General features: G+C 40.8%; 9 protein-coding genes across 15 annotated transcripts in view; 5 read left to right on the top strand and 4 right to left on the bottom strand.

The window, feature by feature from the left end:
- The first annotated feature begins 33,186 nt into the window (after window positions 1-33,186).
- On the top strand, window positions 33,187-35,710 carry LOC147852125 (heat stress transcription factor B-1-like). The gene is made up of 2 exons (XM_087334359.1): window positions 33,187-33,894; window positions 34,747-35,710. The coding sequence occupies exons 1-2, from the start codon at window positions 33,358-33,360 to the stop codon at window positions 35,419-35,421; spliced, it is 1,212 nt and encodes a 403-aa protein (XP_087190485.1). The 5' UTR covers window positions 33,187-33,357; the 3' UTR covers window positions 35,422-35,710.
- A 1,784-nt stretch (window positions 35,711-37,494) lies between these two features.
- On the top strand, window positions 37,495-40,166 carry LOC147852124 (uncharacterized). Its single transcript, XM_087334077.1, has 2 exons — window positions 37,495-38,378; window positions 39,119-40,166. Exons 1-2 carry the CDS (start codon window positions 37,514-37,516, stop codon window positions 39,646-39,648), a joined length of 1,395 nt encoding a protein of 464 aa, XP_087190203.1. The 5' UTR covers window positions 37,495-37,513; the 3' UTR covers window positions 39,649-40,166.
- A 7,600-nt stretch (window positions 40,167-47,766) lies between these two features.
- On the bottom strand, window positions 47,767-49,897 carry LOC147852123 (uncharacterized). Its single transcript, XM_087334214.1, has 2 exons — window positions 49,695-49,897; window positions 47,767-49,570 (listed from the first exon to the last, which is right to left on the bottom strand). The coding sequence occupies exon 2, from the start codon at window positions 49,103-49,105 to the stop codon at window positions 48,311-48,313; it is 795 nt and encodes a 264-aa protein (XP_087190340.1). The 5' UTR covers window positions 49,106-49,570; window positions 49,695-49,897; the 3' UTR covers window positions 47,767-48,310.
- A 25,160-nt stretch (window positions 49,898-75,057) lies between these two features.
- LOC147852122 (protein serine/threonine kinase) lies at window positions 75,058-96,307 on the bottom strand. Of its 6 annotated transcripts, XM_087334131.1 has the most exons (18): window positions 96,025-96,303; window positions 92,370-92,404; window positions 92,217-92,282; window positions 89,998-92,079; window positions 89,588-89,915; window positions 88,793-89,011; window positions 88,606-88,678; window positions 88,255-88,460; window positions 81,208-81,270; window positions 81,006-81,117; window positions 80,843-80,921; window positions 80,329-80,440; window positions 79,043-79,555; window positions 77,536-77,852; window positions 77,228-77,465; window positions 77,072-77,145; window positions 75,745-75,880; window positions 75,058-75,646 (listed from the first exon to the last, which is right to left on the bottom strand). In XM_087334131.1, exons 1-18 carry the CDS (start codon window positions 96,154-96,156, stop codon window positions 75,494-75,496), a joined length of 4,938 nt encoding a protein of 1,645 aa, XP_087190257.1. In that variant the 5' UTR covers window positions 96,157-96,303; the 3' UTR covers window positions 75,058-75,493. The 6 variants fall into 6 exon arrangements, with proteins under 6 accessions (XP_087190257.1, XP_087190253.1, XP_087190254.1 ...); XM_087334127.1 differs by having other exon boundaries at window positions 80,843-81,117; XM_087334128.1 differs by having other exon boundaries at window positions 80,843-81,117; window positions 89,998-92,061.
- A 7,495-nt stretch (window positions 96,308-103,802) lies between these two features.
- Window positions 103,803-107,415, top strand: LOC147852121 (vesicle-associated protein 1-2-like). Its single transcript, XM_087334183.1, has 10 exons — window positions 103,803-103,920; window positions 104,351-104,625; window positions 104,752-104,822; window positions 105,446-105,527; window positions 105,843-105,961; window positions 106,246-106,344; window positions 106,459-106,512; window positions 106,770-106,850; window positions 106,957-107,095; window positions 107,188-107,415. The coding sequence occupies exons 2-9, from the start codon at window positions 104,577-104,579 to the stop codon at window positions 107,092-107,094; spliced, it is 693 nt and encodes a 230-aa protein (XP_087190309.1). The 5' UTR covers window positions 103,803-103,920; window positions 104,351-104,576; the 3' UTR covers window position 107,095; window positions 107,188-107,415.
- Window positions 107,416-109,428: 2,013 nt separating this feature from the next.
- On the top strand, window positions 109,429-114,656 carry LOC147852120 (Peptide chain release factor 1). The gene is made up of 11 exons (XM_087334270.1): window positions 109,429-109,573; window positions 109,665-109,768; window positions 111,354-111,452; window positions 111,535-111,718; window positions 111,924-111,972; window positions 112,061-112,139; window positions 113,605-113,679; window positions 113,762-113,839; window positions 113,927-114,085; window positions 114,166-114,261; window positions 114,357-114,656. Exons 1-11 carry the CDS (start codon window positions 109,477-109,479, stop codon window positions 114,552-114,554), a joined length of 1,218 nt encoding a protein of 405 aa, XP_087190396.1. The 5' UTR covers window positions 109,429-109,476; the 3' UTR covers window positions 114,555-114,656.
- Window positions 114,657-123,284: 8,628 nt separating this feature from the next.
- LOC147852119 (NADPH-dependent pterin aldehyde reductase-like) lies at window positions 123,285-125,816 on the top strand. The gene is made up of 6 exons (XM_087334536.1): window positions 123,285-123,420; window positions 123,568-123,761; window positions 123,938-124,007; window positions 124,793-124,977; window positions 125,209-125,384; window positions 125,471-125,816. The coding sequence occupies exons 1-6, from the start codon at window positions 123,381-123,383 to the stop codon at window positions 125,562-125,564; spliced, it is 759 nt and encodes a 252-aa protein (XP_087190662.1). The 5' UTR covers window positions 123,285-123,380; the 3' UTR covers window positions 125,565-125,816.
- Window positions 125,817-127,552: 1,736 nt separating this feature from the next.
- LOC147852118 (uncharacterized) lies at window positions 127,553-133,474 on the bottom strand. Of its 2 annotated transcripts, XM_087334405.1 has the most exons (9): window positions 132,417-133,471; window positions 130,987-131,059; window positions 129,873-129,970; window positions 129,247-129,339; window positions 129,056-129,154; window positions 128,926-128,985; window positions 128,647-128,728; window positions 128,486-128,569; window positions 127,553-127,874 (listed from the first exon to the last, which is right to left on the bottom strand). In XM_087334405.1, the coding sequence occupies exons 1-9, from the start codon at window positions 132,495-132,497 to the stop codon at window positions 127,831-127,833; spliced, it is 714 nt and encodes a 237-aa protein (XP_087190531.1). In that variant the 5' UTR covers window positions 132,498-133,471; the 3' UTR covers window positions 127,553-127,830. The 2 variants fall into 2 exon arrangements, with proteins under 2 accessions (XP_087190531.1, XP_087190530.1); XM_087334404.1 differs by lacking the exon at window positions 127,553-127,874 and having other exon boundaries at window positions 127,984-128,569; window positions 132,417-133,474.
- Window positions 133,475-139,020: 5,546 nt separating this feature from the next.
- ALA1 (aminophospholipid ATPase 1) overlaps window positions 139,021-144,179 on the bottom strand; it is a 13,759-nt gene continuing 8,600 nt past the window's right edge. Inside the window, exons 4-7 of the mRNA XM_087334319.1 lie at window positions 141,401-141,524; window positions 141,107-141,326; window positions 139,902-140,369; window positions 139,021-139,541 (exon numbers count right to left, since the gene is read on the bottom strand). Of these exons, the coding sequence (XP_087190445.1) occupies window positions 139,349-139,541; window positions 139,902-140,369; window positions 141,107-141,326; window positions 141,401-141,524 (1,005 nt within the window). The 3' untranslated portion in view covers window positions 139,021-139,348. The remainder of the gene's footprint in view (window positions 139,542-139,901; window positions 140,370-141,106; window positions 141,327-141,400; window positions 141,525-144,179) is intronic.

The raw sequence follows: 144,179 nt of genomic DNA, 5'->3' as shown, positions 1-144,179 counted from the left end.
TTTTGAAATTACGTTCTGCTCTCTCTGTCTCTATCTCTCTGTGTGTGTGTTGTTCTCTGTTTTATGCTTCCGCAAACACTCACGTTTACAATGTCGAACGATGCCGCAAGCTGGAGCTTCACGTGGTCGATTTCGCCTAGGTTGGTGCCGGTGATGACCAAGTCATCGACATATAGTAGAATACTAACCGGTCCGAGTCGACCTTTCCGGATGAACAAGGAAGAGTCCGATTTTGACGTGACGAAGCACATCCGATGCAGTTGTTGCGTGATCTTCGCGTTCCAGGCACGCGGGGCTTGCGTCAGTCCGTAAAGGGACTTCTTCAGTCGGCATACTGCCGAGGAGTTCGTTCTGGAGGGAAATCCGGGGGGCTGTACCATGTACACTTGTTCCTCAAGGTCACCTTGTAGGAACACATTTTTTACATCCATTTGATGTAGGTGCCACCCCTTGGCCGCGGCTACTGCGAGCAAAACACGGACGGTTGTCATTTTCGCGACCGACGCAAATGTCTCATCGTAGTCGATGCCGTGTTTCTATGCGTAGCCCTTTGCCACTAGCCGAGCCTTGTACCGGTTGACCGAGCCATCAGTGTTGTACTTGACTTTGTACACCCACCTACACCCGATCGGTTTTACCCCTCTTGGTGCGTCAACCAGGTCCCAAGTCTCGTTCTCCGCCAATGCGTGCATCTCTTCCTCCATCGCGGCACGCCAATTCGCGTCTTTAGCCGCTTCTGCGTAGCTTTCCGGCTCACGCACTTCCGCTACACGGGTCATGTACGCATAATGATGCGCCATGTACTCGTTGTATCTGAACCGCAAAACAGGATTCTTCTGGCGGGTAGATCGGCGTAATCTCGCATTAGCCGATGTCGAGGCCTTCTCGATCGACGCGGACTTCACTTTTAAAGACCCGTCACCGGTTCCCTCGGAGTCGGACTCGCGTCGGTCTGACTCGTTCCTACCCGTGTCAGAATCCGACACCTTCTTCTTCCCTTTCTCTTTGCGTGTAAGCCATCTCCTCGGCTTCCTGCGTGGGGAATGCACGGCCGAGTCTCCACTACTCGCCGACTCTTTATCAGACAGGTCGTACCGACTCAGCCGTCCAATCGGTCCACTTAACCAGAGTGAATCAGACTCTCTTCGCGGGTCTCGATTTCGGGCTCATCCGGAGGCATCTCGGCCTCGCTGACCTCATCGTCAGAGCTCGGATTGGAGTCGGGGTTTGTAGTCGGGGGCAGGTACCAGGACACGGACTCGTCAAACACAACGTCGCGGCTGACACGCGCTTGTTTGGTGCGAGGGTTATAGCACTTATAACCCTTCTGCTCGTCCGAGTAACCGACCAAGATGCATTTCTCGGCCTTTGCGTCCAGCTTCCTCCTTTTCTCCTTCGGTATATGCATATACGCAATGCTACCGAACACCCTCAAGTGTCGTAAGTTCGGCTTCGTTCCGAAGTATAGCTCGTGCGCCGACACCTTGTCTCCGATCCGGTTCTGGATGTATACCGCGGTCCTTACCGCCTCGGCCCAATAGAACTTGGGCAAGCTCTTCTCCTCCAGCATTGCCCGTGCCGCTTCCACAACTGACCGATTCTTTCTCTCGGCCACGCCGTTCTGCTCCGGCGTGTATCTACAACTGAATTTGCGGCGAATTCCCATTTGTTGTAGGTAACCGTTGAATTGACCGGAAAAGTACTCTTTCCCGCCATCCGACTGCAGGCACTTGATCTTTCGTCCCGTTTCCGTTTCCACGAACCCTTTGAGGTCCCGGAAATAGTCGAAGACTTCGCTCTTCCTCTCAATGAGGTAGATCCACGTGTGCCGCGTGTGGTCGTCGATGAAGGAGACGACGTATCGGCTCCCGCCAAGACTAACGTTTTGTGCCGGCCCCCATACATCGGAGTGTATAAGGTCGAGCTTGTTCCGGCTCCGGTTTCGCTCGTTTGGGAAAGGAAGTCGGTGTTGCTTCCCGAGCTGGCAGGCTTCACAAATTTGTGCCTTCCGGCCACTAAATTTGGGCAATCCGAACACTACCTATTTCGATTGCAGATCTTGAAGCCGTTGATGGTTGACGTGGCCTATCCGCTTGTGCCACAAATCGATGTCCGACTCGGTTTTTTGTCCCTTCGCGAACATTGCGGTGCCGCCGTCAGTGGAATCGAGGATGAACATCCTCCCGTCTCTGCGCCCTTGCGCAATCACACGATGTTCTTCCTCAATGAAGCACCCGAGGTGTGTAAACCGAACCTCCATCCCTTGGTCGACGATCTGTCAGACCGAGACCAAGTTTTTCGTGATTGTTGGGACGTGCAACACGTTCATGAGTTTCCCTTTCTGCCCGACATGGCTAAGGGGAACTTCTCCGACATTCGGGATCGGATGCGGAGTGTCGTCTCCTGTTGCAACTACTCCAGGTTGTATCGGTTTTTCAACGTACGAGAACCACTCCTTATGGCTCGTCATGTGGTTTGACGTGCCGGAGTCTACGTACCACACCTCGTCTGATCTCGGGGTGCTCTGTTTCATTGAGTTTGCTTCGTGTCTCGTGACGAAGGCAGACCCTTCTCCGGCTCTCCCGGAGTCTTTGGCGTAGTGCGATCACTGCCGATTTCCCTTGTCAGTATGTCTAGAGCCGTTTCCGGAACCGGTTCTCTCTGAATCGGCGCGCTTCTTCCAGCACTCACTTTCCCTGTGGCCTTTCTTGCCACAGTACCAGCACTCCGCGATGACCTTCCCTTGCCGGTTCTCATCGCTTCGACTCCCCCTGTTTCCGGAGGGTCTGGAGTTGCTGTCGGCATCAGTTTGGTGCCTTCTTCCTTGATCTCGTCGGCCGCCTCCATTGCGCGCCGACTCGCCTCGTCCTCCATGTCCACAAGGCCTATCTCCCTCCGTGTACAACATTCTCTTGTCGGTGTGCGTGCTTGTAGACGCACCCGCGTGATTCTCCTCTACCAGGAGCATTGACTCTAAGTCAAAAAAGGACGGCGTATTCTCCCGGGTACACACAGCCGTTCGGAACGCTCCGAACTTCGACGCCAAACCTCCGAGACAGATCTGGACCATCTCGCTCTCCTCGATGTTCACCTCTATGGAGGCGAGGGAGTCGCAGATATCCTTGATCTTCGAGGTATAGTCTGCCACCGACAAGTCGCGTTGTCGTAGGTTGCTCAACCCCTATCGGAACTGAAGCTTCCTAGATGTGGTGCTCGCGGCGAAAATCTTCTTCAGATTTTCCCACGCACCCTTCGACGTCTTTGCATCCCGAACATAGCTCAATAGTTGTTCGCCCACACACGACGCGAAGCAGTATAATACCCTGCTTGCCGATTGCTCCCATGACGGAAAGTCTCTGTGTGTCGATTCGGGTGCTGCGTCATTAGCTCCTTCGACATAACTCCAGTAGCCGTGCCCGAGCAGGTACTGGTGCATCTTGTAGGACCAAGACGCGTAGTTGGTTCTGTCGAGCTTCTCTGTTGGAAGCGAGCTCGCCATGCCTCTATCCATCGTTCTTCTTCGTCAAGCTGTGTCAGCTGCAGAGAGGTTCTCAACCCTCGCGCTCTGATACCATGTAGAAAGTAGCGTGCGGAAGCAAGTATAAAGACAGAACAGAAGGAAGAACACTTAGGTTTAATGGAGAGCTTGAGCTTACACAGTATACGTGGGGGAGACCGAGAGAGTGAGAGAGAAGACACCAAAAGAGAATGTGTGTATATTTCTATATAGAAAAAAACAACAACAAACATATATGTGTTCAATGAACACTTTGTACAAGTCCTAGGAGGATTGACCGAAGTACTGACAGTACTTCAATGCTCATTAAGAGCTCTTACACTAACTCCCAAATATATTCCTCACGGAATATCTTTCCTAACAACCTAACCGATCGGTCCCAACCGATCTGGTCCTCGGCTTCTTCAACCGATCCGGCCGATGTTGAGCTTGTCTCTCAACATGTTTCAAAACAAAAATGCTGTTAATCAGGTTTCGGTATTCCGGAAGCTAGTAAGACTCCGGTACCAAGATGGCTCCAGCATGGCGGAGCACATGAATGCCTTCCAGGGGCTGATCCACCAGGCAACTTCGTTGGAAGTACCTCTCGCCGATGAGGTACTAGCACTACTCCTGCTCGGTTCCCTCCCGAATAGCTGGGAGATGCTGGTTGTCACTTTGGGCAACGCCGGGCCGGAGGGAAAGCGGTTATCCCTAGCAAGAGTAAAGTCGAGCTTGCTAGATGAGGAGGTGCGTCGGAAAGATAAAGATACGAGCTCCGACTCCAAAGCGGTCCTTACCGAATCGGAACGTGGAAGACAAAGAAACCGTAGTCCCCAGAACCGGGAAAAGTCGGGGACACGGTCAAAGTCAAGGGGGAGACCTACTTGCTTCTATTGCGGCAAGCCGGGACACTTCCAGAAGAATTGTCGGCATTTCCAAAAGGACAAGGAAACCGACGGTACCGATTCGAAGCGGACACCGGACCGGAACGGTAAAGACCGTAGGGGACCGGACCAGAAGGGAACGACGGCAATCGCGGCAAGTGAAGAGGAGTTGATGCTCATCATCGAGGAGAGTGAGATAAACCTTGCCGGCGACGAGATGACCTAGGTGGTCGACTCCGGAGCGTCGTTCCACCTTACCCCAGATCGGAAATGCTTCTCATCCTACTCAGCCGGTGATCACGACTGTGTCCGGATGGGGAATGAAGGTACATGCTGAATTGTCGGCATAGGAGACGTGTGGCTGTCAACACCAACCAGATGCAAGTTGCTGATGAAGGATGTCCGACACGTTCCGGAGGTTCGACTGAACCTGATATCAGCCGGTCGGCTAGATGATGAAGGCTACACGGGTAGCATCCGGAACGGTGTCATGAAGTTCAGTAAAGGGAGCCTGATTATGGCTCAGGCCCGGAAGGTCAACACACTGTACCTGATGAATGCCTGGTTATGTCCGGAAGAAGTGAACGTTGCATCCGACACTGCCGGTGAGCTGTGGCACAAGAGGCTGTGTCATATGAGCGAGAAGGGGATGAAGAGGCTTGCAGACGACAACCTCATTCCAGTGAAGAACGTGCACTTGGAGAAGTGCACTAATTGTCTGGTTGGTAAGCAAAACCGGACCTCCTTCCGACCAAGGCCACCGATGAGACGTAATGCACCACTGGAGTTGGTGCATACGGATGTGTGTCAAGTAGACACGAAGTCACATGCCGGAGCGCAGTACTTCGTGACGTTCATAGATGACCACAACCGGAAGCTGTGGGCCACACCGATGAAGACGAAGGATCAGGTGCTATCCGTCTTCAAAGAGCTCCACGCGAGAGTGGAAAGAGAAACCGGCCGGAAGCTAAAGGCGGTTCGAGCAAATAACAGAGGAGAATACCAGGGGCAGTTCGAGGAGTACTGCCGCTCGAAGGGAATCCGGCTCGAATTTACCGTGCCGAAGACGCCGGAACTGAGCGGACTGGCCGAGAGGATGAACCGGACCATAATGGAGAGGGTCCGGAGTATGCTAGCGCATGCAAAACTACCCAAGAAGTTTTGGGCTGATGCACTATCAACGATGACTTATGTGATAAATAGATCACCCTCAGTACCCTTGGACGGAGACACGCCACAGAGAGTGTGGACCGGTAAGGAAGTATCCTACCGGCATCTGAAGGTTTTCGGGTGTCTCGCGTACGTGCATGTAGCTAAGGACCGGAGAGGAAAGTTAGATCCAAAGACCCGGCCATGCATATTCCTCGGTTACGGTGACGATGAGTTCGGCTACCGAGTGTGGGACCTGGTCGACAAGAAGGTATTCCGGAGTCGAGATATTAGCTTCATGGAGGCCAAGATGCTCGCCAACTGGGAGTCGGAGAAGAAGATAATGAACTCCGAGTCGACCGGTAAGGATCGACTCTACGATGAGCAGACCCAACCGGCAAGAGACTGGTTAGCACTCGAGGGACCAGCCGATTACGGTGAGGATACCGAACAGGCTGAAGAAGAAGTAGAGGAAGCTGAAACCGGAACCGGCCAAGACCCCGAATCGGATTCGGATGAAGAGCAAATGGAGGAGCCGGTTACCGAAGCCCGAAGACAGAGATATCCTCAAAGAGAGAGAAGGGCCCCCCGGAGATTTCCGGATGCAGAGCATGTTCTGCTGACCGATGAGGAGGAGCCGGAAAGCTTCGAAGAAACGAAGGATGACGCCCACAACCGCAAATGGTTAAGTGCCATGCAGGATGAGATGGATTCCCTGCATGAGAACCGTACGTACGAATTGGTGGAGTTGCCGAAAGGAAAGCGGGCACTCCGAAACAAGTGGGTGTACAAGTTGAAACCGGGAAACGCCGGCAACCCCCCGAGATACAAAGCCAAGATCGTGGTGAAGGGGTTCTAGCAGAAAAAGGGCGTGGACTTTGACGAGATATTTGCCCCGGTGGTAAAGATGACCTCCATCCGGACGGTGCTGAGTATAGCGGCAAGCATGGACCTTGAGGTAGAGCAGCTGGACGTGAAGACGACATTCCTTCACGGTGACCTCAAAGAGGAGATCTACATGCAGCAACCGGAAGGATTTGTGGAGAAAGGGAAGGAGCACCTGGTATGCCGGCTGAAGAAGAGCCTGTACGGACTAAAGTAGGCTCCCTGACAATGGTACCGGAAGTTCGATTCCTTCATGACCGATCAAGGGTACCACAAGACGCAGGCCGATCACTGCGTGTTTGTGAAGAAGTTCGAAGGAGGCGACTTCCTGATACTCCTTCTGTACGTGGACGACATGTTAATCATCGGACGGGACCAAGCCAAAATACGGATGCTGAAGAAGGCTCTCAACCGGACCTTCTCAATGAAAGACTTGGTTCCGGCAAGACAGATGCTGGGGATGCATATTACTCGGAACCGGTCAATGAAGCAATTATGGCTGTCATAGGAGAAGTACGTGACAAAGGTGCTTCAACGGTTCAACATGTCAGATGCGAAACCGGTCGGATCGATAGTTCCGGCAAACTACAGGTTATCCGGTAAGCAAAGCCCGAAGATGAAAGCAGAGAAGGCGGATATGATGAAGATTCCATATGCCTCTGCCGTTGGGAGCTTGATGTACGCAATGGTGTGTACCGACCGGATATAGGATACGCAGTCGGAGTGGTGAGCCGATTTATGAGCAATCCCGGCAAGGAGCACTTGAACGCGGTCAAATGGATACTCCGGTATTTGAAGGGCACTTCAAATATGTGTCTCCGATTCGGCTCCAGAAAACCTCAACTTGATGGTTTCACCGATTCGGACATGTCGGCTGATGTGGATACCAGCCGGTCTACATCCGGGTATGTAATGACATATGCAGGGGGAGCTGTTTCGTGGCAGTCGAGGTTGCAGAAGACAGTTGCGTTGTCAACCACGGAAGCGGAGTACATGGCGGCTGTGGAAGCCGGCAAGGAAATATTATGGATGAAGGACTTCATCGGAGAGCTCGGTATCCGACAAGATGAATACCGACTCTATTGCGACAGTCAAAGTGCCATCCACCTTGCTAAGAATGCGGCCTACCATTCCCAGATGAAGCATATCCAATGAAGGTATCACTGGATCCGGGAAAGAGTAGATGACCAGGAGTTCGCATTGACGAAGATCCACACGGCCGAGAACGGGTCAGATATGCTGACCAAAGTTCTGATACCCGACAAGCTGGATGCATGCCGGAAAAGGATCAGACTAGTAAGACACCCCATGCCGGAGTGAAGGGGGAGTTTGTTGGGAGACAGGTCCCTCCGGATGGGAAGGAAGAAGAACAATGCCGATGAACAAACTCGGCCGAAATCAGATGAGGAGTACCTGGCTACGGAGACCTGGATGGTGTAGACCCGGCGAGAACCGGATGACGAGTGCCCGACAAGATCCGGATGATGCAGGCCCGGTGAGGAGCGCTCTCCGGATGAAGAGACATATTTGTAAATATGTTTCTGAGAGTCCATCGTGGCTATATTTGTAAATAGCCGAAAAGTCATATTAGTATAAATATGACTTAGGGCAAACTTTTATGTTGTTGTTATTATTCTTGTTGGTGCAAGAAGTGAGAGCGCATAACTGTGTACAGAGAGAGAGAGAGAGAGAGAAAGAGGTCGTTGCCTCTGTTGTAACTGCCGCCTGTGGCGAGGATTGTGAGCACGAGGTCGTTGCCTTCGTGAACTCACTATTGTACATTCTAACATAGTGATAGTTTGCAGCCTGTGGGCTGCCGTGGTTTTTCCCTTAGTTTTGGGTTTTCCACATAAACATCCTGTGTGCTCTTCTCTCCATTGTGTCGTGCATTATTTTTCGTTTTCTGTGCATGATTCTAAGCTCGGTTGTGGCCGAGCGTTGCGTATAAGGAGCGTTTTAGTTCCTGTCAGAAGAAACCCTAAACCGAATAGAAACCTTCAACCTAAGTGGTATACCTCTTCTCACTCAAAATAAGCAACCCCTTTACAAAGGGCGCTCCCTTCCTTTTATAGAATAAGGAGAGGGATGCGTAACAATGTGGGATAAATCCCTTATTACATGGGATCCTCTATCCCGAATTAACTACTGTTCGGCGCCATGATGGCCCCCTATCATTTACACGATTTGTACAAGGGTGAGTGCACATGCTCCACCAAGACATCTTGTTGACATGTGTCCCTCCTCTTGACAAGAATAATAAATTACGCCTTCATGCCCTCTAGGGCCACCACTATCAGGAATGGTGTTGTGAATTGCTAGAGATTGTCGCAAGTGGGCCATCACATGATCAAAGTGCCGAAGGACATAATACCTTGTTCACTCTTTCCTTGCTCCACTTCATGAGATACACCTACTGGATTTACTGTTGTGGTTGTATATACATTTTGAAACACTTGTCCACCATGCACAATTGAAGATGAGGTTTGAAGGTTGGCACAATGCATCAAGTTTGCACCCAAAGCCATCATTTGGGGAAATCCCATGGAACTCATCATCTTCACTTTCCTATCATAACCTTGACAAACTTGTATAAGAGCTTGAAAGTATGTAGGATCCTTCAAATTTACCTCCAAATGGAAGTACATGTCAAGGCCCATCTTGAATTGTTCCATCTTAAACCGCTCGTCTTCAATGCCACCACGAAGACAAATCCACGTCGTCCACAATTCCTGGAAATTTCTTTCATACTCTATGAAACCAAAAGGTGATCCCATCTTTAGTAGAAAAAGGTCTTCCCTTATTTCGGTTTCACTTCGCCCGAGAATGCAAATTGCATTGCTAGAGCTAATGCAATACGTTAACACAAAGGATAGGACCTCCCTCCTATACGGAAAGGATCGGCCCTCCCTGGAGTGCCAAAATGAAAGAGATATAGAGAAGAGATAGAGAAGAGAAGAGAAAGAGACAAGAATGCTACTATATTCTATTATGGAGACAATACAAACTAGATAAACTCCAAATACAACTACAAAACTAAAGGACTTCTTAACTTCCAATCACTCAAACCCACAAATTTCTTTCCCTATTTTTCCTTAATCTCTTTCCTTCTTCCATTATTCCTCCTTCTTCCCACTCCTAACACTCTTTTTTTCATTACAAAGGTATCACTTCCCCCCTCCTTAGCCTTCTTCATCTCATTTCTTATAATCCTCTTCCTCCCCCTTCCTCTCTTTTTCACGCTCTTTATAAAAGTTTTTCATCTCCTATTTTTAGCTATGATACATGTTGGGAATAAAGGGTCATCGTGCCTTTTATTAGTGCACAAGTGTGAATGCACTCATAGCACATTTTGACTTGTATATACGTAATATCTAAAAAACCAAAGAAGTGGTACAGTCTTTGTACCCAAGACAACGTGCATCTCTCTCTCTCCCTTTGTCTCTCACTCTGACTCTCTCCCTCTCTGTTTTTGACCTAAACCCTAATCTTCATGCTGCCTTGAAACTGGTATTAGAATAATGTTGTCAAAGATGGAATCTCTTGAGAAAAATGTCACCTGGGATTTTTTGCAGTCGCGTAAAGGGCAGAAAACACTTCCATGCAAATGGGTTTATAAAATGAAGGTTATTTCTGATTCCTCGCCAAAGTACAAAGCAAGATTTGTTGCAAAAGGATACAAGCAGGAATATGGAGTTGATTTTGATGAGATCTTCTCTTCTGTAGTAAAGATGACTACATTAAGAACCATTTTGGGCCTAGTTGTAGTTGAAGATATGGAGCTCATACAGATGGATGTGAACCCGTCGATTCCTCTGATATTCCCCGGTTTCTCACCATGGCCCGGAATCCTCACGACACCGGAATAGGTATGCACTTCCTCTTATATCAAGTCTTTTAGAGCGAGTTAATGGTGCCAAGTTTTTTACAAAAATTGATCTACGAGGAGCGTATAACCTCATGCGGATCCGATTGGGAGATGAATGGAAGACCGCCTTTCGCATGCGGTATGGGCATTTCGATTATACCGTTATGCTGTTCGGTCTAACCAATGCAACCGCAATCTTCCAACACATGGCAAATGATATATTTAGAGACCTCTTGGATATCTGTTTGATCATCTATCTGGATGATCTATTGATTTATTCGAAGACCAATGAAAAGCACGATTCTCATGTACTATTAGTAATAAAACAACTCTGCGACGTCATCTCCTCAAGGGGCATCTCCATGGATCCAGCTAAAGTCAAAATTGTGCTAGAGTGGCAAACTCTCCGTTCGTTACGAGATGTACAATGTTTCCTAGGTTTTGCTAACTTCTACCTCAAGTTTATACAAGATTACTCGAAGATTATTTTACCTCACACAGCTTACGAAGAAGGGACAAACATTCCTTTGGTCCAATGAAGCGGACATGGCTTTTTGGCATCTTAAGAAAGCCTTTACATTAGCTCCTATTCTAGGTCATGTGGATACAAACAAACCATTCATCATGGAGGCCGACACATCGGATTTCGCCGTTGGTAGCATCCTTTCTCAACAAGGAGATAAAGAAGAGTTACATCTTGTGGCTTTCATTCGCGCAAATTTGATGCCGCGGAAATCAACTATGAAATACATGACAAGGAGTTATTAGCCATCGTAGATTCACTTGTGCAATGACGGCATTTCTTATAGGGCTCTCCACATCAGGTCATCATCTTCAACGATCACAAAAATCTTGCTTATTTCCAGAACGCTCGTGTGCTAAATCAACGGCAAGCTCGGTGAGTTCAATTCCTCACGCGTTTTGACTTCAAAATCACATATCGACCAGGGAAGCAGCAAGGAAAAGCATATGCACTATCATGACATTCATATCTTGCACCTCGTCCTGGTGATCCAACGTTTGATAATCAAAAGCAAGTAATCTTGGGACCAACACGATTGCACACAACGTGGATTTTTCACACCCCAATGGATTCCCGGATTACTGATGCCATACGTGCGAACTTGAAGACGGACTGTTTTGCTCAAGACATTCTTGCGCACATTGATACCTCTCGGGCATCCTGCTCCCAGTCTCAACAACCAGGTATGGACTACCGACAATTTGAATATCATGATGGTTTGTTATTCTTTAAAAAGCTTGTATATGTCCCCGATTGCTCATGTCGCCTTCAAATCGTCCAAAGTTGTCACAACACCCATACGGCGGGACATTTCAGTAGTACTAAGATGTTGGATCTAGTTCAACAATCTTTTTGGTGGCCCCATATGCGACGTTTTGTCAACGACTATGTTCGGACCTGTGATGCTTGTTGTCGAGCAAAGATGCCACGACACCATCCATATGGCTTCTTGGAACCCTTACCAATTCCAAGTAAGCCGTGGCAATCTATTTGTCTTGATTTTATCACAGATCTGCTGGTCTCAAAGGGGTTCGATGTTATCTTAACTGTCGTCAATTGATATACTAAGATGGCACATTTTGTGCCGTGTACTAAGGCCATCACTAGCGAGGAAACCGCCGCCCTTGTCATGCGTGAGGTATTTCGGCATCATGGCCTCCCAGACAGTATCATCAGTCATCGAGGCCCTCAATTCATTTCCAAAATTTGGCAACATCTCTTCAAGATGCTCAAGGTCTCTTGCAACCTCTCCTCCGGCTACCATCCCCAAACCAATGGGCAAGCGGAACGAACAAACCAAACGCTGGAACAATATCTCCGGTGTTTTCTGAGTTATCAACAAGACGATTGGGTCGAGATTCTCCACTTTGCGGAGTTTGCATATAATAATGTTGTTCACTCCTCGACTCGGGTCTCCCCACTTTACGCTTATACCGGTTCTCATCCTCGCTGGTCGGTGATCGACACCTTGGAGCTACCTACTAATCCTCGTGCCAAGGATCATTTGGAGAGGCTACGCAAGATCCAGTTGGATCTCTCTACTCATATTCATCATGCTCAACACACACAGAAGACTTATGCGGATTGTCATTGGCTTCCCTCCTCTTTTTCCATCGGAGATCGAGTATGGCTCTTACATGGTCACATCAAGACTACTCGACCGTGCGACAAGTTGGATTATCGACGACTTAGTCCTTTCCGTTGTCGCGAAGTTTCGCACACGTGTGTTACTTGGGCGGGACCACGGGGGTCTTGGACTAGGGAGTACTCAAGGGATAGAGAAGACCCGAGGTTTGCTTTACGACAATACTACTTCCCGACCCCTTCCCGAGCAAGGTCTCATTGCCCTTTGTTTTGTGAGGCCGGTGGCTCTCGTTGATCACAACTCGTCGACCTTCCGAGATCACCGCACGAGCCAAGTGACCAAACGGGTACAAGAAAGATGAGCACGCAACATGAACGCACAAGGGGACGATAACACAAACACGAATGTCCGTACGTCTTTATGAGGAGGAGAGGTGCATGGGCACGCCTAAACGCTCCCTCGTCACAAGACATCGAACGTACGAGGAAGACACAAAACACATGCACAAAATGCTTGTACGCCTTTATGAGGTGGAGAGGTGCATGGGCAAGCCCGAACGGTCCCCTCGTCACAAGACGGCCGAACGTACGAGGAAAACACAAAACACACACACAAATGCTCGTACGCCTTTATGAGGAGGAGAGGTGCATGGGCAAGCCTGAACGGTCCCCTCGTCACAAGACGGTCGAACGTACAAGAAAGACACAAACACACGCACAAAATGCTCGTACGCCTTTATGAGGAGGAGAGGTGCATGGGCAAGCCCGAACGGTCCCCTCGTCACAAGATGGCCGAATGTACAAGGAAGACACGAATAAAGAAAGAAGGAGAGAAAGAAACACGAATGATATCAAAAAACGAGATAAATACGTGTTCGATTCCAACGCAAGAGGACCCTTTATAAAATAGGGTTTTGTTTATAATGGCAACTTATAGTTAACCACAAGCTCAATCAAAACATAAATATTAAATGCCCTTAGAGACAAAAGCAAATCCGAACACGGCAAAGATGAACACACGAGCACCACCAAAATGCCAATCCCAACGAACCACGACCACCCAAACAGCGAGCACACGGGCTCGCAACGATGAACAGGGCGGAGCAACGTCGAACCAATGAAGCTTGGGCTCATGAGCACTTCGAGTGCCGACGCGAAAAAGACGAGCACGTGGCGATGGGGGGATGAAGGGGTATGAGATGAAGAGAAGTGGTGAATAAGGAGATGAAGAGCTTCGAAGGAAAATTGGCGATAGTCTCCTCCTCCCAAAACGTCCTCCCGAATGAGCCCCCCTCAACCTCCTTTTATAGGAAAAAAAGAAGGGGGGGTCGCCAAATTTGTCTTCAATGAAAAAGGAATAAAATTCCTTAAATCACGCTGCACTATAAGACTAGATTTGAACCATGCACCTCTAACTAGTAGTCAACGTGACTACCCACTAGCCCATTGACTCTCTTTTATGCAAATATAATTCTATCTCTATAAATTAATAGTCTATCTCCCCTCTACCTTTTATCTCTCCTCTCTTTTACTTTTTGTACGAGCTTCTATACCTCCTTTCCACCCTTTCTTTTCCTTTTTGCATATGCACAATTAATCGCCTTTGTGTGCACACACATTGCACATGCATATTTTGACCCCCCTTTCGCCGGTTTTTCGCACCCTCGAGCACGCCACATCACGACATCCACCCCCACCAAATCGCACATCCTCCGGTATGTGCCAAGAATGGCGGGTTGAGGGTGGTCAATAGTTCGTTTCCTCCTCCTCATTGACCCCGTGGCTTGTTGTTTGCTCGCCTTTATCTTCGTCAAGGTCATCGAGGTTTGGCTCCTTGTCGTGTCGCTTTTTGAAGATTTTGACCCGCTTCCCGGCTATTGGTACAACCAGCTTAGTCCCATCGAGTTCAGTGAGGTGGTAGGTAGCATTATCGTTTGCACTCATTACCACGTATGACCCGAACCATCGCTTTGCGAATTTCCGCATCGAGCTATGTTGATTGTCGAGACTACTATCATATACAATCACCCAGTCTCCTTCTTCGATCTTCCGAGGGCGTAGGCGGTGTGTCTTGTCGAATCGGGCTTTGTTACTTAGCCTAGCCACTTCTAACCTCTCCTTTGCCAACTCCAAGTCTTCGGGTCTTATCTCGAGTTGCCTTATCCTTGTGGCTAGAAGCTCTTCTCGACTCATCTCGTTTTCCCACGACATCACTACCCATGAAGCGATCGTGTCTTCAATGGGCATCACCGGCTTTTGTCCGTACATGAGTTCAGCTGGCATGAAACCTGTAACTGAGCTATGAGTTGTTCTATCGACCCACAAGGCATAAGGTAGTAACCGAGGCCAATTCCTGACTCGCCCATCACAAGCTCGTACAATGGCTTTCACGATAGGCCCGTGTTCGCGTTCTATCTTTCCATTAGCCTCCGGGTTATAAGAGTTCGTGAGAGAGAGCTTCACTCCAAGTCGGTCAAAGAGCTTTGTAGCTTCGTGAGCGTTCAGCTCTCCTCTATCGGCCACTATCTTTCCCACACATCCGTACCGGCAGATGACATCCTTGAGTAAGAATTTACACACCCCCGCCGTTGTTTTGTTTGCTAAGGCCCACCCTTCTACTTGGTTTGTTAGGTCTTCTCTTGCTAGCACCAAATATTTCATTTGACCCACTCCCATCGGCATCGAAACTAAATCCACCATCCATTTGAAGTGTATGGTGAGTGGGTAGGTCGGGTGCAACTCGTCCCTATGGCGTATGTTGGAGTGTATCTGGCAGCTTTCACACGTCCCCACGAAATGGGCGACATCCTTGTACATTCCCGGCCACCAATACTTCTCCTTTAACTTCTCGAATGTTGCCCACGTTCCTCTATGGCCCACCCAAGGACTCTCGTGGAATTCAGACACCAATGTTGTCTGGTCCTCTTCCTTTATGACCACTCGTTGTGGCGTCCCCGTCCTTCTCTTCGGGTGCCTCCAAAGGAATCCCCCTCGTAGGAAGTACTTGTACGCTTTCTTTCGGACTCTCTGTGCTTCCTGCTTCGACCATGAACTATCCACCATCATTGAGCTTAAGAACTTGCCAATGTGTAGCCACTCCCCTTCGTATTCACTTTCGTTGAAGGCGTGGAGTACTCGCACATCTTGATCATCTATAGACGCTTGGGATGTCTTGAAGAAGTCAAGAGCGACATCCTCATCTTCAGACACCATGTTGCTTTCGCCCTCGAACCTTGCCCTCGATAGCATATCTGCCATGACATTGTTCTTCCCTGAAATGTGGTGAATCTCCGGGTTCATTGATTTGATGTAAGCAATCCATCTTAGCATAGCTAGGTCAGGTGTTGCACACCCCGAAACCATCCCTAGGATTGGAAGGCAATCCGTCTCTATTACCACCTCTGACCCGATTAGGTAATCTTTATCCGCCGTCACTACGAACACAATACCCCAAAGTTTACGTTTTACTTGGGCGTATCCTCGTTGTCGCTCGCTTAAGACCTTGGCTCCAAACCGGATGGCATAGCGTGTACCATCCTCTCCTTCTTGGTTGATGACCCATCCGATCCCTGTTGGACTCGTATCTACCGTCACGTATATGGGCACCCCTTCCTTGTATACGGCTTTTTGTAAAGCTAGTGCCGCTACCAACATTCCTTTGAGCCTCTTCATTGCCTCTGTGTGCTCTTCCTCCCACTTGAACTTCCGCCCCTTCTTGAGTAGCCCATACAAGGGCTCGACTAGGTGAGCATAGTGCGGAATCCAAATGTGGTAGAATGCACAAGCACCAAGAAATCGCCTCACCTTTGTTTGCGATTTACATTCTTCCCTAATGTCTGTGATGGCATCCACCTTTGCCGGGGACGGCTTCCGTCCGTACGCCCCGCACAAGTGTCCCACCACAAGGATCTCCAGTTGGCCGAATGTCGATTTCTCACCCGAGAAGGTCAAGCGTGTTAAACACAGTGCTCGGCCACAACCGAGGAATAGGATCAACTCACAGAAAACAGGAAATACACAATGCACGAAGACAATAGAGAGAAGAATGCACACGATGTTTTGCGTGGAAAACCCTAAATGGGAAAAAACCACAGGAGTCCTCAAACTCCAACTATCACTATGAACAGAGATGTACAATGGTGAAGCTACAAGGCAACAACCTTGAGCTCACTGTCTTCGCCACAGGCGGCGGTAATACACAGAGGCAACGACCTCTTCGTCTCTCTCTCTCGGCTGCTCTCTTCACTCTCTTGCACACATAAGAGTGGCAATACACAATAAGCAACAACTTAGAGCAACAACTTACAACTGTTTGCCCTAAGTCATATTTATACACAATATGACTTTCGGGCTATTTACAAATATAGCCTCAAGGGCCCTTGGCAAACATATTCACAAATATGTCCCCGCATCCGGATCTCTCTCCGGGTTCATTCGTCATCCGGCTCCGTAGCCAGGGTCTTCATAATCCGGCTCCGTAGCCGGGGTCTTCATCATCCGGCTCCGTAGCCGGGGTCTTCATCATCCGGATCCGGAACCGGGTCTTCATCATCCGGCTCCGGAACCGGGTCTTCATTCCCGATTCCCGGACATCCGACCATCCCATCCGGAGGGACCGTAATCCCAACAAACTCCCCCTTCACTTCGGCATGGGATGTCTTTCCAGTCCGACCCTCTTCCGGCACGCTTCCAGCTTGTCGGGTGTGAGCACTTTGGTCAGCATATCTGAGCCGTTCTCGTCCGTGTGGATCTTCGTCAGCACGAACTCCTGGTCTTCTATCCTTTCCCGGATCCAGTGATATCTACGCTGGATGTGCTTCGTCCGGGAGTGATAGGCCGCGTTCTTCGCAAGGTGGATGGCACTCTGACTGTCGCAGTAGAGTCGGTACTCCTCCTGCCGGATACCGAGCTCTCTAATGAAGTCCTTCATCCATATCATTTCCTTGCCGGCTTCAACAGCCGCCATGTACTCCGCCTCCGTGGTTGACAATGCAACCGTCTTCTGCAGCCTCGACTGCCACGAAACAGCTCCCCCTGCATACGTCATCACATACCCTGATGTGGACCGGCTGGTATCTGCATCAGCCGACATATCCGAATCGGTAAAGCCGTCGAGTTCGGACTTACCGGAGCCGAATCGAAGGCACACGTTTGCCGTGCCCTTCAGGTATCGGAGTATCCACTTGACCGCGTTCCAGTGCTCTTTGCCGGGATTGCTCATGTACCGGCTCACCACTCCGACTGCATATCCTATGTCCGGTCTTGTACACACCATTGCGTACATTAAGCTTCCAACGGCAGAGGCATATGGTACTTTCATCATGTCCTCCTTCTCAGCCTTTGTCTTGGGGCTTTGCTTGCTGGACAACTTGCAGTTTGCCGGGAGGGTTGACCCGACCGGTCTTGCTTCCGACATGTTGAACCGGTGAAGTACCTTTGTCACATACTTCTCCTGTGACAGCCACAACTGCTTCTTCTTCCGGTCCCAGATGATGTGCATCCCTAGTATTTGCCTCGCCGGACCCAGGTCCTTCATTGAGAAGGTTCGGTGAAGTGCTTTCTTCAGCATCCGTATCTTGACCTGGTCCGGTCCGACGATCAACATGTCGTCCACGTACAGGAGGAGTATTAGAGAGTCTCCTCCTTCGAACTTCTTCACAAACACGCAGTGATCGGACTGCGTTTTGTGGTACCCTTCGTCGGTCATGAAAGAGTCGAACTTCCGGTACCATTGCCGGGGAGCCTGCTTCAGTCCGTAAAGGCTCTTCTTCAACCGGCATACCAGGTGCTCCTTCCCTTTCTTCTCGAATCCTTCCGGTTGCTGCATGTAGATCTCTTCTTCGAGGTCACCGTGAAGGAATGCCATCTTCACGTCCATCTGTTCTACCTCGAGGTCCAGGCTTGCCGCTATGCTCAGCACCGTCCGGATGGAGGTCATCTTCACTACCGGGGCAAATATCTCGTTGAAGTCGACGCCCTTCTTCTGCTGGAACCCCTTCACCACGATCCTGGCTTTGTATCTCGGGGGGTTTCCGGCATCTCCCGGTTTCAGCTTGAACACCCACTTGTTTCGAAGTGCCCGCTTTCCTTTCGGCGACTCCACAAGTTCATATGTGTGGTTCTCATGCAGGGAATCCATCTCCTCCTGCATGGCACTTAACCACCTGCAGCTATGGGTGTCAAGCTTTGCTTCTTCAAAACTCTCCGGCTCCCCTTCGTCGGTTAGCAGCACGTGCTCTGGTTCCGGAAATCTCCGGGGGGCCCTTCTCTCTCTTAGAGGATATCTCCGTTCCGGAGCTTCGGTAACCGGCTCCTCCGTTTCCTCTTCATCCGAATCCATTTCGGGATCGGGGCCGGTTCCGGTATCAGTTTCATCTTCCTCGGCCGGTTCTGTTTCTTCACCGTCTTCGGCCGGATCCTCGAGTGCTAACCGGTCCCTTGCCGGTCGGGACTGCTCCTCGTAGAGTTGATCCTCACCGGTCGACTTGGAGCTTTTCATCTTCTTCTCCGACTCCCAGTCGGCGAGTGTCTTGTCCTCCATGAAGATGATATCACGACTCCGAAATATCTTTTTGTCGACCGGGTCCCATACTCGGTAGCCGAACTCGTCATCGCCGTAACCGAGGAATATGCATGGCCGGGTCTTTGGATCTAGCTTTCCTCTCCGGTCCTTTGCCACATGCACGTATGCGAGACACCCGAACACCTTCAGATGCCGGTAGGATACTTCCCTACCGGTCCACACTCTCTGCGGCGTGTCTCCGTCCAAAGGTACTGAGGGTGATCTATTTATCACGTATGTCGCCGTCGACATTGCCTCAGCCCAAAACCCCTTAGGTAATTTCGCATGCGCCAGCATACTCCGGACCCTCTCCATTATGGTCCGGTTCATCCTCTCGGCCAGCCCGTTCAGTTCCGGCGTCTTCGGCACAGTAAACTCGAGCCGGATTCCCTTCGAGCGACAGTACTCCGCGAACTGCCCCCGGTATTCCCCTCCGTTATCCGCTCGTATCGCTTTCAGCTTCTTGCCGGATTCCCTTTCCACTCTCGCGTGGAGTTCTTTGAAGACGCACAACACTTGGTCCTTTGTCTTCAACGGTGCCGTCCACAGCTTCCGGCTGTGGTCATCAATGAATGTCACGAAGTACTGGGCTCCGCCATGTGACTTCGTTTCTACTTGACACACGTCAGTGTGCACCAACTCCAATGGTGCGCTACGTCTCGTCGGTGGCCTTGAGCGGAAGGAGGTCCGGTTTTGCTTACCGGCCAGACAGTCGGTACACTTCCCCAGGTGTACGTGCTTTACCGGTATCAGGTTGTCATCGGCAAGCCTCTTCATCCCCTTCTCGCTCATGTGGCCCAGTCTCTTGTGCCACAGCTCACCGGCAGTGTCAGCTGCCACGTTCAGCTCCTCAGGACATAGCCGGGAATTCATCAGGTACAGTGTGTTGACCTTCCGGGCCCGAGCCACTATCAGGCTCCCTTTGCTGAACTTCATGACACCGTTCCGGATGCTACCCGTGTAGCCTTCATCGTCTAGCCTCCCGGCCGAAATCAGGTTCAATCGAACCTCCGGAACGTGTCGGACATCCTTCAGCAGCATCTTGCATCCGGTTGATGTCATCAGCCACACGTCTCCTATGCCGGCAATCCGGCATGTACCTTCATTTCCCATCCGGACACAGCCGTGCTCACCGGCTGTGTAGGATGAGAAGTATTTCTTCTCTGGGGTCAGGTGGAACGACGCTCCGGAATCGACCACCCAGGTCATCTCTTCACCGGCAAGGTTCAGCTCCCTCTCTTCGGTAATGAGCATTATCTCTTCTTCACTTGCCGCGAGTGCCGTCGTTCCTTTCCGGTCCTGCCCTCGCCGATCCGGACCTCTCCGGTCCGTGGCTCCCCGGTATGCACCGTTTCGCTCCAGTGACTTCTTCGAATCGGTACCGTCGGTTCCGTTGTCTTTCCGGAAATGCCGACAGTTCTTCTGGAAGTGCCCCGGCTTCCCACAGTAGAAGCATGTAGGTCTTCCCCTCGACTGCGACCGTGTCCCCGACTTCTCCCGTCTTTGCGGACTCCGGTTCCGTTGTCTTCCCCGTTCCGATTCGGTAAGCAGCGCCTTCGAGTCGGAGGCCGGTTCTTTATCTCTCTGACGCGCTTCTTCATTTAGAATACTTGTCTTTACCGTTAGTAAAGACAAGTTCTCTTCCTTACAGGAGGTGCTGAGAGTAACTACCAAGTTCTCCCAGCTCTCCGGAAGGGTACACATCAGCATGATGGCTTGCATTGCGTCATCCAACGGGAACTTGATCGCCGCAAGCTGGTTCACGAATCCCATGAACGTGCTGACGTGTTCGACCATGCTCTCGCCGTCCCGGTACTTAAGATTCACTATCTTCCTCATCAGGGAGGTCCGGGTCAGAGCATTCTTCCTCTCATACAGTCCGGACAGCTTCTGCCACATCTCATAGGCATTCGTATCGTTCGCCACATGTTGCAGAACACTTACATCGACATATTGCCAGATCGTCGCTACGGCTTTCCGGTTCAGGAGCTTCCACTCCGACTCTATTACCCCCTTGGGTATCTCGGCATTGTCGATCGGTTCATACAGGTCTCGGACGATGAGAAGGTCTTCCATCTTTATCTTCCAGTCGGCGTAGTTCTGTGAGTTCAACACCATCATGCCCGGAGGCCCACTACCGCCGCCTTCCATTTTTTGTGTCACCGTCGCTCTGATACCACTTTGTTAAACACAGTGCTCGGCCACAACCGAGGAATAGGATCAACTCACAGAAAACAGGAAATACACAATGCACGAAGACAATAGAGAGAAGAATGCACACGATGTTTTGCGTGGAAAACCCTAAATGGGAAAAAACCACGGGAGTCCTCAAACTCCAACTATCACTATGAACAGAGATGTACAATGGTGAAGCTACAAGGCAACAACCTTGAGCTCACTGTCTTCGCCACAGGTGGCGGTAATACACAGAGGCAACGACCTCTTCGTCTCTCTCTCTTGGCTGCTCTCTTCACTCTCTTTCTCGGCTGCTCTCTTCACTCTCTTGCACACATAAGAGTGGCAATACACAATAAGCAACAACTTACAGCAACAACTTACAACTGTTTGCCCTAAGTCATATTTATACACAATATGACTTTCGGGCTATTTACAAATATAGCCTCAAGGGCCCTTGGCAAACATATTCACAAATATGTCCCCGCATCCGGATCTCTCTCCGGGTTCATTCGTCATCCGGCTCCGTAGCCGGGGTCTTCATCATCCGGCTCCGTAGCCGGGGTCTTCATCATTCGGATCCGGAACCGGGTCTTCATCATCCGGCTCCGGAACCGGGTCTTCATTCCCGATTCCCGGACATCCGACCATCCCATCCGGAGGGACCGTAATCCCAACAAAGCGTGCATCTTCGAGTCTTTGTAGAACCTTCTCGCAATCGGAGATGTGATATGCCACAAAACGTCTGCACCCATCCTCGTCCAAGGTTTCATCTTTCTCCGCTTCAGAGCACCCTTTTATGGGGATGTCATCGAGGAACGGCATGGTGTTGTCGGGGATGCAATCTCTCAGTACCTTGTTCATTGCATTTACCATGTGGGCTACTGAGTTAGTGCCTCCTTGTGGCAAGGTACACATTCGCACTAGGCCGATAGGGGTCCGCATCGTCGTGATGTCCCTACTCTCAACAGCTAGTTGGAATTGATCATACCTCGAGTATAGATCACCGATCGAATAAATAGACCTTCTAGCGAAGGCCTCGGCGAATTCGTCAACGCTCGGTCCAACCCCGACATTTCGATTTGTCACTTGATTAACAGGTTGTAGGTCCTGGATGAAGCGTAATGTGTCGTTCTTCTTTGGCACAGTGAACCACCGATTCGAGTATGGGGCACTTGATGGCTTGAGGATACCCATCTCGATCTTTTCCTTGAGTAGCTCAATCAACTTCGGGATGTGAGCTCTCGGAACGGGGATTGGCTTGATGTTCCACGGTACATGCGGCACCGTAAAGATCACCATTGGCTCCACGATCTTAGGGTTTACACACCGTATCTCACCCGAGAAAGCCCTTCCGTGGCTTTCAATCATCCTTCTAAATCTTTCCTCCTCCCTAGGCAATAGGAAGCCACCCCCACCAACCTGGAGCTTCTGTCGCGTCTCGTCGGTGAACCGGTGCCCTATGCCTCGTGGGTCCCACAAGCTAGGATCAACCGCTACCCCCTTTATCTGATCCCAACTATCAATAGGCAATGGAGCAGCCACATGCTTCACCTTCTTGTCCACGGTCTTGTACTTTGTTTGCACCTTGACCGTCCTCGCGTCCTCAATCAACCGCCCAAGCTCTTCGATGGCGGTGTACATGTCAACTGAGTTGACTAGAATTACCTTGTCTTCATTGAGGCCCAAAACGACTACCCTCTCCATCTCTTTGAGAGTGTCGTCGAATGAGACCGCCTCCATGGCGCCGCTTATGGTGTCATCTTCCCCCAATAAATTACATTGTTTGAGATACCTTTTGTATCTCTTGGCCCTAGACTTATCTCTATCACTTAAACTAGTAATTTTACAAGCTCCATTTTCAGAGAACCAAAATTGTTTCCTATTACATTTAATAGTTTTACAAGGGTTTAGGGTCTTAGTTTGCCTCAGGCTATTGCGGCCCCACTCTTTAATAGCCCGAATCAAAAATCCTCTCGACTATCCCCTTTGAGGGAGGCTCGATTGCGCTCATGGTTGGGCCTCACTATAAGGAATTGGACCGAATGCTTCCCATCTTGACTCTTGACCCTTCCATATGCCAACCCGTTGTCTAGAACCTTTGTCTCCATGCAAGCCGCCATGATGTATGGTTCACCCAAGATGACCGGTGCGAGGACGTCTCTTGAACAAAGAAATGTTGATCTATTTCTACGTCCCCCACCTTCACACGTACATTCGGGCAAGCCCCGTATAGCTCCTCAATTGCTCGGGTCGCCGCTCTAATCTTCCACCCGTGCTTCGTGTTGATCGGCCACTTTCCCTTTTTATAAAAGTCCATGGACATAAGGTTGATGTCAGAGCCATGGTCGATCAATGCTACCACCGACTCCTTTACATCTCCAACTCGTACATGTGTCTCCGTTGTCGCTCTCGCCCAATGCGGCCTCGTGTAGTGACTGTCCGCATAGTCTTTGTCTTCCTCGGGGACCTCAGTTGACAATGCATTTACCATCGCGGGTTTTGCCACTTCTTGCTCCGTTGAGAGCCGATTCCTCTTCATTAGGTCGATGATGACCTCGTGGAATTCTTTCTTGGCAATTCCGAGGACCTCTCGCAGAGTAAACTCTACGCGACTATCGAGGATCCTCTCCTCAACTACCTTCTTCAAGTCCGTTGCTTGTTCGATCTCCGAGCAAAGCTTGAAGTTGGGGGGGTTCCCCTTCTCTTTCCATCTTTCGTTGCGTGCTTGAGATTGGTTCGGCTCTTCCCTTCTTCGTGCACCTCGAGCGTCGTATTTCCTTGATGGACCGGCTCCCTCGTCATTTCCTACCTTCTTCTCTTCTACCATTACTTCGTAGTTTTGGCAAGCGGCTTCCACTAAGCCTGTCTTTTCTTCCACCGGATCCTTCCACCCGGTTGCTTCTTGGACCCTTCTTTCCGCTTCATCCACTTCTTCTCTTTTGACCTTCCCCTTAGAGAGGCTTCCAAGGATTGACAGCCAAAAGTCAAACTCTTTCTCCTCTTGCCTCCTCACCTCTTTCCCCACTTGGATCCCAGCCGACGCCGAGTAGTGGACGGCTTCAACACGTCGTGCTTCGGCCTCCTCCATTAGCCTTCTCATGCCCCCTCAGCCTTGATTCAATCCCAAGGGGCGCCTTGTCTCCGTCGAATAGACCCTATTGTTCCAAAGATAGAAAATATCCTTTCTTAGGGCCTCTTGAAAGTCTCCACACTCCCTTTGTAGGTGGTCGGGGTTGTCACACCACATACATCTTTGCGCGAACAGGGGATGTCGATCTTGAGGGCCGCCACTCTCTCTCCTAGCTTGCGCTATTTGGAGATCTCGCACCATCTTTGTGAGCTCGTCTATTGCCGACCCTCCCGACGATGCTTCAACCACGTTTCTCTCAGGGATGAACCTTGCATTTGCTTGCTCTCTTTCTTGAGGTATTCTACCACCCATGGGTTCGTGTGTCTCACTAATGGAGCCTGTGGGTGTTTGGCCGCTCAACGGAGACTCGTCATTCCATTCCCTTCTCTTATCGAAGAGGCTACAAACCCGTTTTACCATAGCCCAATCTGTCGTGAGCCCATCATCAGTTTCGAGGAGGGACCCCACCTTCTCTCGGTCTCGTGCATCAACAGTCTTTATGAATAGTAGGACCTTGCTTGTGTCAAGCACCATCCTATCGAGCGTCGAGAGTCGCGCGAAGCACTTCTCAAATTCTTGTAAAAGTACCATAGTATTTCTCCCCTTGCCGAGAAGCTCAACCCACTCCATTAGATCCCTTTTCAAAATTCTGAGTGAGTCATCAAGGCCGTACTTCTCGAGGAGTCTTTCTTCGAACTCCACCCAATTGCAACAGTCCGCTTGGATCTCGAGTACCTCCGCGTGGATACTCGGCGTTACCACTCTAGTGAATCCGGTTAGCCGCCTATCTTCAGGGATGTTTCGCATAAGCATTTCGGCCTTATAGGCATCCAAGTAGCTCGTGATATCTCTTCCATTGAACCGCTTTGTTGTGCTAACCACCGTCTCTATGGCCCGGTCTAGGCCGGTGATGCCTTCTCGGGCATTTACCAAACGATCCACCGCCGCCGCCATCGCTTCAGCGAGTTCTCCTCCTTGCATCTTGGTTCTCCCTTGCCACCCTTTCACGTCGGGTTCACCAAAGATGTCGTGTTGTTACGCGCGTGCGTGTAGAAGGGGCGGGACCACGGGGATCTCGGACTAGGGAGTAGAGGAGAAAGAATAAGACACAAAATGGAAGCTTAGCTCAAGAGGAGATGAGAAAGAATAAGACAATAACATAGAATAGACGGAGGCAAGATACTCAACAAGTTAGTTTAAGGAAACATAAACACTTTACAACGCACCAAACGACTATGAGAAAACCCTAGAAGAATAAGCAAGTAGCGAAGTATAGTAAAACCCTAAAGGAAACCCAAGAAGAAAACCCTAACTGAAACCCTAAAACCGAATAGGAAACCCTCGACCTAAGTGGTAAGCCTCTCTCCCTCAAAATAGGCAACCCCTTCATAAGTGACCCCTCCCTTCGTTTTATAGCCTAAGGAGGGAGGGACCTTACAATGTGGGATGAAATTACCCCTCTTATTTCTATACACCATTTCCTAGTATACATGTGCACATGTTGCACACCACTGACTTGCCCATTCAACCCCGGTTTCACACCGTAGCCGGAAATCTTCACGACACCGTATTACTGGTAAGGTTAATGATGTCACGTTCCGCCTTGATCTCCCTCCGCATCTTCAGATACATCCGGTTTTCCATAGTTCTCTTCTTGAACCTTATAAAGCAAACACTATTCCCGATCGTGTTACACCACCGCCGCCCCTGCTTGAGTTGGACGTTGGCCTAGAGTATGAAGTTGTTGTCGTCCTCGATTCCAAACTTGTTCGCAACAGACTTTATTATTTGGTTGATTGGCTCGGCTATAGTCTGAGCGAACGTACTTGGGAACCCGTCGAGCATGTCGCCAATGCTCAGGATCTTCTTGCTGATTTCCACCGAAAGTATCCGGACAAACCCGGTCCGCAATCAGCGCTGACTCGTTACACTCATTGTCTTAAGGGGGGGATAGTGTCATGATATGGCAAAACTCGAACCTATGACCTTATGTTATATGGGTCGAGCTCTTGACCATTATACCATCCATTATAATACATAGAATATTATTTTCATTTAAGTTTTATTATAGGAAATTAATGTATATTCCAGATTTCTCTAGAACATTCTAGAAGCTTCAGGATTACTCCTAAAAACACTATAAAAGAAGGCACTAGGCATTATTTTGAACCAAATTGGTTCAACGCCAGTCTTAAGCCTCATAGCCCTTTTGTACTTACTCTTCACATAATATATCATTTGTTATCACGAAATTAAAAAAGTTAAAGAGGAAGTTAATAATAACATAGAGTTAGCTAAAACGGGTTGGGTAGATGTGGTTAAAAGAAACATTAAAAAAGAAATAAAAGATGAAAATATTGTTAACACCACCCTTGAAGAAGAGAAAATGCGTCAGGCCTGACGCTTAAATATACGTGTCACTGGGCTCAAGGAAGGTGCATCCCCAAATGAGGACGCACAAACACTTGGGAAAATGTTAGGGTACACAGAGGCCCTACCTATCACCAAAGCATGGAGGGCCGGGCGTGACACAACTAGGAAGAGAGCCTTAGTCCTTCAATTTAAAGACTTAGACTCTAGAATCACTTTCTTTAAGAAGAGACCAATCCTTCGAGGAATGGATGGGGACCCCATCTATCTCGATGAAGACCTCACTAAGATGCAAATTGAGCATCGCAAGAGTTGTATGCCACGAGTTATGCAAGCTCGTAAAGAAGGCCATCACGCCTTTTATCGAGACGGGCGAGTGATCATAAATGATCGCACTACTAACTGACGACATGTGGCCCATGTGACAGAAAATGCACTTAGGATGACCCTATGGAATTGTAATGGCGCACTCTGGGCACACCCCGGCCGCCTAGAGGAGATACTAAAGGTATCTGATATACTTTTCTTGGTAGAAACACATCAGAGCCCAAATAGAGGACTCCCACGGGTCGAAGGATTCCGTTGGGAGTCCGTTTTTAGACAAACCTCACGTCGACACACTGCTAGGGGATCTGGAGGTGTCGCGATACTATTTCGTAGAGAGCTACATAATAGGATAGAAATAATGAAGATAGACCCAGAAGCTCGTTTTATGTGGGTGAAAGTCTCCACAAGCAAAGACCATGCAGCATTTTTCGCCATTTGTTACTTTCCCCCAAAAGGATCCCGTTATAATATTAGTGGCTTGACGAGATTAGTCGATGAAGGAATGCCACATGGGCCTTCTCCATACGAACCCCTATCGGATGACATAATCCGATATTCTTCCCAAGGAGAAGTATTTCTTGTAGGAGACTTCAATGCGAGAACCCAATCCCGACAATGCACAGTATTTCAGATGAATAGAAACCTAGAAATGGTAAATGTTGATCCTTTAGACATAGGCCCCACACGTAGATCAAAGGATCAAGGAGCGGACGCCACAAGCTTTGGCCATCATCTGCTCGAACTTGGCAGTCGGCACCAGATGGTCATATATAATGGTTTAGCTAAGTGGCCGGGCTCGAAAGAGCTCACATGTTTCCCACATGGAGGAGGGGAAAGCACAGTTGACTATCTAATAGGGCGCCTGGCAACTACCCACATGATTAACTCCTTCCGAGTGGCCCCATGCCCTATTGGCACAGACCATAGCTTCTTATACTTCGAGCTAAAATGTGATATCTCTAAGGTCACAAAGTCTAGTCAACCATGCCATCACACCACAATACATTTCACACATGAGCTCTCTGACATATACTCTCAACATGTTCAGGCCCATCTCCCCTCCATTGATCCCTCTCTACCATTAGAAAGCCTTAGTACAAAACTCACACACATCCTTCACTCCGTAGCAGCTAGCAGTTTCCCATATACAAAACACTCAAATCAAGGTAGATTAGGATCAATGCCACAAAATAAATGGTATGACGAGGATTGTAGGGACCTACATAGACAACTTACAGTATCGCAACTCAATGGTAGTATTACCTCCACACAAGCTCGCAAAGAAATGCATAAGATGACACGTCGTAAGAGACGAGCGTGGGAGGCATCCCAATACTGGGAACTCTACCATATGCTCATGAGTAGCGATTGCGCCACGACATGGAAGAGACTACGGGAGCCAAGACCACAAACACCCATCGAAGATCCCGAAACTTGGCACACATATACAGAGAGACTTTACCAAATCCCAAACCAACCACCTTTTCCAATGCCTTCCACACCCCGGCCTACCACGGGGACACTTTTCACGACCTCTAGGGTCATGAAGGTCATAAAGAAATTACAACATAGGAAGTCCATGGATCACACAGGATTGCGAGCAGAACACATTATATATGCGAGAGAGTGCCTAGCTCCCTTGCTAACTCTAATCTTCAATCGTGCCCTTGCGGAGGGTTTTCCACCACAGTGGACTATGAATACAGTGACCCCCATACATAAAGGGGGGGACCCCATGGACCCAAATACATATAGGACCATTATGATAGGCCATACCCTTGCTAAGTTATATGGTGCAGTAATGGAAGCAGAGCTTAGCGACTACATGGAGACCCTAAACCTTCGTGCACCTGAACAAGCTGGCTTTAGACGAGCCTTCTCCACTATTGATCACATCTTCACACTTAGATGCCTAATTGACCAAACTAGGGCTCGCAAGAAGAGATTATATTGTTGTTTTGTGGACTTCCGCAAAGCCTTTGACACAGTCCCTAGAGATCGGTTGTCTGATAGACTTAAAAGCTTGAGGATACCAGATGATATGGTATGGGCCATCTACGCACTATATGAACAAGTGTTCGGGTGTGTCCGATGCCCAGGTGGCCTATCCAATCGTTTCACTAGCACTATTGGTGTAAAACAAGGTTGCCCCCTATCACCGACGCTTTTTGGGATCTACATTGATGAGATCACAGATTTTATTGTTCGTGAGGGAGGCACCGGAGTGGTCCTTGGGGATACGCAGGTTCGTATCTTGCTCTATGCGGATGACATAGTTTTGCTCTCTGAATCCGAACACGACCTACAGAGGCACCTCAATGCCTTAGATGACTTTTGTGTACAACGAGGATTGGTAGTGAATCTAGGGAAAACGAAAGTCCTTATCTTCCACACATCGGCCCAAGTTAGAGCTAAGTGTCACCTAACTATCTCCCATAGCCCAGTCGAGGTGGTTGGATCGTACGTATATCTCGGAGTCACTTTTAGTGCCCGCTCGGGTAAATTTTCGATGACATAGGCAGCAAAGGATAGACTCACGAGAGGACATGCATCCCTCTCACTCCTAGAGGGACAATGCCACCAAGCACACTTTCAAGAGCCACGGACTAAAGGGTGGCTCTTTGACTCATTAGTGACCCCCTCCCTCATGTATGCATCAGCGGTTTGAGCTCCAGGATTACCATCCTTCATGTGGACGCAATTAGAGAGACCATTGGTGATGATGCTATCACGCCAACTCTGAAGCAAATCGACTGTACCACATGACATTATTAGGGCCGAGTTCACGTTACCCCCAATGCTAGTAGAGGCACTTTTTCAACTTGTAGTCTTTATTGATAGGATACATAGCCAACCACATGATAGAATATCTCATCAAGCCTTTAAGGCCTCTCGATCATTGTATGAGTCCGGCTATACTAGCTCATGGTATGGCATGATGGTGACTTGGCTTCTTGCGAATGGTCTAGACATTAATAACCTACCTCCCCTTAGGTACAACCACACGAGTGATAACACCTTAATCTCTCATGAGAACCACAATAAAGTAATACGCCAAGAAATATGGCAAATTTACACTCGGTGTAAATGGATCACCCCACTAGAGCCACTCCCATCTAAAATGTCGTACTATAAGAAACACTTCATGCACTTCTCTGAGTTAGGTTTTATCACGCGGCCAAAATATCTAGATGTATTCTTACCACATGCACTAAGGGTTTCCATTGGACAACTTAGAATATCATCTCACCAACTTGAGATTGAAAATGGCCGTACTAGTGGAGTCCCTAGGGAGGAAAGGATATGTAGGTTATGTCACATAGAGATAGAGGATGAGTACCACTTTACATGCAAGTGTCCAACCTATGCCGAGATAAGGGCAAAATACCAAGACATACTTGGTCCGTCTCCCACCCTCCCCAAACTATTAGATACTCTAGATATAAAGAAATTAGGCAAATACATTCTAGAGCTAAAACAACACAGAGAGAATAAATTACAAAATGTTGACAATAATGTTGCTAATGATCACGAACATGTAACAAATGCAGTTTTTCAGGAACCTGAGGAGACAACGAATGCCGACACACTTGCACCACTCAGCCTTTCCATTGATGAGGCAGAAAACCAGAGAAGAACCAGACGTCCTCGGGTGCCGGGTTTCAAAGCAACTCAACGTGATGTGGAAGCAATATTGAAAATAAGGGAACGTGAGCTACACCGCCTAGAAGCCATGGCTAGGGCACTCTCTACATTGGAACCCACATCAAGACCCTTTGACCCCCCACTTCTTTTCGAGAGGCTTGGGTGGAAATAAAATTAGGCTTAGTGTATAGTCACTTTCGAGTATACTACATATTGTACACTACTAGAACTCTTTTAGTTTAAGTTCTATTTTTTTTTACTTAATTTTATTTTTAGTTATGATGACTGGATAAATACTCTATTGTTGTCAACCAATTGTCTCATGGGCCAAATTTGGCCTTAGAAGACGTTAATACATCTTTCTTTCTTTCTTTCTTTCTCTCTCTCTCTCTCTCCTCTTCTCTCTTTCTCTCTCTCGGAAGTCTTACACAATCCCATCCTCTTAGTACTAATAGTACTTCCCTTCTCTAGTACTAATTCTCTCTTTGTTTTAGTACTATTCTTGACATTATCATCCTTTTTTTAAAAATATTAGTTATTGCACACATGTTTTATTTAGAACGACTACTAAAAGCTAAATCTTCTACCAAGTAAGGAACATGCTCAACCTACAAACAATCTTAATATCATTATAAATATGATCTTACATATAAGCACTCGATTTAGTTCACAACCACCGCAAAGTATTTATGCATTCAATTTACTATCAAGAAACAAGTACAATACAATCCACACACAAGAAACCTCATAAATCTTCAATGACTAGTAGGAATTGAACCATGTTTGGTATACCATCCTCCATGCAATGTTTGCAAACTCTTTTTTCGGAAAGAGTTGGTTGTAATAGCCAACTACCGTGTACTTGATGCATTTCATAAGTTTGTACCTCGACACATGAGTTATGTTTGTCTTCACCCTATTGTACCCCAATGTTAATTTTGAGGAATCCAATATCCATATGAAAACTTTTATCAGAGAAACACATATTCTAAAATAACCTCATTAGTTTAAGTCTTCCATCGCATGGCAAACTTACTTCAAAGATTATCGTACGAATTTGATGAATGAAGGAAAGAAAAATAAGAATACTATGATCTCCAAATATCCAAAACGCTTTGATTGTGTTTAACTTTGCTTTGCTTTACACGTCATTTGTCATTCCTTAAATAAGATCCACAATGATATGCCAAGAATTGGTTTTGTAATTAGTTGGTAGATTCAGAATATTATTGGTCTGGAGTCCTGGACCCTACCATACCGAAATGCCAACCCAACTTTACCAAATTGCCAATAATAGAGAAAACTACAAAATACCCTCAAATTTTCTTTATATTTAGATGCCCCAAAGTTCCCGCTATGATTCCCTATAATGGTTGGAGTCAACCTCTTGAGAGGAATTATATGGTCAATGCATCTTTATTTTTTCAATTGAGCAATGTGTCATGGGGAAATAAGGTAAAAGCATGATCATTTAAGGAGATATGGAAAAACTCAAGGCAGTTTCAAAAAATTTCTCTTAATAATAAATAGCAAGGATGTCTTGTGTACAAGTATTTGAACAAGAGATGATGCACGATGTTGCTTTATGCATTTAAAGTGCCATTTTATAAGTGTGTATTGATGAATTATGAATTAATGTATATACACGGGGGAATGATGCAAAGAGGAATTAGTATAAACAAGTTAATTGTGAATTCAAAAGGATAAGGGAAATAAATATGTAGGCAAAATTCTTTCATACGAGGGATAGGGATAGACAACATGTTCATCAGTTTCTTATGAATAGAAAAGGTGACCATTATTCAAAAATGAAGAAAGATAAAATCAAGCAAAGATGACAACATACAAGCCTAGGTTCCAGGAAGACTTTGCCAAATAACATGATTAAACTCGAAGACACACACATGCACACACATCCGTTGGGAATCCATTCTGCACTTACAACTTGAATGCACGATGACAATTTGAGAGTAGTGATCAGATCAGACAATGCAACCCAACATTGGATGGTTTGCGACAATTGTGGGGCTAGGATATGTTGGCCATGCCGAAAAACACATCGGTCGATCGAAGATCGAGTAGAGATTCTCTTAATCGGGTGGCAACGATTCACTATCCCTCGAGACAGCGATTTACCCCGATGGTTAATTATGCGCATGGAGCCGCGCTCGGGATTTGGCACGCAAATGTGAGCAGTAAGGACGAAGCAGTAGCCGCAGAAAAGAGGCATCGGGCGATCGACATATGCGTTTCATCTCGGGGTGTTCGGACGCGGACAACGCGGTGTCCGGGCAAAGTGTCCGGCGGACAATGCGGTGTCCGGGCAAAGTGTCCGGGAGACAACGCGCGGTGTCCGGACAGGCCATCCGGAAAAAAGAGTGTGAGCGAAAAGCTTTCTGGAGAGATATTTTTGTTATTGAGAGAGAGAGAGAGAGAGAGAGAATAAAGGGAGAGAAATCGCCGTCTCGTCCGTCAAGACCCGAGGAAGCTTCTAGAAACACACCAAATTCCTTCGTTCTTTCTTTCTTTCTTCTTCTTCTTCTTCTTCTTCTTCTTCTTCTTTTTCTTTCTTCTTCTTCTTTTCTTTCTTTTCTTTCTTTAGGTTCTAGAAGCCGCCATGTCTTCCTTCCTCCCTTTCTCGCCTGCCTTTTCAGACCACAGAAGCTTCTGCTCCATCCCTGTAGACTAAACCCTAGACTTACATCTGTCTGATCCATCGCCTTCCGTTCCCTCCAATCTCCTGACGCTGCTATGAAATGGATCCCTCCATCGCCCCTTCTCATTCCGAGAAGAAGATCAGAGGTCACGAGCTCTCGATCTTCAGATCATCGCATTATGTGCAGCCTGCTGCAGCCATTCTATTGAAGAAAGAAGAGAGCTCCGGGTTTGTGGAAGACCGGAAACCTTCTTTCGTTGCGGAAGAATATAGATCAGGAAATCCCGATCAGGCTAGGAATCCTAGCTACAGCCAGATGCCTGAGGATGCATCAAGAAACCCTAATTACAGCGTTGCATCGAGAAATCTTGCTAATTATGGAGAAATTCCTGATGCTGCCAATCCCCTTGAAGAAGCAACTATGGCCGTAGAACAGCATCATCGGGCAATTCCGGCTCCGTTCCTCAGCAAGACATATGAATTGGTGGATGATCCAGCGACTGATACCGTGATCTCATGGGGTGATGATGGAAGCACCTTCGTGGTGTGGAACCCTTCATCTCTTGCTAAAGATGTTCTCCCCAAATACTTCAAGCATAACAACTTCTCAAGTTTTGTCCGCCAGCTTAACACTTACGTGAGTGGACACTAGTCAACTATGATCTTTCCTTCGTTCTCCATCATTAAACGCTTATACATGCTCATCTTTCCTTTTGCATTAAAATTCTTTGACATTGTTACAAGAAGTGAATATAGGATTAAATCAGAGATTTTGTCCCTCATATGTTTGGGGAATTGTTCATGCAGTGATTGGTTTTCCTCCCATTTCCATACGCACCTTAACAGGAAATTGTGAAAAATCCCCTGCTTATTTATTGGAATTAGTAGTAGCCGTGTATATTTTGTTGAATTTTATGCCCTTTATAGTTCCAACTGATGAAAAGTTTAAATATTTGAATGGTGCACTATTCACCCTAGCACTGTAAATAAATTCCCATCTAAAGTGTTACAATCTGGTAAAGGGTTCTTTATGATCTGGTTGAAGGAGAACAATGACATGATTGATTATAGTTTGTTTTGTTTGCAATAGAATCAAGCAAATCTTGTGATTTGAGGGGGAGATATGGGATGGTTTAGTGAACCTTATCGTGTGATAAGCTCTTAGGATCTGTAGCTGTTAACATGTAAGAGCTGTAGATTTTCGGAAATCTATATCATAAAGTGCAAATGTAGCATATGACTAAATACAGCCAAAACTACAGAGTGGCCAAAAAGTTTTGTTGAATCCAAATCCAAATAATCCTTGTACCTTTATTTTGGTAAGCATACAAAAATTGTATAACCGACGAAAAAGCGTTTGACTCCATTTTGATCAGTAATGGCATAAAAGCCTAGTTTTCTTGATATGTCCTAGGAATTCTATGTATTGATCATGGTACTGGAAAGAACATTAGTGTTTTAAAATAATTGGCAATATGTTTTGTGGCAGGGTTTTCGGAAAATTGCTCCAGATAGGTGGGAGTTTGCGAACGATTCATTTACAAGGGGAGGGAAGCATTTGCTTCTTGACATCCAGAGACGCAAAACAGTGGGATTGTCACAGAAATTGTGTAGTGCTAATGTTGGTTCATCACCCAAGGATCAAGTCTCACCATCCAACTCAGTGGATGAACAAACCATCTCTTCGAGCTCGTCTCCTCTGACATCACATGGAAACTCAGGGTTTCATGTTCTTGAAGAAGTAGAGAGATTGAAGAAAGCAAATATGTTGCTCGAATCGGAACTTACTTGCCTGCGGAAGCTATGCAGTGATTTGCTTCTGCATATACAAAAGCATGCTGCCGGGTCGACATCACAAGACATTGCTTCACTAGCCAGATTTCTTCAGCACAGAAAAAGTATAGAGATTGAAACCAATGAGAAACTAGCATGTGGTAATGAGTTTCCAAGCAGGGTAGACAAAGGAAGCTCTAATTCTTTCGGTTTGTCGGAGATGTATAAATGTGACCCACACAAGTTATTTCCTTTGCAATGTAGAAAACGGACAAATGTGAATTCGTCATCTGTCGGTGACAGCCAACGGAGAAAATTGGAAACACCTTCTCCATTCCATTTGATGCCGATGCGCATGAAACATTCTAAGCTATCGGATAATTATGAGTAGCTAGCTATTCAGAAAGACCAATGACGGATAGTTAAATTTAAATTGCTACATGTACATAATCAAATAGTAAAAGGTGGGCCAAATTCATGTGCTGCTTCTGGGGCCAGTCTTTTTTGAACTAATGAAGTTCATTGATTATGTTCCTTGTTGAGGCCCCCCCTAAGGCCGTTGCCGAAATGCTTGCAGTGTAATTGTGCTATCCAGCGAGGTCTTAATGTAGAGAAGTTTCTCATATTTGAGGATCAATTATGGTTCCCGAGTATTAAGAAAACACTGCCCTGATTTTTTGTGTGATGTTTGGTAATTCTCAAGTTCTCGTCTCCTTAACAAAAATATAAGGACATGATTTGTGCGTAACACATACATTCATTTGTTGGTAGTATTAAGTACCGCTTCCACATCATTCTGAGTCCAACATACAGGATTCTTTCGTTCAATCCAAACTTGAACAAATCTGTGCTACATGCATCTAAACATTGCCGATGAATTGTGTTTACCCCTTAGACCAACATACTGGAATCTTTCAGTCAATCAACCCGAACATACGCAAAGACATTTATGGGTCCATTACTTAATCACCTACCTCTATGTGACAAGCCTGCACAAGAACTTCAGTTGATTCAATCATGGAATGACTTTGAACAGCCTTTTTCTTGAAGGCTTTCCTTGTGGGATTTCCATTAGCACGAAATTAAGCAAAGGTGTTCGTCGAAGAATTTCCATGATTGTGAAATTATGTGAAGGTTTTCTCCAGAGTATTTCTTTAGAAACAAATCTCCAATGGTTTTGCATGAAGATATTTCCACGAATGGCTTCATCTCATGTAACCCTTTCTTGACAATGCCATCTTTGTGGATGAAAGAGAAGTTGATTTGGCAAATTTTGCAACTATGTTGGATGGGAACGTTGTCCCAAGATGAGGTAGAGATATGTCATCTAGTATTACAACACTTGAGAGGGTTTACCTTGCCATATCGCTACTAATGACGTAGTGGAGATAGGAAGGGTTGTATTATCATCTTGTTTTAATAACATGGATACATTTACAAAAGAAGAAGAAGATAGATATTTGTAGTGTTCATAAATGGGAATGCCATTGGGATAAAGAGTCTTGAACTTGTTGTGTGATTGTATGAGCAAGTAGATGCCAATTAAAAATGGCATACCTCTAGCCCTACGATCACATACACTCGTCAAAACAAGCTATTGGGGTTTCTACCAGAGACCACATCTCTTAAATAGGTTCACCTAATTTGCATTACACGCAAACACATCATCCATCTTGTTTTGAACCCCGAGGTGTCACCAACCACCTCACAATCACATTAGGTTCAAATTTGGGGCTTGTTTTTTCATTGGCCCCAAGCATCAAGTTAACCATTTGTTGGACCTAGAAGTTTTGCTTTGACCTCTTGTGTGTAATTATATTCATAGACGCCTACGTATGTTAAGTGGGAGGATGGAACTTCAATCGTCTCCTTTTATCTTTATTTTACAGCCGTGAACAGAGGATTGCAAGTATTGTTGATAAAGAATTGTGATCAGGACGCAAGTCCGATGAGGAGCCCAACTCGGAACACAATTTGTCAGCAGGCATGAGAGCCCCGATGATAGCGAGTTCACACACACATGCACACGCACACGCACACCTGCACCCGCACCCGCACACACACATGCACATGCACATGCACACACACATGAGAACACGCGCGCACACGCGCACACATACGCAGAGTGAGAGAAGAGAGGAGTTTCCATGAAAGCTTGGAAATGGTGTAGTGTGGAAGCATTATCCATGTCTATGTATCAAATCTATGTACATATTATTATGTTTTGTGCTCATCATCATCATCTTCTTCTTCTTCTTCTTCTTTCTTCTTTCTTCTTCTTATTTTGCCCATGAGAAGAAGAAGAAAGAAGAAGAAGAAGAAGAAGAAGAAAAGGAAGCAGTTAAAACAGGATCAAGAAGGAGGAGAAGAAAAAGAAGAAGAAGAAGAAGAAGAAGAAGAAGAGGGTAAGGAAGGAACGACAGACAGACAGAAAGAAAACACAGAGACAGAGACAGAACAGAACAGAAGAGCAGAGCAGAGCTATGGCGTCTGTCGCTGCCTCTGCCACCGTCGAGGCCCCTGCTGCTGCTGTTGCAGACAAACCCTCTCCTGCTCCTGCTCCTGCTCCTGCTCCATCATTCTCAACACCGTCTTCGTCATCTGTTCTCGCAGATGCCCCTAACCCTACCATTGCCACTGCTGCTGCTGCTGCTGCTGCTGCTGCTTCCACGAAGTTGTCTCGATGGAGTGATTCCTCCTCCGCAGATGCAAATGCTGTCTCTGAACCCCCTCTCAAGAAGGTAAGGAATGATACGCTAATCAATTCCTCTGTTACTCCTGGCTATGGGGAAGCTCCTCCAGGTCTGGCTGCTTCTTATCCAACAACTGAAGCTTCTACTGCAAGCCATACCCTAATTCAAGCCCCAGCCCCAGCCCCAGCCCTTGCCCCAGCCCCTGGTATATATGGAGGAGCCCTTCCACAACAACCAACATCGACAGGGTATCAACAGAGCTATGGTTATGGTGGGGGGAGCTTTGCACCTGGCTCTGCTAAAGCCAACAGCGGACTCTTCTACAAGACCAAGCTCTGCACCAAATTCAAGATCGGGGCATGCACATTCAACGAGAGGTGCCACTTTGCTCATGGGATGGAAGATCTGAGGAAACCATCTCCAGGATGGGAGAGCGTAATCACATCATCGACAACAACGCCAACACCTTCTTCAACTGTTATGCCTCGCCCCAAGACCCGACCCTGCCGCTACTTTATGAGCGGGAACTGCCCTTATGGAGATCGATGCAATTTCTTGCATGGTGCTGAAGAAGCGCAGAACAATAACACTTGGGGAGGAGCAGGAGGATCCTATCCAGCAGCTGCTATGGCTCAAGCACCAGCCCCTACAGTAGGTGAGTTCAATTTTCACACCCACTCTTGCCCCCATCTTGTCATGCTTGTAGCGAAACCAAATCTATAAGGATGAGTGATACAGTGGGTGGATGATGATGCATACATCATGTCATGTGTTTTATGACCATGTTGCCCTCATTTGATCTATGCCTCAAGGATGGACCTAGCATTTAGTTTAGTCATTGGTATGTGGAAGAGCATTTCTAAATGTCTATGATCGAATCAGGATTTTCTTAGAAGCATTAGAAGAGATTGGAGGAGCATTAGAAGAGGTTTTCAACTAGTTCAAACCTCTCGCTTTTGTTCTGTATTGTCATTGTTATTGAGCACCAACTGCAATGAATTAATGAGGGTACTCTCTTGGAGATGACTTAGCATGATTCTAATCGACTTGGTGGGCTATAGATCTGGGTTTCTTTTCTGGATCTCAAATTTAGTGTAAGAATGTGCCTGCTTAAATGATTATCAAATTACGTCTTCTATTTTTTCTTCTCTAGCATTTAACATGTCTAGTTGCATTTTTTCTTCACTTGATTATATTTTCATACTGCTGCATTTGCAATGAATGTACTATATTGGAGAATCAAGATGATAGGTCAAATTGATCTGGTTGGTTAAATACCAGCTTTCAATTGCCTGATCTCATTTTTAACATATCTATCCCTTATAAATTTTCTTCCTTTCCTTTCCATTTCACATGTTTAGTGTTTTAATTATGCTCCCTACTGGATGCAATTAGATTACAATGCCTATTCGAATGGAGCAAGCCTGCCCAACCAATATGCAAACCCAAATCAAGCAGTTGCAAATCCAAGCATGATGAACCCTCCTCAGTTAATTGCAGCTTATGGGACACAAAATGACCATTCGGTTACTGCTCCTCCAAACATAAACCCCTATGCAAGTGTGCCACCAGTCAATGCTTATCCCAATACCTCTCAAGATGCTACAGCTAATTATAACTATTGGAACAATACAACTACCACCAATCCTCCTCAAATGTACATTCAACCTAATCAAACGACGAACAACCAAGGGAATCAGACAGCATCGTGGATGCCCAATACTTATGCACCTGATGGCTATGCACAAAGTTCTATAGTACCTCAATATTCTCAGGTGCCACCCCAAACACAACAAAGTGTTGTGTCGACACCTTATATGCAGCCAGGGGCTACTTTCACAGCTCCGTATCCAGAAGCCACATATCAAATCCAGCAACAACCAGATTATACGACCATGTATAACATGCCTGGAAAGATACAATGAAGCTTTGACATTCCATCTCTTGTGCTCTCTCGATGATTCAGCGGGTTATCTGTGAAGGTTCTCTTTGGGTGTTTGGTATCACGAAGCACGGATTTGAGCTTTCCAATTCATTTACAGAACCGTAATTTCATTAACCTAGCTAGCTATATCTGGAGTGCAACCACGGGCCACCTAAATGCGGGGAGGTGTACAAAGCAGGAAAAAGCATCGGGTAAGTTAGTTGTTTAAAAAAAATATCTACCAGCAATTATTGTGAGCAACGGCACCAGCTTATGCAGCGTAGTTGAGTGTAATTTCGAATGGTGGCACTCTGTTTTGAGTAGTTAAAATAGTGAATTGGTGTTAAAACTTAAAACCCACATCTGATTAATATCTATATTTCAGAAGTGACTTGTGCTTTAGGGGTATACTGTTATTGAGTTTCAGCTAGAAGTCTAATATTGTTGCTACTGTTAAACAAACTTCTTGTTAGGCCTTCATGTTAATCAGTGAAAACATTTAGCAGATTTTTTTTAGAACATGTATTCCTCTTTTCCTGTGTATCTGTATGTGAGTGAGGAGAGAAAAAGAAAAATATGTTTCGCAATCATGATAATCCATATGTCTGCAAATATTTTCTGCATCATTACAGGCAAAACTAGTCACATATCCACTCCATAGGGCACATGGAATGCAGAGGTATAGTGCATTTGTAGTGGCCAAAATTTATGAAAATAAACTTCTTTGTGCTCGACTAAAACCGGTAAAAACTATTATATCTATATATAAACCTAGATAGGGATAAACTCGTAGATGCATAAAAACCAGTTCATGTTCGATCAGCAGACATTGGCTGAAGGAAATGGTTTGTCTCGAGTGTATTCAAGGGAACTGAATGTTTTATTAGCCATTTGTTTCTTTCTTTGAATGGATGTATCTAATCACCATGTTTGTAATTGTTCAATTGAGAAATCTTATTATTTACCTATTGTTTTGACGATTTTTTCCATTCAAAATAGAATTTCTACTTTGGGAAAAAGAATGCATCATTTATTGAGAGGGTATGCATACACAGCAGGTCTGAGCGTCTTATATCAATACATGTACAAATTGAAATGGCATATTTTAAATACTTCAATAATTTACTATATATATATATATATATATTAATATGAACTACTATAGAACAAGGTATTTTAGTAGTTTGAGCTTTGGCTTGGTTCATTATGAAATGAAAAAATGTGCTTTTCTAAATAGAAGCTGAAAAAAGACAAATTCACTTAGGCAATGCCATTTCCTTATTTTTCTATCTTTTCAGTCAGAGTGTTTTTTTATGCTTGGAAATCATTCTGAGTAAAAATGCTATTTTGATTATAAGATTGTTTTTATGTTGATGGTATGAAGAAGTCATTGTGCTGCGAGAATTTTGTATTATGTGATGACTTGGCTTTGTAATATTGCATGTCTTCAATTGATAGTGCACAAGTTGCCCTCACGAACTTTGTAAAGTTTTTAAACTCATTTCGTTCCTTCACAAATATAAGGCGAACCAGTATTCAGCAATGTGAAGTCATATGCTGATGTACATTTATCCATTAAATAGTGATAGAACAATAGCGACTTTAGTAGCTGGAGAAGATCTCTCGAGGTTCAAATCCTTGTTTGAATACTAGTGTTTGTTAGTGTATAATAAATTTGATATTTTTAGTAGATTGGCATTAATGAAATACACTTAATATTTCACAGCAAATATCTGCAATGTGAAGTCATATGCTGATGTACATTTATCCATTAAATAGTGATAGAACAATAGCGACTTTAGTAGCTGGAGAAGATCTCTCGAGGTTCAAATCCTTGTTTGAATACTAGTGTTTGTTAGTGTATAATAAATTTGATATTTTTAGTAGATTGGCATTAATGAAATACACTTAATATTTCACAGCAAATATCTGCAACTGACTTGTTTTAGGCAGCATTGGGACAATGACTACTTCTTGAGTACTGCTTATTGCATTTGATCCAAAGGAGAGTGGGAAACGAGAAGAGTCATTACTAGATTCTTGAAAAAATAGTGAGCTTGTCATCTTCAAGGAGAGAGCAAGGGCAAAGAATTGTGATGAGATTTGTACTGTTTGTAACATCACAATGGAATGCACTTGCATCAAACGTCACAGAGTGCAACAATTGTCAATTGTAAGCTTTGCAAGAAAAGATTTTATTCCCATGATCATTAGAGTATCTTTGTTCCTCATCTTTCAACAAATTTAACTTTGTTATCATCAGATATTATAATGGCTAGTGGAGGTCTATTAGAAATTATACAGAGGCAATAGTGCGACCCATTTCATGGCATGCCGACTTTGAGAGTGAGAATTGCATGTGAAACCATCTATGATAATCATATTGGAGATTTGTTAAATCATTTTGCAAGGAATTTTATTGTTGTGTGTTCTAATGGCTAGGACATGTTTGCTAGGTATTCACATTGAGAATTGAGAATTGCATGTGAAAGAAACCATAGCATATGCAAAGAGAAATCTGGAAATGCATGTCACAAGAAAGTTTTTTGATTTGTTAGCTCATTTGTGCAAGGTAAGACAATTCTTTCACTATGAGTTTTGAAATTTCCTTCATCCCTATATTGTTGACAAATGTTACCAAATCATAATATGATAGCACCATGATGACAATAGAAAGACAAGGAAATTATATCAAGTTGTTGAAGGAAGATTGAGTGCACGCATAGATTCCCAAAAGGATATAAATGTAAACCAAAGGATTTTTTTAAAAAAATATTCTAGGGAAGAAAAAATAACCATGAACTTGCATTTTTCCTTTTTTTATGGGGCCAAAGGGAAGGAGCTTACAATTCAAATTTCTTATTTTTAGAAACAATGCTCAAATATGCTTTATTCACTTTGAGTAACACAATTTTGTAGCAGTTGTCTTGGACTTGTTTTAAGTGGATTCTTATTAAGTTGAAAGAGGATATGCTCCATCAACCCTTTTTACATCTCGTTCTAATATACCTTAGCTTGCATAATTCCTGGGCTATTGACATATTATGCACGGTTGAGATTCTGACTATATCCATTTCAACATCCTCTTGATAAAACTTCAAAGGTTGTATTAATACTTTGTATCCTCTTTATTGATATACAAGATGAGGAGCTTACAAGGTGCCCATCTTAATAAATTCAATGTGGAAGGGTGGTTACAAGTTTCCTTAACCGAAGAGACATTTGCCTCAAGGATACATTACCAATTGAAGTTCGGGAAGAAAATATTGTATATATCGTCTCCATGTCCTTCCCATGTTGTATGATTGATCAATTCCACGAGCATGTCATAGGGATCCAAAAGGGCTTAAGAATAGTACAAGTAATGCCCGCTTAACAAAAGAAACAAAGTAAAAGGAGAGAGAACAAATGCTTGATGACGCTTAACAAGAGAAACAAAGTAAAAGGAGAGAGAACAAATGCCTGATGGAGGAGAATCGTAAAAGTGAGCGCCAACAAATAGGGATCCATTTTTTTATAAGTGATTCCAATTTTCTTTTAATTGTGATGAAATAGGATAATCAAAATTTACCTCAATAGTAAAAAAATGCATGTAATACAAAAGTAACGTACCACAAAAACTTTAACACATCTTAATAGTAACAGTAAATAAATAACACGTGATAATATTTGTCTCATTACAAGAAATGTATTATATTGCAAAGCTTAACTTCGATCATTGGAATAAATCACAATAAAAATGGTAAAAAATTGTGATTGTTATATGAGATTACACCATTTTGATCAATAATCATTGTAATTTCTAAGCAAAAATTCTTGTGATATCTAGAATAAAATTCTCGTAGTTTTTTAGCAAAATATGAAGGTTTAAGGATTTCCAAATTTGGATACACCACTTAGAAAGTCAAATGTCGGTCGCTTTTAAACAAGCAGTGAGGATCTATCAAACAATTCTTTCGATGCACATAAGGGGTCAAAACATTTTGTCAACGGAGGTTAAACAAAACAAGGAAAATGGCTATTTTGAACGTGAAACAAAAACATCCTTTACATTTTAATGCTCCTTTTTTCATTTTTTTTTCATTTGATATGATTAAGAAATCTATAGTTTTAAACATAGATGATGTGAATTATAATACAAATAATGTTGAAATTTTTAAAAAAATCTATGAGACGGGAAAAGGGGGTAGGAGATACTATGGAAGAGAAATAATGACCTAGTTGTGCCCACGACAGTGTAAAATGGCCCTACTCATGTAAAAGACTAAAGTTTCTTCTTCACTTTCTATCTTTATACTAGAGGGTAAAAATTCTTAATCTCTCCCTCTCTCTCATCAATACCAAAGAGCTTAAGTGTTAAGAATTCTATACTAAATACTTATGCTATCTTGAGGTATTAAGTTGCCAAGCATGGTGTATTCTCCTATTGTATTTTCTCGTGTCTTACTTCGCTAAGTCTCTTGATTAAGTCTTTAATATTGGGCATATAGTGAGTAAAGAAACAACGCAATAGTAAGAGGACACCCAAGGCATTTGAATGAGAGACAAATGAAGAGTTAAACTAGCAAATTTAACGTGGAGTTAATCAAGTAGTTTATCTATTTTTATCCTAAATATTATTATTATGTTCGTCTTCATCAGCAATAGCCATGTGAAGCTATTGAGTTGAATTGGCACTTAAAGCAAACTAGTAAACTAAGCAAACACACAAATACAATCTAGATAGAGCACGTCAAAAGAGAAAATGTGTATGGTTGGATATGCTCAAGTTTCACATGATTAAAAACAATTGGGGATAGACCGAAAAAAATTCCTTTACATGTGAATCATATGCCGAATTTAGTCAATAGTATGGTGAGGGTATTCTTGAAGAGGGAATGTAACTAGCCAGCCGAGTCCCAATAGCATCTCTAAAACACTAGCTTTAACACACAAGAGCCAAAGCATGCATATTAGTACATCTTATTCCAAACATGAATTCGATAAAATGTGAAATGGATTAGGGTTGTGAGTAAAACATCAAAGGGATGCAACCATGACTAATACACAAGAAACCAAATCCAATCACTCCACTCTCGTGCTCTCTCACACCCCCAACTGTATTTGAACCCCCCATATCTAATAAAAACCCCTCTAACCACCCTCATCCTTGACTCCATCCTCTCCTTCAATAACTCCTTCAATCTAGAAGAGCCAACTGAAGAAATCATGCACCTAGAAGTGTGTACCAACTAGGTTGAGGGATATGTTAAATGTTGTTCACACACTTCAAGTCCTCAACTCTCAAAACAACATTGCTATTGGCACCCCTAAAGAAGCCAAGCATTGGAAGTAGTTAGATGTACAAGCCTTGTGGTCACATATTGGAACAAGTCCAAGGGCAAAGATACTCAATTGTAAGGACCATTATTACATGTACTTCTCTCATGAATGACAATGTGAAATCTCAATTGTGCATTAGTTTATAAATTCTTAAACACCGCACATGCAACATGAAAATTGCGCGATTCCGTTATAGGAGTCATGTTTGATATCCAAGGACGATAATTGAACTCTATCTATCACTCTCTTTAAAATCCGGAGTTAAGGATTTATTAGAAATAGTAGGATGAATAACATGGAGCATGTGAATTGAATATGAAATAGAAATATTCGTGATCTCAAAGTGGTTATTCCAAAAAGAGAACAAATAGAGGGATAGTTACAAATTACAATTTTAAAGACTATAAGCGTGTCAGTTAAAGTTGAAGTTGAGAGAGCATTTGATTGGTTACTATGAGTTATTAAACAAACTGTATACCTTTTTTAGGATGGGTAATTTTGATATTTTCAACATTATTATGGATAGAATCGATGTTAGTCTTACATATAGGCCCAAAAGGTAAGGAAAACTTGAAGTGGAAGAAAAAGTCTTTGAATTATTATGTCCAATAAGTTTTTCTATTGATATAGAGTCAAACAAAGAAAAAAAGAGAACGGTCGTACGTTTCTACTATTTTGAAAGTTGAAAATGTGCGTACATGTATTCTTCAATGCAAAAGACGATTGTTTGAGGAATCGTTTTGGAAACAATGTGTCTGTAGAGAAAGTGAGGTTCCACATGTGCAACATTTGGATCTCAATATATAAGGATAAGCATTGCTAATTCCTATGAGTTCCCTAGAGTATGACAAAATTTATGGATACACTTCTATCTACATTGTTAATTTATACTGTGTCAATGGACACTTTCAAAAACCTTTGTATGTGTGGATGACTATCAAATATTAGTCTCGTTTCCTTCTTGTTTCTAACAAATCTATGTTATGTATACTTGTAGAAAATTTCAATGGAGGGAAATTATCCAATATTAAAAATTATGATAGATTGTCTATGATATATGTACCAAAATCACATATTTAATGGCCATTGTTTGCCACCATCCAATATCAAGATATAATTGTGATCTACTTTATGGTGCATCTCTATCATGAATGAAAAAAATTATTATTGTAAGGGCTTATTTAAGAGTTATATATTCATTGATTTAGTACATCGGACAAGTTATATATTTTAAAATGTTAATAAATTGTTCCAAGTTTGAAGTGACCTAAATGATCATCTAAATATAATTGAGATTATCATAATCCACGTAATTGACAATATGCAAACTCCTCATTAATAAATGGAAAATAATCATTGTAGCAATATAATTGGCCACTAGAATCTTGAAGACCAAGAAAAACTTGTAGGTGTGGAGAAGAGAATGGGGAAATGAGCCAATGATGGTTTACATGGAAAATAGATCTAGTGACTAATGTTCTATGTTCGGCATTACAATCAGCAAGCTGGAGAAAAGTTTGGATGGTGGTCATTAAATTAAGCCCCCAAATTCCAATTACTATACATATGGAAGATCATACTAGTTCAATGATTAATAGAACATTTAAAATGCCTAAGAAGGAAGATCATCATTCCCATGGTAAAAATAGAATGGATTCTATGAGTTTATCTTCGAAGAATAGACATGTCACATAGTGAACACATGTGTGGGAAGTCTTGATTGAGCTGACGCTTGTCAAAGTAGGGTTTAAAACTAACTTCGCAAGAGCAAGAATTTGTGACGGAGTCAAAGAAGACCAGGGAATGAATGATAAAAGATGTGAGAATAAAATCACAAATGTGAGGGATTGCAAAAATCCATTATCCATTGGTCTTAACGACTGCGAACCTATCTTTTCTTCGCTATCTTCTAGTAAACATTAGGTAGCTCCGAGGGTGAGCAGCAATTCAAACAACCTATCGCATCTCTCATCTTGATTTCACAGATAGGCAAGTAATGAGTGGGTAGCTTGCCTTCCAACTGCAATGAAAGCTTCTCCATTGGGACCAATCCTCACCTTTTACTTAGTTATATATATGTATGTATGTATATGTATGTATGTATATACATAAACAGTGAATGTACGTACGTACGTACGTATGTATGTATATATGTATATACATATACAGTGAATGATGGGATAAAGTACATTATTTGGGCATTTGAACGCCAAATGAGATACAAAACTCCTCTCCACATGGAGATATAAAACACAGATGATTTTTTTTTATGAAATCACACTGCAAACCTTTGGAAACTTCCAATGGTATTTACTACTCCATCATCTTCAATAGCAATCCGGTCAGCTTTTCATCTTCACCATAAAATGTCAATACTACTTGGCTTAAAAGATTATATATTACAGAATTTTCAACCATTCACAAAGTAGAGAAATGATTATCACAGCACAAGCACACACACACACCAATCCATCAAATTTTAGTTATAGATCTACACCGGTCACAGATCCAATTCCAGACAGGCAAAAACATCTGTGCTTCTTGTTGTCAGCATCCTTCTATATCCCGATTTCCTTGTATATAGTACGGATGGATAGCCTGAAGATACAGATTTGCCTGTATACTTGTTCGATAGAAATACAAATAATATGATAGGAGAAGGGCATCCTAAAATGAGACACCAAAATCAAAATAGCACAGTGGAACATTTCGCAACTCAAATGGAGCCAAAGCAATGTAATTTAGTTCTTCATTCTGTTCTGTCTGTTCACCATGGATGATTTCATGGAGTTCAAAATAAATACATACCACAAAAAAGAAGTTCTTTGATTGGGAGACTCCCAGAGACAAATTAACTAGTGCACACACACACACATATATATGTGTGTGTATATGCATGTATGTACATCTATTGACATAGACTGTAGAAGTTCTATCCACACATGTTTGGGCGAGGGTACAGCCTACTGACCAAAATTTAAACTGGAGCTCTTTATAATGTACAGTTTACAATAATTGTGCAACAAACATAGTTGAACAATTGGCATAACACACGAGCATATAATCATCCAGAATTTACAGCAGGCAAAACAAGACACCATAACTTTGTACAGAATAGGTGTTGCCACTAACCTATAGCAACAGCTTACTTAACAAAGTTGACTCGAGGTAATGAAGCCTTGAAATTAGGTCTCTTTGCCTCTTAAAATAAGATCCATACCCATCACTCAAATCTATTTTCCATCATGAAACTGAAGGTTTTCGCATGTAGAACCATCACTGATACTTTAAAAGATACCTTCTTCTCCATTCATCATCACAGCCTCTTCTGTAAACCTGTTCTAGAAAAACAAAAAGCAAGCGACACCAAAGCAAACCAAAAGGATGAAGAACCAATGCAAAAGGAACTCATGTTGGCTATTATTCCACCTGATCCTTTGTTGGATCGCCATAGCATTACCCCTAGCATCAGGAGCTCCAAAGGAGGAGGAGGAGGAGGATGAACCATTATAGGACAAGCTATGGCTATAATCAGGAAATCCACCGAGTTGGAATCCAAGAAGTGCAGGAAAAAGGCCAAAGCTTGCGGAGAAAGGAACATTTCCTCCGAAACTTGGATGACCATCATGGAAACTCATACCATGGTTGTGAAAACTAGTAAACTGCTGAGGCACACGGCGAGGACTAGCCACAGAGATATGAGGTCTCGGTGCAGATGGTCGTGAAGGTATATCTATAACATTAGCGGCTTTTTCATCTCCTTGATTATCAGTAGTAGCTGGTGTTGTAGGGTATGCTACCTTTCCTCTTCCATAGAGAGGGATTATCTTCTCTTCGACTCTTGCTTTGCAAACTGGACATTGTTGCATGCCAGTGCGAGATGCGTTAAGCCATTTATAGAGACATGACCAACAGAAGAGATGGCCACACATGGTCACTACAGGGTCTCGTGATGATTCTAAGCATATGTTGCAATCAAAATTGCTACATCCTTCCACAGTTTCACATATGGCTGGATCTGTCTGGCTCATTGTCCCTTCATTGTTGTTGCCAGAACTTGTTTCTGGCATCCTATTGTGCTTTGATGGTTTCATCAGCACAGCTCCTCTCTTAATCAAGCTGCGACTTAGATTCATGGTGGACAGTAGCTAGAAAGAAAGCTTCTTTTGAGCTTGGAAGTTTTTCCCTTGGCGTGAAAGGTATAACAGTGACAAAGATTAGGAGGCTCTTGTTCTTGATGCAAGGAAAACACCAGCCACGATTTGATAATGTTGCCAAGAGGAAATAAAACACAAATCTTACCAAAACTCCAATGTTTCTTCTGTCCTTTTGTTTTCCTGTAGCTCTGTCTTCAACGATCTTCTCGTTCCTATCCTGCCAGTACCTCTGTTCTGAGGAGATCCTTCTTATTCTTCCTCTTTAACACTCCCCAAAACGTGGCCTTATTCTCTCTCTCTTTCTCTCTGACTTTCTTCTTCTGCTCCTTGAACTCTTTTCTTCCTTGAACTCTTACCAGAACTCGCAGAGGATTTTCTTCCGTCTTCTTTTCTGCCTGTATTCCTGTATCTCGGTGTCTTCGTTATGTGGAAAGCAACCTGCTACTGAAAGTAGGAGGAATATAAACATGGGAAATCGGATAGGACGATGGTAAGGATGTAAATCACACAAAAAAAACAAAAAAAAAACAGGGAATAAAAAGAAATCAGAGAGAGAGAGAGAGATTACCTTAGAATGAGGAAATGGCAAGGGTGAACGTGTATTATGTGTGTGTGGGCGTGATGCAGGAAACCCTAATAAAAGGCACGGAGAGGTTTGAAGAAAACGAATGGTAAAAGGATAAGAGGGAGGCGATGGTGTTGGAATCGATCAAAGGGAAGGTCCTCATCCTTCAGGATTCATTCATCCTTCATGCTTCTGCTGCCGCTAATTCTGCTACTACAAATTCTGCTACTACTTGCCTCCTCCTCCTTCTTCTTCTCCTCCTCCCGTCTCTGCTTCCTTCCTTGTGTCTTCCGCCTTCTCGGTCTCTCTATCGATCGATCAATCGATCAATCAATCAATCAATCAATCAATCAATCAATCAATCAACCAACCAACCTATCAATCAATCTGTCTGTCTGTCTGTCAATCTATGAATCTGTGAATCTTATGTTTCCTTCTGTGTTTCCTTCGTCGTCTGATTCTTCTCGTATCGACTCGTCACGCCTTCTCCTTCGCCTTCTTCTTCGCCTTCTGCTCCTTATTCTACATAATACATAATATGTACATATATATATATATATATATATATATATATATTGATTTCTGTCTGGCTGTCTCTTTCTTTTCTATGTATTCTTCTCTTTAGAGAGAAAGAGAGACAGAGAGAACGAGAGAGAGAGAGAGAGATATTTATTTGTACATACATACAACATAAATAATGTGTTTTTTGGAAGGATCATCGCCAAACCGTTTTAAGGAAAAAGTTTGAAACCGAACCGAACCGAACCATTTAGTAAACAATTCGAAACCATTTAGTAAAAAAAAAATTTAACCTTAACCAATTTAAGTCAAAACTAATTTAAAATCTAAAGAAACAAAACAAAAAAAATTACATTACTTTTAAATAAGCATTTAAGTTAAAATTGATTAAATCAATCAAAGATAATTTAATTAAACCATTAAATTTTATTTTTTAAAAACATTTAAGTTAAATTTAATTAAGTCAATCAAAAACCATTAAATTAGTAAACTATTAAGTTGAAAAAGAAAGTTAACCAAAAACCAATAAACCTATAAACCGATAGACCCGACTTTTAGAACTAAACGGAACCGTTTATCAAAAATCCAAACCATTAAAATGTTTTGAAACCAATAAACCGTTAAACCATAACTTTAACGGTTTGGTTCAGTTTGAGCCAAAACTGTGCCCATTGCTACCTGAGCCGACCATGTAATGCCCGCCCGCTTGCCCACCCACCTACTCTCTCTTGAGAAATAGGGTAACCAGTCATGTAACACTCGCTATGTACATGTATGTGTATGTCCTTGTACATGTGTGTGTGTGTGTGTGTGTGTGCACTCTCATGTATGTATGTATGTATGTATGTATGTATGTATGTATGTATGTATGTATGTATGTATGTATGTATGTATGTATGTATGTATGTATGTATGTATGTATGTCTCTGTCTCTCTCTGTCTCTATCATTGCACGTATGTGCGTGTGTTCCTTCCTGCTGATGGTTTTGCTCGTGCAAATCCCTTTACACACGCATCACTCTCCTGACCTCTTCATGATGCCGACATACAATCAGGCATTTTTTTTTTTTAAAAGAGAGAGAGAGAGAGAGAAAGATGGATACATTTTGTTCGAGCGCAAGTGGGTAATCAGTTACACTCCCCAACAACTTTGCACCTGATGTGTGCATGAATTCGGTCGGTCATGGAAAATATACACATACTTTGATTCCTAATATTTATAGTCGAGTGCTCGATCGATTTCTAAAATAGACTTTTCATCCGATCAGTTAATTTCTCTTAGGACTCGAAGGGAAAAAAAACAAAACACGATTACAAATGTAAACTTGTGTTTTAGATAGATGAGATGGGTTTTATTATAAGTAGTTACCGCACAATCTAATTTTGAGAAGTGCCCATTGTCATACATCCAACCATATTGATGCTCATCGGGAATTAGATGCTTTAATCTAGTACATATTGGGACCAAATAAAGTAATAACCATCGTATGTGTGTGACACATTCTAAATACACTTATAAGGTACACTTATAAGGTCGCTCATATTTTGTTCACCTTCATGTTAATGGCTTTTCGAAGGGTCGTTTGAGAAGGTACCTCACAAACCGAACGAATGGCAAATTGCTAACCACGTGTAAATTGATCATCAAGATATCCCCACCCCTAAGTCTTATACATTATAATAGAACAAGACAAATTTGAAGAATCTCGTTGCTCATAATTAACTACTTCATATGTCAATATAATAGAAAATTCTATAGAAATTCATGGTGGGGGAAGATAAAGACAAACATGTATGATTAGGAGTGAGAAAGAAAAAGTTGCAAGTTTATAAAAATAGATAACATGCTTCTATGCATCCATGCAAACATATCCATACATCTCTACATGTTAAGTACTTGTCATATGCTTCCAACACCCTTAAGATTAGTATGGATGCACCAAAAGCCAAGTCTACATGTAAATAGAAGAAAACAAGAGATAAAAACCTAGAATATAATAGTCTCGTGGCTGTCCTAGTGTGAAAAGGCCTAAATTGTTGTGTAGGACTATAAAAGTCACATGTGTACATCTTTTTCACTTTCTTACCACTTACGCTTGAACTTTTATTTCTCTTTCTCTCATAAATCTCTAATGTTACTTTAATGATCTTAGCATAGGGCTCAAGTAAGTCCTTAAGCATTGGATTACAATTAATCGATGCATGATGTTTTACCCTTTGTGATTTCTTTGCGTTTAGTTTCTTAACTATATAGTTAAGTTTATTAGAGTTAGATTGATGAAGAGATTGTTAGTGGTAACTAAACCCGGCTACGAAATGATTTACACTAATCCCATCCCATGTAGTTAGCAATAGGGTTGATGCTAATTAGAACTCCCTAAATGATGGTCTTAGTGTTAGAGAAAGAATGCCACTAAGTGAAAAGTGTGTCGAAAGAATCTTACACACATTGAATCATTCAAATAAATATAAAATGGATTAGATTATGTCTATCTTATAAACAAAAATTGTTGTCATTGGTGCTAATTTATTGAAGAAAACATTTGAAATTTGAAGTTCATTTGTTGAGGCATAATCATGTCTAAAGTAAATGGGGGTTTGAGTGTCAATATCATATATGTGCGATGACTTCAATTATCTGGTTAAAGTAAGACACTTTACCATAATCATACAAATGAGGCAAGGATGAACACACTTTAATTGATGAATATAGCTTGATAACATCCTGTTGCCATGATTTGAACCTCGTCCCATAATTATTATGACCTAGCGTACATGTGAAGGATTTGATCACAAGCCTAGTGATTTATTGAAAAATAAATATACTTTACCGTCCAATGCTTTGGATGTCTTTCGAGGGGTCACTTAAAATTCCACATACTTGATGTAGATATGTCTTTAATTCCGCAAGTCTACATGGTGTTTTCATACACTTATATATAAACTTTACCATGTAGTGCTCATCATAGACGTTTACATTGTACAATATACTTGTGTTGTCTATATACTAATTGCACAATTTATTATCCTTAAGCTCGAATAGAAGGTGAGCAACCATGTAAGTCTTTATTTATGGACTAGTTTTAAGCATATCATAAGACCTTATAGACATTTCCTTTCAAGACGCATGTTATAATAACCTGACGTGTACGTCGCTTGTCTCCATCCATATGTTCTCAAAGATGACTTTGATCAAGATTCTGCATAGAAACGTTGCTTTCAGGTTCTTTATCTTGAAAACATATGCAACTCCTTTGTATTGAGATAGTCATGACTTTGCTATGGAATCTTCTTTAAAGAAAAATATTTGTCGCCTAATTCTCGAGTGGTAAGTATACTTTTATTTCAAACTTCTCAATCACAAGAGACCCTTTAGATCAAATAGTAAACACGTTCATTTTGTAATTATGGGCAACGTTGCAAATCCACTTACACGTTAATATGACTAACATGTTTCGACACAATAACCTTAGCGAGCATTCAAAATTGATCGAAGACATCATTCACAAACATGATGTGATTGTGTTTCTCAAATAGAATCTCAATTTGGTCCATCGTCACCTTTAATGTTATCCCCTTCAAGAACCACACACATCCTTGTAAGTGCTTTAGATATAAAGAATATATAAATATATTTGCTTTGTGTGCAAACCATATATAAAAGAATTCTATTCTTACTTTTATAGTGGCATATAACCATATGTATGGTTGGTTTTCATCGATGTTTGATGGTTGAATCTTTTGAACTTGATCTCTTCATAAGTCGGTATTTCGTAAGATTTGTCACTTACTTTAACTCAATGTGAGAAAACTCCCCAAAGTAGATACCTTTCTTGCAAATGTCCCTCTTGACTTTATAATCTATTTTAAACTCTAATCGCCTAATTCTTTCGCATTTAAATTGTATCACACTATCTTGTTGGTAATTGACACATGAAAGCTCATTATTAAAGTTGAATTTCTATTACTGAAAAAATACTACCCAAAAACTAGTGCTCTAATATAGCTAGAAAACACACGTTGCACCCGCATAAGAAGAATACATTATCTATTGAATTTTTAATCAAACAAAGCTTATCCTTTGTCAGAGAGTAGCTTTGCCCTTCGAGGTTTTAATGGATAACACAATTGTTTATGCCAATTGCCTTACTTGGGCCCTCCCAAATATGTTCAGTCCTTGTCAATCTAAAGATACTTTATATCATGGCTTTCACACCTCAATAATTAAAGGTCACTTGTGTCAATCAACGTTATTTTCCATAAGCTGTTGAGTATTCAATATCCTATTTTTATTTATTACACATCCCGTGAAGACGTTTCTTTATACCTTTAAATCTTGTGATATTGTTTCAAATTTCAATGCTAGTTCTGATATGGCCCTATGCACTTTTTGGTGAATTTGGATCGATATCTCGTATCTCTATAGTCGACTTGTTTGGGCATGCACCAATCGTTGGGGCTTCTTTAAAATGTTTCTTTACTTATTGTTATGTTTGACCCCACTCACACGATTTCCTACACACTCTGAACGTAGCACTCCCACTCTTCGTGCAATGCTCTTTTCGTTTACTGTGGATATGTATTCCCATATCCTATACTTTAGTCTTTGTTCACTCATTTTATTACTCCAATAGCATTGAATGACTTATTTTTGACATCATTCCTCAAAAAAATTAAATTATTTATTCTGTTCTCATTGCTAGCGACAAAAATAACAATGGTCATTATCCTTTCCGTCATGCATCCCCATGATGAAAAACTTGTGATGATGGGGTATATGTTTTGGATGCTTGTGGGTTTAGGAAGGCCCTAAAAATGGTTTTTGCGCCTTCTATGTAATCTAGAACAACTTTTGTACGGAGGCATAGGTTTTCAACTTGTAGTTTGTCGCTTGTGTTATGTGTTGTTAAATATATGTATGATAATATAATGAATGGTTCCATGCGGCAATGTTGTTTATGAATATCTATCTTTATGAACACTTCACATGATTTAGTTTGTCAATTTGTTGTTTCTAATGGAAGCCTATCACCCAAAGCAAATGTTTTAGGTACAATCGTCCTACATAAATTCAATCAGTGACTCTCCTTAAATATAATTGATTAATTATACAAATTTGGGGATTTGGTATCCTTCATTGGTGTATATTTCGATAATTTAGGCATAAAATTAAGGCATTTCAAAGAACCTATATATGTATGTATATGCATACATTCCATGAGAAAATTGAACTAGTGTGTATGTTTAACTCTTTAGACGTAAAGAGTATATAATAAAATAGAGTATGGATGATAGATCAAGATTTGTTGTACTCTTCTTATCCAATTCTCCCCCCACTCAAATCATGCACCATTCCTTATAATATCCAAAGCAATAAAGCATGAGACCATGGTCTAAAAAAAGGTGGACTAGAAATAAGAATGTGATGACACACTCTTCTAAGACTCGAGAATGGGACAAATTTAGATCCATTTCACATCACGTAAGGTATAAAGTTAATCCGTGAATTCATAACGTCTTTTCGATATGAGGAAGATACATTTGCATGTAATCAAGGGATAACGTGGCAACAATACTCCTCCACTTTATCTTGCATTATTAGTATCTCTCATGCCTTCACTAAAGGTATGCTCGATTATATTTGGTTAGAAGGTACACATGACAATGCATACAAATTCCTATAGTGGGCCCATCATGGCCAATTATTACTAGATATTTTTGTAACATTTAATAACTTCTGGTTAACAATTGGGCACACCCCAATAATTGATATTCATTATAGAGATGTTTACATGACATGATCAACATAAGCAATTATATATGTTTCATGGAAGACATGTAGTATGCTCATCAAAGAAGGGGGGAAATTGCTGGCATCTAAATACTAATGGCTTAACTGAACTCTCCACCCAACCAATGGAACCCTAGTTTGTCTCATATGAAATGTGGAAATGGCTTGCACTTATCATGGTACACACTCCAACTTGTCAAGTTATGCTCATGCTTAAAAGATCTTAGGAAATGAGCACTTGTAGTAATGATAGTGAAATGTGAAAGCTAGTAAACGTCTATATCTAAAACATTTATTGAGCCTAGCTTATAAATCTAACTCAAACTTGAATGACCATCTAAATATGTTGTTCAATTGCTTAAAGTCACCAACATCGAAAAGTATGTTGGTTAAAGAGATGCTTCCATCTAATATCATAAGCTACTATTTATCATTGATAAATTAACAACATATCCTCACAAGCAATCTAGGAATGAGTGAAGGCAAACAGATTGATAGGTGAGACTCTAGAGAAACATAGAGTTTTTTTTTTTTTCCCAAAAAAAAATCTACTTCCATTAGTTAAGAAAAAGTACATAGAATAATATACAACTCACACGTTACAAGCCACTTTGCAATGGCTACAACAAAACATCATGTATAAATGAAGCAACTAAGCCTCATCACATAATTACCCGACAACCACCCATCAACATGAGCCTCACACACCCACATTCAACAAAGACACCCACCAATCACTTCACAATTCAACACCTACCTCTATGTTTGGTACCCTAGGAGGGAACAACCATCGGGGAGGTAGATATATCCACTTTGCATTGCCATCCACCATCTGTAACATCGGGGAACCTCTCCATTTTAGAAGTGGTGCCTAGCTTCTTCACTCGCATCAGAGGGTCCTTGAAGGCTATCAAACTTACCTTGTAGCGTAGAAATCAGATTAAACCAAATCATCATTAAACTCTCAGTAGATGGGGTTCACTTCCCGGTAAAAGACTCCTTACACCTTGATACCCATACTTGCCAAACAGTAAGGCCAACCACTAAAATCCAAACATCTACGTATCGGTCTTGTATGAAGAATGAATCTCCTTGAGTTGCAGGCTGAACTGTACCATTCGCCACCTTTAAAGAAGGGCTATTTCCATTCCACCCATGAAACCATGTAGCCAAGTCAGTAGCTAACCAAACAACGACTGCACTTGATACCTGAACTTCAACCCCGCATTGAGCCAAAATTCTTAAGCTCCTCTTCCAAACTTCTTGGGCTCGCGGGTAGCTCCATAAACAATGTGCGATGTCCTCCAAACTCGCTCCACAGGCCTTGCAGTTACTCATGCCACCCCTTTTCCCCAGCCACTCTCCGGTTGGAACAGCCCGATGGGTGATTAGCCAAAAAAACACCTTGACCCTCTCGGTGAGGGAAGAGTTCCATATCATGCTCCTAGTTTTATCTACAAAGACCAAATCAACAACTACATGGGTCCATTTGTTGGCACACTTCTCACGATGCAAGCATAAATGCCTACCCAAGCGAGTTGAGAAGTCAAAGAAACCATGTGACTTACCTTGTTTGTCCCTCCACACATATTCTGCAGGATCCCATTCTAAACACTCAAGTGGCTTGCCTTCAACTACATACTAGATCCAATCCTCCTCAACCTCAGCGACTGATGGATTCACCTTCCATTTCTTACCGTCTCGTGCTACAATTCTAATTGGGGACCAATGAGCACCTGCAACTACAGATCCCAACTGGATGATCTTCCCATTCTTTCCTATACCCTTGGCATTGATAACTTTTCCGGCATCATCACATTGTCCAAACCATTCACCCTCGTCCCCATTACTAATAGGAATAGAATAAACAACTTTATCGACTAGATCAAGCATCTTCCTACCATTTCTGAACTTTCTCGCATCTTCATATAATTTATCCCGATTACTAGGGGACAACTACATCCCATTTTGCCATTGACTGAATGCCAATACCATGCAATATAGCCCACGGCATACCCTTGTGCTGGCCAAGCATCTTCCCCTCGGTCAACTTTAAGGTCTCGTTCCACAATAGGGGTTGGTGCATCTATTCAACATTAGTACTTGGACCTATACGCCTAAGATGCCCACGGAGCATATCCCACACCTTCATCACTGACATACATGTGCGATCAGCCAATCAATTAGATTTCCTAAGCTTTAAGTCCATAGAAAAGAGCCATGATTTATGTGGCTTCCATTGTCCACCAAGTCGTGGACTCCAAAGGATGCTCCTATTAAAAATCAATGTTTTCCATAACTCATTTCTGGGCAGCAAGCTCCTTACCAATACCTTACATAACAATGATTGACTTTGTACTCCAGGGTCTATCAATCCTAGACCCCCCTTACTTTTGGGAAGAATCAACATAGACCATGATACTTTAGCTGCCACGTTGTCTTTCCAATTCCCAGCCCATAGAAAGCCCTTTATACACGCTTTAACAATACGAATAGCATGCTTGTCAAACATCCACACTGAGATCGCGTGCCACATAGTAGACAAGAGCACATGGTTAACTACTATGATCCTGCCAGCTAATGATAAATTCATCCCTGACTAGATACGGATTTTGTTGCAAATTTTACTTTCAATTTGTTGCAATTGAATTCTTTTGTCAATATCGACACCAATCCACATTCCCATATATCTAATGCCTTCCCCTTTTGCAATCCATCTAAAATCAGCATTTGGTTTCCATATCGGCTCGGCCTCCGAGCTAATCCAAAAACCCTTGGACTTATTCCAATTGATGGCAGCTCCCGATGCTTTGCAAAAAAGATCAATAGCAATTTGTGCCCTCCCCAGATTCGCTTCATTACCTTGGAGGTATAACATTGTATCATCCGCAAACTCTGAGTCGAGCAAGGACTTCCTTGTGTTAGGGATTGAAAGACCATGTAAATTTGCAGTTTGGCTATTCAAAAAAGTAGACATTGCTTCAGTAATAAAGAGGAATAGAAAGGGGGCAAGAGGACAACCTTGCCTAATGGATCTAGTTAGAGAGATTGTAGCTCCTTTCCTCCTTGCAATCAACACCTTAATTGAGCCATTCTTATATAGGGCTTGAGCAACACGCCTCCATTCCCGCGATAGCTCAATCACCTTCATTACTTCTTCAAGGAAATACCATTGCACTCAATCATAGGATTTCTCGAAGTCAAGCATCAGACAAGCTAAGTTTTGTTTGGTATCCCTTGCTGTCGCAACAACCTCCCAAAACAATATCACATTGTCCATAATAGATCGATGCTCCATGAAACCAGTTTGATTGGTATGGATGATATCTCCTAGAAAGGGCTTGACTTGCTGCACTAGTATGTTAGCAATTTTTTTATAAATGAGGTTTAAAATGGTGATGGGCCTCCATTGTCTAATCTCGTGCGACACCTTCTCCTATTTAGGAATAAGGTATATCAATCCTTCATTGAAGCTGCTCGGCATCCTTCCCGTTCTCCACATTTCTTGGAATCCAGCTTCCAAACTAGGAAAAATATGCTCCCAAAATTCCATGAAGAAGGCTTTGGGAAGGCCCTCAACTCCAAGGCAAGCCTTGCTATGAATACTATCTAGCCCCGCTACAAATTCTTCCTTCTCTATGGTCTTTGACAACTGTAATTTGGCTACCTCTCCAATCTTGGTCTTCAAGCATGCAACTACATGTTGCATCAAGTGAATCGGTGGGGCTTCTATCAATGTTGGAGCTAAAAGGTCTCTGTAATACGCATAGACATTCAACACCCCAAATTTCACATTCCTCCATTCTAGGTAACAGAACATGACCCTTCCTTCTATCAGTATGCCATGGTCCAAAATGGCGATATCCGGTGATTTTCTCACCGAAATACAGACTCCACCTCTCCTCTCTAGCACGTCGTGAGCTGGAGCCCACCATGTGTGCCAATCCCCTGGCAACGGGTCTTTGAACAGTTCTGTCCTTTCCCGGCCAAGGTGATGCTCTTGTAAGAGCAAAATATCAATCTTCCTACATAAGCTAACAACTTCAAATTCCTTCCTAAAAATTCGCTTCTCAAGCAGATGATGGGACCCACAAAGTCCCTGCACATTCCAAGAGAAAAGTCTCATTGACTTGGGTTCAAAAGAAGGGCAAAGGGGGATTCACCCTTGCTTGACAAATATGTCGTCATCATACTCCATATCTTTTTCCACTCCATTATTATTTCCCTTTTTTGATCAGTAGGTAATTCACCACACTGGAAGTGGAATTGACCAGGATTTAGCATAAGATCGTGCATCCTCCATATGCAAACCAAGGGAACATTTGGACCAACTTCAAGAATCTCCCCATGTATCAAGGAGCTCTTCCATTGTGCATGCAATCCCTTAGCTTCGTTTTCAGATATAAGGTATCGCATACACACTACTGCCCTGTTACAAAACGTCTTCAAAGCGGATTCTTCTCCCCTTCCATCTTCCATATCAGGCTCCAATTCGAAGGAGCAACCGATCTCCGGTCTACTAGAGTCACCATTGATGAGAACCATGTGTGCTCTATTCCAAACGTGAATTCTTTCCTTGGGAGTACCAATGTTCACTGTGACTTTGGGTACCTCCATACCTTGCATCTTCCAATCCTTCATCATAACAAAGTCAACGCCCACAAGCGAGGGATTTCCAGCCTCAATCTGGGTAGTCATTTCCTGCACTTCACTAATACCTATGTTTGCATGACTCTCCTTGTCCTTCCCTTTCCTAATCCATGCCTTAACCATTCTTAAGTCTGCTGAAAATCTCTTGCCCCGGCTTTCAGAGGGCTTTACTAGTGTTTCGAAGGTCTCGAATCTTGGAAGCAAATCAATCGGAGTCGTCAAAATTATCTCACCCTCTTCGGGTTCCTCTTCCCTTTGTGACGAGATATCAAATTTGTTCGAATTGGAACCAACACTTGTAAGAGGACCCTTTTGATTGTGAATGCTAGATCTAGCCACTTTCCTTGGTGTTACCCACCCTTCTTCCCCATTGGCTTGCTTCCCAACATGAGCGAGGATCCTCTGCCCACCCATTGATGACATTGGGTTATCAGGCATCTTGGTGCCTTGATTTCCTTTGCCTTCTCTTTTCTTCCAATACAAAGGGCACTGTTTGGCCCTATGGCCCATTTCCTTACATGCAAAGCACTGGCCCAGCAAGCCTTCATAGCTAACCTTCACCACCTGTTGCGAATCAAGCTCAACTTGGTCTAGTGTGTGAACCCACCTTGAGAGTGAATAGACACTCCAACGGTCAAGAGTCACCATAAAGTCACCTCTTTGTATTCTAGCATTTAGTATGAGTCATAGAATCATATTCTATGACACATAACTTATGAGCTTTCACATTCCCCATGCTCCATGAGCCTTGTAGTTAATGAAGAGAGAGGGTGACTACATAAAGCACCCTCCTCCCACCTTGTAAAATTGTTGAGTCTTTCTCCTTGTCAATATACTTTTACCTTGCGTATTCTTTGTGTTTCTCTCTCTCTCTCTCTCTCTCTCTCTCTCTCTCTCTCTCTCTCTTACACACACATAACTCACATCTCTTCCGCTTCACAAGAATCCATCTCTTGATTCTTTACATGGTATCAAAGCGATTTGGTAGCTCGATCTAGCCCATTCGCCTCATCGTGATCGTGTGTTGTGCTCCACGCCGACGACCAAGAACCGGCCCATCGCTATTGTAGCTTCGCTACATAGATCGCATCCGAAGAGAGAAGAAGAAGAAGAATCAACATAATGAATACTCAAATGGGGAGCGCTCTCCCTACCGAGAAGTTGGATCGAAACAACTTCGCATCTTGGGAGTACAAGATGCACCAATACCTTGTCGGACAAGGCTATTGGAGCTACATCAAAGGAGCACATGAAGACCGACCCGCCGAAGCGGCTCCCGGATACGCAACATGGGAACAAGCCGCAAGCCGCGTGATGTATTGTTTGGCGACATGTGTTCACGATCACATGCTCGGTTACATTCGAGAAGCCAAGACGCTGAAGGAAGCGTGGGAAAACCTACGAAAGATTTTCGCCGCCAACACGACCGCGAGGAAGCTTCAACTCCGCCAAGAGTTGAACAACATTCAACAAAGGGATATGTCCATCACGACATACACCTTGAAGATCAAGGAGCTTTGCGACTCGCTCGGTTCAATAAGCGTAAGTATAGATGATGATGAGATGGTTCAAATATGCCTCGGCGGCCTCGCACCACGGTTCGGCGCGATGTGAACCGCCGTTCTAGCACAGGAGAAATCTCCCTCCTTCGAGCTCCAATTGATGCTATTGGTCAAAGAAAACCACGTGCGTACAAGGAGCAATGAGTCGGAAGGCCACATGCTCTACACGCACTCTAATGGAGGAAGAGGACGCGGACGAGCGAGAGGCCGATTCAGCCAAGGACAAGGCGGACGAGGTCCAACCTACGACAACAACTCCCAATTTCGGCCGCAAAACGGAGGCCAACGAGGAACCTTCGCAAGAAGGGGGAGCTTCCACTCCGGCCCGAGCCGTCAAAACGCAACCGAATGCGGATATTGTGGAAAGCTCGGCCACCACAAAGAAGAGTGCCAAAAGAAGATGCGTGAATCGGCTTCCATAAGCCGACAACTCACGAATTACGCGCACAATTCCGACTACGAAGAGTATAGCGGGGGCACAACTCCGACTACGAGGATCGTGGCGGAATGTACGCATACAACTCCGACCGTGGCGGAATGTTCATGATGAAACATAGAGCAAACTCTATGTCAGCCTCTACCTCAACTAGTGCCCTCAATCCGGAGGATGTATGGTTTGTTGACTCCGGAGCCTCAAACCATATGACATCCCACAAAGAATGGTTTCTCGAACTTCGAGAGCCGGAGTGACCCGGTTATGTCGAAACCGGAGATGACACTACGCACCCGATTCGGCACATCGGCAATGTTCCGTTCGTGAAAGAGGTAAGCAAACATACATTAAAAATGTCTTGCATGTACCCACCATCACAAAGAATTTGGTCTCGGTTGGCCAAATGGTTGAGCAAGGGATGCAAGTACGATTCGACCAAGAAGGGTGCTTTATCGAAAAAGAAGGCCGAATCATCGCACGCGGAAGAAGAGAGGGCCGGATGTTCATTCTCGATTCGCACGAAATGAAATCCGCCATGTTCGCGAAAAGCACGAAAGCCGACTCCGACATAGAGCTATGGCATAAGCGAATCGGCCACATCAATCTCAACAAACTCAAAGCAATGAAATCGAAAGGAGTCGTCACCGGACTTCCGACATTCAGAGAGAAGGAGATTGAAGGTGTATGCGAAGTGTGCCAATTTGGCAAGCAACACCGACACCCATTTCCGAAAGATCGGAATGTGAGCAAAGGCGTACTCGACGTAATTCATTCCGATGTATGGGGTCCGGCTCAAACGGTGACATTCGGCGGATGCCGATATTATGTGCTCTTCATCGACGACTTTTCTAGGCACACTTGGATCTACCCGATGCGGCAAAAGAGCGAAGTGTTCGGACACTTCCAAAATTTCAAGAATGAAGTCGAGAAAGCCATGGGCCGACATGTACGATGCCTTCGATCGGATGGCGGCAAGGAGTACTTCTCGGACGATTTCACGACATATCTCCGAAAGGAAGGAATTCGGCGAGAATTCACTTGCCGACACACTCCGCAACAAAACGAAGTAGCCGAGCACAAAAATTGGCACATCCTCGAAGTAGCGCGGGCCATGATGAACGAGAAGCATATGCCCAAGTCATATTGGGCCGAAGCAGCAAATACGACCGTCTACCTAATGAACCGGTGCACAACATCCGGCGTGCACGAGATCACTCCGCACGAAAGATTCTTCGGAAAGAAGCCGAACCTATCACATGTTCGGATATTTGACTCCATTGCGTACGTGCACATCCCCGACGAGAAGCGTCAAAAGCTCGACCCGAAGTCGGAGAAATGTATCCTCGTAGGATACTCGCTAGAGCAAAAGGGGTACAAGTGCTACAACCCCTCAACTCGAAAATCTCGGGTAAGTTGAGACGTCGTCTTTGACGAGTCCGCATCCTGGTACGCACCAGAGACAACTCCGACTCTGACTCCGCTCGACCCGGAATATGCCAACCAAGAGATCGGGGATGAAGATCACCCTACGCACATGATTGAAGAAAGTTCGATCACGACCCGACTGAGCGGACCACAAGAGCCTTTGAGCGATCAAAGCACATCACGGCCTAGCCCGAAGATGGACAAAGGCAAGGCGAAAATGGCGGAATACGAAGACGATCGCTTCACCGACGATGAGTCAACTCACTCACTCGACAGTGAGTTCGGCGGTTTCGAGGTACCAATCGGAGCAAAGAAAGCCCTCATCTCTGCAAATGAAAAGCTTCGCCAATCCACTCGTGAAAAGAACCCCGTATGCCGATTCGGCTACAACGATTATATGGTATACCATTACACCTTTATGATGAAGGTAGCGATAGTACGAGAGCCGGAAACCTTTTCGGAAGCCGTGAAGGACCCACGATGGATCAAAGCAATGAACGATGAGATGCAGGCACTACGGAAGAACGAGACGTGGGATCTTGTTCCCACCTCACCACACAAAAAGGCGATCGGATGCAGATGGATCTACAAGGTGAAGTATAGCGCCAATGGCTCCGTAAACCGCTACAAAGCGCGACTCGTAGCAAAAGGCTACGCCCAAACGCACGGAGTTGACTATGAGGAGACCTTTGCCCCCGTGGCAAAGATGACAACGGTGCGGACCATAATTACGATTGTTGCGGCGAAAGGGTGGCACCTGCATCAAATGGATGTCAAGAACGCCTTTCTACAAGGTGAATTAGAAGAGGAGGTGTACATGATCCAACCACCTGGCTTCAACTCGAGCACCCATCCGAAAGCAGTTTGCCGACTCAAGAAGCCACTCTACGGCCTCAAGCAAGCACCGCGTGCTTGGCATTCGAAGATAACACAATATCTTCATCAAATCGGCTTCCGTTATGTCAAAATCGGACAACTCCCTCTACATACGAAGCGATTCTGCAAGTCCGATCATCATCATTTTATGTGGATGACCTAGTCATTGGAGGTGAGAATCTCGTCGAAATCAATAAAGTCAAATCCCTCCTTTCCGACAAGTTCGAGATGACGGACATGAAGGAGCTCCACTACTTCCTCAGCATCGAGGTAATTCAGACTCCGGCCGGAATCATGATCTCTCAACGGCACTACATCCTCAACTTGTTATACAAGTTCGGGATGGCTGAGTGCAAATCCACGTCAACACCACTCGATCGCAATCTCAAACTAGATGCGAACTCCGGCACTAAAGCGTGTGAGCCGACTCAGTATTGGCAACTCATCAGGAGTCTCATCTACCTCACGATCACACAACCCGATCTCAGTTATCCGGTCGGTCTCCTTAGCCAGTTCATGCAAACACCGCGTGATACTCACTTGGATTGCGCTAAGAGAGTTCTACGCTACGTGAGCGGCACAATGGATTGTGGCATCCTCTATAAGACCGCGATGCCAATACGACTCAAGGGGTACACCGACGCCGATTGGGCCGGCTACAAAGCCGATAGAAGATCAACCTCCGGATTTGTTTTCTCCCTCGGCAGCGGAGCAATATCCTGGAGTAGCAAGAAGCAGCCTGTCGTCGCTCTTTCGAGTACGGAGGCGGAATACAGGGGCGCAACTGTAGCTGCGTGTGAAGCCGTATGGCTCAAGAGGATTTTGAAGGATCTGGGCGTACCCATCAAGGATCCGACTTTACTGCGACAACATGAGCAGTATCTATCTGGCTCGGAACCCGGTGTTCCACGCACGGACAAAGCACATCGAAGTTCACTATCACTTCATCCGAGAGCGCGTCCTGGCTGGCGATGTCGACCTACAACACATTAGCACCAATCTTCAAACGACCGACATCTTCACTAAAGCCTTAGGAGCCAACAAGCTATGGCAATTCATGACCGATCTCGGATTGATGATCCCTGACCTGCCAAGCTTGAAGGGGAGTACTGAAGACATTACGCAATAACGCGTGGATTACGCAACCACTCAACGAAGCCGCGAAGAGCCGATCTACTGCGCAAAGCCGCGAAGAAAGACGCAAGCCAAAGCACAGACTTCGCAACTACGCACAACGCAAGCTGGAGCACAGATTCCGCAACTCCGCATAAATGCGAGTCGATGCGGACTCCAGAATGCGAGTCAAAGCGGATTTCGGATACCGTCTGAAACCGACCCGACTTGAGCTTGAGGGGGCGTGTTGAGAATCAAGCTCAACTTGGTCTAGTGTGTGAACCCACCTTGAGAGTGAATAGACACTCCAACGGTCAAGAGTCACCATTAAGTCACCTCTTTGTATTCTAGCATTTAGTATGAGTCATAGAATCATATTCTATGACACATAACTTATGAGCTTTCACATTCCCCATGCTCCATGAGCCTTGTAGTTAATGAAGAGAGAGGGTGACTACATAAAGCACCCTCCTCCCACCTTGTAAAATTGTTGAGTCTTTCTCCTTGTCAATATACTTTTACCTTGCATATTCTCTGTGTTTCTCTCTCTCTCTCTCTCTTACACACACACATAACTCACATCTCTTCCGCTTCACAAGAATCCATCTCTTGATTCTTTACACCACCCTTAGGCCAAAATCCTCCGTGTGGACTCTAATCTCTATTGGCAATTCTTTTATGTCTCTAACCAACACCTTCAGCTTGGGGATTTCGGCAACCTTATTGGCAAATGAAGGTTTCTCTATACATACCATCCCAATATTGTGTGCCAACTTTGGGATCAAATGATGGAGTTGGAAGGGTAGGTCTGGGAAGCATACGGTGTCGTGAAGATTTTCGGCAATGGTGTGAAAATCACATAAGACATACGAAATCAAGTGTCAATCATATAAAACAATAATAGTGAATATACTAATTCTAAGTAAGTTTAAATATCTTAGTACAGAAGACGAAGATCTTGAAGAGATGCACTTTACTACATAAGAAACAGACATCTAAGTGTCAACTTATGTGGGTAAGAAGTTGTGAAAGAAAAAGAGAAAATTGTGAGATATCCCACATAGATAGGACGAATAAGCCTCTCACCATATATAAGGTAGAACAAAAGTTATTATCTTTGTGTTCATGTGTGGAGCATAGAGAGGTCAAGGTAACTTAAACTAAGAGTGGAGGTGGCCTAGCCACTACTTGTAAAGGTTTTGGCCAACCAAAACAGAACTGGACGGTAACCGGTGATCGGTGATCCAGCAGCATCGGCATCCGACGCCGGCGAGGCAACGGCATCTGGCCGTGCACAGGCATCCAACGGCAACCGGCGAGGCGGCGGCCACCGGTAACTAGCGGCATCCGGCGTTGGTGTGGTGACAACATCCAACGGCATCTAGCCGGAAACCGACATCCGGCGAACCGACGTCCGGGGACTAGATAAATAAATATATAAATATATATATATATACATATACAAGGAGGGCAAGTAAGGATTCAAACCTTGCACCTCCAAGTTAAGAGTCAATTGGCTTACCACTAAGCCATGACATTTAGTTGAATTTATATTTTTATCATTGTACTTTTAGATGTAAATTCTCATACATGAGAGCTAAAATGAGTGACATGGTTATCATGCACCACATGTAATAAATGAGCGCCAAATGGCAAACATGCATTTTATGCATGTCTTGTACCCTCACATGCATCATATGCATGAGAGCATCTATAAAAGAAGGGATGAAAAAGAAGAAGGGTTTTTTTTTTGTTATAAAATTAAGAAGAAGAGAATTCGTTATCAAATTGATCATGTAACTTGTTTCTTAAAATCTAAAATCAAGAGTTAAAATCTTAATCTCAATATCTCTCTCTCGGCCATATCTATCTTTCTCAATCTAAGTCAAGCGTTTAATCTTAATCTCTTTCTCTCTCAATCTATCCTAAATACGTTCTCGCTAAGCTTGGTGCGAACTTTGATCCTTCCGGTCCAGAACCCCGGCGGTTCCGCCTCACGATCCGCGCCTAGTGACGGATCTTCACGACAACGGTAATGACCACTGACTGGAGTGCCCGCTTTTTTATGCTCCTCCATTGCATTAAATTCTGGACTCCATTCCAAAATCATGGCTTTGCCATACTTGAGCGTAATCCATTTGTGGTCTAGAATTTCTTGCACATTATGGCCTTTTTCTAAGATGACATGGTAATAATTAAGGCCCATTCGCAAAATGTTTAGGATAGGCGGCATTTTACCCAAAAGGGTTGCTTGTAGCATGTCTCTTAACAACCCTTTACTAGGGCGTCCTCCTAACAGCCGACATATGAATGATGAACATTGCAACCTACCCACTTCTTTAGCCTCTGATTCTCGGCTAGAGAAAGATAGAGGTCGATTCCTTTTCTTTCATCAATGTTCCCTTCCACCGGCTTCTCTTGGACTAGATCGAAGTCAATAAACTCCTTTTCCGTCATGCCATTGTCAATGATTTCCTTGTTATTCATTTCGGCAAGTGTCGTGTTCAACTCCCCCCCTAATGGTGTATGGTCCTTTGGGCCCGAATGCATACAAGTGGGCATACCAATATCTAATACTTCAGCTTGAGGAGGGCTAGGAACCATACCTATTCTGATTATGTCCACTTGAGGAAGCTTGACCGTCGCCATCTCTTAAAGATTCTTGTAGCTCTCTGTGCTTTGGCCTTGCAACATCAATAGCCGCCTTTCCATCGTTCGGCCGCCCGTTGCCGAAGACTTTTCCTTATCCACTATCTTCAATGTCAATCCCGATTTGGGTCGCGCTATTCGACGAGAGGTTGGCCAACACAAAGGCAGAGAAGGCCATCGAGGACGATGGAAGGAAGCTTTCCCTTTTGCTCTCACCTGATTTTCCTCCATCGCCTCCTTAGACCGCAACCCCATCCCCTTCTCCGTCGCTCCCTCGTCTCTTTGATGAAGCTCTTCAAAACAATTTCCCCTAGCTGTCAGCACCTCTGAGCAGAACATCCGCTAATAAACGCAGGACAACCACCGACGAGCGACCGAAGCTCTCTCCTCCTGCAACAGGACTTGGTCTATGGCGCAGAGCTAACGAACGCGCGCACTCGTCACCGCGTTCCTGCTCCTGCTCGCCACTTCCTCTTCCCGCCATGCTCTGCACCTGCATCTCGCCATCGCATCTCCCCCAATATTTTCGTAATATCAAGAAACATAGAGTTACATAAGTGATGCTCATGTTTCAAATAAAAAGGAGGTTGCACAAAGTCAAAGCTTGTTGAGTGGTTTATCCATACTTTACATACATGGGACAAGCATGTTGTCAAGGTCGTAGCTGCTGTATTGTTTTCGTGCACCTCACGGAAGCATGTCTATGGATCAATGACGTCGTTAGCCTACAGTTCGGACCGACATATACCCTTTTGGTGGCAAACTGGGCAAAGTGCTTATCAAGCACCTACTACTAGTTTACTTTTCATTGTCGATTAGCACTTAATCTCTCTCACTCTCGTTTTACTCTCTCACACACATAAACAAGAATAAAAGGACACCGAAGATAAATTAATGAACACCACTTCTTATTACAAAGAGGTTTAGCACCATATAAGAGGAGGAGATTAAGGTTTGGCATTCTTAGCTATTAACCCAAATCTCTCTTAACTCTAATGAAGGATAGGGAGACAGAATAGGAGTTGTAATGCATTAATTCAAAGGGGAAAATCTAAGGTTAGAGAAGAGCTACAAAAGTCACCAAACGGTGGCTTTTATAGCTTTTTACTATTGGGAGACAGGTTCCTCCGAATGGGAAGGGAGAAGAACAATGTTGATGAGCAAACTCGGCCAAGGCCGATAGGCCTCGACCGAAACTGGATGACGAGTACCCGGCTACGGAGAGCCGGATGGTGCAGATCCGGTGAGAACCGGATGACGAGTACCCGGCAAGCGCCGGAGGATGTAGGCCCGGTGAGGAGTGCTCACCGGATGAAGAGACATATTCGTAAATATGTTTCTGAGAGTCCATCGAGGCTATATTTGTAAATAGCCGAAAAGTCATATTAGTATAAATATGACTTAGGGCAAACTTATTTAGGTGTGGTTGTCATTCTTGTTTGCGCAAGATTAGAGCGCGTAACAGTGTACAGAGAGAGTGAGAGAGAGGAAGAGGTCGTTGCCTCTGTTGTAACCGCCGCCTGTGGCGAAGATAGCAAGCTCGAGGTTGTGACCTTGATACTTTCCTATTGTACATTCTGATATAGTGATAGTTTGCGGTCTGTGGGCTGCCGTGGTTTTTCCCGAGTTTGGGTTTTTCCACGTAAACATCATGTGTACTCTTCTCTTCACTGTGTCGTGCATTCATTCCCGTTTTCTGTGTATGATTCTAAGCTCGGTTGAGGCCGAGCATTGTGCATAAGGAGCGTGTAGTTCCCGTCATTTACAAGGTAAGTGAGAATCTTTCACACTAGGTTGCCCATTGGCTTACATTGCTTTCTATTTGGTTTGTTCTAGCCCCCTTTTCCTATAGTTAGTGGAGCACAATGTCCCTTGTTGGTGCAGCAATCTAAGAAATCATTGTCTCAGGTGCCGGATACTTAATAATTGAGAACAAGATAGAACAAAAGAAGAGAATAAGAAAAGAATAGAGAAATAAGAAGAGAACAAGAACAAGAATATCTTAAGGAGTAACATTGAACGAGATCAAATTATCAATGACTAATTTGCATCTATTTATATATCATACTTGGACCCATGCATGTTCGTCACCGGGATCCACGCATGAACACCACTTGACATTCATGCAAGCATGCTTTTGGTGATCATCCATTACCCTCTATGAGGTGGTACCGTCTCTTACTATTATATACACAATCAAAATTATCTATACATTAATAACCCATTGGTTAATGCTTTTATGTGTGTGTGTGTTACATGCAATGCTACAACCATCACCATACCACAAGCATACGGTTAAGGATACCAGCCTCCATGTACATAACAACAATGTAGGAACAAAAAATAAGACATTACGCATCTCACCTCAATGAACAACAACGAGTATGATCAAAGATGTAGGCCTACTTTAAACAACAAAAGTGAAGGAATTATTCAACCAATAAATAAATCTTACACATACAAAACAAGGATATATTGGTTTTCCTAACCCAAACATTAGCCTCCCTACAATATAACTTTGTGAGATATAAACATGATGATTGATCACATGAGGTAAATTTGCATTAGTCTAAACTAAATGTTTAGGTGTACAAGAAACCGAAGTTTTGATTACCCTTACACCAAACCAGGACTATATAGATTGGAGAAACTTGAACACAATGATAAGAATACTCAGAGCATCTTTTATTTTTCCAAAAAAAAACTACTTCCATTAGTTAAGGCAATGTACATAAGATAATATACAACTCATATCTTACAGGCCAACTTGCATGGTGAAAAGAAAACAACTTGTGTAAAGGAAACAACAAAAAAACTCCAAAACACCACATCATCCGATGAGCATAGCATTACTCAACCGCATACCCTCCATGTGAGCCTCATACAACCTGAATTCAGCATAGACATCCTCCAATCTCTTCTCATGGCAACACCCATCTATATGTTAGGTACACTCGAAGGGAACAACCACCGTGGTGGTTGATAATTCCACTTCGCTTCGCCATCCACCATCTGCAACATCGGAGAACCTCTCCATTTCAGAAGGAACCGAGCTCTAGCTTCTTCACTCACGTCCGAGGGCCCTTGAAGGCTTTCAAACTCTCGTAACGTAGAAATAAGATTAAACCAAATCATCATTAAACTCTCAGCTAGTGGGGTTTTCTTACCTGAGAAAGTCTCCTTGCACCTAGAATACTCAAAGTATCTTAGCCAACAGTTGAGGAAACATAAATTTCATATGGAAGACAACAAATCCCTCAAATGTAAAACTCATTAGCGGGTCAAAAAGTTGAGCCACTTTAAATCGATATGGTAAATTTTGTTGGTACATACAAGTAGAATCCCTAGATAAAAACTTTTATTCCTAACATCTACAAATGTACAAGAGCAATTTTTGAAAGTAAATAGGCTCCAATAGGTAAGGATGCTCTTACAACAAGAGCTTTCACTTGGATGAGACTTCATTCTCTTAACTTCTTGAAAGGATTTTTTATCTTGTTTCTCCATTGTGCAAGCCTCAAACACATCAATTTAGGTAATGTGTTTGCATCGCCCACAACATTGAGAAGCTCAAGTGTCTGAACAGTTGATGACAACAATTCATGTCCAATATCCATATGCGTTTTCATGACTTACGCAATCAAATTATACAATTTGCCTTTCCTCTCCACAAATCCATGCCATTTTCCTTGGGAATATTCACATGGTTTGGAAATGGCGTCTTGTATTGGATCCAAGAAACTAAAAGTGTATCATCCTAGTACTTCGTTCCACTATCTTGAGTATTGAAATATTGTGTTTCCTCAAAGGAACAAACTTGGCACTTACGCTATTTGCATTTCCAATTGTTTTGAGGGGTTATCTTCCTCATGAAAAGTTAGTTGCAAGATTTGAGGCATCAGTTCCTAATGCCAAAGACTTATGACAAGCTTAAGACTGAACGCACTTGTCTCTCAACTATTTGTAACCATGGAAAAGGGAAAGTCTTCTTAAGGTTAACTTTGTGTCGGAGGAACATAGTTATCACAATTAATTAGAGTGCAATGATTACATAGAAGAAAGTGCTTCTTGGGAGAAACTGGAGAAAGAACGAGCCAAATGCTCACAAATTACATGGTGGAAGCTTCATTTAGTTCCGATCTCTTGACATTGTATTAAGTACACCCTATAGTACAAACATAATGACTAACTAATAATAGTGACTAATTATGGGGTAAATGATTTTAGCCTAGCTATCTCTAATAAGAGTGAGAGGAAGAGAGAGAGAAAGATACACTTATGAACAATAATGTAAATGGGGGATGATTAACAAGAATGTAGCTAAAGACCTTTCCTCTATATTAATTAGCATGATCAAATACAGAAATACCCACAATGAGGTATATATACATCTCATGTGCAAAGGTGCACATGTGTGAGTGGAATATAGGTACAAAGGTGTAAGTCCTATATTAAATGAACATGGGAGTGGTGGATCTACAAGGTACCCCACTCAAGTACAAAATCCTTTTTAAGGTTTTAAGGTCAACACACTAACTAGATTCTATCTAGGTAACTATTAACTAAATCTAGTTGAGCTTGATATCTCAACACGCCCCCTCAAGCTCAAGTGTGAGGTGTCTGACGTTCGCTTTGGCTTTCGTCGGATTCCGTCCGACCTTCGGCTTTCTTCGGCTTTTCAATCACTTTGTTAGTCCAACGATACTAGCTCTACGTATAACAATGTGGTAAGTTGGCTATTTTCAAATAACCTAGACATTTATAACCTACCTTCTTAAGTACAACAACGAGACTAATAAAACTTTAATCTCCCATGAAGCCAATAATAATGTAATATGCCAAGAAATACGGCAAATTTGCACTTGACATAAATGGATCAACCCACTAAAGCCACTCACATCTAAAATGTTGTATTATAAAGACGCTTCATGCACTTCCTTAAGTTAGGTTTTATTATACGACCAAAATATCTACATACGTTCTTACCAAATGCAATAAGGATTGCCATCGGACAACTTAGAGTATCATTTCACCAAGTTGAGATTGAGAATGATTGTGCTAATGAAGTCCCCATACAAGAAAGGATATGTAGATTATGTCACATAGGGATAAAGGATGAGTATCACTTTACATGAAAGTATCTAGCTTACGTCGAGATAAGGACAAAATACCAAGACATACTAGACCCTCTCCAAACTATTAGACGACCTAGATATAAAGACACTAGGTGGATATATCTTAGAGCTAAAACAACATAGAGAGAATAAGTTAAAAAATGTTAACCATAACCTTTCTAATATTCACCAACATGTAACCAATGAAATTTTTGAGGGACAAGAGGGGACGATGAGCGTGGACACACCTACACCACTCGACCTCTCCCTCATTGAAGCAGAAAACCAAAGAACAACCAAATGCTCCCAATTACCAAGCCTCAAAGTCATTCATTGTGCAAAAGAAATTAAGAAGATAAGGGAACATGAGTTACACTCCCTACAAGTTATGGTTGAGATACCTTTTACATTGGGACCGCAAGCCACACTCACATCGAAACACTATGACCTCACGCTCCTTTTTGAGAGACTTGGATGGAAATGAAACTAGGCCTAACACAACCATTTCCTTTATAGAATAGTAAATATCATAACATCTTTTGTACAATACTAAAACTCTTTTATCTATGTTTATTGTATTTTTGTTTTCGATGATTCGGTACACATCCCACTTTGGTGTAACCAATTGTCTCATGGGCCAAATTTGGCCTTAAAAGATATTAATATATCTTTCTTTCTCCAATAACTTTGAAAAATTAAGGGATCCCAAAGATTAATCACTCAATTCGTTACAAAGCAATTGAAGGGAACACTCAAATACATCTTTGCGCCAACTCTTCTTCAGACATTATCTCCAATTTGACACCAACCATCTGGTTCAATGAATGCATTATCCACATGATAAAGATCTCTGCCATCACCATATTCTCAACAATGAATTGATTATCATGGTATTGGATACTGGTTTCATTTCCATCTCATATTAATTCCAAAGAATTCACCTTGGACTTTGATATCTCTTTTACACGCATTGAATCAACATAAGCACAAATTGGCCATCCCCTCGATGATTGTGTTTCCCCTTCAATACACTCGCACGTATGGAGGGACTCAGATCAATTACTCTGGATCTACAGTTTTCACAACATTCCATCCAACATGCCCTCCAAAAACCCTTGTGATTGTGGCATTGATTCAGCAATTGATCCATTTGCACTAGTTGATGACATTTGCACCACATTAAAAATGCATAAACTGAGCAACTTTGATAAGGAAACAGAATATTGCACAAACATACAACGGAAGAAACAGGGAATGAATAAATGCTATAAACAATGTTGAAGTACAAGTAAAATTGAGAGATATAAAAGAGCATGTAAGCTCATGGTGATCTTAAGCTAGCAGAAACAAATACAACTCTGGCTTGACATATGTTTAAACTCAACTATTGGATGAATTTCCATAACATTCTTGATTAACACAATCGAAGGGCTAATTGGTGCTGGTTCAGACCAACAAACCAAATCAAATGAAGTTTATGAGCAAAACATCACATTTCGTGAAAACTATTTGTTGTTCTGACATACAGAAAATTTTGCTTCATAAGAGAGTCAGGTTCTTATGATATCACAACCTGGAAGTTCATGAGTGGCTTCCATCAAAATGCAGTGCTGCTGTCTCTTGATTTTAGGAACACTCCAGACTATTTGCTTCTATACTTCATTCAATCCTCATCTGCACACCCTCAGAAAACCATCATCAGTTGCAACAACGAAAAACCTGGAGAAGGGAAGCACATTGATCGCCGTAATGCTGGAGAGGTTCAGGTTTGATAAATCTGTTGAGAAAAGTTTATGGCAGTTGATGCTCTGCAAATTTTGTCCCTGTAAAAAAAGAGTTGAAAGTGCATGAAAACAATCAAACCGAAAATACAATCCACTTCATTTGCTAACATTAATGTGTCTATGTGAGAGAGAATCACCTGAATCAGAGGCTGAGAGAGACTTGATAGACCGATTCTATTCCCTCCTGCCGAGAGAAGGTTTTTGCTATATATAACAAAACTTGACACCCCATTATGATGGCCTTGAAAGGCACGAACTTGCACTGGTGCAGTCCTGAAATATATAATCATCAGAATTTTGTATTAGATGGTGAGCATCAAATCCAAAAGTTTTCTAGGCTCTAGCACTGGATGTCCCACTGTATCAAATCATTAATCTAACAGATGTTTAGAGAGAGAAATGTATACACGTCTGATCACCAAAAGGAAGTTTCCATAAGAATATAATCATGTAGCTATAAGGCTCGATTATCGCGCTTCAAAGATTGTAATCAACTAGCAATCATCTTCACTGCAACTATACCAGTTTAGCAATGACCTCTGAATGGATTGTTTTGAACTTCTTTACTAGAACGTGACATTACATTTACTGGAAGAAATGTAATGAGGTCTACAAAAGTGCAGTGAAACAATCTGAATTTAGTCTTCAGTGCTAAACAAAAAAAATGATCTACACAAATGAAGTTAAATGGTTTGGGCAAAATGCATATGACAAATCCACTTTCCCCAAAATTAATTATCTTATTGTCAGCCAATGTTCATTTTTTTTCTTGATTTATCAACACTTTCCTCTTTGAAGCAGACAACCATCAGAAGAAAATAGTAATATGAGAAAATTTTAACCACAAGAAAATCCTTATCTCTTATTCTTGCCCTGTTTTTGCAGCTTTTCAAAATTTCCCACTAAATTTCTATGAATACCTAAATCAACCTCCACATCCAGAACTTTGCTTTATTTATTGCTTATCTGTCTGAGAATTTATTTTACAGAATCAAATCCTTGAAATTGACACAGTTAGAAAGAATATCTAGACCATATGAGAGGATCCAATGTCACAATCATCCAATGTAAACTAAATCTTTGGCTCCAGCAGAAGATATTAGCGATCTTTGCTTCGAAGTAAATCTTGTAACGCCATCAGTATCGAAACATGTATTTTCAGATCTAAGAGTATCTTAATAAGCCAGATGGTTATCTATCTTTATCATCCACTCTTACTATTTCATCATTAATTGCTTTATATAGGTGCATAGTGTATCAAGAACAATGAGCAGATAAGCTCCCAGAAAGTCCATATAGCTCATGAGATCCCAACCGTAATGTATGTTTCCATTAATCTTCTCTATGCTAAGTTTGAAAGTGAAATAATTTATCATGACAACCCATCCTCTTTAGCACAAGTTCTCCATGTACATTAAAATTCTTATTTATGCACAGTAGAAAAAGGACAAGTTAACTTTATACCTCCGGACATCCCATATGCATATAGTTTTATCCAAAGAACTAGAAATCAAGTAATGATCGTCAAAGGCGGACAACTGTCATATTTGAAGAACAATAGTCATTACATCAGCTTGAAAATTCATCCACTGAAATAAACATACGAGATAAAAATCCAACCTTAGTAATGAAGTTATCATGTGCTTTCCAAGAGGAAACAAAGTTTCCAGATCTCAAGTCCAGCAGTCTACATTGACCTAGGCCAAAGCCCATTGATATCCAAGAAGAAGCATTAGTACGTTCATTGATGTGATGATTACTTCCAGAAGAAGCTATGGCAGAGACCAACGAAGACCCAGATAGTTCTAAATCACATTGCCAAAGGTGAAGGGAACGACCTGATGGTAAGTCAAAAAACCTGGCATATATTTTAACGATTTGTAATGCCTTCAGCAACAATACAATAAATCATTAATTATTTGCAATACCTTACGTATCCATTACCAGTCCCAGCTACAAGTGTCTCCTCACATTCCATCATGTGCATACATGTGTACTGATTCCCATGAAGACCTGTAGACAGCATACCGCTTGAGAGGGCAGTTCCTGCTGTCCCTATACTAACAGAGCTTTGCAGTCTATTGGTCTCAACTAAGGATGACCCAAACAATTGAGATGAACTTTGATTATTGTACTCCGAAAAAAGGACAACACGATCTCCTGTGCGAGTGTCCCACATGTGAATTGTCCCATCACATGACACACCTTTGTTTGCCCATGGTATAACACATATGTCATTTACTGCCTACAAAGGTAAGCCAACCAGCAATATCATTGGATCTGAAACCACAGCTCCACATAAAAAATCATGGGAAACATCTTGACAAATTTCTGGGGAAAAAACATCATGGCTTGTATGCAAATCATTTCTTAGTGATATTATTTTACACTACAAGTAGAAACCTGAATATCAAACCACAGAAGAATAATGTAAGAAGCTTCAGAAGTGACTACAAAATGTAGCACCATGCCGCAGTAAATGCATACACAATAACCTCCATAAAAGGCTGTACCAATAGTATCCAGCACTGAGTAGGCACATAATAAAAAATTATACACTCCTTGCTAGAAACAACTATGGGCAAATGCATATAACAAGAATGCAAAAATTTCTACAATATAAACATGAATTGTAATATTATTTTAAATTAAACGCAGAAATCTGAATATCAAACCACAGAATGCACATAATAAGAATGCAGAAATCTGAATATCAAAAATTATATATTCGTCACTAGAAACAACTATTCACAAATGCACATAATAAGAATGCAACTATTGCTACAATATAAACATAAATTTAGAGAAATTCTCATAGACTTTGATGACAATGAAATTAGATCCAGTATTTATGTAATTTTCTTGGTAACTATAGCTACATAGGTTCATTTGTGCATGAAATATAAATTGGAACTAACTAAACTTCTCCAATAAAAAAGTGTGAATGAGTACTTTGATATAGCCAAGATCCACGGGTTCAACGCCCAAAGAATTTTGGAAAGTTGAGTGAACTATGGAAAAGCTGGAATGAGTGATTTGATGTTGGTCTACTTCAGTAGGGCATTGATCTACATTTGAAGTTGGACGATAACTCTAACCTGCAGCTATTGAACTTTGGGCTATATATATAGCATGGATATATGAAATATATTTGATATTGAAATGCTTTCCAATTTGCATCACGATCCAATGCAGAATTTTCTTTATATAGTAAGACCTATTTGGACAGCATTTTATATAGTTTACCTCCCATTTAGATTTCCAGTAGTAATTTAAATTTAAAGTAGCATTGAGACAAAAATTATGTGTGTTGAATGCTGAAAACGATTCTGTGCTTAAAATATTGGTATCACCACATTGACAATGTGTCAAGTTCAACTTCAATAATTCAACAGCGAATACAAACAAAGATAGTTAAGATTCAAGAATACAGACCTCTTCATGACCGGTATATTCCATGATGTCCTGTGTTGTTGACAGCTTCCATTGTTTTATTAATCCCCTCATTTTTGTTCCCACACCTGCTGTAAAAATAGTTGCCTCACCATCACCAACTGCAATTGCCTTAAGAGGGCCAGGATGAGCACGCCAAGCATGACAAGTAATCATTTTCAACTTCCAAGGTTGATCATCTTTCCCCCCACCAAATACCAATCCTGTTCTGTTAACATAATCTGTACAATCCCCTGCATCTTTATTTCTTGGCACCCATGTCCATGGTGCCTCTGTTTCACATACATTGCCATCATCTTTTGCTTTGACTTGTTTACTGTTGTTCTCACCATATAAGGGCTTAATTTTACTTAAAAAAGGTTGTGGAACTGACCAACCAATCTCATTCAAAAGGAATCTAGTTGAGTTGAGTTCAGATCCTGCCTTCAAATGTTGTTCCTTTATAATGACTACCCTCTCTGATTTCCCATGAAATGTATTGTTATCTTTCTCCCACTGGTCAACAGGAAAGAAACATTAAAAAGAACATAGAAAGAAAGAAAGAATGTCTTTTAACAGGCCAAAATGGCAGAGATTACATCTTAAAATGATGTCGTCTTTTAGAACAAACCAAAATAAATGTAAGTAAGCAAAAAAGTACATAGAAATAGACTAAGACGTGACTAAAGAATCTCGTCATCTATACATGTAAGATTCTCAAATCAATATATTGTAATTTTGTCTTCGAAAGATCTCTAGTATAGGTCGATCCAGAATGGAGAGGTCTCTAATGCAATATAGAAATTGCACTGCAATTGTTACTTTGTGCAATATAAAAATTAGAAAATATGCAGCTGGATATTCTCAAAGATGTAAGTTCCAAATTGGTCAGTATGAACTTGATCTGGACAGATTGATATGCCAACTGATGCTATATCTTTGTGATTTACCAAGAATTCCACGGAACAAATGTCATCCTACATTTTGTCATGTTAGCATTGCATAGCCACAAGATTTAATCCACAGTGAACCAGAATCTTACAAGACTTAAATCCCTCTAAAGTATCTTTAAATTTTGTTGCACCTCCTCATCAAACTAATTATGTAAAGCTTGTTAAAATATCATGCTAAATAAAAAGGAAAAAAATAAACCTAGGTAGATAATAGCATGATGACTGAACCTATTCTACACATTTGTAATCACAACTTATTAGCAGCTCCAGAATTCATCATAGCATGCACATCTCCAAAAAGGTGCCAAATAGCAAACATGGACTGGAAGTCACTACCTTCCAACTGTATAGTTTGGCAAGCAGTTCTTCCAAACTATGTGATGTGTTAACACACTGCCGAAGTCTTTCAATGCCGAGAAAAGAAGAAAACCCCTTATAAAGGATATGCCTGCATAAGAATAAAAACTTAGATTGTTTGGTTCATACAGTTACTGCCTTTTATCAAAATATAATGTATAACGGGTAAATTTCCTTTACAAAGTTTTCCAGCAAAAGAAGCCCAAAACTAATGACAAAAACTTCCATTGGTATTCTCAAGTAATATCCAATTTTGAAGACTCATAAAAAGACCAAACATAGCATTCATACTAGCACATGCATGACAACGTCTTTCCAAAGTTAATGAAAAAGAACACTAGACAATCATTGGTAACATGATATTGATGGAGAACAAGATATGATTTTTGCTAGAGTTTATACTGTGCAGAGATACATAAATTTTATTAAAAGTATCATTTTGAATTTACTTAAAGAAAAACAATAGTGCAACTGCAACAGTGGAAAACCTTACAAAATATCCATTTGAGCCTTGAGTTTCTCATCTGTAATTAAATCTTGACTGTGCATATTAGCTGCTGACTCCATTACCCCTTGATTATTGGACAATTCAGCGTGATCAGAACTATTGCCAATATTTGTATGGTCACTTAATTGCATTTCCAAGTTATATTTACTTGTACTGAATGCATCAAATGCAAACAATGTCTGAAGTCGTGGTAAAACATAGGCCACAGTTGCATCAGGGCCAATGCACCGACAGACAGAAATCAAGACCTTTGCTGCACACTATCATTTTTCCAAAGATGTAGAAATAAATTTTTGATGTTAAGATACTTTAAGAACCTGAATATAAACACCAAAAGAGAAACAGCCCACCTGTTGCAAACTATTGGTTACTTCTGGATGAAGAAGCAAGCCCTCCAGAACATTATGTGGCTCCTACCAAAACATAAGGAAAATAATATAGTAAAATTTGCAACATAATGGCCTCCGCTTCTTCCCCTTGATGATACTTTGAATTACTGTTTTACCTAATTATCTATTCTTTTCTATATTGAGCGAAAATTAATTTCATACTAGAGATTCAATACCTTGAGAATATAAAATTTTCATACTAGAGATTCAATGCATTGAGCAAATATTAATTTCACATATAGAGATCAGATACATTCTTTTTTTGATGTCCTGAATATTTATTGTCAAATGCGTAGGTGTCTGCTGTAAAACAATTAGACCTACATTATCAGAGTTTCTCCCTCATTCTTGGTTTTGCAGAGACCATCAATATTCAATGGTAATTGTTTAAGCTTTTGTTTCCTCTGTGGATATATATGTTCATTCTCTTACATTGTCGTGATGTGGCAGGTCCAAAGGTGGAATATAGAGAAAAAGGGAAAAAAGGGAACAGCAATACAGATGTAAATATGTGTATATGAAAAGAGACAGTAAAATAGCCAAGTGGTTAAGGCTAATGACTGTGGAAAAAAGAGGAGATGGTTCAACTCTTGCTTGACGTATAAAGAAACTACATTTTTTTGCACTTTGACCAATTTTTCTGATTTTCGGGTTTTTTGAGGTATTTTCTTCTTCTTACTTACACAAGTTTTAGAGAGTTTCTTGCTGTTAGAATCTTAATTAACATAAGCAAAATTAAAGAAGAAAATAAGGAAGAAAGGGTGTCAGTCCACCCGACCACCCCCTAGCGAAGGTGAGAGACAGATCCAAGTCCCCCGGCGGTGTCCCATAACACAGGGGTCTTGGACCAGGGAGTCAAAAAGATGGAGGGGACAAAAAGTGGGGGTAATTCTAAGAAGACAGCTAGTCAAAGGAACTAGTCGTAAAGTCTAGTCAAAGGCTCTATCCAAAGGGGCTAGTCGAACACTTGTGCTAGTCATAGATTTGAACTTAGTCGAACGCTCGGTCTAGTCGAAGGGACTCGTTGAACACTTAGTCTAGTTGACGATTCGACTAGTCGAACGTTCGCATTAGTTGAAGGCTCCTTAGACGAAGAGAGCCTTCGTCAAAGAAAGATGTCAGAGGTGTAGTTGAAAGTTTCCTGAGGTACGAATGCTCGGGTGCGGAGGTTCGACGACGCAAGCGAAAGAACAACGCGAACGCATGAGAGGGAGATTAACACGGGATTAACAAACTAACACAAGATTAAACTAAACGACCTTATATTAGGAAGTAGACGCAAGATTACATACATGAAAGAAAGAGCTCTTTATAAAATAGGGTGTCCAAATTACAAAGGGGGGAGGGGTTACAATGGTGGCAACTTCTAGTTAACCACGAGCTCAAGCAAGAGTTAGGAAATGAGGCATGAAGCTTCCGGTGTAGGCAAGTCGAGTGGGCCGCTGAGGCTACAACTACTTCCGATGTCTACGATATCTCGAATCGGGGTAGAACTCTCGTGCCACTCCATCCTACCTACGAACGACCGGTGTGCAGCTTGCCGCCTGCTCGTTGCCTTCACTCGAGTGCCAAAACCCCTTGACAAAGAAGAGTTGAAGAAGAAAGAAAATGAAGAAGACCACACGCAAAACTCAAACTTGGTAGAGTAATACAAAATAGTTGGTATGATGCGGAATGTCGTGATACAAGGAGATGCTTGCAGCGTGATGTAACTCGGGGCATTTATACACACAACCAAGCAAGAGCAACCTTCCAACGCCTTGTAAGGAAGAAGAAGAGATTGTATTTGGCTAAATTTGAAGATCATTTGTATCGCTTGTTCCTAGGACAAGAGAGTAAAAGAGCATGGAAAATGTTTAATGAGAGGCAACCCACCACACAACTGACCTCACCTCAGGTGTGGCATGAATATGCAAAGGTTCTATATGATGTCTTGGGGCAACCTCCTCTTCCCCACCCGAATGCCTCACGCCCACATGAATCAACCTTCTTTACACCACAAAATGTAAGAAATGCCATTGATCGGCTACAATTTGGGAAGGCCCAAGATCATGATGGATTGGTGGGTGAGCACTTTATCTATGCCCACAACACCTTGCTTCTATTGCTAGCCCACATCTTTAATAGAGCCATGTGTGAAGGTTTCCCTACTATATGGACTCAGCATACCATTGTGTCAATCCTCAAAAGTGGAGACCCCATGATGCAAAGCAACTATAGGACAATCATGATTGGCCATTACTTGGCTGAACTATATGGGTCGATTCTAGAATCAAAATTGAGTATATGGGCAGAGCAGAATGGCTGTCATTCAGTTGGACAGGCAGGCTTTCGGAAGGGGTTCACAACTTTGGATCACATATTCACCCTCCGGACCCTTATTGAGGAGGGCAGAGCCCACAATAAGAGGATTTATTGCTGCTTTGTGGATTTCCGAAAAGCCTTTGACACTGTGCTACATGCTCGGCTTATGCAGCGGCTAGAAGCCCTTGGTGTTCCTACATATATGCAATGGGGAGTCTATGCACTCTATGAATCCGTGTTAGGAAAAGTGCGGTCTCCCAAGGGCTTGTCAGAGGCAGTGGCTAGCACAATTGGAGTGAAGCAAGGATGCCCACTATCCCCCACTCTCTTCGGTCTCTATATAGATGAGGTATCACATTACATAGAGAGATTTGGGGGTTCCGGAGCACGCCTAGCAGGTATAGCTATACAAATATTACTATATGTTGATGACATTGTGCTGATTTCTGACTCTCTGGAGGGACTACAGAGACATCTAAATGCCTTAAAACTATTTTGTACGGACAAAGGTTTGTCAATCAACATGGACAAAACTAAAGTGATGGTGTTTAACACCACTCAAGCATGGGTAACAAGATCAGAACCAGAATTCTTCTTGGGAGAGGAAAAGGTGGCATACACACCCTCCTACACATACCTAGGAGTAACATTTACAGGACCTAGGTTCTCCTTACAGGAGGCTGCTTGTGCCCGACTTTCTCGTGGATATGCAGCCCTTGGTGCTCTCGAGAGACAATGTGCACATCTGCAGTTCCAAGAGCCACGGACTAAGCTATGGTTATTTGATACACTTGTCACACCAACTCTTCTCTATGGAGTAGAAACATGGGGACCGAGTCTTAACAAGGCAAATCATTGGAAAGATTTGGAGAGACCTTTAGTGTCAATGATTGCTCGCATGATAAGGAGCAAAGCATCGGTGCCCCACAATATAATCCGGGCAGAGATGGGAGCAGCACCTAGAATAACCGAGGCATTGTTCCAATCAGTGACATTTATCCAACATCTTTGGGAGCTACCTAAACGAAGGTACCCAAGGTTGGCACTTATGTCATCAAGACAACTGGCTGAAAATGGAGACACTCCTTGTTGGTATGCTGAAATGCAGCAATGGTTCGAGTCACATGGCATGACTATAAATGCACTACCGCCGTTCCAATATAGCTTGGACTGTCCCCACCTAAATATGACCAAAGTGGAAAAGAATAGAGTGATCCGGACTGATATTATTAACTTGGAAAACAAGATAACATGGATCAGCCCCAAAATACCACTTAGTACAAAGATGGCTCACTATAAGACGCACTTCTTACATACATCGGAGGATGGATTTGTCATCAGGCCACCTTATATGGACATACATCTATCCTATGCGTTGTGTAGTGTGATAGGGCAGCTAAGAACTTCATCACATCAGCTACAGATTGAGGTAGGCAGATATACACGACTACCTCTAGAAGAGAGAATTTGCCAATTGTGTCATCAAGGAGTGGAATCTGAGGAACACTGTTTGTCACTGTAGAGTCTTTTATGAAATCAGGGGGAGATACCATTGCCTCTTTAAACAAGGCTTTGGCCCACTACACAAGGTAATGGAATATGAGGACCAACGATGACTAGGACTTTTCTTGCTAGAGCTCACACAAGCTCATCCACAAAGAACAATCACAACTTTCTTTAGCCCCATCACTCCTACTAATCCTACAAGTCCATCACAGGATACACAAATGGGCTCCAGACCAGGACATAACAAAGGGGTTACAATTAATCGGGCAATAGCAATTTGGCGTGCACGTAGGCCCCGCCCCCATGGACCATGACCTCGACACCCTTGTCATCGACAGATAAAAGTCATTATCTCCCGCCATCGTAGGTGCTTCCCTCGCTTCAGAGACATTTCCATTCTGGATCGACCTATGCTAGAGATCTTTCGAAGACAAAAGCTACTATATACCTAACTTGAGAATCTCACATGTGCAAAAAACCAGATTCCCTCGTTTCTTCTCTTTTCATCTTATTTACTTATATATTCATTGTGTAGTATTTATTTTATTTTGATTTGTTCTCAAAGACGAGACAACACTCAAGATGTAATCTCTTATTTGGTCTTATAGGCCATTTTGACCTCTTAAAAGACGTTAATATTTCTTTCTTTCTCACACACATCTCACTATTTTCCCACTTTCTGTCTTTGGTCGCACCACATCACGAGACCGTACACAAACATGGATCGTACCTTGGGTTTGAAGGAGGCACATGTGTATGAAGGTAGAGCTTTGCCACACTATCAGAGTCTCTATCTCAAAACAATAAAGAAAAGCAATGCCCCTTCATGAAGGTAGCTAGCCTTCTAATATAGGCTCAAACCCAAGGCCCTTGTGTGTGTTTCTCACTTGGTTGTTTTTATTATAAAATGTAGCCAGGTGATGAAACACCGTAGAGCTATCGCCCACCGTATGATTGAGATAACTCAATCCTCACCCTTCATCCTTACAAATTAGCCCACAACTACGGTTACGGTTATGCTCGTAACAATTTGTCATGTGTTGGGTGTGAGGGTGGGGTTTATGCCATTGCTCTTCAACTTCTACTTACGGTGGAGCAAGAGAGTATTCTTGGGGGGGATTTCTTCTTGCTCGAAAGAGGGGCAACGGACAGAGAAAGGACGATCTTGAAGAGGAGGATGCAAAAGAGGGCGTGGAAAGCAATGACAACAAAAGGCACAATGGTCGTTGCTCATGAGCTCAAGCCATTGAAACTCAGAGTTCTACCTTTGCAAATATTTCTTTGTAATCATTCCCTTGTTCTCTCCATTTGTAATTACAATTGTAAACACTTTGTAATCACATTGTAAACTCTATTTAGTAAGGAGATTTCTTTGAGTCTAAATCTAGAATTATATTGAACAAGTGTAATTAGCCTTGATCCCTATGTTGATCACTTGAGTGCCATTGCCGTGAGAGAGAGAGAGAGGTCAAATAGTGGCGTCAGTGAAAAGGGGAAGGCTTTCCTCAAGCCAAGGTTTTCCTCAAACTAGGATTTCCTTGAACTAGGTTTCTTCGATCCGGGTTTACTCCTATTTGGATTCCTCAAGCAAGGCCATTCCTTGAAGATGAAATTTCCTCGAACCAAGATTCTTCAAAACTTCCCAAAAGAGGTATTTCTCAAAAAGGGGATTACTTGAGGGTTATCCACGAAGGGTTCTAAGTCTTCTCACACGGCATCATGTCCTCCTTGGTCCAAGTCCCCTGCATTCCAGCTCGAGTAGCATACACATGTGCGCTTACACGACAACACATTTACAAACTAATATGAAGAATTACAAATAACCCAACTTCTACATTGATATACACATACTACAAGGTTGAACTAAAACCAGAATAAAGTTAATAATTAAAGCTCAATTTGCCTAGTCAAATATTCATATTTGAAAGGAAAAAAACATGCACGCAATGTTCAAATAATAGTACATGAAAAAGAACCTAACCTAATACACTAACCTGGGAGTGGAAAACAAGGAAGGGTTTATATAAGTAATAGGTATTTTGGAGAACTCTATGTTACCATATGAAATGGCTGGAGATGCATGATATACACTGACTAGGTTCATTCACCAGTGAAGATCTGGTATATGATATCATGAATCATTGGGGATGGTGCAGAAAGGCCTCCCAAGTACAGTCTCCAAGTCTGAGAATATGCTATTGGCTTTCTCCTCAACGAATCCCCTATAGCAAGTTTGAATATTTACCTATATCTAGTGCAGCTTCAGTGTCCTGCAACTAGGTGCTCAGTTCCCAAGATCCAACGAAGGCCTCAGTGACTCCTCAGCAGGTTACAGTGGGTAGCGGGAATGAACCAATAACACACTCACCCCTCCTGTATAGCAGAAGATGACTCGAGGGATAACAATGTCAGAGAAGCTCCACCAGAACCTAGCCAGGATGATGTTTCTCAGCTGCTGTTATGATTACAGAAGGGAGTGGCACCATTACGTTGCCATCCATTCTATACCGGATATCTACACATACATAGCCTGTATATCCTCTACTCTTTCAGTATCTATCTAGTCAATCGGTGGTTGGAAGGATAATAGTATGATCTGGGCATCCATATATGTCAGCCATTGTACAAATCTGTCCATGGAGAAAGAAGATTCATAAATGTTATCTCTTTCTTCGTGGGGAGGAACTCTCCAGCTTTTATCCAAATCTCACTTGAGTAGGGCTGCCATAAATGTTGTCTCATGATTCTTTCAAGTGTTATATGAAAGGCCACGATACAGTAAGGCTACGTCATAGTTGAAGAGTAGTAACTTGGCAAGAGCAGCCATAAACTGTCTCGTGATTATTCCAATAAGTGTATCACAGGACAAGATACGGCTAAGGCGAGATGATTGTTAGGTCACAACTTGGCATTGCTCTACATCTAATTCATGGCTGCTAAACTACTGTCATGTGTGCACATCATTAATTGTTATCCTCCCCCTCTTTCCTAAACAATCCATCTAGGTTCCCCACATCTGATGTCTGGAGCCATTTATCAGACTCTACACCTATGGCTTCATGAAATAGATGAATATATATGAAGGACTGTATATTTGGCAAGTGCTTGCTACAATTATAAAGAACTATCTTACCAAATGATGTGTTGCATATGTATTAAACATGCTCACATAAGGAATCTGAATGACAAGGGGAAAACCTGTACAAGCTCCATGAGAACAGTTGTCGGAGAAAGAAAATCGAGAAGATGTTCCAGGACTATTGCAGAGTCACGCATGACTAACATTCTCCAAGTTCTTGCTGGGGCTTTGTTTTCTTTAAAAATTGAATGCATACATGCTGTAATCATTGCCCGCAAGGGAAGAATTAAGTGTTTTACAAGCATTTGTTCCCCAAGTTGTTTCCCTGCACATAAGGATAACCAAACTATTACAAGCATATGAAAACTACAAAAAATTCTCATTACAGGTTCTTTCATCCTTTATTACAAGTAAATAAATTTAAAGCAAATAAAAACGCAAAGCTATATAAATTCTTTCCCTAAAGATACCAATCCCAACCACTGTATCAATCACAGAAGTAGTTACATCTCGGCCGAAATTCTGCAATAATGGAGCAATAATCTGCAAAGATAAAAAAAGAAAAACAATAAATCAAACAGTATTCATGGAAGGAATTTAGAAGCATAATTTGATGAAACATGATGCCAGAAAATATATAAACATAAGTAGTTTCACCTGAGAGCAGGTGACTGGTACACCAAGATCCTGTGATATTTCAATCAGCAAGTTTGATGCAGCAGCATTTACAGGGCCATCTCCTATTGGTTGTTGTATGCTAAAAAGAACCGCATGATGCAGATACTGGAGGTACATTGTTATACCAAGTGATTTAAAAATTTTCCGAATAAATGAAGCTTGCAGTAGAGCAACTTTGACATCAGAGTTTCCTTGACCCTACCACAATCATTTCCTTTTCCAACTTAATAACACGTGGTGATTATCCACAAAGGTCTATTTCTCTCTCTCATACAGTTACCCTAAATGTTATTGTACAGTTTGTCACATGTTCACTAACTGGAAAATGAATATGAAGTACAATCACACACGAACAGTTAGATGTGGCACAGCCTTGAGGTCATGCATTTATAGTGTGGCTTCTAGATGCACTCTTCCACATACTGGCCACTTGTCATAGATAGGCCCTCGTTTTCATCTGAGACATTGAACCCCCACTGATTCTCTCATCCCCATTCGAAGTACTTTCCCTATCTTACCAGTTCTTGCGTGTAAGACATAATGCTAAGTAGCCTCCTAACAGACAGTTAAGACATCAGGCTACAGATATACTTCATAACACCACAAATATGGATCCAAGTTACTATACAAATCGCTATCTTGGATGTTGGAGGAAAACCATTCTTATGGTCCCAAAGCACCATTGATATTGAAAAGAATCAAGGCATTGTTAATGTCTTTAAAAAGGCAGAAATGACAATTGACAGAATTAAGAATTAGCAGCAGCACTTTTACCTGCAAAATTTTTTGTATGGCTGGCAGAACCAATACGTTGAAATCATATGGTTTGAGTGCCTTGAGCGACGCATTCATAAAAATGATGAATGCTTGAACTGGTATATCCTCATGCGGCAAAACAAGAGGGGACAGACAAAAACTGATACATTTTTTTGCAGCCACTGAGCCCATTAGAAGAAACGCATTATGGCGTGCTAGGCTTGCTACTAATTGAAGCCTATTGCATTTATCTTCGTGATGGTAAAGAATAGAAACAAAAGTATGAACTGCCCGAACAGTTGGTGGGAAGAAGGGTGAACCAAGGAGCTGAGCCAATGACAGCTTTCTGCAGAGTTTAACATGAAACAAATTAGAAATGCACCATCATTTAAAGGATTGATGTAACAATTGTTATGCATACAAAGCACCTTGTTGGATTTTTTTCAATCATGGATCTCACAAAAGATTGGATAGGAAATGGTAGGCGCTGAAGTAATGACGGTTCTATTCCATGATCATTAAAATCCCTCAGTGAAACTGGATCAAAAAGAGGCTCTTTAAGATATATTTCTGCAATAATGCAACCAAGTGAAAAAATATCACATGCTTCCCCAACTGATATAGCAGCATGCATTTCCATCTTTTCCCACAAGACATGATCTTGATAACTTCCTTCACTCTCATCAAAAGCTTTCAAAGCTTGGAAAGTATTGACAAGGCACTCCTGACTAGATTCTACTATCTCTTTGATTTTGCAAGGAGAATTATTTATAGGTATTGATTCTGTAGAGGAGATGGAAGGAATATCTAAGAGGTAAGTCGGTGATAAATGTCTTGACTTTTCACAGAAGACAGTAGCATGTTCCAGATGGTCCAAATTTGCACAGCATGTACCATCATTTTTCAAAGCTCCTATATTTTCAGTGGTGGCACAGTCAGAAACTTTTCTCAGGTCAGAATTTACGAGTCCTATCTGCTTCAGATTTTTCTGGTCATATATATGTCGTGTTCTGCGCTGCCGTTGTGGATGAGGTAAATTGAAAAGCTGGCGTCTCCCTTGTGACCGTGGCGTTGAAGAATTAGTAGTTGACAAAGCAACATTCTTGGCATCTATTGCTGCTTCACCTGACAATTTATACCCAAATGTAAGATCAATCCAATGATGCAACTGCCTAGAAGCATGCTCACCCTCTAGTGCTGCTCTATGAAGGAAAATAAATTCTTCAGCATTTTGTACCCAAGGTGGTAAAGCTAAATCACTCATTCCTGCATGAACTGAAGAAAAGACTGCGGCATCACTGAAAAACTCAGGAATGCACTCGTCAGGAGTCCATTGGTACAAACGTTGCAAGGAAACAGGATACTCATTTGGTTCATATACTGAACGCACAGTTTGTCTCAACACAAAAAGGGGAAGACGGCGAGCTTTATATATACAGACAGCAAGCTCAGATAAACACTCATCTGAAACATGGTGTGGTATCTCAGCAGTAGAATACATAAAATCAAGCTGTTCATCCCCTTTTGCTAGACGCCATTTGCTTTTCGTAAGGTCACGCCATCCTTGGACTGACGTCTCATCAGGTCTCACACTAAAGTCAATAATCCAAGGCATGACTGTATGAAATTTACGATCCCCCCATCTCCTGCCCGCAATCTTATTTAGAATCAAGAGATAATCATAATTGCTTAAATCCCCTTGCCACCACATCTTAAAAGCAGAATGCCAGTTTTCAGAATCTGAATCTCGGCACAAATCTTGATGAAGAAACTCATGATGAGCGTCCCTGGTCCTTTGGCATTTCATAGGACCTACATGGAATCCAGTAATCCAGCACCATAGCATGTCAGTCAGAAGGATATTAGAGGGCTTCAAATCCCCATGAGTAATACCCTGGCCATGGCAAAAGGCCATAGCTGAAAATATTTGGTACACAAGAAAACGGATGTCCCAATCATCACTGAAAGTATTTGGGCTAAATTTCAAAATGCTCTCCAATGTGAATGGTGCTGGAGGATAGAAAATAAATAGCACTCCATCTCCTCTACAGACTCCAAGTGTCGGAACTATATTTGCATGTGAAATCTTTCGCTTCTTATTCTGAGATAAAATGGAGGATTCCTCAATTTTTACAGGCTTCTGAGGAACCCTGTTCATTCCTTTAATAAATTCTGAGGAAAACTCTGCACTATTTTCTCTGTTCATAGCATATAATTCTTGAAATACATTCAGAATAGCATCAAATGAAGCATTTTGAAAAGTTACATTCGGAGCCAGTTCAGAAATAAGCTCTAAAACTTCCAATTCCACATTGTCTGATACATCATTAACATCTCTTATTGATAACATGGAAGCATTTAAAATATCTTTACTGCCATCTGAGGGTGTGAAGTACTTCAGTCTGTCCACATTATTTAAGTCTTTCTCCATCCAAACACCCTGGAATTCAATGCCATTCTCTCCGCGATTTACAGTTTCGTCATCATTCCTGCTTTCATTCAGACACTTCCTGCTTGTGAAATAGACTTTTCAGCATTTTATGATTTTGCTATTAGTAAGTATAAACTGAATATTTTGGAAAATAAGATGTTAGGTGAGCATCAGCATGTGTATTCTAGTAAATATAAAGAGAAAAGAGGACAACACCTTTTACCCATGGAAAATCCAACCCCTTTCACAATTTGAACAACTAGCTCTGCATAGTTCTCCTTCCTGAAACAACAAGAAGTTAAGTCAAAGAATGTCCTTGTTACTTTGAGAATGATCAATGAAAGGGTAGGAGTGAAATCAACTATGTACCTTCCAGTTTGGAATGGAATCTTAGCTAAATCCACCTACATGAAACATATCAGAATAATATAAATATTCATGATGTTTTACCGCAAGCCCCTGATTTTTCATCTAAGCATACAATCATGCAGTAGTAATGTTATATCCAGATAACTCTAGTCGCCCTAAAGAACTCAAATTATTATAATAGAACGAAAGAAAGAAAGATATATTAACGTCTTTTAAGAGGCCAAAATGGCCTATAACACCAAACGAGAGATTACATCTTAAGTGTTGTCTCATCTTTGAGAACAACAAACCAAAATAAAAAAATGAATATTCAAACATGCAAAATTCAGAACAATTAGGTCATCCACAATAAAAGAATGCCGAAATATAGAATAGTTTACTAAAAAACTTAAGCAAAGATGCTTAAGTGCCATGATAAATATGATGAACTCTAAGCAGATGACAGCCTGAATGGAGCACAAAGATTACCAAAGTCAAGAAAATAGATTAGTCACACAGCTAACAACAAAGATAGCACAATTAATTATGCTCTCATCAAATACAATGAATTAGAGACGCTCCAAAACTTTCAGATCAGAAGCCAATCTCCAACCCTGTATGTTTCCAGCTACGACTAAGGATGAGAAAAACACAGGACATGCCCCGGGGTAGTCATGTGATGAAATGGAAGAAGAAAGAACATGCATTGGATATGCTGCTTAGATGCTAGGAATTCCTGCATGACATAGAATATGCACACATGTGTCAACTGATGGATGCTACAATTGGTAAAACTAGATATATTGAGAAAAATATTTAAGGGTTGCCCCAAATTTCTTGGTTCAACAAAGGGTGTGCGGTATGAGTTGAGTCAGATCAATATTATGACAATGATATAGAAAAATTAATAGGGGAGCCAACATGACCCATGAGACCCACAATATTATTACAAATCATCTACGCAAGCCCTACCCCAGCCGTGAAACTGGGGAATTGTTAAATATTAGAACAAAATGAGAACATTAAATCTAACATGAAAAACCAAGCTAGTTGCCGGATTTCACGGTTTTGGTCTTCCATTAACTGTCAAGTAGACAAGCAAAGAGCACATCTAGTGTCATCCCCATGGTTCCTTCCTTGAAAGCTAGTACAACCTTGTAGGAATTCCTGAAAATCATGCCTAATCTTCTAAATGCAAAGCGTTGCAGAGTGACATATTCTGCATCTGGTACACTGAGCCAGCATAAGTCACATGGTTTCTTTTGCTGCTCAATATTCAGGCAACCCTTGGTTTCTATTTCCAATGTGTGAACATGTGTACATCAGTGTGTTGACATGTCTGGCCCTCTTAGGAGTTTGGATGAGGGCTTGGGCATCAATTCGCCACCCTTAGTAATTTTTCCAATATTGAGTATTAATTATGGAAATATAACCTCATGATATAGATAGGATACTGTTCTTTTAAGATGTATCTATGTGAAATAAATTCAAATCAGAGAAGAGTATTCTGAGAGAATTCCTAAGCACAACAGGAGTTCAAAAAATCTTTCTCTTATCACCAATTCTTTTTTATCTGTACCTTGATCAATTGGAAAAGTGAATATAGAATGCCATTAGAGAACATGAAAATGAATCAGTTACTAGGGCTCTCACAATTATACTTCTCCAATATACAGATGATGTAGTCCCCTTACCCCACACTTAGAGTGCAAAATTTGTTGCCAATAATCGCATTCAACGGTCAAGCTATTGAGATGGTGACAGTTTTCAATATAAATTGACATTGCATGGAACCGAGAATAGATGATGCCAAGAGAAATATTACGATTCTGAGAGCTTGTTATTGAAAAACCACAAAACCCAATAGATAAAAGACCCGAGAATGATCTTTGAAACATGTATTCACATTCAATTGTCAAGCTATTGAGATGGTGGCAGTTTTCAGTATCTAAGAATTCACATACCTTCCTTCCATGCATGTTGACATTCTGTGCAATGGGGAATAGATGAAGCAATGGATCACTGATCAGAATAATGTTTCGATGATTATTGGGGTTGTTCCCATCTCTGCCCGAATTATATCACGTGGCACCAACGTTTTGGTCATTATCAAGTGGGTAATCATTGAGTATATTAGCATATTTTCAGAGACCAAATATGGCCTGTAAGATCGAATGAGAGATCACATCTTAATATGTTTTCTCATCTTTGAGAACAACAAACCAAAATAAGTATAACTAAATTAATCAAACTGCCTAAGGTTCTAAATAAACTCATTAGCTAAGCACTTAACTTTCTCAGATTAGATGTACTGAACATTCTGATTTCAAAAGTTCTCCAACACAAACCAATTCAAGATGTAGATTCTCTACAGTGAGAGAAGCACCTTAGGTGTCAGGCAATAATAGCCTTGACATGTCATAACAAGGGTGATGTGGCCATGGTCCAAATGGATGTCACCTATGAGCACAATAAATTGCTAGTGAACAATCTATTGTAACCCCTTTTGAATATTGTGTTCGAGACCTGATTTTTGTAGCCCCCACTTGACTTGTAGGATAAGTAGTGATTGAGCTATAGAAAGTTGAAACGGTTCATTGTCAATGAGCTTCTGTGGTGGTATTGCTCTCCTCTTTAACAACCTCTCTATGTGTCTCTTAATTTCTAACAAGAACAATCCCAATCATCATTGGTCCTCACATTCCATTACCTTGTGGAGTGAACCAATCTTAAAGCCGATTTTGACAAGGCAGTGGTATCTCCCCCTTATTTCATAAATAACAGGGCAATGGTAGCTTGATGTTCCTTTGTTTCCACATTAGATGTGTGTGCATATGTGTCTGTCTCAATCTCTAGCTAATGTGAAGATGGCTTGAGTTGTCACATTGCACTAAGGATTACATAAGATAGATGTGTATCCATATCAGAGAGCTTGATCCTACAACATGTTTAAAAAGAGGGCCTTATAATGGGCCATCTTCTTGTTAAGAGACATTGTGCTCAATCCATATTATTTGACTATTCCATTAAATTACATCGAGAAGCACCACAATTTTGCTCCTTAGGCCTGTAGGCACCCTTGACAATTCAGGTCTCACTAAATCTCTCTTTAACATGAAGGCTCAATATCCAAGTTTCTACCCCGTGGCAAAGAGTTGATATTTCAAGTGTATCAAATTGAGATCTTGTTTGTGGTTCTCGGAACTAGACCTGTGCACATTGTCTTTCGAGGTACCAAGGGTTGCATATCCACAAGAAAGTCAAGCACGAGCAGCTTCCCTTAGGGAGAACTGATGTCTTGTGAATGTTACTCCTTGATATGTATAAGATCGTGCGCATTCCAGCGTTTCCTCTCCCTATAAGAATTCAGGACCTGATCTGAACTTCTTCATAGTCTCACTCTACAAAAACAATTAACACTGGATACCATGTCCCCCCACCAGCACTCATCCCATATACACTTCATGCTTGTAAAGCTCTCTCACAATTCAATATCAATTGTAAAGCCATAATCATGTATTAATATCATTATCATGGATATTTAGGAAACATGCCCGTGTTTATTTTTGTTTCAGTATGGATAACTTGAATTCATGCATATTTGATATTATGCTTTATTGCAGAGGCCAATTTTGGCCTCTAATAGAAGAGCGCCTCTCTCTCACTCATAGTGTACCTCTAACTTGACGTGAGTGCCATGAGGGGAAGGTAAGCGGAAGAGGCCATGAGAAAGCAGCAGCAACACCTGATCGCAGAAATTGATCCTCACGCACTCCTCCAGCTCCTCCAAAGACATTACCTGGCCCATCGGAACTAGGAATTATATCATAGGGACATGGATTCTATTGTCTCCAGCTTCTGCTTCCTTCCTCTTTGATCTTACGCAGAAGGCATCATATGGCAGCAAGCGATACTCCACATTATGCATTCTTCCTTCCTTCCTTTCTGCTTGAGCAGACGCCATCGCAGCGAGCAAGCGTCCATTTGTTGTGGCGCGCACACACACAAAACACGAGCAGAGAGAGCAAATGGAAGAGAAGAAGGAAGAGAGAGAGAGAGAGAGAGAGAGAGAGAAAGAAAGATATATTAACGTCTTCTAAGGCCAAAAATTGGCCCATGAGACAAATGGTTTAAAAAAAATAAAAAATAAAAAGAGAGATATTTACCTATTCATCCAAAGTAAAAAATAAAAATAAAAATAGAGTTTTAAGGTAAATAGAACTTCTAATAAAATAAAATAACAAACATATTTTGCAATAAAAATGATGTTATACTAGGCCTAATTTCATTTCCATACAAGTCTCTCGAAGAGAAGCGGGAGGTCAATGGGTTTCGATGTGGATGTGTTCCTGTTCAGACTCCGAGATCAAGACAATGTCATCTGCGAAGAGTAAGAGACTAACTTGTGTATCCCCAATAGCTACTCCCTTACGAGCAATAAAATCAGTGATCTCATCAATGTAGATCCTAAAAAGAGTCGGTGATAGGGGCAACCTTGTTTTACACCAATGGTGCTAGTGAAACAATCAGATAGGCCACCTGGGCATCTTACACACCTAGAGACTTGCTCATATAGGGCATAAATGGCCCAAATCATGTCATTTGGTATCTCCAAGCTCTTAAGTCTATCAAACAACTTCTCCCTAAGAACTGTGTCAAAGGCTTTGCGGAAGTCCACAAAGCAACAATATAGTTTCTTCTTACGAGCCTTCCTCTGGTCAATTAAGCACCTAAGTGTGAAGATATGGTCAATAGTGGAGAAGGCTCGTCTAAAGCCAGCTTGCTCAGGTGCTCGAAGACTTAATGTTTCCATATAATCCCTAAGCTCTGCTTCCATTACCACACCATATAGTTTAGCGAGCGTATGGCCTATCATAATGGTCCTATATGTATTTGGGTCCATTGGGTCCCCTCCTTTATGTATAGGGGCCACTATGTTCATGGTCCATTGTGGTGGAAAACCCTCGGCGAGGGCGTAGTTGAAGATTAGAGTGAGAAAGGGGGCTAGGCACTCTCGAGCATATATGATGTGCTCGGCTCGCAATCCTGTGTGGTCCATGGATTTCCTATGTTGTAATTTTTTTATGACCTTCGTGACCCTAGATGTCGTGAAAAGTGTCCCCATGTTAGGTCGGGGTGTGGAAGGCATTGGGATGGGTGGTTGGTTCGGGACATGGTAGAGTATCCCGATATATGTGTGCCAAATATTAGGATCCTCAATGGGTGTTTTCGAGCATGTACTAAGGAAATAGTACCACTAAGTCGCGACACTTAAGTTGTCTATACAACTCTCTACAATCCTTGTCATACCACTTGTTCTGTGGCATAGACCTTATTCTACTATGATTGGAGTGTTTCGTGTATGGGAAGCTACTAATTTCTACCGAGTGAAGGGTGTGTGCGAGTTCTGTAGTGAGGTTCTCTAAAGGCAAGGAAGAATCAAAAGAGGAAAGATGGGCTTGAACATGTCGAGAGTAGATGTCAGCGAGCTCATGCGTGAAATGTATTATGGTGTGATGGTTTGGTTGACTAGAGTTGGTGGTGTGGGAGGTGTCGCATTTTAGCTCAAAGTATAGGAAGTTATGGTATGCACCAATGGGGCATGGGGCCACCCGGAAGGAGTTAACCATGTGGGTGGGTAGCGTCAGGGCGTCCTATTAGGTAATCAACCGTGCTTTCCCCTCCATGTGGGAAACATGTGAGCGCTTCCGAGCCCGGCCACTTGGCTAAGCCATTATATATGATCATTTGGTGTCGGCTTCCAAGTTCAAGCAGATGATGGCCAAAGCTTGTGGCATCTGCACCTGGATCCTTTGATGTACGCGTTATGTCTAAGTCTAAAGGGTCGACATTCACCATTTTGAGGTTTCTATCCATCTGAAATATTGTGCATTGTCGGGATTGGGTTCTCGCATTTAAATCTCCTACAAGGAAGACTTCCCCTTGAGAAGAATATCGGATTATGTCATCCAATAAAGGTTCGTATGGAGAAAGCCCATGTTGCGTTCCTTCATCAACTATACTCGTCTCTCCAACCATATTATACCGGGATCCTTTTGGGGGGAAGTAACGCACGACGATAAATATCGCATGGTCCTTACTAGTGAGGACTATCACCCACATAAAACGGGCTTCTAGGTCTTTCTTTAGTATTTCTATCCTATTATGTATCTCTCTCCGAAATAGTATCGCAACCCCTTCATACCCTCTAGTAGTATGTCGACGTGAGGTTTGTCTAAAGACAAATTCCCAACGAAAACCGTCAACTCGTGGCAGTCCTCGATTTGGGCTCAGATGTGTTTCTACTAAAAAAAAGTATGCCATATACCTTCAAAATCTCCTCTAGACGGCCAGGGTGTGTCCAAAGTGCACCGTTACAGTTCCATAAAAGTCATCCTAAGTTTATTGTTTCACATGGGCCACACGCCGTCAATTGGCAACGCGATCATTTATTATGACACGTTCGTCTCGGTAAAAAGCAGGATGCCCCTCTTTATGAGCTTGTATGACTCGTGGCATACAAGTTTTACGATGCTCAATTTGCATCTTGGTTAAGTCTTCATCGAGGTAGATAGGGACCAATGACTGAACCAATGAATTATGTATATGGTGTGGTTGTGAACCACCCATGTGAGTACTTGTGTCCAAAGGACTCAAGACTTCAGATTGAGTAGCAAACTCCATATCCCAGATGATTTCGGTGAATCGTGAGTGCTTGTGCTCGGAGGACTCTGGATCGAGTAGCAAACTCCCGATGATTTCGGCGAATGGTGCGCTGAATGAAATTGGTCCTCTATGAACACGTAAACTCGAAATGTTTCTGGTCGAACGGAGAGTGAAGCTTCACGTCATATGTGTGATGCTCGGACTCGTTGAACCTGTCTAAGGGGAAACCCTGCCTACATGTTGCCCCCATGAGTTCCTTCATAATGTAACATCCGCAATATACTCGATCCCTTGCCTTCGATAATATCTAGCTTTTGATTGGGATTCCAACGTCAGTATATTGTTTGGCTTTAATCTCGACATCGAATATAGATCATGTTATTGCGCCTGGTATTATGAACTTCGATGTCTCGTGGGATTGAGGAAGTATGGGTTCTACCATGGACAATAAAACTACCAACTCAATGCATTGTCCATTGCATAGTTACATCGTGTTTGTGCTACTTGATGTAATCAAGCCTTGCTTTAGAAGCCAACCAATTATACATCATGTAGGAAATGGGTCAATGAAACAAAGTGATGTAATTACAAGGTTAATAATTTCATTTTAGGCAAATATGCCACTTTTCTAAGATGGGCATACAGTGATATCTCAATAAAACTCTAGATTGATATCGTCCTTGAGATGAGTGTAAACAAGCATAACAAAAATGATGTTTTCCAAATTCCCATACTAAATTTCTCGAGCCAAATCTTGCACAACATTCATGTCACAAAGGGAAATTTGAAACACTTGCAAGTACCAACCAAAGTCTAATTGGATGCATCTAAATTTTAATGAACTATTGCAATTTTCAAATCTACATATGTGCACAAAAAGCAAACATAAAATGTATTGAATTTCGTCCCAAGCAAGTTTAAGTTGTGAGGAGGTTTTCTTGGTAACATGATTTATATTTGGCAAACTCATTGAATTTCACTAGATATATATGTACATATATGATATAGAGATACATGGAACCATTACTGAAACACGAGCACCCATTCAATGTATTCTTTCACTTGTATGATTGCACAAAAAAGGTATTTTTTGTATGGAATCTAAGTGAATGTTTCAATAAATTGCTTTCTATGGGGGACTTAGCCTATTTGTATTACAATTGTGTAAATTAATTGATTATAAATTGCCACGATTTTACAATGGGATTAGTTAAAATAACAACACTCACATCATTGGTGAAGTTGATCAAGTAATTAATGCACGAGCGGAACTACATTAATTGATTTATTGATAACATTCTAGAGATAATAATTGAATGAAAGGACATAATGCATCGTAAACATATTAGTGTATCAATATTTACAAATGAAACCGAACAAAACAATATGATGTGCAAAACATGATTATGATGGCCATTCTCAGAAGTTGTAGGTTTTGTTTTGCTTTGTTGTTTGATGCCAAGTAGCTACCACTTGCATTTTTTAACAAAAATAAAAACTACACCTTAGTTTCCATTACCAATCTAATAAGCATATACAAAGCATACAATCTAGTGGCTACCACTTGCATTGAATCTACACATGTCGTTATAATAAAAAATCCAACAAGATGATAAAAATCGTCGTTTGTTTTAAAACCAACAAAACCAAGGGGAATGAACGGTAACACAGGAACACCAAGCCCTTGGGATTGAGTTTACCAAGGGTGTTGCTAAGCGAAAACGTGGCATACGCAATTTGAATCAGTGCCTAATCAATCAGATTTATGGCCTCAATCATATTTCATGTAATACCAAAATGTCACTTAGTCACCTCGATTTGACTATATGCTTTGTCCAGGAATATTATTCAAGGTTTCAAGCCTTCTATTCGAAATATCAAAGCATTTGATTACACGCATCAACAAGATAATCCAAATTCAAACAATTAAGCCTCCAAACGTTATGCATCTAGGTATTTAGAGAGATTAAGTCATTCTTACTTCAAATAGGCAATAAATCACACATCTTTAATAAGGAAGCAGATCTAGATTGATCGAACCAACTTTTTATGGTTGTATGTTTTGATCGAGGTCGTACTTTAATATTTTTGAAAATATGAAGAATAATTTTGTTCCAATGGAAGCTCAATGTGGACATATGCATCAAAAGAAGAAGAAGAAGAAGAAGCGAGAGCACGTAAGTTGTCACGGGAGCTTCAAAGAAGCTCCCATGGATGGATGGGTGGATGGTTCCATGAAGGGATGGATGATTGCATAGATGCTTGTCAGCTAGAGAAGTTCACATGGATGGATGGATGGTCCAATAGAACGGATTATTAGGTGGAATGGATGGTACCATTGAGATATGGATGTTTGGATGGATGCTTGTCAACTAGAGAAGCTCCCATGGATGGATGGATGGTCCCATGGAGGAATGGATATTTGAATGGATGCTTGTCAACACGAGAAGCTCCCTACATGGATGGATGGAATAAAGAGTGAAGGTGTGAGGATGCTCATGGATGCAAGGAAAAATTTATTCAAACTATATTTTTTGCATGGATGCAAGTCTTACTTGGATTGTTAATCAATCAACCTACTCATTATGTTGAATATTTTAGGCAAAGGTTATTATGGAACCCGTTTTTTACTACATCGACAAGTTTAGTGTTGGGTTCTAGACAATGGTTGGCATGGGGAAAAATTGCAAAAGGTCATGCAAATTCAATCAAGTCTTGGTAGGGTTTTTTTATCGTGTTCATGGGAGGAACAAAAGCAAGTACTAGCTAGGATGCATGGAGGATAAATAATGTATCGGCAAACTCAAGAAGCTATTGATAGAGCCGCCATACCATACATTAACTCACCTCATATGGGTACTCTTGACTGTAAAGGGATATCTAGAGGATAAAACCTTTCGTCTTTTTTATGTGGATAATGCAAGTCAATTGTCTCCATTGCAAGAAGTGGTAATTGATTATCCTTGTGTTATGGAACACAATATAAGGATAATAGGATACGCTAATTGCAAATGGTATATTTATCCATTGATAGAGGACATAAAGTCACATTGGAAGTTGTGGGTGTTAATAACATTTGTTCATATTTGCAAGGAAAACAATTGACTATTAGTGGGTAAAAACCCATTTATTGGTAAAAACTTTAATTTTTTCGAATATTCTATGCAATTGAGAAGAGATATTATGTCGGGTAGACAATATGTTTTACCAGCTGCAACATCGACATGGTATTACTCCAAAGTTTCTTGATAAGTTATGGGTTAACATATGGGAAAGAAAACAACCACGACAAATACTTAATGTGCAGTGGTTACTTGTGCATTGACCTTGGCTATTGGCACATGGTTGCATAAGAAGGGCGTAGCCTCTAGTTATGACCATTGTCATTTGCAAGCTGAAACTCATAAACATTGTCTATGGGACTACCGCAAGTCTTAATCAGTATAGAAACGCCTCCTAATAATACTTTCCAACTAATTTCCCCCATTGGTATTCACATGGGGCATGGTGGTTGGGACATCGCTTGTCTACTATGTTTTTCACCATAATGTTGAATCTATAGACCATAGTTTTAACATTGATTCCAAAATATTTTGTTTACTTCCATTAGTGTCCATGCAATCTTTAGGAGAGAAGGAAGGACATGTAACAATTATGGGAGTTATTGAGTAGTACCACTACGTATTACATTTGGAAGGCTTATTGGTCTCTCATTTCCATCAACCTAGAGCCTCACAAGTCCCAAGTTGAAATGGTACATAATATTTGGTCACACATGGTGCATACTTTTAAAGGACAATGGGATTGTCTTATTGGAGATTTTGAAGATAAAATTGCTAAACATAATGAGCTTCTTACTTTGTGGAAAACTACTCCACTTATGTCCTCGAAGGATGATAATCCTGTTTGGCACTTTCGGCCACCGAGATGGTTGTTCCCTCTAGGAATTGACAATGGTTCGGTTTTGGCTTAACCGGTTTGGAAGTTTTCGAATTTGAATCGAACCGTTTAAGGCTTAATCGGTTTGGTCTAGCAAAATGCATACACGATGCTTTGCCTAAGCTAGAGAACTCCGCTCGTACCCTCCTCTTCCATGGAAATGAAACGAATTGACCTTATCCACCAACCATTTTCTCCCTCAAACCAACTTTCATAAGGAGGGCGCCACTTCGGTTTGAATTGACCTTTGCTAAATTGGTTTGAGGGAGAAAATGGTTGGTGCAAAGGTCAATTTAGTTCATTTCCATGGAAGAGGAGGGTATGAGCGGAGTTATCTGGCCTAAGCAAAGCATCAAACATACGTTTCGCTATCCAAAACCGGTTAAGCCTAAACTAGTTTAGGTACTGGTTTGGCTAAATTGATTAAGCATTAACCGTTTTGGCCCTAATGAGTTTGATTCGGCTTGAGCCTTGCCAAACCGAGCTCAAACCGATTTGGGAAGGTCAAGTGTAAACCGAACCTCCAAACCGTTTAATAACGGTTTGACGGCTCGGTTTAGGCTTGAACTGAGCAGTTGCCAACTAAAAGCCTTCCCTCCGCGAATCACTTGGGAATCGAAAGAATGTAAATTGCTTAGACTCATGAATGGATATCCTTATAGAAAAAATAAAAATAAAAATAAAAATAATTAAAAAAAAGAAGAAGATAAAAAAAGATAAAAGATAAAAGATAATAAATAATAAATAATAAATAAAACGAAAAAAAAAGCAGAGCCGAATTCTGCATGCAAAAAGACGGGCTGTTTTCTGTCAATTACTGCTGCATCTCCTCCGATCAAATCTATGAAGCTTTTTTTTGCCTTCTCCTTCTTCGAATAGTGGCACCGGCTGGCTGTTCCTGTGCTTCTGCTCTACCAATCACAACATAAAGCCGCTCTCACAAGATCACACACAAACACATTCAGAGGTATGGTTCATGCGATAATCCTTTTGATTTCTCATTCATCGAGATACTTTCCACTGCTATATCATTCGAACATTAGTACGTTGGGTGTGATTGAGTTTCTGATTCACGAAGCAGTAAATTGTGATTCCGAAATTTTGTTTTCTGCCTCCCATCATCCTCAACTTATCTTCTTCTCTCCTCGATGGAGAAAAAAAAAGTAGTTTTGTTTGTGTAAGCTGCTTTACCTGCCTCAATAAGTCTGATCCATGACTAGAAGGATTCACACATACACACACACACACACACACACACACACACACACACACACACACACACAGAACGGATCAGAATGGGATTAGAACTGAATTAATCTCTTATTTATAATTTCACATGATGATGCACAAGTAGGGATCGAGAATCTGTTATTCACATGCAGATTATATTCTTTTAGGATATGATATTCGAGCCTTATGAAATCTGGCGTTTCAAATCTTGTTCTTCAGTCTAGTGCATCATGACAACGGAAGGACACTAGTTCTACACTGGAAGGATCGAGTATGTACTAATTAATTTGATCAACTGCGAACAAAAGTGAAAGAGAAAAAAAAAGAATCGAGAGAACTTCCGGCTTGTTTGTTAGAACTTTGACCTTGTTACTACAATTATTCAAGTGAGCTATGCCTTCTGAAATCCTTTCCATCCAGCCTGATGAGTTGACGTTCCCTTGTAAGTTTGTTCTTATCATTATTCATGAAAGTATGTGTTTCTGTGAAGAGATTTGGTTCATGTATCCATTTTCCTTGAATTGTTTCTGATGAATTGGTCTGCCTGTTTTTGTTTTATGTGGCACAGTTGAGTTGAGAAAGGAAATACCATGCTCTGTGCAGCTTGTGAATCTGACGGATAATCGTGTTGCTTTTAAGGCACATTACTTCTCCTTCACTCTCTCTCTCTCTCTCTCTGTAATTTGTATTTTAGTTTCTGAAACTTAAAAAAACTGTTGGCAGAGGTTAGGGCTACCGTCTGTCAATAAATGTAGATTTAGGGTTTTTATGTAGCTACTAATTTATTTATATTAGTTTATGTTTACCATTTTGCGGTCTTATCAACATAAGTTAGTGTTCGTATTTTACATAGTTTGCAACCTATTCACATAAGTTAGAATTTGACAGTTTTGGACTTCTTGGGCAATAGATAAGAACAGATTGAGAATATATTGTAACCTCAGTTTGTAACCTATTCACATAAGTTAGCATATGACAGTTTTGGACTTATTGGGAAATAGATAAGAACTGATTGAGAATGTATTGTAACCTCATATGGTTCTTTGAATTGGTTTCCTTTAATTGTTTATTGCATTTTATTTGCAATATATAACTTTTGAATCATCTGCCTGTACAATTGTTATATACAATATGGAACAGTACTGTAGTCCTGTCGATTAGTAGATTTCATCTTTTCTTCAGTGACCTGATTATCCTTTTCTCTACCTTTGATTTTTATTGTGTTATTGCAAAAAAATATCGATTTTGGCCATCCTCTTAAGGTCAAAACAACATCACCAAAGAAGTATACCGTTCGGCCAAATGCCAGTATCATTTCACCTAGAGCCTCAATTATTGTCACAGGTGAAGGTTTCTTCATGGCTTAAATAGTCTGCATAGCATCATCTCTAATTTAGCTTCAATATGCTATATATTTTCTTCCATAGTTTTACTTTCATATTTATTCGACTATGGATTCGATATGGTAATACATAGGTGAAGAATCCTTTTTGAGTTAAATCACTTGCATAACATTGCCTTCATGTAGCTTCAATGTTTCTTTCATATCATTGCCTGTATTTAGCTTAAATATGTAAAACATTTCATTCCATGTCAGTGCTTTTCCTTAGCTACATAATCTTCTTATAAGCAATAACACAGTATTACGATATGTTTCAGTCGCAATGCAAGAGCAATTTGAGGCACCCACTGATATGCATTGTAAAGATAAGTTCCTTATCCAGAGTGTGGTGCTTCCAGTAGGTGATACAGATTACAAAGAAGTTCACCAAGATATGGTGAGTTTTTGTTCAAGAAAAAGACTAGATTCTAAGTGGGTCAGAGAGCTAGTTGATTTGGTCTTCTTATGTTTCTTGCACATTTATTTTGCCAAAAATGTACGTTACTTTTACTTCTGAATTGGTGTTCCATCCAGAAATATTATCTTTTTGATATCAAACTAATTTAAACATCTTTCTTTTGAGATCACAAATAATGTAATACAGGCTGGGAAGATAGATTTGTCATCTCAATTTTGGTTTAAAATTTTGGTTTTCTGATGTGCTTGGGACATGTAAAAAAGTTCAATATATGTCCTGGGAAGGAAGTCTTCGAAAGAAAATTGAAGGTTGTGTATGTATCCAGACTTCAATCACCATGTTTCATGTCGGAGTCACAAGAGGTAGGCATTTCACCACAACTCTCAACGTTTATACAAAACACTTCTGAGGCTGTAAGCTTGTATGGACAAGTTTCTAAAGTATGGAAGGATTTGTGTTGTCATTGAATTAATCAGGATTCGTATGGACAGGCAAATGATTTTGTTGATTGGAAGGAGAAAATTGCAGAGGTTAGTTCATACTTTCATGTTATAAACATCACATGTTTGTGACAAAAAAAAAGGCATTACGATTGTTGTATAAATTATTACTAAAATACTTATAGATTCATGAAGTTACCTGGTTGAAATTGAAAAATTCAAGTATAATCAACACATTTTTTTCACTAGTACAAAGATTCTGTTGCCATTTTGGTAGTGCTGTAAAAGAAAGAATGCTTTCATTCTTTGATTTAAAACCTTTCAAGGGTTGGGTTTATTTTGGACAGGCACAAGCACAACTTGCAAGGTTGATCCAGGAAAAGAAAGCTGCTGTAGAGAGGAATCAAAAGCTCCAAGCAGAGATACAGGTTTTGTAAAAGATTGAATATTCTTGACCTTTTGTACTAGTTTTGCTAAGAAATATAAAATGAAAACTGATATTTATACTCGGTTCTTCTTGTTGTGGCCAAGTAGAGCATTAAAGCCAGAAGAGATAGAGGGAAAGGCAGAATGGCTTATCAGCTAGCTGAACGACACACTGGATTTTCCTTCGTGTTTCTCTTACTCGTTGCCGTGGTTGGGATTTTAGTTGGGTATTTGTCACATTCTTGAGGTATATATATATATGTTTTAAGTTCCCAAAACTGCAGAATCAGTATTAAATGGGCCAGTTGAGATGCTAAATCTTCCAATTTTTCATAGCAGAACTTGTATTGGCAGCCTGATAGACTGGAATATTTCGAAAAGCTATATAAATGTTGCAAAAATTTGAAGCTTCATATAGAAATTGGGATCCTTCTTCCAAGGATTAATTGAGGGTCCCATGCAAAGATGCTTTGATATTCTAAATTATTAAAGAAAACAAAAGGGAGGTTATGTAGGGAGTTGACATTTTGAAGGTTAATAGGAGTTGTGATTTGCTCGAACATTAATGTGAGTTGGGTTACAAGCATTTTCATATCCAAGAAGAGGGGTTTTGGCGTTTTGAATATTCCCTAGTTTGTGCTCAAAAAATTGAAGTTTTGTAGAAGCATGGGATTTGTTTCAAGGACTAAAACGAGTTGGGCTTCTTGCATTTTCTGTTGTTAGAATAATCCTGATTGTGTAAGCTCAAAAACTTGAAGTTTTATTGAAGCGCAGAGATTTGTTTCGAGTATAATGAGCTAGGTTTCCATTCCTACATTTTTATGTTGGGAGGATGCTTTGAGATTTTGAATAATGTGTCATTTAGAGTTTTTTTCTCATGGATTAATTGATCGATGGATCTGAAATTCTCCTTGCTTAAAATACATAGCAAAGGAAGTACATAGAGCATGTAGGGACATGGTTTTGGCACAATTGATTATGTTTGATTTGCTAAGTGAAGTATCCGAATTTAAAAACTCCTTTTATTTTTTAAGTCATTGTAATTTTGTGTGATTTGTGAGGACATCATTTTCTTGGTATAATGTTTATATAAGTTCGGAAGAATAAATTTACCATTGCAAATAAGAGTGTAAGATTTTACACAGTAGATTTGAAAGTGGTAAATATTAACTAGGAATATTTTATTCTTACTTTGTTTATGATAAAATAAATATATTCAATAACTTATATGACCAAACGTTAACATTTATAACCTTCAACCCAAATGTACCCTTTGTGGAAGATGTAACATGAATCAACTAGTTTTTTGTTCATATGACAAATCTCTTTCCTAGCATCAACATTCAAAAGAAAATAGACAAAGTTATGATGCCCACAAAAAAGTTCTAGCCAATTGAGAGGATAGGAACAACACTTGAGAGGAAAAACCATACCTCACTTGGGGAAAGCATTTGCAAATAGAAGCATTGACATAGCCTATGAAAGGCATGATTGTAGAATCCCTAGAACCCACCGATGACCAAACGAACATATTGAACCCACATATAACCAAACTAACTATATCGATTTCTTGTATAAAAATGGTACACAGAGAGAGGGATTCCATCGACACAAACCAAAGACAAAAAAATGGGTGGGGGGCAACTCTAGGAGAACTTAAGAGGAGAAGTGAAAAATCAAGAGCTAGATGATGAAACCAAAAGAATTAGACAACCAAATATGTTGAGAATCCCACGAGCAAATACAAATCGGTTCAGAGATTGAACATGTGTTTAAAGGTTGCTAATATATCCATCGAATATGTGGAATCAAAATGCAAGGCACGAATGACAAACAGGGAAACTTAAAAGGATAGACCCAGAGAATCCCACCCCCACTAGCCCAAGTAAAACACCAATATAATTTCACGTCTTGAGAGGTTTTCGAGACATTAGAGTATCATGGCTGGAAAATCACAAAAAGAGAAAGGAATGGGATATATATATATATATATAAGCTATTGCGTGAGGAATTGATTGCCTTGTATCGCTACCACTGAACGCAAAAAAAAATATAAATCATTCCTGGGTTGATTTGTGTTTGTAAATAACCCAATCAATCGGGAAATGATTGGCCGGCCAGCTGCCCAACACTCGCTTCCGAAAAGAAGTTGACGGACATCATGGCTTTCTTCTCTTACTATTTCTTTTTTGTGGTAGGTTAGGTTTAGGGCATAGTACGTAATATACTCGAATGCATTGGAAAACATTCGTTTCCATACGAATGCATATATTTATCAAAACATTCTTATGTTTTTTTTTGAAACACTTTTTACCTTAACTTTCTCACCTTAAATTTGTTTTTTTTTACCTTATAATATATAATGAATACAAAAGTATATGGTATTTACCATACGTCGAGGGTGTTTTTACCATTCTCGAGTGGTTGAAACATACGCGAATGTGAGAATGCACGTATGGTTCATACGATGGTTTAGGGTTTGTTTTTCGACACAGGCACAGATACAGACATACAGAATCACATACTCAGGCTCATGCTCAGGCTCATGCTCAGGTACAGATACAGACACAGATTCACGGACTCAGACTCGGACACAGAAGGGGGGAAGAGGGGGGGAGAGAGAGAGGTATGAACTCTCGCTTATGCTTCCATGTCGCTCGCTCTGCTTTGTTTCGCAGACGCCTCCGCGTCTGCGAAACCTCGCCTCGCCTCTTCTCCAGCGATGGTGAGATCTCATTTTAATATATTCTAACAATATGTTCTCTCCTCTCTTTCTTTTTCTGAAAAATGTTATTCATGTTATTCATGTGCTTCAGCATCTCGCCATTCATGGCTTTCTGAAGAAACACTGAGAGTCCTGAACAGTAGAGCTCTTGCAATCGAATCTCGGCATGCAGGTTTGACCAAAGCTAGCTTGCAGGTATGGACAATAATACCTAGTTGCAAATATTGCCTTTCGTCCTTGTTCTTTTTCTGTATTAATAATATCAGTATTATCTGTAATTCCATGCGCGTAGTTTCAAATAGCGCAAAATATATGCAAGGGGATATATTGACACAAAAAAACAATGGTCCGAGAATTGATTTGATTTGTTACTTTCATCATATACCCCAACGACCCTCCTCAAATTGTTGCTATTTATGAAGTGTTGTATAGTAGAACCACCAAATGTGTCATTGCTTTCTAGAATGGGACCACCCATCACTAGAACTACCAATATTAGATTTGACCGATACGTGTCTCTTTGTTTGTGTGTTGTCTTATATGCCGTAGATTAGTCTATATGCATGTGATTGTGAAGCATGAAATGTCACATTGTAGTGTTGTGACTGGTGGTTCACATTATCATTTATAGTGGGATCTAAACCTACACCAGGCTAAACAACAGTTATATATATCTATACTTGAATAATGAGATTGTCACAAAGAGATTTAGTATGCTGTATTTAGTTTCTTCTTGGTCATGATGTGTCTTTCCTAAGTTGTTAACAAGGAATGGACCGTATATTGCTTATGAGAGTACTAATAAAAGTCACGCTCTCATTTAAGAACGAAGCCATTTTTTTTTAATAGGTATGTATAATTATATCCTAATATCAAAATACAGAATAGTGAAAAGTACTTGTTGAGGAGAAGGAACAAATGATTGTAAGATGAAGTCAAACTTTACAATTGCCTCCTAATTTCATCGAGTACAAGCTTATGTGAAACTACCCTCATGAGAAATTGATAGTCCATTCCTTGATTAAAATAGCTAACTGCATGGTAAAAACCCAAACATATTGTGAAACATAAAATCAAATACAGAACAATATGAATTATTGTCATTGGACCTTCATTTTATGATGTCGAGAGTAAGGTACATGAAAGTTTCTCAGATATGTATATTCATTAAATCACTTTCATATATAAACATTTTTTGACGATTTATAGTAGCTATGCTTGTAGGAGAGTGATGATGATTGGGTTTAAATAGGATTGGCTAAGGAAACTGTTGAGAAATAGGCCAGAGAACAATCTATCAAGAGAGAGCGTGGAAAGTTAAAATAAAAATCTGCAACCATTGATTGTCTGAACTCTTTTTATTTCCTGACAAGCGTTCGTCAGCAAGACAAAACTTATTTTCCTGTAGTGGCAAACTGTTTTCTCTATGTAATACATGGGTAACTCGATGATAGTTTATCTTGGAACAGATTGTGCTTGTAAGTATCTGTATTTTTTCCGCATATTTTCTTCAATTATATCCATTATTATTTTTTCTTTTTGTATCGGTTTCTCGTTGTTCCTCATTTTTGTATTTATAATTAAAATATTGCCGTAGCCTTGTAAGATATGAAAGTTTTCATTAATGGTGTAGCATTAAATTTCGAACTGTTTGAAATGTGCAATATAGAAACTACTAGATGTGAACAATCTTTGTCCGAACATTGTTCAAGACACAACTTAGCTATTGGTCCCAGGACCATTGCATCAAGCTGAAAGATTCCTGTTTGTTTGAAGGCAGCCAGATGCAACGCCAGATGAGATCACAAAATTAAATAAAGAGCTTGGCAAATTGGAAGAGCTTATCCATTACATCTCAAGATTGAGGGAGAAGCAAAAGGTATCCTATTTTTTGTGTATTTCTTTCTGCTATTTATAGGCCATCTTTGCTGAATTATATGTGGATAATATATGTAAATCAGGAGATCCAAGGTCTTAGAGAGATTTTAAAGGAATCCAGAGATGACTTGGACATGTGTAAGATGGCTAATGAAGAGCTTGAATCTGCAGTTGAAGAAGAGAAAGAAATACAGCAAGAACTTCTTTTAAAGATGCTTCCAAAGGATGAAGCTGACAGCAGAAATTGCATTCTTGAGGTCAGAGCAGGTGAAATGGCTGATTTTACTACTATCTTTGATTATGCTGTATCAACATTTTCTTTACCTTTTAAATTGATCCACAGTCAAAGAATTTTGGGGATATTTACATATAGTTAAAGCTTTTACCTGCTGGAAGATTTCAATTTGCAATATCCTATAGCCTTCTAATGCATAAATGATATATTGATTCTAGTCGATATCTTTGAAATCAGGTACTGGTGGAGAAGAGGCATCCTTGTTTGCAATGGATCTTTTTAAAATGTTTGGTTCCTTCCTTGTCAGAACGCCTCATTATACTCCATATTTTTCCATGTATCTTAATGGTTGATTGGTCCACTTCAAATTACAGGTATGAGGCTTATGCACACAACAAATCATGGAAGTTCGAGGTGATTGATATTACAGAGACAAGTCTGCGGGGATACAAGGTGGAATCCTAATTCTAGAAGCAGTACCTTTTTGCTCTAGTTTGTGCTTGTAACTATTTGGAGAATCATGCATTTCATATTAGGTTGGATTTTTGTTTTCAAAGTGACAATAATTCTGGATTCTCAGTATCCTATGGATGAGTGCTTCCTGCTGGGTCAGTCAGTGTCTGAGCACGACTTTTTATGAGTACAAACCCACATGCAAAGGGATGAAGTAATCCTATGAATGGGCCATTGTGTGATCACCACTCTTCAACTATCCTCAGCAGTTGTTCACCATTCACTCCAAAGGTTGTGGTAATGTTTCATAATCGAAAGTATCAGGTGATTCCGGTGTGATATTGGCTCAGATGCAAGTTACTGAGGGTCTATGACCGGTGGATGAGTCGGAGATCTTTATCTTTTGCTTGAACTGCATGTGCTATGTCATGTGTGTAGGATGGATTCTAGAAGGTCTGTAACAATTGTTGTGGAGCTTTTGAGAACTATTTGCTTAAAATGCATTTTATGAACTTCAAAGCGTCAACCGAATCAAGAAACGGAAAGTTCTCCACAGAGAACTGAGCTAGTTCATGGCTCTTTATGGCATCAATTGTGCTCTTTTAAAAAAACGCTCAACTACCACCCAAATGACATTGTGTAAAAAGTCCATTGGAATGATGATCCACTTTGGGAATTAGTAAAGGAGTGTAACCAGGTGCAAATTTAAGTAATCACATCAAGTTTGAGGCATTAAACATAGCTAGATATCCTTCTCTTGTGTTCTCTTTTGATTATGTAATTTTATGATTTGTTGATCTTCTGCAGTCTTGATATGCTGGTATTTGGTTCCACCACTAATGCCGTACTGTATTCCAGAATCTGGAACATAGGTGTTAGTATAAGTAGCTAATGCCCAATGAATGGAATCAGTGCCAATGGAACCGCGTCTGGAAATATTAACCCATTCTATTCTCCATTGAATAGATGGACTGAGCCAAGCTTCTTGTGCTCAACCCCTTTCAGTAGTCTAGTAGAATGCTCTTCAACCTGAGTGTAGTCCTCAATGGACTGTATTGAATTATCCAGTGAAGTTTAGCAATTTCAGCTGGTGTGTGTAGAATGGTCCAGGACAACACAACATGCATATCTCAAGATCAATGTGGGCTCTCCACAAGGTTAGTGTTCTGAGTACAGTATAGCTCGGTATGAAAGAATTTCTTTGAAACTTCTTTGCATATAACATCTGGAAAGATGTCAGGTGGGCCAAGGATATTGCAAGCCCTCATCAAGAGCCCTGTTATAGGGAAGTTTATTGTTAAGGAACATGGTCATTCTATTTTCTATCTATATGCAAAAAAGCTCATTTTGCAAAAAAGCTTATTATTTTCCATCAGGAGATCATCATTGTGAGAATAATCAGAATATTTGTTTGTTCATCATTTATTAGTAGTCTTGGTAATATTTATTGTGAGTTTTTCTTTAGGAAGCAAGTGCTTCTATTACTGGCACTGGTGCATATGGGAAGCTGAAATTTGAGAGTGGAGTACACAGAGTTCAGGTAACCATCTCATTTTAAGTTAGGAATCCAATTTTGGGAGATGGATGAATGGTTTATCTGAATTACTCGGTATTATTTGCAGCGTGTCCCAATTACTGAAAAGAGTGGGCGTGTTCATACTAGTGCTGCCTCTGTTGTTATTCTACCTCAAGCAAATGAGGTTACATCTAGTTGAACTCCTACGTATTTTGTCTAAATACTTCTATATACTGAAGTTGACTCTTGATTAGAGCTAGAACTTTTGCAGGTTGATGTGCAAATACGTAACGAAGACTTGCGTATTGATACATACAGGGCTGGAGGAGCAGGAGGACAACATGTCAATACCACCAGTAGTGCTGTGCGAATCACCCACATTCCCAGTGGGGTAGTAGTTTCTATTCAAGATGAGAGATCCCAGCATCAGGTAATATAATGACAATATAGTTTTGTTTTATGCTTGTTCTCCATTACATTGAGTCGCTAAAGAGATTGAAGTAATGCCAGAATAAGGCTAGGGCAATGAGCATCTTACGAGCTCGAATATTTGAAGCAGAGAGAAGAAGAATAAATGCTAGCATGTCTGAAATACGGCAGCTTCAGGTACCAATTCACATTCATGTTTCAGATCTTCCTCAAGTTCCTCTTTTTTATCTTATCGTTAAATTGATCTAGGATATTGTCTTCCATTTGCTTAGATGGGTAGTGGAGACAGATCCGAACGCATCCGAACCTACAATTTTCCACAAGGTCGAGTGACTGATCATCGTGCTGGTATTACAACACACTCAATAGAGCGGTTTATGCAAGGAGATGGGCTAGATACATTCATAGATGCTCTCTTATCCAAAGAGGAAATGCAGGGACTTGCATCTTTGGCCATGGAAAGAACTTGAACATTGAAACCAAATTAGCAATCATGTTGTTAATTACAAATTGATGGTCACATACCTTCCATTTCTATAAATCCTGCTTGATAAGGATATTTATTAAACATAGCTCAGTAGTGTCTTTCTTTTTGTCAGAAGCATAGTTCAGGTTCGTGTAATCATAGGTGCTTTTATTGAAAAGATGAAAGATAATATGCCATAATTTGGGGAAGGATGGGGAAGTTCCATAACTTAATCACTTGTCAGGTTCAAATCTAGGCCCTTTAAATGTTTTCTATATTATCCTACTGCAGATATCTGCCCTTGAACATGACACAAATAAAATGAGTAGAGGTACTATAGGATTCGGATTCTGCAGGACATTCTTTTCCTACTTCAATTTGAAACAAAGTTAAAAAATTCTGATCCAGGTCATGAAGCTACTATAAACCACTGAAATTTTAAAGTCAGATGAAACATTTACTTCAGCAATATGTTTGTTCACCAATAGTGGTGGTTGGATAGGTCTCACATGGGTATGAAATTACATGACGCTAGCTTGTAAACCATTAATTCATTGCTTTTATATTGTGAAACTGAACCCTAAGCCTGTTTTGTCATAATGCTGATGGTAATGATGATGTTTCATTTCTCTACAACACACATAATGTATGTGATGGTATGAAACCATTGAGTAAAGTCCATTTACATGAGATATGTTTCTATTGCCAATGGTGATGACATACATTGACAATGGTTATCTGAAGCTTGCTGAAATTTTTCAAAGGAACTAAGCAAGATTAGTTTATAAGCAACACACTTATAAGTGAGATTGGTTATCTTTCTTTTTATAATCATTTTCAAACATAGACATGGCCAACTTGATAATCTCTTCTTTCTCCATGAAGAAATTTTTAAAATAACAAATAGCTGTCTTAAAAATGATTAATGTTTGAACATATGCATTGCCATATTTAAGATATCTTAATTTTGATCCATGTTAGGAACTTTGTTCTCTCGCAACTCATGCATAAAAAAGGAGTAAATTGTAAGTTTGCACCAAAATTGACAACAAAAACATTGTGTAAAGGCTCCATTTGAACAAGCAAAGTTGTTACCCAAGGCACTCGTTGGTCTTATTCCTCATGTACCCATTAGAGACAGAGATTGTCATACTCTTGGCCACTACCCTACTCTTACAACCCTTACTAAGGCATGAATATCCTGAGCGATAGTTTCATTGATGAACCTTGTAGAACTCTTAACCTTAGCTTAGAGGCTTGGATAGTACTTTGTAAGTTACTTTGTATCACAAGTGTTATGCACTCTCCTTTCTTCAATGGAAGGTGTGGCACTTGAACTTATACCCTTGCTTTTGTCAAGTTCAACTATCATGCTATTCTCCCCAACTAAGATGCATAACGCCTCAAATGTTCCTATTCTTAGCACAATTTAGGTCGAGCATTGTTGCATGTCTCTTTAGTGGGTGTTCGTTCACCTTCCAATGTAGCCAAGGTGGTGATACAAGTCTTCGAACCACCACCCCTCAAGATCATATTCCAATTTATGATCTTAGATATTTGGGAGGCTCTTCACCTACCTACACATGGAAGGGATCAACTTCCATGCTCAATACAATCGGTCCTATGGGTCAATATTGGCCTCTCTATGGACGCTAGATATATCTAAAATATCTACGCCCGATCCACGCAATAGAGTTGGTAAAACTCTAACGTGTCACTACATGCTCAACATCAACTCTTAAATTGACAAAGAAGAGTTGAACCACATCCTAGTCGAGGTTTGGATGCCCCACCACCATCCATTAGGACACCTCACCTTTTGGCACACCTAGTTCCCTATGCTTGAGTTTGGAGCGTTTGGTCTAATGAATACTACAAAGTGCCCTTGGTCTCAAAGACTTACTTTTGGCCTTGTTTGAAACATTGAACCACCACAAGTGCTAACAAATACCGACACCAAAGTTAGAGAACAAAATCCCTCAATGCATAGTTGGTTGGCACAAACTTATAGATGCTCAAAATCCAGTCGTAGACAACTCTAATAGACTTGAGCAAGACATTACTTAATTACATGCCTAGCTCACCACAACGTAGGGCTCAACATAGCCAACTATAACACTTTGCAATTAAGAATGTTGCTGCACTCTTGCATCTTTGGCCTAACAATGCCACATGCTCTCCTCCCAATCAATTACATGCTTCATCACTTGCTCATTGAAGGTTGGCAACTCCATACTCGCACAGAGGCCCTCATGTACAACTCTAGGAGGCTCAGTAGGCTAACACGCTCCATCTTGCACTTCATGTACTATCTTGGAATTAATGTCACAAACATTGTGGAGTTTGAAAGCTTACCCTCCTAAAACCATTTACACCACGTACCACCTCACAACCCACTTCTTCCAACATTTCTACGTCAGCAATTTCTATGATGGTTGGTTTGAGCACTTTAGGTTGACTAAAACTCTACACTTAGATATGGAGAAAAGGGAGAAAGGGGAGTGACCGACACATTTCCTTGGTGACCATTATGTCACACCCATTTCTTGGTAATGCGATATGTTTGGTCTACCAATCCTCCTCGTGTACATCTATCATTTCTATCTAGAACTTAGTGTTGAGAAATAGGTCAACATTGTTTATATCCCTAGTTGTATGAGCTCATTGTGCACATAAGCTCAAAGTGTACCCTTTCGAGGAGTGAGAATAAGAAATTGGGTCCATGTTGTTGCCAAATCTCCTTGAACCTCGATGTACTTAACCACCTTGGAACCTCTCATTCTTTGTTTGTTGAGGTGCCAACATTAAACCCAAAAGTGGTAATAGGTCAATGAGTGGTGAGCTAGTGGTGAAAGCAATGACCTTTGGGTATTTAACTAAATCATTGCTTTTGTCACTAGCTCACCTCATCCACCTACCGTTGCTGAGATGTGGTGTGTGCAAAGGAGGAAAATGCCAAAAACCTAAGTTGGATAATAGGTTCAAGGTTTTGTTCCAAAAACATAATATCAAGATTGAAAAGAAAATGACAACAAAACAAAAACAAATGAAAGTAGCTCAAGTGGTGGAAGCTATTGACTTGAACAATGAGGATAAGAGTTTAAACCCCTTGATGGCAATAGGAGGGTCAATAGTGAATTTGTGATACATGTAATATGGGAAATTGGTAATTAAGAAAAAACTCTTTTGTGAAAGTCAAAGTGTTGACTTGTTTGACAAGTTTTAATTTTTGGTGAGAGGACTCTTGACAATCATAAAAGGAGGGAGAGAGCACATAACCAGGGATGGCCATTTTGGGATTCATGACCACGGTTTTGTTGAAATTTAGTTTAATACAAGGTAGCAAATCATGAGGGCATGTAGGAGGCCAATAATTACAAAGCCAACATGGTTGTTGATTGTAGGGAAGCCTTCTAGGTCATTTATACCTAGGGTGCTTCCTTCCTTGGCCCTTTGGACCTATGCACATAAATACATACACACATACATATGTGTGTGCACGCGCGCGCGCGCACACACACACACACACACACACACACACACACACACACACACACACACACACACACACACACACACACACACACACACACACACACACACACACACACACACACACACACACACACACACACACACACGTGTACTTACACATATACATGCACACACATACGTGACATGTGTGTGTGTATGTATGTATATATGTATACACATATATATTCACAAACTTGAAAATTCATATGCATATACAAATACATATAGATATTGTGAAATGCACATAAGAGATCAAAACCAACCTACTTAGCTTCTTACTTTGTGCTCAATTTATAGTCGATACAAAGCTACCCATTTGGGTTAACTTAGCTACATGCATGCTAAAAAGGGTGTGCTAAAAGGGTGGCACACAGGAACACATGCACACCACATTTCCCCCTTGAGAGAAACAAGAGACTTAGGAGCAGGAGTAGTAGGAGCAAGAATAGGAACAGGAACAGGAACAAGAACAAGAGCAGTGGCTTGTCGAAGGAGGGGGAGTATTTGGACGATTCTAGTGGGAGGTGAGGGTCACGCCCATAGAGTGCTTGAAAAGGGATGATTCGTGTTGACGAATGTACGAATGTATTGTAGGCATGGGTGACGAAATGCAAGATTTGATCCCATGTTTTGTGGTGTGGATCGATGTAAGCGGCAATCTCCTTCTTGAGGGTTTTGTTGAGGCGTCCAATGAGGCCATTTGTCTGAGGATGGTATGGGAACATAAACACCTGCTGGACACTCAATTGAGCTGCAATGATGTTGCGAACATCCTTGTGGAATTGGCGGCCCTGATTAGATAATAGTGGGACGGGGCTAGTGACGAAAAATGAGTTAGCAATTGGCGGATAGAGATCAATCGCTCTCGTGGACTGAGGACCACTTAGGCTTGGTTGAGGTGGGGGATAGGAGGGGTATTGTGTAGGAGGGGGATCGGGGGAGTTCGTGGGACAAGAAGTTGGTGGGCAATGAAATCAATTGTAGCTCGATGCTTGAGGAACCAATCACAACCTCAGGCGAGGAGGAAGAGTTGGTGGGGCACTACATAAAAGTGGTGTGAGAAAGTGAGATTCACTAAGGTGACGGTGCAACGGGCTTGCGTGTGAGAGGTATAGATGTTGGTGATCGCCAAAAAGGACTTGGATGGAGGGAGTAGTGGATGGAGGGAGGCCTAATTGGTGAACTAAGGCGGTGCTAATGGAAGAGATATTACTACTAGAGACTAACAAGAAATGTTACTAAAAGTATATGGATAGGTATATCACAATTGTGGGCGTAATTAACTGGAAATGTTTTGTCACCTTTTCAATGGGTTTTCATTGAAGGTGATAGAGTTTTACCATCCCCATAATATAAGTTTGTCTTTGATTATTTGCGGTATTTGGGCATGTGGTATATTTGGAACTTGCGGAATGGTTTCTTATTTGATGGGCTTTCTGGAGTATCTCAACAGATATGTAGGATAAGGGGAAAGTTGATTTGGAAATTTTCACAATTATGTTGTATGGGAACGTTGTCGCCTTGTATTGCAGCACCTTAGAAGGTTGTCCTTGCCACATCGCTACCTTTGACGTAGTTTTGTGTCGCTTTGTATTGCAGCACCTTAGAAGGCTGTCCTTGCCACATCACTACCTTTGACGTAGTTTTGATAGAAAGGTTTTTTTGTATTATCATGTTGTTTTAATATAAACATACATTTACGAAGAAAAAAATAAAAAAGATAGTGTGGGTCGAGTGATTGATGGTGGCGAGAGCAATGTATACTTACGACGCGAAAGAGGCGGATGCTTGGATGTGGGGGACTGGTACCCCACTTCTCCACCTATATGTGAAATGCACATAAGAGATCAAAAGTGTCCAAAGAGATAGAGACTTTCAAAGTGTGACAAAGTGCATCCTTCTTCAAACCCTAGGTACGATCCATGTCTGTACTTGGTGGTATGGGACACTAATGGGGGACTTGGATTTGTCTCTCACCTTCACTTTGGGGTGGTAAGGTGGAGTAACTCCCTTCTTTCCTTGTTTTCCTTCTTAATTGTGCTTAACATAAATTAAGATTCTAACAGTTCAATGAAATGTCATCATGGTATGATAAGAAGTCAACCACATCTAATAATGGCGAATGAGGACAATGTTGATGCCAATGTTGACATTAACATCGGTTTTAGAAAAGGTCAACCATCACTTGAACATGTCAACTCGACCCCAAGCTTGATGAATGGCTTGGATATCCCTTAAGTCTTGACTATGTTACATTATGTAGTTGTGGGATTGTAGCCTGACTCGATAAAGTCAAGGCGAAGTTTCTAGAGTACGAGGTTAGCTACCAAAGCCCCAATAGAGGAGAAGTATACTCCATTGGTTTAGCAAGATCGACTCCATCCTTGGATGATGAATTTGTCTTGCCTATCATGAGCACATTTGGCATGAAGAAGAACATTCAAGACGTGAAGGACTTTTGAAAGGCACAAGATATACCAGGATACTCAACTCAATGTAGTTTTGCGGTTCGACCACAATGACTATGATGTAGCATTAGGTGTTTGCGATAAATGTAGCAATCATACAAGAGTTGACGAGCTTTGTTGAAACATATGATAATTCTTTTTAGATAAAAGTGATGATGAAGAGATGTGAGCTCTCCCAGACAATGAGTTCTAGGACCTCCTCCCTATTTTGATACACAAGAAGGCCCACCAATTGTCAATTGATTTACAAAGCAAAATACAACTTTGATGGCTCCATCAACCAATACAAAAGGCTATGCTAAAAAAGATTGCATTGATTATGTTGAGAAAATAATTGTTGAGCATACAACTTGATGCCATGGTGAAGTGGTGGCACCTCCACCAAATGGACATCAAGATCAAATTCAAGTTTGAGGCTCACTTACATGTACTTTGTTTGCCTAGAAAGCCATTATACAATCTCAAGCAATAACCAACAACTTGGCACTTGAAGATCAACGGTACTTATGTGGTATTGACTTTGGAAATGAAGGATATGGACAAGCTTTACTACTTTCTTGGTATTGAAATCATGCATATCCCTCTCGGGATCTTGCTCTCTCAACCCCATTACACTTTGAACTGAAAATCATATTCACAAAAAAAAAACAATGATACATGAATGCCTACAAGTTTTTGTAATAATGAACCATATGATTTTTGTTCACATTTGAATGAATATGATCCCTATTAGTATTGTCGTCTCCATATTTGCAACAAAAGTTGCAATGACACATAAAGGCCTCTTAGTATTTACAATAAATAGATCATATGATTTTTCTTCACTTTTGAAAGAACATAATTAGATAGAAAGTATGGTTTGTCCCAATATTGGCAACAAAGTTGGAATGTTACATGAGTTCCCACTAGTCTTTATAATAAAGATACCAGATGATTTTTCTTGGCTTTTGAATGGACACGTTGCCAAAAAGCATTGTTCGTCTATTCTAAAATCAAATTGTACCATGTAGATGATGACCAATCATTTATTTTCTCTTGTTAATTCTAGGTATATACTCATAAAGACATGGCATAATGGGAGCTTTTGTTGTATGATGATTAATTTGACGGTAAAAGATCACTAGTGTGCTTTAGCTAATATTAAATATACCCCTTTTGTAGTGGAAATATCTAGTTGACCAACGTCAAAAAGTTAATGTAATTATGTTCGATGAAATTATGTCGCGGTTAATTCTCCTGCTAAATTTACTACATCACTTTTTACTCACACGCATAATCCCCTATGTCTCTATAACCATTCATATCTCTCTCTCTAAAATCAAAAGACTATCTTTTGTCTCTATTCTATAACGATAAATCTTGTCCATTCATGCATCTATCTCTAAAATCACGAGACTATCTTTTGTCTCGTTTATGTAATGATAACTGTTGGCTACTTCACCATGAGGTTCATATGCTTCGTCCCTCTTGTCTTTAATAATTCATTTAGCTCTCTCTAAAATTAGAAGCCCGTCTTTTGTCTATTTCATAAAGCATCTGTAACTTATGTCAACTTCACTACGAAAGTCTTTTGTCTCTTTGCATTATGTCTTATCTTATCCTAGTGGTAATTATCTTGCATTATGTCTTATCTTCCTGTCTTTAATAATTCATTTAGCTCTCTCTAAAATTAGAAGCCCGTCTTTTGTCTATTTCATAAAGCATCTGTAACTTCTGTCGACTTCACTACGAAAGTCTTTTGTCTCTTTGCATTATGTCTTATCTTATCCTAGTGGTAATTATCTTCGCTACAAGCATTGTGTCTTGGGTTTGAAACCTAATTTTCTCACCTCTCCATTATATACTTCATACATATATCTTAATTCACTAGATGCCACTGTGGAATGTAAGCGTTGAACACATGACCTCCTGGTTTCCATTGGGCAACCTTACCAATTGAGCTACATCCATTTGGACTCATTCTCTCTCTCTCTCTCTCTCTCTCTCTCTCTCTCTCTCTCTCTCTTGATCGAGCGTGCATGCGCACGTGTGTAAATAATGGCTTTCATGTTGAAAGAAAAAACATCATGGTTTCCATTGGGCAACCTTACCAATTGAGCTACATCCATTTGGACTCATTCTCTCTCTTTTTTTTTTTTTTACTCTCTCTCTCTCTCTCGCTCTTGATCGAGCGTGCATGCGCACGTGTGTAAATAATGGCTTTCATGTTGAAAGAAAAAACATCATGACCAACTACAAAGCATAGAATTCTTCTCCTAGGAATCTAAAGATTACTACTGCTGCTACTACTACTACGAACGAACTCAATCCCACACTATACACCAATTCAAATCATGATGATGATATATGGCCTTGTAGAGTTGGCTCTCTTCATGGTTTGAAAATTTCGTGACTTCTCTAGCACGGTCAATAATTGCCACAAAAGATGCCCTTTTTAACTTTTGAAACATATTTTCTCACACCCCCCCCCAAACCAACTTTACTAATCAAAAGTGAAGAAGGCATTCCTCAAGAAACTCAAAAAACAATTAATCCAATTGGAACAATTGGGTTTTAAGAAACTCAAAAAATTAATTTGGAAATGAGGAGGCATCACACTCCATTTCTTCTTCATATTATATATTTCATTTCTTCTTCATATTTGTTAACACAAAACCCAAATTGAATGAAGACCCACTCAAAGACATCTACATAATTCTTTATTCACCTCCAAACCATTCCAGTCAAGAAGAAGAAGCAGAAGAAATCAAGAAAGAAGAAGGAGAAAGAAGAAAGAAGAAGCAGCAGCAGAAGAAGAAGGAATCAGAATTGTCAGTTTACCAGTTTCCATGGTGACCTCTACTCCTCCTCCCCCTTCAGTACCTGCTGGTAAGCAAAATTGATTCCCCTCCTGATCTCATTTTCTTCTTCTTCGTCTTCTTCTTCTTCATGATGATGATGATGATGATGATAACGATTCTCATCTCTTCTTTGCTTTCTTCTCCTTCACCTTCTCCATCTCTTTCTTTGCAACAGAGAGCCGCAAGCTCGTGTTGATAACAGGTGTTTCCAAAGGGCTAGGTCGTGCCCTCGCCATAGAATTTGCCAAACGTGGATACACAGTTGCTGGGTGTTCCCGAAATGCTGAAAATCTGTTAGAACTAGAGAAGCTTCTGATTGAGCACGGAGATGGATCATCACCAAAGCACTTTTTGAAGCAAGTCGATGTGGTATGAATTTCTATCGTTATACATTTAATTTTCATCTTATCTAATTCGTATCAAGCTTCTTTTTCCATCTTAACCTTCTCCTGCATTTGCCTCACCGACGACGATGATGGTAATCGTTACTACTATTCTCCTGTTGGTGCTTCTTCTGCTGCTCCGTGGGAGAATGGAGTGCACAGTGTTCAGATGTCAGTGTTGAAGGTTTCTCTAAGCTAGTCATACAAACCGTTGGTGTTCCTAACATCATAGGTCTCTCTCTCTCTCTCTCTCTCTCTCATTCTCTAGCATATGTAGTCATAGTTTGCGCAGGTGTAATTTAAACTTGATATGAAAGGAAGAATTTGTTATAAGCAAGCTTCACACTCTGCCGTGCTTGCACACAACACACACAGACACACATACACTCTGTTGTTTCTTGTTCTCTTTTTGTTTCCTGGTGCGCATTTCCATAATTGTTCTGCTCTGTAGTTGGATCGACTGTTTAGTTTCAATTCTGACATCAATTCTTCTATCGTTGATACTTACCGGTTAGTACATTAACGAACTGTGATTCCACATCTATCCTATCATATTTGTCTTATCGTATCTTTGTGAGGAAAGCATTAATGCTAAAGAATTTATATACAATATCTATATATCTATCTATCTATCTATATATTCTCTGTGCGTGTGCTGCAAGATATATCTGTATTTAGCTGGATTCCCTTATTCATTTATTGATTGAACATGGCTTTAACTACAGAATTCCACTCTGAAATTCTCATTTTTAAAAATTTTTTTAAGCATAAGAAAGTTTTTTAAACATGGCTTTTCAAATGATGACATTGCAAAGCATGTATTATACATAAATGATCAGGGCTCCATTCATCCTTTGTGTTTCGATGTTATCGATATAATATCTAGACTCCGTGTTTCGTATCATATATCACATATAAAATGCAAATACGATGCTTTTTGTTTTGATGTTTATGTCTATCTCATGGATACCCAACTATTATATCTCATTTCTCCCTTGTCTTCAATGTAAAATGCAGTAAATAATGCAGGTATTATCAATCGTAATGCGAAGATTTGGGAATTATCAGCATCTGAATTCGATGCTGTTATAGATGTCAATATCAAAGGAACCGCCAATGTAATAAGGCATTTTCTTCCTCTCATGAAGCAAGGAACCATAGTCAATTATTCTTCTGGATGGGGCCGTGTGGGTGATGCAGATGTAAGTTGTAACATCTTTGTTCTTTCCTTCTTCTATATGGTAAAGGCATGCATACTAATACCTTGGATGATGAAAGGAAGATAAAGATCTCGATAATTATCAGGGTTTTCGTTTTCGTGCCATTCATAGAAATTGCTTCTAGTACCTTGCCAAACATGCATAAGGTCTATGGCATTTGTTTTAAGATTATGTTGTTGAAATTGATTGAAATGTAGAGCTTGGTTCATGCAGTTTACACCATATTGTACATCAAAGTTTGGTATTGAAGGACTTACCAAGGCTGTTGCCAACTGTGTTCCTGAAGGAGTGACAGTTGTTGCTGTGCACCCTGGGATTATAAACACCGACATGCTGGTGAGTTGCTTTGGTGCAGATAGAGCTCCACTCTATCCAACTGCAGATAAATGGTGAGTTTAGATGGAATCCATGGAAGATTTCTGGTTCTACCTTCTACATTATCTTAAGAAAGTACAAGTAAATTGGTCTTTTGTAGGGCACCTGTTGCGGCTGATTTTATTTTGGCTTTAAGTCCGAGTGACAATGGAGCTTCACTGACCATCACTGAAGTGCCACACTCAGTCATATGAATATGCCCCGATTTTCTCTCAAAAGCAATGGTTTCTTGAATTTCTCCTGGGATCAGACATGCACCATAGCAGTTCCATATATTTTATGCACATCAAATTCTTCAGTTTAGTTCTCGTGTGTATAGTTTCTTCAGGATTTAATAATGTATCATGGTGTATCATGGTTAGTACCCCCACATTGAACTTTTGACTATCGTCATATGTTTGACACTTGACATAAATAAATAAGCCTCTTGTCTAATTTGATTATCATCATCAAAGTCTAAAAGTGCATATAAACTATGTGGTATAACAAATGCAAATATGATTATGGAAATACAATTGTGTTGTGAGATGTGTAAACATGGTACAGGACAAAGCATGGACAAACTGTGGCATGAGGAACTAAAGTGTGCGTACTGAATGAAAAGCAATCAAGGTATGGTAAAAATTTAACAGAACTGAATGCTTCACAATAATGAAATACCTTTAAAGATTTTACAAGAAAAAGGGAGCCAATTGGATTGTAGTTGAGATGGGTGGATGAGGTGTCAATCAAGTGTTTGGAGATCGTGAGGTTGTAATTAGTTCGACACACCAAAGATAGCAATCGCAAACAAGAAGGCATTTGTGCACTTTCCATAGAGATTGCCCGTAGCTTTTCATATGAAGTAGTGCTGTGAGCATTTTTCAATTTCTGTTCACAATCATGCTCTCCTGAAATTAGGGTTTGAAGGTCATATTGTGTTGAAATCATTTGAGGGAGCACAGCTTGATTCTTGTAGGCTACACCATACTGTGCATCAAAGTTTGGTATTGAAGGACTTACAAAGTCATTGGGCTAACACATTTCGGAAGGAGTTGCATGTGTTTCTTTGGACCCTGGAGTTGTTAACTCTAACATGTTAGTGAATTGGATTGGTGTAGAGACACCTTGACTCTATCCAAGTCCACATACATGGTGAATTTCCAAAGAGTTTATTACTCCCTGCAAATCTTGTGGTCCCATGCTCTCTCTCTCTCTCTCTCTCTCTCTCTCTCTCTCTCTCTCTCTTTCTATATATATATATATGATGATGATGATGATCTTTGCAGTGTTTTTTAACAAATTAATACTTGAAAAATGTCTTGAGATGATTTGGTTCTTGTACTGTAGGGCAATTGCTACTGTAGACATTATTTTGGCATTAACTTCAAGCGACAATGGTACTTCATTGACCATCAATTAACACCCACCCCAAAAACCCATCTCCAAGCTTTCAAAGATCATAATCAAGCCCCATGTCTCAATCATTAAACTGATAAATATCTCTCCATTTGTACCTTACGATTCAACATGCCTCACCAGATCTCATAAAAAAATTTGCACATCAAATTAAACAACAACACTCTTAAAAGAGAATGATGTTTACATACAATAATTCCCATCCCTAAATCTCTTTCTAATTTGATTTGTATATGTCATGGTTCACATTCCCACGCAAAACCACAATGTGCACTCTCGATTTCAACATTCATTAGTAAAGTTCTTGAACATCGAGAGTCGATCATCTTCCCCTACTTTTGTGATCGACTATGCACACTTTGCCCTAAACAAGTTCGAGAGCCTAAGTATTACATGTTAATACAATGCTCTGTCTTTGATAATATTCGACCATGCTTTCCACACATCTTCAACCAAGCCCAAACCTTGCACAAATTTTTCTCACAACCACAATGGGCACTCTCAATTGCAATATTCATTGATACAATTCTTGAACATCGAGAGTCGCTACTCACTTTCACACGTATCACGTGAAATGTAATACTTTTGGTCTCATAGGTCATATTTGACCTTGAAAGACGATAATATCATCTATCTATCTATCTATCTATCTATCTCAACAAGGTCAACAATTATTAAGGCACATGATCAACATATTTTGAGATTTTTATTAGGGAATTTTACCACAATAATCTAAACTTTCATGACACTCCCACAAGTTGAAGTGCAAGAAATCGATTTAACTCGCATTATAAATAATGCACATTAGAATATGTAATTATAGTTTGGACCCTCAAGTTATTGTGCAATACATTAAAAACACCTAAAATGGCTTAATTTACAAACTTATTTCTCAATGAAATATATTGTCCTCTAATCTAAGCTAGAGCACAATGCCATCTTTAAGATGAGTTGTTATTTAAACCCCTGACAATCTTTCATTCTTATGAAATGAAACACAAGATTTCCCTTGATTGCTCGCAATTGATTCCTCGCTTGATCTACCATGCATGAAGAGAATGCTTACTTCAACTCGAATGGCTCTTTGGGCATTGGCCAAACCAAATGTATCCTTGAGTTAAGAAATATAAACAGAACCAGAAAGTCCAAACTAATTGTGTTTCCATTATAAAAAATATATATACCACAAAAAATAAAACTATAAAAATAAAACAAGAGAATGTAGAGAAAGCTCTAATATGGCGTCATTTGCATCTCTGAAGAGTTGAACCAAAATCCAAGTTCTAGGCAAGAAGGAAATATGTCGATAGATATCTTGCACTCTCAAAAATAACATGAGATGGAAATTGTAGTTGTAAAGGGAAGGCATGTATATGGTCAAGCACTCTAGGAATTGAGGTGATCTTGACCAGCTAGCAAGAGGTCATTCTAACCACTATGTTTTGAGATAGCAATGAAGTAAGACCATGTTATCGTGCTAACTGTATGACACATTGAACACATTGTTAAGTATATCATTGTCGCTTTAGTGGAGACATAACATCCACATTCAATGTTTTCTACAAATGTAGCCATCACTCTATGGTGCATAAAGAAGATCCTTTGCTCTTGTGCAACCTATAGATGCTCTGTATCATCCTTGTATTTTAAAATACTGCAAACTTTTATCAGACAGGCAGACCAAACCTATTTAAAAAGAGCCTGAAGTGAAGGATATCATTCTCAAACACAATGTCTTTTGGAGGCAAATCATATATCTCCATGAATTCTTGCAACTTCGGAGTTTGTTCAGCTAAAATTACTGCAGGAGACATAAAATTAGCACAGAAAATCACAATAATAATAAGAAAATCTGTGCGAAAGAATTCACGGCCTCACATGCAAAGATTGTTGCTGGGTCATCAGGTAAAAACTCCTCTGCAAATGAACGAACTGAATCCAACGCTTGAAGTTGTTGGGCCTATAAAAACAAAGGTTGTTAAAACCCTCTTAGATATATCTACTAATATGTATGCATCTACACATATATCTATCTATGCCAGCATGTATGTAGGTATGTATATGAGATAACTTCTCATACAGTTGTATGGGAAAAACATGGACATGACGCAAGATCCCATCATTTTAATAGCTGAATATGCTTTGAAGCAAGAGTACCTTGTCCATCTCAGATAGTGTCTTTCCCCATTTTAGCACATTAATGTTGAGATTTGATATCTGAAATGCAGAATTTGTTTCAGGTATTGTTTTGAGAATGCTAGAAATAAGAAAACTGTAATTAACATACATCAGACAAGAGATTTCTCGTATCTCTGGGTTCATATGGACCAAGATTTGAAGCGTTGATAAAACCAGACATCCAACTTGGGAAAAATCTATAGGAAACCTATTGAGTAAAGAACTTAATAAGTTTAGGTATTTATAAACAGATTGTAGACCGATATAAAGACAAGAATTTAAAGAAAGAAAAGAATATACATCTTCAGAAAATGAAAGAATGGTGATTGATTCCAATACAGGTGGGCTATTTTGAATGCTTCTTAGTATCGCCATCAGCATAGCGGTATCAGCCTGCATTGATCAATAAATAAAACTCTGAATTTTAACAGCAGACAAATACTGATAAAAATGTTAAATATCAAAAAAATGGTATAATAAATGAAGTGAGAAAGGATAAAGAGATAATCACATATAGGATCATATTGCACAAGCAGCCTTTACTTTAATTTGTTTACTAACTATGAACGCAAGGTATGATGTAAATATATGCTCTCTACCAATGCAGCTCGATCTTAAAAGTTGCCGTCCATACCTAGCACCTATACTATTTGTACTTTTCTGTATGTACGGAATATGATAAACATATACAATCTCAAGATCTGAGAAAACTGTGCTCATATTAGAGTAATGCTTGATTGTTTACTTGTATGAGATCATTGATACTTGAATGACAATTCAATAATAAAAAATGTTTTCTGCAGATCCATTGCCTTCAAAAGGCATGTTACATTTTTTAGCTGGATACATAGTCATTAACCTGCACATATATAAGAAACATATACATATGATAAGGATGAATATTGGTGTGTGATATGACCTCACACCTCAAGAATATGAAGACAACATGTTGGATATATCAAAAGGAATCCTGTCACCTTGTCCGCCTTTCCTGTCACCTTTTGAATGATTTGAGAATGATAACCTAACAATGCAATCAACAACAAGAGACTTTATTCAAATTACAAAAATACTGCAATGCTTCTTCATAACAAACTTGAACCTCAACAATGGTGAGCATATTGTCATAATTTATTTAATGGTTGTTAAAGTTCTATGGAACAATGTATAGATTGCAATAGATGATGGGAAAAAGAAAATCTATCCAGATAATGCATCAAAAATCCCTTGTCTTTGTCTTTTGGGTACGTATGTAAAACCATCCACACATGTTGTGACAGGTCTACAAAACTATAAAGATTTGAAAGCACAACAATGAAAAAAAATTAAGTGCCAAGAGTTACTGTGGGCAATGTCGAAAAAAAGTACAGAGCAATCAACAAAGTGAGGCAGTGACAATGTTGAAAAATATTACAGTGGGACCTTGACACAATGGAATAGAAACAGCAACGTAAAGACTCAAAAGCCATGTAAGAACCAAAACATGAAAGGAAGATTATACCAGAAAATTAAGCCTGAGCAGAGCTTAAAAAAGCCTGAAGCCTGGCCAGATTATCGTGAGCATCTTGGGTAATTGAAGAGATTATACGGGTTTGGGTGACTATATGTGCAGCTTGAGTGATTGAAAAGATCAGACGGGTTTGGGTGACTATATTTTGTGTATATGTATATATATAACTCTTATCCATACTCGGAGAGAATTTTGCAGTAGGATACATGGATTTCCAAATCTATGTCTCAAAACCTACTGCCTTGGCATGTTCCTGACAAATTTTCCTAGGTGACACCTTCATTAATAATGAAAGTTCTGATAATAATGTATCTTCCAACAAAAGTATCCACCAATGAATGATTAATAGCATATACACATGCATCGTATATAGCACCAAATTAAAATGCATTTGCAGGATCTCGTCTATATGTAAAAATACGGCATCAGCATTGCATTCTGGAAGGATATTTCTTAGACCAAATGGCTTGGCTCATATGTATGAATTATCTCCAATATTTCACGTTAATGTTAACAAGTCCGGAAAGTACCAGAAAGTTGTTGTTTGCTTGTTTCTTTGTTTAGATTTTTCGCAGCATACAACAATCGACTAACAATGCGTTTCTGGTACAGCGTAACCTCATTAGAAAATGTTTTCCATGTAGTTTGACATCAGTAGTTAAAACATTGTGTTTCTTTGGCCAATGAGAAACATTTGAAGTTAGAACTTTACAGAATCTTTTGTTAGTGAGGCATGCCATGGGGTGATATGAAAAAACAAGAATTGCAAATCCAGGTAAGGAAACTTAGTGAATATGGATCGTTACACTCATACCGAAAGAATTTCAAAATCTGATTAAAGCTTCAGTTTTACTCCAGTTGATGCACCATTTATTAATATTGAACATTAGTGATTGTAATCACAATACCTTTTTTTTTAGAGATAAACTCTATAACAAGAAACTGATCCGAGTTTTAAAAATCACCCACAAATATGGTATTGGTCAAATTCTAGCATACAAAAGTCTAATTTACTCACCTAAAGTACCTTTTATATGCTGTTGGATCTCCCTGAGGCTTAAATTTGATTGTTTTGCTTCAGCTTTTTATTGACAAAAAAATCCATTTTCTTCATCTGTTTGTTATTATTGATTGAATTTGATCTCCCTTTCAACCAGGTGATACATAGACCAGCTATTTTAGATAGAGAACCCAAAAAACTTTGCATGCAGACATAGAGAACCTACACCATGTCCCAGATTATCCCTTGATACCACAGCCACCAAAGCCATACTCTAGCACCTCCTCCTTCATTGTCCTCATGGTGGAGAGGCCCTTCTGATAACTACAAGGGAGACTAGCAGATCAAACCAACTTGCAATGTCTCTATATGCCGATATAAGCTTTCGTAATAGATCACTTGTTGAATACAGACCTTGTGGAAGGTCTCCTAAAGAGATAGACCACACACAACATTGTGCTGATGCACATTGGTTTTGAGTATTAACTCTTGCATTTTTGCAGAAGAAAATTTCAGTTTGCATTATGATGCCAATATCACTAGATTTAATGTTTTGAAATATTCATAGAGGTTACCAGATAGAGCTTCTAGATCAAAAGAAAAAGGACGAACAAGATAACGATGACTAGACGTGTATCATGACCGGTCACACATTCGTCAAATTATACGGCAGCATAGTAGACACAACTGGGCATATCTGGAACACAATTGATCACACATTCACGATATCATACAGTATATAGTTAACACAGACAGCGGAGTTATGAGCAATGGGACATCCAATATTCAGAATCAGTCTTTTCAATAGTTTTGTTGAGCGAGATACAACTATTGCCAATCCAAACAGCCATTCATTTACAGAAGTGAGATTTGCATAATCCCAATCATAAAGATACAAATCTATACGTTGGTGCATAATGAATTTATTAAAAACAGTGAGTAAGAGATAAATAAACAAACCCTAGGTGAGAGTGGTACGTCCCTAAGGACACGATCAAGCATCGACGTCCTTGTGGCATGTAGAACATCATAATCCTCCATTATCTCTTTTGCAGGGTGAATTCTTGCTGGTTACAATTCTTCTTAACGTAGTTATTAACAATTCATATTAATGCCTGGTATAGGAACATAAAATGAGCATTAGCATCACGATACAAGATTTGACAATTAGCATAATATTACACAACATATAGTTTATTCAATGGAAGAATCCAGATTTAGAAAAAAATTATACGTTATTGAAAAAATATCAAGCTATATTATGTCATGACTCACATGTTAACACTAAACGAGGCAGCAATCAGCTCCAACCATAAGTCATTTCATGGTGGAGATTTGAGAAGTAGGATTATAAGAGGCTTGCAAGAAACTTGAGACGACTCAATGGCCTCATTGTTTTACCAATTTGTAGGTACCTTTTGGCACAGCTACAATATATCTTACACTTATGGAATCAATATAATATAACATGCCAAAGATGAAGTTTGGTATTTCACTTCATCAAAAAGCTATTTTAATCCATCACATAATAAATCAACTACATCATATTTTAGCTCAATGTCATGCTCCAAGAAAGTCGTGACTCTTGATTGTCACAATCTACTCAAGTGATCAACCTCACATGCTTTCAGCCACAATCTATCCCTATACAGCTTTCTCTCCCAAGTCCCAACTACAATGTGGACTCTGAATTGCAGCACATTAGTAAAATTCATGAGCACTGGGATTCACTTATATGCTCCCCATACTGTATTGAAACAGTTTTCTTGGTTACATTCTCTCATTCTAAAATATACCCTTCAATATGCTTACCGATGGATATATTCTGCAAAATTTCATCACACCAATGGTTTATTAACAACTTTTACCCTCCAACTAAGTAATAGATGGAAGGAGTAAAACCTGTCACACAAAAGAACAGAGGGAATTCTCTTCAGCTACCTTCCATGGACTTGAGCAAGACCAATGGATCAATTGTGCATAAAATGCAATTTGTTATCTGAGAGACCATTCAAACGAGCTTTCCAGCACCCTCTCTAAATTCAGAGTCAAAATGCTTTGTTCTTGAACGTATTGTATCACGTTTTATTTCTCAAAATGAGCTGAATAACATTTTTGCTACCATCTAATCTCTTCTTATTTTTACCAGTTGGATGAGGTGGAAACAGTTTTAAGGCATCTTCTTAGTGATAAGAACCTTGATTAGGGTTTTCATTTCAGTTGACAAGTCAATCAAGTGCTACACAAATGGGCTCCTGACCATGACATAACAAAAGGGTTACAAAAGATCGGACAATAGCATTTTGTTGTGCACGTAGGCCTTGGCCCCATGGACCACGATCTCACCACTCTTGTCATTGACAAATAAAGGCCATTATTTCTTGCCATCACTTCAGAGACCCCTCCATTCTCGATCGACCTATGCCAAAGATCTTTCGAAGACAAAAATTACAATATATCTGACTTGAGAATCTTACATGTACCAATAACAAGATTTTTTTAGTCTCTTTTTTTCTTATTTACTTTTTTTACTTGGTACATTTGTTTATTTTGATTTGTTGTTGTCAACAACGAGACAACACTTAAGATGTAATCTCTTGATTGGTCTTATAGGCCATTTTGGCCTCTTAAAAGATGTTAAGATCTCTCTCTCTCTCTCTCTCTCTCTCTTTTCATCTTATTTACTTTTATATTTACTGTGTAATATTTATTTTATTTTGATTTGTTCTCAAAGACGAGACAACACTCCAGATGTAATCTCTTATTTGGTCTTATACGCCATTTTGGCCTCTTAAAAGATGTTAATATATCTTTCTTTCTTCTCTCTCTCTCTCTCTCTCTCTCTCTCTCTACACATCGATACATGTTAGAGCCCATACCATTATCTGTCATTCGAACCATTGCTTCCATGTGACTTAGCTCACATGCATTGCGATGTGAAACAAGGCATTGGGGCACAAGTGATGAGAGTGATCGGCTATGCACACTTTGCCCTAAACAAGTTCGCGAGTCTGAGTATCACACTTTGATACAATGCTCTGCCTTTGATCATATTCAACCATGCTTTCTACATCTCTTCGACCGAGCCCAATCTTTGCATGAATTCCTCTCACAACCACAATGTGCACTCTTGATTGCAACATTCATTGGTAAAGTTCTTGAACATCGAGAGTCACTACTCACTTTCATACGTATCGCGTGAAATGCAATATTTTTGGTCTCATAGGTCATATTTGACCTCCGAAGACAATAATAAAATCTATCTATCTATCTATCTAAAATGGTAAATGTGGATGAGGATGCCTTGTCTTTGATTACATAATCTTTCATTTGGCCTCCTTAGACATTTTACCCTCTTAAAAGACAATAATATTTCGTTCTTTTTACTCGTATAATTCATATTGAATCAAATTTCATCCAAGTTCAACTTCCTGCCTTCTTAAGCTTCTATATAACATCCTGGTACCTTTCCTTTGCAGCAAGATTTGTTTGATAGACTCATACAAAGACTAAGGTACATGTACGTCTACAACCCCCCATGGTTTTCACAAGAGGTCAACTCACAGCTTCCTCCCACCAGATAGATATTGACACAAGAAGAGCACTTCATATACCTAGGAACAAAAGATTTTGCAAATTATCAGAAGGCGAGTTTGAGATCAAGGAAAATTTTGTGCATAGGTGCCCAGCTTACAAGCATATCAGAGAGTACACCACCCTCTATGTGAACTTTACCACAAAGGCTGACTCACAGCACTTTGGCCAAAGCTTGCAAGCTTCAAAGCGCAAGGAACCAACCCTTGTATTACCACATTTGATGCAATCGCAATCACACATTACCATCTTCTTCCATAGGCCCACACCTCCACTAACAACTTGCCAAGGATTCACCATATTGCAAGCAGAAGAATGCCGATGACGACAGAGACCTTTGTACAGGGAGGGATGCAAGGCACATAGCCCATACCATAACCATATCGTGGAGATCATTTCTCACCATGTCCTATTCACTCAGTGAACTTCGGAATAGCCTCACTTTACCACACCAACAAATCTTGGATATCTTACCCCCTCGCATCACTCAACCCATAAACATTCGTTATGCACTTCATGCTTGTGAATCATCCCAGTGCAAGCATTAAAATCATTATCACGAATCTTTAGGATGCCTAAATCTTTAAGTTTTGTATCAGAAAGGATGGATGACATGAATTCACCCAAGATGATGTTGGCCTGTGGTAAACATTAACCCTCCATTTTATTTTATTTCGTTCTGATGATTGGATAAATACCCCATTTTGTTATAAACCATATAAACCAATTGTCTCATGGGCCAATTTTGGCTTTAGAAGACGTTAATATATCTATCTATCAATCTCACTCTCTCTCACACACATCGTAAATTGATTCAGGCCGATTTTGGCATCTAGTAAGCATTTTAACCTCTGGTTCGAGAGAGGGGTGGGGGAGAGAAGAAGGCAGCAAACCTGATCGATCACCTTAGCAGAGCATATACTTCCAAGCAGGGGAGCGGGGGGGGGGGGGGGGGGGGGGTGTCTTCCTCTGACACGGATTTCTCAGGAAAAAAGCTTCGCTGATGCAAGAAGCTTTGCAAGGTTCGCATAGAAGGAAAAGGAAAGGAAACTCGGGCAGTTAAAAAGGCAAGCGAGCTGCTCATTCGCTATCCAGAGAAGAGAGAGAGAGAGAGAGAGAGAGAGAGAGAGAGAGGCAAGGTGAGTGAGAAAGGCCCCAATGTGTGTGTGTGTGTGTGTGTGTGTGTGTGTGTGTTTGAAAGGGAAAATTCTTCTTCAAGACACATCATGGGTAGGCCTCTTGTCCACTTGCCTGGACTGGCTCTGGTCTGGTCTACTCTGCTCTAGACTAGTCTGCTCTGCTCTCGTAGCACCTCTTCTCTCCCTTTGCATGTGCGTACTGTAACCAACCACGCGCTCTCCCAGGACGACAATGGAGACCCAACCCCCCCCCCTGCGTGTATCGTAACCAACCATGCCCATGCTGATATATGCATGTGAATCCTATCACAACAAACTCGTATAGTTTGGTTACGCGACATGGGCGCTACACTGCATGTTAATTGAAATGCACAAGGACTCCCGAATGTATGTAGCATACACCTCATTGCTTTTTTATATGCTTTGACCTTTTGACATGCCCTAGCAAATGTGTGTTTGAAATCCATGTCGAGCTTGCTTTAACATCTTTTGGGTTATGAAGTGAAGCTAAAGTGTTTGTCGAAGGTTGCAAAAACAAAGCTCGATCTAACATGTATTATATATATAATTGACAAAAAAACAGTGCACCCATCACTCGTGTATACATGAGAACAATTGCAATCACCAAGAGCAAGAATTTATCGTGTTCAAAGGTCAAATGTGACCTATGATAGCACAAATATAGTATTTTCACGTAATACATGTGAAAGTGAGTAGTGACTCTCAATGTTCAAGACCTTTACCAATGTATGTTGCTATTGTGAGTGCACATTGTGACATGCAAGGATTGGGTTTAGTCGAATGTATGTGAACATCATATTTGAATGTCATCAAAGGCAAAGTATGGTGTCAAAGTGTGATATTCAAACCCATGTTATTTACATCAAAACGTGCATAGTTAACTAGTCTCATCACCTATGCTCCAATGTCTTGTCTCACATTGAAGTGAGTGTGAACTAAGACATATGAAACCAATTGCTCAGATGGCAGATAATGGAATGGGCTCTAACATATATTGATGTTTGTGTTTTCCCTCTACAAACTAGGGTACAAAAAATGCCCATACAAACTAAAGAGGAAATCTATTTTAGGCAAGTGGGAATAAATATGTTATCCAACCGATCAATAATCATATATTATAATACCATAGTAGAAATGGTGAGTGCATTTTTATTGCAATTAAACTTGGCCTCTAATATCTATGAACAAAATGTAACATCAATTTGGGTTAAGAGTCGACAACATTTTACTCAACATTTTTGCTTTGTAGATTTTGGTGTGATATTATGTTAGAAAAGATAATGGGAAGAATTTTACAAAAGGGCAAGTTAAATGGCATTAAGTTGCGTGTGTCCCATCATTTGTTTAGGTGTCGTTGAAATATCTTTTCTTTCTTAATATTGGCAAAGAAATTGGTAGCCATAGACAAGTACCAACCAGCTAGTAGCTACCTTGATGGAAATTGAACACACCAAACTTAAATCCTTTTCAATCCCTAAAGATAAAATGCATGGCCCAAATCGAACAAAAATGTAGTGGTCCTGTTTTTGACAGATTCATAATGTTGACAAAAGTGTTGTCAAAAATCTTACAAGTGAGCAAATGTAAATAGACGGCACAATAGATGTTACTATTCATGGGAAACTATAGTATAAACATCACATCTTGTATCATGACCATGATCATTGATCAAAATTCAAATGACAAATATCATGACATCGATCATGGATCAAAATTCAAATGACATGTATCATGAATCCAAATTCAAATGACAATCTTAACTATTGTTATTTGTTTGAGAAATGTATGGTCTCTAATAACTACAACCTTTTGCCAATGATAATATAAATAAAGTGTCATGAAACAGCATTAAACTATAGTAGCATGTGTACGTGAAACATAATGTGTCCTCAAAAGAACATATGCAAGCTCGCATCTTTTTGAAAAGCAATGACTAACATCAAACAATGCAACTTTCATACAATTAAGTTTATCTTTGAGAAAGCCAACAAATCTGGCATCTTACAACAATTAAGCTTTGGGTGCTCTACCTATAATATATAGAAACTAAATATTACCATATGCGCATGATGAAATTTTGTTTGCACATCTATATGTTATCAAAATGTTGCAATACTCCCTACGCACAATGAACCGTCGATGTAGTAAAACACTATGGTTGTAAAATCTCTAGGACAAGCTATTTGGCTTACATCGTAGTTCCAAATAAATATCATTCAGTATATAATCACATCACACTAATAAGATCAAACAAATATACAAAACCTTTTGCAAGGTTGCATATTATCAAAGAAAAACTGAAACAAGTATCTACTGTACAATGTTTTAGGGATTTTTCTGCATCGACGCAGAAATGTGCATGAACAATGATTCAACTACTGAAATATAGATTTTACACATTTCATAAATCATGTAACGAGGTAAAGAACAAATATAATAAGGGTTTACATATCACACCACTCAGTAATAACATCAGAATCTATTAAGCAGCCAATTGAGGGATGTTTACAGTGATTATATTAGACAAGCTGGCTCTAGAACAGAAAAACAGTTAAGAGAGTTTAGTGACATCCCAAAGATCAATCCAGCAAGCATATTTGGGATATGAAAGTTGTACAAGATAAACTATAGTGCACAAAAAAGATATAGGGGAACGGTACCATTATAAGGTAATTCTCTACAGACAGAAATTAGGAATGATGACATCGTTGCTCACAAAAGAATTAGTGAAAATTGATTCTCAATAACAAAAAGGAGGCACATGGATAAGAACCTTCTTGAACCTCTTTCTCACATACGGCATTTTGATCTTCTGCAAATGTTAATATCACTCATTTCATTTCACTCCAAAGTACAAGGAACCACCATTGAGGGGGTTTGGGGGGAGGAGACAATGGGGGAACCAAATATTTTATTGGGAATATTGTTTGTCTAAAGAATGTAGGAACATATCATACAATGACATAATCGTATATCCCCATTTAAGGGACATCTGAATGTACATCATGCTCTCTTAGAATCTTACTTATAATCGATCATCTCGAGCAAAGAGTAAAGAAAAGAGAATCTTAGCAACATTTTTCTGCAGATTAGATTTCCTTAACTTGAAAGATGTCTTCGTGGGACGAGCCAGTTAATTTATCTAAGCCTTGACGATGGTCGCCTAATATTAGACCACCTGCATGCTTCAACTTCTCTGGCAATGTGGATATCCGAAGGCCAAACTCTCTGTACCACAGCTTTTACAAAGAAACGTGGTAATAGAGCAAGAACAACAATAAGAATAATGTCATACCAATAGTTGAAAGTAGTAACAATTTTGAATATGACCCTACAAAACAAAATACAAATCAGCTATTAGACTATCAATACAAAACGTTGGATCAAAGTCGGACTTCCACACATCTTTATTACATCGTATATTTTCCCTATTTTACTTTCACAGTGTTAGGTCTGACCAAGGTGCAGAAGGTCATTTGTTCAACTCCGTCGATCCAGTGTCCTCTAGTAAATTAGCGGAATTACCGAGATTTGAATACCTTTCATGCATATAAGGACTTATGTGTATGTAGTTTATGTGTGAAATTTGTGGGGATTGCTTAAATCCAAATGCCCTATCAATTCCTTCAAATTTCAAAATGGAAAATGTGCCACTTTAAATTATGTAAAAGAGTGATGTATTTGTAATTACCAAAAGTGTGGTAAAAAGGCTTCAAGTCTGATGGCATCAAGAACAAATAGACAACAAAATGTTGATCCAATAGAGCCCCAGATTGCCAAATGCGTAATCCACGTCCATCGTTGTACATCCATTGCAAGGTGAAGATTGACCAGGATAACAACAGCAATGGTCCATAAACTTCCTATGCTCCAGATATCAATAGTACTGACTTCATAAGTGTAAAGTGGAACATAAAAGAGAACCAAACTCTGCCAAAGTGTATCCAACATTGTAACCCAAAACAGGAGACTGTTGTAATTTTCATCCCTCTGTCCAGCACCATACAAAGGAGGATGCTCAAGCAAAGTTCTTTGAGTAATGTCCTTATCAAAAATTCCTACAATAATAGTTGGGACTGATGTGTAGATCAAAGAATAGAACATAAGATTCCAATCGATGATGGCAGATGAGGCTGAGAAAGCTGTTTGAAGTATGTACCTACACAACAAAACATCAGGTTAAGCCAAATTTAAATCATATCCATACTTACATGTTGTGACGGGCATTACTAGAACACACAAAACACACATGTACAATATACATACATTTATAAGAGTCGAACATTATAGAGAAACTGAGATAACAAATTTCATTAAGGAATCAAAAGGGTTAATATAATAATAACTAATATAAGAATACAACTTCACTAGCTTTATTTTTAACAGTTGGAAGAAAGGAATTTTAGTTTATTCTTATTCATAATAACAGCAATTTTTTTAGATATTTATACTTTTACATTATTGGGTTTTTCCTTGCTTAATCTATATAATTCTTGATGAAAAAAATATAAGCCTAACTTACCTCAAATACAATTTCACTCAACAAAAAGACATAGTGAGACAACTACACCTACAATCTGTAGGCCCTCAATTGTTTGATCCATGGAACATATATAAGGAATTTTTATACAAACAGAGTTCCACTTCAACAACTCATGAGGCCAAGTATAAGAGTGTCACCAAGAGTAGGGTAAACAGCAAACCAAATATTTGCCAATTGAAATTTTGTCCTACGTATAAGAAAACAGAACCAAGAAAGGCTATAATGGAAGCTAAATCACATCCTTGTACAACATCAACACATTGATTAGAGGAGTTTTTATCATTGATTTTCTGCTGAGAGAAAGAGAGATTACTCAAGCATTATAAGATCCAAAGTGCTTCATCATTACTTACCAAAATAGCATCATGACAAACACAGCATTTCGATAAAAATTATAAAGAACCATGTAGGATAATCGTTGATAATTCCAATGCCCATGAACCAGTAACAACTTGCTCAAAAATCTGAACTGACCCATAGAAAAATCAGAAGACATAACTGCTTGCCTTCCTTCTTGACCACTGAGTCCAATGCCAACATGGGCTTTCTGTAACATGGGTACATCATTTGCTCCTGTGAATGAAGGACTGTCAAAATGAAATATCATTTATTCAAAGCAATAACATAAGACATGATAAAAATCTTACCATCCCCTATTGCTAAAGTCATTTCTTGTGCTTTTTCCTTGATAAGGGAAACAATATTCGCTTTTTGCGAAGGAGCGACCCTACAACATATCACAACTTGACATGCTGTGGCCAATTCAAACAGCTACAAGACAAAAACAAATGAATAAATAAATGAATCTCTCTCTCTCTCTCTCTCTAAAGCCATCACACCACAATACATTTCACACATGAGCTCTCTGACATCTACTCCCAACATTTTCAAGCCCATCTCTCCTCTCTTAATTCTTCCTTACTACAGAACTCACACACATCCTTCATTCTGCAGCAATTAGTAGTTTCCCATACACGAAACACTCCGATCAAAGCAGAGTAGGATCTATGCCACAGAATAGATGGTATGATGAATTGTAGAGACTTATATAGACAACTTAAAGTATCGTGACTTAGTAGTACTATTTCCTCAATACAGGCCCGCAAGGAAATGCGCAAGATGACACTTCATAAGAGACCGGTGTGGGAGGCATCGCAGTATTGGGAAATCTACCACATGCTCATGAGTAGTGATTGCGCCATTGCATGGAAGCAACTAGGGGAACCAAGACCACAAACACCCATCGAGGATCCCAACACTTGGCACACATATACAAAGAGACTTTACCAAGTCTCAAACCAGCCACCCATTCCCATGCCTTCCTTACTACAGAACTCACACACATCCTTCATTCTGCAGCAATTAGTAGTTTCCCATACACGAAACACTCTTAATTCTTCCTTACTACAGAACTCACACACATCCTTCATTCTGCAGCAATTAGTAGTTTCCCATACACGAAACACTCCGATCAAAGCAGAGTAGGATCTATGCCACAGAATAGATGGTATGATGAATTGTAGAGACTTATATAGACAACTTAAAGTATCGTGACTTAGTAGTACTATTTCCTCAATACAGGCCCGCAAGGAAATGCGCAAGATGACACTTCATAAGAGACCGGTGTGGGAGGCATCGCAGTATTGGGAAATCTACCACATGCTCATGAGTAGTGATTGCGCCATTGCATGGAAGCAACTAGGGGAACCAAGACCACAAACACCCATCGAGGATCCCAACACTTGGCACACATATACAAAGAGACTTTACCAAGTCTCAAACCAGCCACCCATTCCCATGCCTTCCACACCTTGGCCTACCATGGGAACACTTTTCACAAACTCTAGGGTCACGAAGGTCATAAAGAAATTACAACATAGGAAGTTCATGGACCACACAAGATCGTGAGCTGAACACATCATATATGCTCAAGAGTGCCTAGCCCCTTTCCTCACTCTAATCTTCAACCGCGCCCTCGCCAAGGGTTTTCCACCACAATGGCCCCTATACATAAAGAAGGGGACCCCATGGACCCGAATACATATAGGACCATTATGATAGGTCATACACCCATTAGATTATATGGTGCAGTAATGGAAGCAAAGCTTAGGGATTATATGGAGACCTTAAGTCTTCAAGCACCTGAACAAGCTGGCTTTAAACGAGCTTTCTCCACTATTGACCATATCTTCACACTTAGATGTTTAATTGACCAAACAAAGGCTCGCAAGAAGAAATTATATTATTGTTTTTTGGGCTTCCGCAAAGCGTTTGACACTGTCCCAAGAGAACTGTTGTTTGATAGGCTTAAAAGCCTGAAAATACCATATGACATGATTCAGGCTATCTATGCTTTATACGAGCAAGTCTCCCGGTGCATACAATGCCCAGGTGGCCTATCCAATTGTTTCACTAGCACTATTGGTGTAAAACAACGTTTCCCTCTATCACCGACGCTTTTTGGGATCTACATTGATGAGATCACTTATTTTATTGCTCATAAGGGAGGCAAAGGAGTAGTCCTTGGGGGTACACAAGTTAGTCTCTTGCTCTATGTAGACAACATAGTTTTGCTCTTAGAGTCGGAACACGACCTACAAAGGCACCTTAATGCCTTAGATGACTTTTGCACACAACAAGGATTGGTAGTGAATCTAGGAAAAACTAAAAGTCTTTATCTTTCACACATCTGCTCGAGTTAGGACTACATGTAACCTAACCCTCTCTCATATACCAATTGAGGTAGTTGGATCATATGTATATCTTGGAGTCACTTTCAATGATTGCTCAAGTAAATTTTCGATAGCAGACTAATGAGAGGATATGCGTCCCTCTCACCTTAGAAAGAAAATGCCACTAGGCATACTTTCAAGAGCCACGAACTAAGGGGTGGCTCTTCGACTCATTAGTGACTCCTTCCCTCATATATGCATCAGTAGGTTGGACTCCAAGGCTACCATCTTTCATGGGGACGCAATTAGAGAGACAATTGGTGATGATGTTATCACGTCAACTCCGAAGCAAATCAACAGTACCACATGACATTATTAGAGCATAGTTCACTTTACCCCCGATGTTAGTAGAAGCACTTTTCCAACTTGTAGTTTTTATTCATAGGATACATAGCCAACCACAAGATAGGATATCTCGTCAAGCTTTTGAGGCATCTCGATCACTCTACGAGTCCAAAGACACTAGCTCTTGATATAGCATTGTGGTGAGTTGGCTTCTTGCAAATGTCCTAGACATTAATAAAATACCTCCCCTTAGGTACAACCACATGCCTGATAAAACTTTAATCTCTCATGAGGACCGTAATAAAGTAATACACCAAGAAATATGGCAAATTTACACTCGATATAAATGGATCACCCCATGAGAGCCACTCCCATCTAAAATTTTGTACTATAAGGAACACTTCATACA

This window comes from Azolla caroliniana, unplaced genomic scaffold (assembly GCF_043228905.1).
Source record: "Azolla caroliniana isolate FFs.n. ecotype wild unplaced genomic scaffold, voAzoCaro1.0.p SCAF_18, whole genome shotgun sequence".
Lineage (NCBI taxonomy): Eukaryota > Viridiplantae > Streptophyta > Polypodiopsida > Salviniales > Salviniaceae > Azolla > Azolla caroliniana.
This window is presented reverse-complemented; position numbering and strand designations above follow the sequence as displayed.

Excerpts from the sequence above, each read along its gene's own strand:
- LOC147852120 (XM_087334270.1), top strand. The coding sequence starts at position 109,477 with ATGAACTCTCGCTTATGCTTCCATGTCGCTCGCTCTGCTTTGTTTCGC. Across the intron at positions 109,769-111,353 it reads TGACCAAAGCTAGCTTGCAG|CCAGATGCAACGCCAGATGA; the intron begins GTATGGACAATA and ends GTTTGAAGGCAG. Across the intron at positions 111,719-111,923 it reads CATTCTTGAGGTCAGAGCAG|GTACTGGTGGAGAAGAGGCA; the intron begins GTGAAATGGCTG and ends CTTTGAAATCAG.
- LOC147852125 (XM_087334359.1), top strand. The coding sequence starts at position 33,358 with ATGGATCCCTCCATCGCCCCTTCTCATTCCGAGAAGAAGATCAGAGGT. Across the intron at positions 33,895-34,746 it reads TCCGCCAGCTTAACACTTAC|GGTTTTCGGAAAATTGCTCC; the intron begins GTGAGTGGACAC and ends GTTTTGTGGCAG.
- LOC147852123 (XM_087334214.1), bottom strand. The coding sequence starts at position 49,105 with ATGAATCTAAGTCGCAGCTTGATTAAGAGAGGAGCTGTGCTGATGAAA.
- LOC147852122 (XM_087334127.1), bottom strand. The coding sequence starts at position 96,156 with ATGGGCCAGGTAATGTCTTTGGAGGAGCTGGAGGAGTGCGTGAGGATC. Across the intron at positions 92,283-92,369 it reads ATTCCATTCCAAACTGGAAG|GAAGGAGAACTATGCAGAGC; the intron begins GTACATAGTTGA and ends TTGTTGTTTCAG. Across the intron at positions 75,647-75,744 it reads TCTCTCAGCCTCTGATTCAG|GGACAAAATTTGCAGAGCAT; the intron begins GTGATTCTCTCT and ends CTTTTTTTACAG.
- LOC147852118 (XM_087334404.1), bottom strand. The coding sequence starts at position 132,497 with ATGGAGGATTATGATGTTCTACATGCCACAAGGACGTCGATGCTTGAT. Across the intron at positions 128,986-129,055 it reads CGAGAAATCTCTTGTCTGAT|ATATCAAATCTCAACATTAA; the intron begins GTATGTTAATTA and ends TCTGCATTTCAG. Across the intron at positions 128,570-128,646 it reads CCCAGCAACAATCTTTGCAT|TAATTTTAGCTGAACAAACT; the intron begins GTGAGGCCGTGA and ends TGTCTCCTGCAG.
- LOC147852121 (XM_087334183.1), top strand. The coding sequence starts at position 104,577 with ATGCCTTCTGAAATCCTTTCCATCCAGCCTGATGAGTTGACGTTCCCT. Across the intron at positions 104,626-104,751 it reads TGATGAGTTGACGTTCCCTT|TTGAGTTGAGAAAGGAAATA; the intron begins GTAAGTTTGTTC and ends TATGTGGCACAG. Across the intron at positions 105,962-106,245 it reads AAGAAGTTCACCAAGATATG|TTCAATATATGTCCTGGGAA; the intron begins GTGAGTTTTTGT and ends CATGTAAAAAAG.
- LOC147852124 (XM_087334077.1), top strand. The coding sequence starts at position 37,514 with ATGGCGTCTGTCGCTGCCTCTGCCACCGTCGAGGCCCCTGCTGCTGCT. Across the intron at positions 38,379-39,118 it reads AGCACCAGCCCCTACAGTAG|ATTACAATGCCTATTCGAAT; the intron begins GTGAGTTCAATT and ends GGATGCAATTAG.
- LOC147852119 (XM_087334536.1), top strand. The coding sequence starts at position 123,381 with ATGGTGACCTCTACTCCTCCTCCCCCTTCAGTACCTGCTG. Across the intron at positions 123,762-123,937 it reads TTTTGAAGCAAGTCGATGTG|TGTTCAGATGTCAGTGTTGA; the intron begins GTATGAATTTCT and ends TGGAGTGCACAG. Across the intron at positions 125,385-125,470 it reads TATCCAACTGCAGATAAATG|GGCACCTGTTGCGGCTGATT; the intron begins GTGAGTTTAGAT and ends GGTCTTTTGTAG.